The sequence below is a fragment of the Rissa tridactyla genome, chromosome 12 (genome assembly GCF_028500815.1).
Source record: "Rissa tridactyla isolate bRisTri1 chromosome 12, bRisTri1.patW.cur.20221130, whole genome shotgun sequence".
In the NCBI taxonomy this organism is placed as follows: domain Eukaryota; kingdom Metazoa; phylum Chordata; class Aves; order Charadriiformes; family Laridae; genus Rissa; species Rissa tridactyla.
The window spans coordinates 14,348,255-14,489,172 of NC_071477.1; the positions used below are offsets into that span (position 1 = coordinate 14,348,255).

At 49.4% G+C, this 140,918-nt stretch overlaps 4 protein-coding genes across 5 annotated transcripts; 1 reads left to right on the forward strand and 3 right to left on the reverse strand.

Moving 5' to 3' along the window:
* Window positions 1-1,908: 1,908 nt before the first annotated feature.
* GSS (glutathione synthetase) lies at window positions 1,909-12,371 on the reverse strand. Its single transcript, XM_054218267.1, is given in 13 exon segments — window positions 1,909-2,103; window positions 2,105-2,180; window positions 2,916-3,105; window positions 3,411-3,492; window positions 3,672-3,866; window positions 4,529-4,595; window positions 5,879-5,956; window positions 7,123-7,203; window positions 7,676-7,792; window positions 7,954-8,093; window positions 8,648-8,723; window positions 10,195-10,340; window positions 11,998-12,371. Coding segments are annotated over 13 exon segments (1,425 nt in total). The 5' UTR covers window positions 12,127-12,371; the 3' UTR covers window positions 1,909-2,055.
* Window positions 12,372-24,312: 11,941 nt separating this feature from the next.
* Window positions 24,313-52,547, forward strand: MYH7B (myosin heavy chain 7B). Of its 2 annotated transcripts, XM_054218021.1 has the most exons (43): window positions 24,313-24,317; window positions 25,083-25,238; window positions 26,058-26,161; window positions 27,808-27,951; window positions 28,056-28,212; window positions 28,325-28,352; window positions 29,435-29,531; window positions 30,403-30,426; window positions 32,316-32,408; window positions 33,206-33,269; window positions 33,391-33,489; window positions 34,514-34,617; window positions 34,889-35,027; window positions 35,302-35,420; window positions 36,255-36,404; window positions 36,749-36,919; window positions 37,637-37,816; window positions 37,904-38,036; window positions 38,535-38,611; window positions 40,011-40,098; window positions 40,550-40,667; window positions 41,286-41,409; window positions 41,898-42,034; window positions 42,473-42,728; window positions 43,306-43,548; window positions 43,947-44,123; window positions 44,471-44,616; window positions 45,199-45,289; window positions 45,835-46,224; window positions 47,119-47,245; window positions 47,665-47,783; window positions 48,021-48,217; window positions 48,419-48,768; window positions 49,346-49,470; window positions 49,783-49,898; window positions 50,026-50,218; window positions 50,310-50,513; window positions 50,620-50,745; window positions 50,900-51,070; window positions 51,383-51,487; window positions 51,863-51,958; window positions 52,125-52,262; window positions 52,423-52,547. In XM_054218021.1, the coding sequence occupies exons 2-43, from the start codon at window positions 25,142-25,144 to the stop codon at window positions 52,429-52,431; spliced, it is 5,826 nt and encodes a 1,941-aa protein (XP_054073996.1). In that variant the 5' UTR covers window positions 24,313-24,317; window positions 25,083-25,141; the 3' UTR covers window positions 52,432-52,547. The 2 variants fall into 2 exon arrangements, with proteins under 2 accessions (XP_054073996.1, XP_054073997.1); XM_054218022.1 differs by lacking the exons at window positions 24,313-24,317; window positions 25,083-25,238; window positions 26,058-26,161; ... (1 more) ...; window positions 29,435-29,531; window positions 30,403-30,426 and having other exon boundaries at window positions 28,104-28,212.
* A 1,052-nt stretch (window positions 52,548-53,599) lies between these two features.
* On the reverse strand, window positions 53,600-91,628 carry TRPC4AP (transient receptor potential cation channel subfamily C member 4 associated protein). The gene is made up of 19 exons (XM_054218738.1): window positions 91,242-91,628; window positions 81,891-82,019; window positions 81,514-81,630; window positions 78,495-78,552; window positions 77,306-77,361; window positions 75,607-75,735; window positions 74,267-74,468; window positions 72,035-72,223; window positions 70,203-70,345; window positions 65,848-65,979; window positions 65,075-65,133; window positions 62,548-62,649; window positions 60,651-60,734; window positions 60,224-60,314; window positions 59,719-59,859; window positions 58,058-58,166; window positions 57,735-57,847; window positions 57,303-57,509; window positions 53,600-55,683 (listed from the first exon to the last, which is right to left on the reverse strand). Exons 1-19 carry the CDS (start codon window positions 91,626-91,628, stop codon window positions 55,546-55,548), a joined length of 2,586 nt encoding a protein of 861 aa, XP_054074713.1. The 3' UTR covers window positions 53,600-55,545.
* Window positions 91,629-95,712: 4,084 nt separating this feature from the next.
* On the reverse strand, window positions 95,713-104,134 carry EDEM2 (ER degradation enhancing alpha-mannosidase like protein 2). The gene is made up of 11 exons (XM_054218609.1): window positions 104,007-104,134; window positions 103,816-103,926; window positions 103,647-103,686; window positions 103,137-103,242; window positions 101,958-102,083; window positions 101,020-101,231; window positions 99,713-99,854; window positions 99,280-99,404; window positions 98,554-98,698; window positions 97,262-97,383; window positions 95,713-96,358 (listed from the first exon to the last, which is right to left on the reverse strand). Exons 1-11 carry the CDS (start codon window positions 104,111-104,113, stop codon window positions 95,867-95,869), a joined length of 1,728 nt encoding a protein of 575 aa, XP_054074584.1. The 5' UTR covers window positions 104,114-104,134; the 3' UTR covers window positions 95,713-95,866.
* Between the last annotated feature and the right edge of the window lie 36,784 nt (window positions 104,135-140,918).

The following is a 140,918-nucleotide window of genomic DNA, read 5'->3' on the forward strand; positions in this document are numbered from 1 at the left end:
CCAGCCACCACTGGCCCACTAAAGCTCATGGAAGGTGTCATCAAGCCCACCGTGAGGAGACGAGGACCCAGGGAAGCTCAGGGCTATGGCCAGCTGCCTTCCCACCCCTCCAGGCCAGGTCCTCAGCCAGGCCCAGGGATGGATACCACCAGCCTCCGCCTCACCACTCGCTGGTCCCCAGTGTCACCTTCAGCTCAGCCTCACCAGCAGCTCGGGGCCATGCTACGGTGCTCTCCTGCTCCTCACCGCTGCGGGTAACCCTGTGCTGTTGCTACTCACGGCTCCAGGCTGAAGGTGCTTTCTCGTGGAGACTCCTCACCGCAGCAGCTCTCCAGTTGTACTGGGCCACCACTGCAGAGCAGAAACTGCTGGGTCGGCTTTAGGCTGTCCCTGGTGTGAAGGTACATGAAAGGACCGTGCCCAGGGAGGAGGCAGCCACCTCCCCTTCACCTCTAGTCTCAGACAAACCTCGCACAAGAAGAGTGTTCAGCTTTGAACGTACAGTTTAATCTCTGGCAGAGGGTAATCACCCCCCCCTCCACCACCACCCCCCTCCCAGCAACAAAACCACCACCCAGGAATCCCAGAATCAGTCACGCTCACAGAACTGAACTCTTTCCAAGGTGGTGAGTGAAGCACCCGGTGCCACCACACAGGGACAGTGGCAGTGAGCCCGGCAGGGTGCAGGCACAGTCAATCAGCACTTTCATTATTCAGAAATAATTGGCTTTACACTGCTTCCCTCTGGTATCGCTAAAAGAAAAAAAGAAAAAAAGTAGAGCTGAGGCTGCCTGGGTGCTTTACCAGGGCACCGCTGGAAAGGGGCATCTTCTGCATTCCGCCTTCAACTGCTGGACTGAGGAGGAAGAGGGGCTGGAGGAAGAGGCAAAGCCCATGGGATGGAGAGTCCACGCTCCTCCATCCCTCCAACACCGCACCGTTCCCACAGAGTCTAAAAAACCTGGAGGGAGATGCATCTCACCACCCGCCGGTGCTGGTCCCAGATTAAAGCCCTTAGGAACTGCAATTCCATCACTTCCCTGCCACAGCGCTCCCAGTCTCGGCCCGCCCCACATCCCAGCAGGACCATGACCCAGGTCAGGGCTCCCTGACGTTACTCTTGGGCTGCAGATGCACAACGCTCAGCGTGACGCACTGGCACAAGGTTATCAACAGGGGCTGTGACATGAGGCTCCAGTTCAGCATCGCGCTGGGATCTACCACCATCGAGGGATTCTTGTGCCAGCCCGTGGGCATCTGTTGGACGAGGCTGGAGGAGACGGGGGAGCCGGTGCAGCTCTCCCATGGGGATGGCAGGGCCTGCCAGATGCATTCTGCACCTCTGCCTGCCTCGCGTAGCACAGAGGTGCCGTTTGGGAGCACCCAAGCCAATAAAAACAGGAGTTGGGCAAAGCAAAAGCAAGAGGCCCTTGGGCAAATGAAACAAGGGCAGCTGCCCCTCGTGCAGGAACCGTGAGGATCCTCAGGCACAGAGAACAGTAGAAATCAGGGCAGGAGCATTGAAGGAGGGCTGGAGGGGCCACAGTCATGTAGAACTGGGCTTCCCCCTTTAACCTGGGCAGTACTGAGGCACTGGGACAAATCCCACATCTACCTTTCTCCTCCCAGTTCCCAGGCTTTGGGTTTTTGCATCTCCAGAAATCAGGTGCAGCATGAAGGAGCACAAAACTGGCAACAGCAGGAGTGCCTGTTGTGGCACATTCATCCTTCACCCTTCAGCTTGGCTGTACACACCCCCGCCCGCCAGCTAGACCCCAAGGAACACCCAGTGCTGGGAGGCTGCAGCTGGGACACGCACGGGGCAGGGGCCCCTGAGCAGGCAGAGCAAGGGCCTCCCTTCTTCCTGCAGGAGGAGTTGCAGAGGAGAAGCTGGGGCTGGCACACAGGGCCCTGGCGCAGTCGTGTCCACGCAGTCCTTCCTCACAGTCCCCAGCACACCAGCCCTTGGTAAGCGCACCCTAAGGAGAACATCCTCGTGGCAGATCAGCTCTTGGAGCAGCAGCGTGAGGTCAGGTGGAACAAGGCATCGCCTCCTCACACCAGGTAAGGAGTGTCCAGCACCGCCACCCCCGCCGCCACCCCCGCCGTCCGCGTGCTCGATGGCCTTTGTCCGCAGGAGGTGGCCAGCAGCCTCGTTCATCACCATCTCCTCGCCCTGCCTGCAAAGAAAGAAAAGGGCACCTGAGCAGCTGCAGGCCAGAAAGCTTACGGCTTTTCACCTTGGACAATTCGCTTCATGTTCCCCACCACAGCACAGGGCAGGTGACCGGCATCCAAAAGCCCCAGGGCTAATGCAGAGGTCCCTGCAGACAGCAGAGCTGCGCCCGTTCCGTGCCTGCCAGCGACAGTGCCCTTTCCCAGCTGGGCTATTTCAGTCCAACTGCTCCACACATGGGCAGTGTCAGGTTGCGAATGCTGCCAGAGTACATTTGTTTCAAAATTGTATGAGAAGGACTTTAATATATAAGCTATGGAAACTTTTCTATAGGGCTATGAGGGTCTTAAACAAAAGCAGGAGCTATTTAGGGTTGAACACGACTGCATGTTCAGATATTTCTGAGATTGCCAAGGGTTCAGGAAAGCACGTGGCTGCATCCAGAACCTGAGAAGTGCTCCCAGAAATCAGGGATGAGAAGCACCAGTTCCACATGGCCGTTACACCAGTAACCGCCAGCACCAGCTCTGCTGTTTTTCAACAACTCGGTTGCCAGCAGGTACAGAACACAGTGCTGAGAGCTGCTGATGGGGGCAGAGACTGAACAGTCACCTCTGTCCCCTGTACCTCTGCCTCCCCAGAGATACCTGCCCTGCTGCTGTGCTCAGACAGCACAGACGGGACAATGCTCCCAACCCGAGTGCCGGCAACCACCCCGTAACACAAGCACATTTCTCACCTGATGTAGACACCAAAAATACCGAGCTCCGAGATGCACTCGGACACTTGTAGGGGACTGTGGGCTCTCAGCAAGTAATTCATTGCTGGCTGTGGTTTGATCTTATCCATCAAGATGTAGGAGGTTCTCTCAGGGCTGTCTCTGATCTTCTCCAGAACCTGCCTGAGCTCTTCACCATAGAGGTTGTTCCCTGACAATAAAACCAGCAAGTCAATCACTTCCCAGCACAGCAAAAGCCACTGGCCCCAGCTCTGGTGGTAGCCCCAACAGCCCCAGCTTCTGCCTCCCCATGTGCTGCCTAGGCTCCCCACTCGTCCAGGAGCAGCACCACCTTACTGCCATGACTAGTCCCCGCGGCTACAAGTAGCTATAAGCCACGCCATCCCCACTTTTATACCCTCAGCACGGGACCGGGAGCCATCACAGAGCTACTGCCTCTCCCGGGTACAGCACGAACCGCAATGAAAACCCACACAGACCCGCTCCAGCTCGTACCTCCACCTTCTCGCTGCGGCTTCAGCACAAACCGGTCGGGGTCAGCGATAGCCATGGCAGCTATCTTGTCACCCTCTTCGCCCTGACAGGAAAGGACGGCAACAGCAAAGCCTCAGGGAGGAGCAGGGGCTGAGCAAGATCAACAGGGTCCCCCCAGGGACCACCACAAAGCCTTCGCATCTTCTTAACCAAAGAGAAACATCATGCAGGCCAAACACATGCCTGCATGTTCATTCCTGCTCCAACCCCACTCATACTCACCACATCCAGGGAATAGAGTCCAGCAAACGTTGCTCTTATTCGAGCGACAGCCTCGGCACGTCCGGGAAGCAATTTCTCCAGTGTCCCTGGCTGGCTCAGCTCCTGCTGGACCTTCTTGGTGCCTGCCAGTTGGGTGGCAATGTCAGGGCACTTCACTGCCCTCGATCTCTCCAGCAACAATCGCGCCTCCCAGTTCTGAGACAGAAAGAGAGCAACCATCCCATCAGTAAAAAATAATAAAATAAATATACGTTTTCTCCACTCCTTTCTGTTCAGTTATTGACATATGATTTGCCTGGCAGGGATGGTGGGTGGGAATAGCACTCCGGTGACAAGCAGACACGCATACATGGATTTCCCACCACCTCTGGAAACAGCGCAGCCAGGTTAGTCCACAGACTCCGCCTGCATCCACTCCGCAGCTTGTCCAGTGCTGCCACCTCCAGACAACAGCAGGATCTGGCCTGTATTATTATCACCTGCAGCCTAATAGTCCTAGCAGAGGACAGAAAGTGATCTGTAGATCAGGTTTAAACCCTTTAAGCAGGTGCAAACAATTCACAATTAACACAATACCTGTGTTAACCCATATATTACAGAAGCAATCCATTGCTGCAGTAAGAGGTCACCACGAGTGGTTACTGGAGAAGAATGCCACTCATTTTTCTTATTGCTTGAGCACCAGGGACACCCACAGGTGCTGCAGAGCCACAATTTCCCAGTGCTATCAGCGACACTGCCCAGGACTAACCCCATCCAGGACAGGACAGACGCCCCTGGGATCACAGGGCATTTCAAACCCACTGGGCAAGGCCACAGCGCGAGCGGCTTCTCGGAGCAGAGGTCTCAGTACTGACCTGCTGGTCGTAGTTCTTTGGCACGTAGCCCTCTCTGTAGTACACCACTGCTACCTCCTGGCCGTCCCTGGAACAGAAACCAGAAGCATTCACAGAACCAGGCCAGCCTCTGCTCGAAAGCCCCCAGCACCAAAGAGGCTGTGATGGGGTCAGGCAGGGAATGTGTTACAGCATTCTCCTTGGCCTCCTGGGCTGCTCCTGGCTGTCTCCGCCAGAGAAAGCTGAGGACTGCAAGCCCTGGCTCCTCTCCACTGAGCCCCAGCTGTCTTGCCCTGGCCTGAGACACAAGGAGCTGACATCTGGCCTCTGCCCTGACTAACCAAAGTCGGGCACCCAGCCCATCAGGGAGGTATGAACCTAATTTTTTTAACAGCTTTTGCCACCAGGAGCCAGACCTGGGAGATTCTTGAAGCTGGGAGGGAACAGGGTCCTTCTCCGGTGGCAATTCAAGGCAGGACACCAACTCAACAACCTGCCCAGGCACCAGAACATCCTGACAGGGCAGGACTGTCAGCGTACCCATAGCATCACACCCCCAAGCTTTGGCCACACAAATTGTGCCGTGGCCAGGGAATTGTAAAGGGACTCATCATTAAGAGGAGAGGATGCTCTGGAGGAAGTACAGTGGATACACTTTCCCCTTAACTGTCTGGCGACGACAAAAGTATTCATTAATTAAACACAGCAGAGGCACCAAAGGTCAAACCATGGAAAAATTATCCTAACTACAGAAAAAACATTGGCCTGAAACCATATCTTCCTTTAGGCTTGTATAGCTCTAAGCACATTACCATGGTAATAGGACAAACGTCACACTTGGGACCAACTGCCAGCACTTGGAGTCTGCGACCCGCATGTCCTGACCTCCACGGGGAGCAGGCAAGATGCTGAGTGCATTCAAAAGCAAGAGATACCATAAGGACATGTAATGCTTCCTCCTCTAGCGCTAATAACCCAGCCCAGCTCCCACTGGCAGGGCATCACGTGAATGGTAAACAGGAAATGTCTTTGTGGAAGCCTCTGAAATAGCTAGGACTGTTCACAGCAGATGTATGTGGAGGAAGTAAAGATCCCGCAGAGGTCTAAAGGCTGCAGCCTGAAGGAGGGAAATGATGTTTCCAGCTGTAAGGGACTGATGTGCGTATGCAAAAATCTCACCACTGTGAAAATAAAACGATTTCAGCTCTAAGGGGAAGCAGATGCGGCAGCCTGGAGCACTGATGAGAACTACTTTCCCAAAAAGTCACTATTTACACTCAAAACATACCACCAGCTTTGGCTGAAAATTCCCATTTATAGCCCTGTGTGCCCAACACACAGCCAGGAACGCGCACCTTGGCTCATACTCACATATACAGCCTCCTGGCATCATCCAGAGACCCCTTTTCAAACACATCTCTGAATCGCCTCCTGATGACTCGAATATTCCTGTTAAGAGAGGAGTGGGAGAGTCACCAGGCTGGGCATAGTTACTTGAGCTAGCAATCACAGGTGGAGTCAGTGGCTTCAGCAAGGAGGATCTGCAGGCTCCTTCACAAATAACCTCAGGCTTTGTACTACAGAGCCAGAGGAATCCTACAGGCCACAACAGTCCCTGTCTTCAGTGCCTGTCCTATGTTTTACTGTTGGAAGCAGAACACATGCCTACGCACCCTGGATTTCTCCATACCCTTGACCTCCTAAAGTGTTTCTAAGAGAAGTCAGTATTTGGGGTTTTTTTTCTCTCTACACAACAGATTCACTCACTGTTGGCTTCAAAGCCAAGAGCTGCAGAGCAACTTTCTGCATGTTTTACCTCCTTCACGCTTTATAGCCTTTCCTCCACACAGCGGCAGTGTGGACTTGCTGACCTGGAGAGGCGATGCCATACGCCTCCCACCGCACCAGCACAGGCTCAAGGCTACAACTTATGAAAACACCTCCTTCTCCCGAGTCCTTTACTCCGTAAAGCTTCGTTAATTAAGTTTTTATGAAATACCCTGTGCCCAATCCCAAATCAGAGACCAAGCAGGACCCTCAATAATCCCGCTCTGCTCCTTATTGTCATCTAAGAGACTTGGCCCGCAGCAATGCTACCACTGGTGCAGCTCGGAGGACTACGCAGGCACAAAATCAGCAAGGAATCAGCCCTGGAGACCAGAGGCTTTGATGGCTGTTGGTATTTACAGCAAAGAGCTGGTGAGAGGCTTTGGGAGCTCGGTGTGAAGACAAAGGTGGGCGTGAGACTAGGCAGGAGGCCACCGAAGGAACGCTGAAGACAGCTGCCTAACAGACCACGGAGATAAGTCCAAGATAAAGGCTGCCCCATTACATACCAAGACATGCCCTCTCACAGTCTCAGAAATGATCAAGTGTTTGGACTTTACCCTTGAGTAGGTGACAAAGTAAAAAGCAAACAGATTCTGCACACCCCCATCTTTCCATGACCTGCTCCTACACTCCCCCCACCACTCCATGCCCGCTGGAGAGCCTGGAGACGCCCCACAAGCTGCCTTGAGGGAAACACCACAACCCAGCAGCAGTTCATTCTGCTTCCCTTTTCCAAAACTGTACCATCTCCTCCCTTTCCCATCCCAGGAAAAGTCAATCTTTACCTGTTCCAAAGCTCATTTTCTACACATCGCTGATCAAAAATGTTCCTTTGGACTTCCTCCACCAGAAACATCACCACAGCACTGGAAGAGATACCAAGAACATCATTAAACCCTGAAACATTCTACAAGCACCCAGGATCACCAACTTTTGATCTCTGTGATTCAGGCTTCCTGCACTGCTCCTGCTTGGTGTTTTCCAGTGTTTCTAAGGGTCAGCATGCAAACAGACAGCAGTACTGATCCCATGACATTAACAAACCAGCATGGGGCATAATCACAAAGGGAAAAGGCAGGAGGAAAAACAAGGTCTATGCAGGGTTGCTGAACCACACAACTCCTCAAGGGTCCCTCTGCACATCTCTGCCTTTGCAACACAGCAGCCTTGCACACTAAGACAACCACACTCCTCTCCCCAGGGTGCCACATGCTTTTTGAGAGCAGCTTGTCCAGCAAACCAGCATCTTTCAGAAAGTGCAATTTCAAACCCAAATACTTGCATGCCCGAGGGAGACAAGATAAACCAGCCTTCAGCACCTCCTCTCTCCTCCCTTACCTTGGTGAACCGTAGAGCTCCCAGGCTTTCGCAATACCCAAGGCAAGCCCTTTCGATGGGTTGTTGGGCAGCAGGCGTGATGCCTCCTTAGATTTTCCCAGCACTTTCAACACCTGCCTAGGGAACAAAAAAAACCCAGAAGCCGTAAGTGCCAGGACAGCACCCCACCAGATCTAGGGAACAGGAGTTTGGAGAGCACGCAAAGACAAGGAGCGCAGCAGGCCACACAGTACAGCCGCTGCAGCGCCTGGCAGCGCGGGCCAGAGATGCTCCCTTACCCATGGACCGCCACAGTGCGGGAGGTAAGGCCTCCGAAGCTGGCAGCAATGGTGTTTATTTCTATCTGCTTCAGAGCTGGTGTCCCATCTACCCCACGGTCAAACATGTAATCAGAGCGGTTTATGCCTAAAAACACAGACTGAAACAGAGGGGAGGTGAAGTGGGTTCTCCCGCTGCCTTTAACTGCAAATCCCTTTGATAACCTCACTTCAAAATCCTGGGGCAGATCCAATCACCTTCATTTTGATAAAAACCTCTGCAAGACATGTCTGTGGGTGCTTTGGCCCTTGCTCAGTGCCCACAGCCCTCCTCAATATTCCAGAGGAGTCAGCAACACTCATGACAGCAAAAGAGCTTCTGCAGGGACAGCCTGCCCGGCACAGGTCCCAACACAGCACACATCTTTGCACTCTCCCGAGACTCCTACAGGACAAAGGCAAACCATACTAAATCCTCCCAGTCAAGGCCTCACTGCTTCCAGCAGGGCTAACCAAAGGGCATGACCATCAAAGAGGGCAAGGTCCTGAGCTCACAGGCTGTAACCGAGACATCGTAGCGTAGGGAGCAATCGGCCTGACTATGGGACAGTTCAAAGCCCACAGCAGCAAGCAAGCTTGCAGACAGAGACCAGGCAAACCCACCGCACCGTAAAGGGGCACAGCTGCTGACCGCTGGGGTCTCCTGCCAAGGTACCTGAGCCAAGCCTTCCTCCAGAACTTGCATGTAGATTCCAAAGAGCCGAGCTGTGAAGTCATCTACCTTGATGGTGCTAGAGAGAAAGAAAGACCAGATCAACCCCCTTACACCGTCAAAGGGGAACAAGAAAATGAATTCCTCTCCAGAAAAAAAAAGAATCTTACCAGGGACGTTCTCCAGCACAAATAGCAGGTCTGTGGCTAGACCAAGTCCTAGAGCACTGTTAAGTATCTCACCACGAACACACTCTTCATCAAAGGCCACAGCACATAACCATAACACAAATGCAGTTTGCTCAGCACAGCCACTCTACAATAAGCACCACTGTGCAGAAGTGACTTTCATACGCAGGGCAGAGAGACACAACAAGCAAAAGCAAAAAAAATGCAGAGGAATTCTGCAGATACAGGACAGAAGTCAGAAGTCTCTCTGTGCCTGCACACACAGTTCACAGAAGAAGCTTCAGGAGCTTCATCAAATTCCCCCTGTTCTGTTGGGCTCTAAATCCCGTGCAGTGTGGCGCCAAGCACTTCAGTGGCCCAGCTGGAGTAGGTCTGGCATTTCTTCAGGGTCCCAAATTCCGGAGCCAATTGTGAGCAGCACCTCCCAGGAGCTGCCCTGAGACACTGCGCAGGAGACGGCACAGGGCAGGCAGGCGAGCGCACACAAGCCCCAGGCGCTGTGTTCCTTAACCGCAGGTATAAACGTGCCCACACAAGCTCTGCTTGTAGGCAGCTCTGGAACAGGCGCAAGCATTAAAACAGCTCTGAGAGGTCAGGCTTTAGCAAAACAAGAATGAGGCTGGAAATAGTCTCCTTTGCTCTGTCCCAGTGTCAGAAAGCCACCAGCACCTGCGCAGACAGGCAGAATGGCCAGCAGGAAGGGAGATGAATTTTGTGGAAGCATCAGCCCTACAGATCATGGGTCCACAGTCAGGGATGGTCGCTCCAGCACAGGGGAACAGCCACAGATAAACCCAGAAGAGCTCACGAGCCAGAGCCAACCAGTCCTCCAGCACCCAGAGTTTGCAGGTCACCTTCCCAGCATGACTGGGAAAGCAGGGGACACAGGGTGACCGATCAGAGGTAGGTGTGGGGGAAGAAACGAACACCTTGTCTTCAGAACTGAGGGCAGGCAGCAGAGCTGGTGGTTATCAGATAGCCACAGGCAAATGCAAAACAAGACCAAAACTAACTACTAAATCTAGGACTCAAAGAAGCCTCCAGCAATTTGAATTTAAGGCCAACAAGCTCACAAGTAAGAATTCACAAGCTTTCATTTGTAAAAGTGGCAAAATTGAAGATCACCGCAGGGAGCTGACTCTTGGCCAGAAGTTCCATCTTCTGAAGCCCAAGGAGACATCAAAACATAGAGACTTCATAGAAATTAGTGTTAGGACAAATAATGCAGCAAAGGAGACAGAGGCCAGAAGTGCCTGCCTCAGCTTGAAGGAGATGAACAGACGGAAGGTAGGAACGCCTGAGGGGTGATAAATAGCTCACATTTAAAATGTGTCATTAAAATGCAACATGCAAGAAAGTTACCTGGCCAGAGTATGCTCCAGGAATTCTTTGTTTTGGCTAATAGCATCCACCAGCAGGTTAAAATCTTGCTGAACAGCATACGCTTGTTCAAACAGGGCACTTGGTACTGCAGATGGGAGCAGTGTGAAGGGAGCGTAATTCACCACCTGCAAACAAGAATGCAGCAGCAAAGTCAGGTCTTGACACAAGGGTCCACAGGGCTGGAAACCCACCCTGGACTATGCAGTTTAAGTGGGGCTAAAAAGGGGCTTCCTCTGCTTGGCTGAACGTCATGCCATCCTCAGGCCCCTTCAGTGCACCCTGGACAGACACACGGCCTCATCCCTGCTGACCCCTGACTTTTGAGGGATTTACTTTTAAGAGCCATCCGTGGGGTGCTGAGGAGGCAGAAGCAGCTGCTCCAGAGATGAGTGCTTCCCTCTGAAGGATGCTATTTCCACCTTAAGTGCAGAGCACCGTCTCCAAAATGCCGCAGCTTCAGAGAAAAGGTGAATTTGCCAGTCCTGGGTTTTGGCCATCAAAAATTCCTTTGATCCCTGCCCACTGAGTGCCAGGGGTGACTCCGGACCCCTGGCTCACCCCACAGCTCAGGCACAGAGCCATCCTCAAAGCCAAAATATTATTACATCAGTGTGAAGTACCCGATTCACTTTGATTTTTGCATGAGCCAAGGGACACTGGCAGTGTGTTTGGCCTCTCCTCCCAGGCTCCCTCTTCCTCTCACCCTTTGAGGTTCCCTCAGGGCCCTAACGTGACCAGGGGCTGACACCAAGGAGCAGCCCCCGTGGTGGAGACCTCCCTCCTTGTACCTCTGCCAGCTCCAAGCACAGCTGCCTGCTTAGCCCCAGGCTCTGCAGAGACCCATCCCCAATGGTGTCCCACCCCTCTTGCACTGGGGTACTTCTTCCTCTGAGACACCTCATGGCATCCCCCTCCAACAGCCTGAGCCCCCCATAAGCACCCCCGCCAGCTGCCAGAGATTCACCAGAGGTAATCCCATGTGTTGGCCACCCCTGTCCCCATCACTTTGTCCCAGGTACGGAGCAAAGGCTGACTTGTAGCTGGGAGCACGTCAAAAAGAGAGGCCTTCCTGAGAGGGGTGCTGCCCTCATTCGAAGGATCATATGGGTGGTGAGAGGCTGGGAGAGGGATCATAGAATATGTTCAGTTGGAAGGGACCTTTAAAGGTCATCTAATCCAACCCCCCTGCAGTAAGCAGGGACACCTTTAACTAGATCAGGTTGCTCAGAGCCTCATCAAGCCTGGCCTTGAATGTCTCCAGGGATGGGGCCTCCACCCCCTCTCTGGGCAACTTGGGCCAGTGTGTCACCACCCTCAGTGTAAAGTGCTTCTTCCTAACGCCTAATCTAAACCTGCCCTGCTCTAGTTTAAAACCATTGCCCCATGTCCTATCGCTACATGCCCTTGCAAACAGCCCCTCCCCAGCTTCCTTGTAGGCGCCCTTCAGGGACTGGAAGGCCACTATAAGGTCTCCGTGGAGAACTCCCACCAACACAGACACGCAGGGCTGGCTCCTGGCAATTTCCCAGACTTTTCCAGATTTATCCCTACCCTTGGGAAAGGGGAACTGTATCGCAGGGTTGTCTCTCGGGGCGATGCACTTATCAGCAGGATGGGGTGTGGGTTACAGCCCCCCGGCTGGGCTGCAGCCAGGCGCTCACGGCAAAGCACTGCGCCTTGACCCTGGGATGGCGGCCGGCTCCTCCCCGGGCTCCTCTCCCTTTGCTGACTCACACCCCGGCCAGGACCGAACGCCTCCCGTGACCCCGCTCCGCCGCTTACATCCGAGGCGTTGGGCTCGCCCTCGGTCCGCATCAGCACGCCCGCCAGCAGCGCCGCGTCCACGGCCACCCGCGCCGCCTCCTGCACGGCCGCCTCGTTCCGCAGGACGTCCCCCCACGGCGCAGCCATGGCTCCCGCTGAGGAGGCAGAGCAGAGTCACGCACTTGGCCCCCGGGGCCCTTCCCGCCCGGGCTGGGTTGGGCCGAGCGCCCGAGCTCAGCAAGGCCTGTGCGGGACCCCCGCGGCGCTGCAGGGCTCCGGCCTGCGCAGGGCCGGGCCGCCACACGCCCTCGTCAGCCAGGGCCCAGCCTGGCAGCGGGATCGGGATGACCCCGGCCCCTCTCTGAGCCGAGCCCCGGGCCCAGCCCCGCCACCCCTACCTGCTCCGCGCCGCTCGGGCCCGCCCCGCCCGCCGCCAGGCGATTGGACAGGCCTCCCGCCCTCGCCCCGCCCCACCTATGGATTGGCAGCTCAACTGACCTATCAGCGCGGGGCGGGCGGCACCACCGCGTGCCGCTGCGGCTGCCTGGGGGCGAAGTGGGGGGGGAAGGGGCCGCGCGAGGAGCGGAGAGCGCGCGTGCGCCTGGGCGTGGAGACCCCGGCGCCGTACTGCGTCACGGGGGGTGTGACGTCATGTGGCGTGACGTCAGGTGGGCGGGAGCGCGCCAGCGGGGGCTCGGGGCGTCCCGTGGGGCTCGGGGAGGGGGCGACGAGGGTGCTGGCTGCCGGGGGCGCCGGTGCTAACCCACAGAGGGAAAAGTTTTGGGCCCTTCAGGTCATTATCAGCAATAATGACATCATGCCCCATGAAGGGATGCCCACGTCTCCAGGAGAGCCTTGGCGGAGGTGCCCAGGGTGTCCCCCCGGTGTGTGGCAGGCTGCGGGACCCCCGGGGAAGGAGTGGAGCAGGGCTTCCCCCCGTCGGCGTCATAGGTGCCATGGCCGGGGGCGCACGGTGTGGAAGTTGGCGTTGGGTTTGGTTGCTCCTGCTGGGAGCAAGGGCTGCGTGACATCACTGCGGCCACCAAAGTGAGGCGGGCACCGGGCCTCGACCTCACCTGCAGCCCGAGGAACAAGTAGGGGCTTGCTAGGGACGTTCTCCAACACTTGATGAGATCACGTCTTGTCTGAATATCAGGGATCAATAATTTTATGGGTTTCTTGGGATAGATCTCGTTGTGCTGGATAGAAACACTCTCCTGATGTGAGTGAGCACGTTTCCCCGCCTGCTGTGATGCCAGTGGTCTTCCCACTGGTGTGGGCCTGAGGATTGGTGTCCTCTTGGAGAAGGCAGTGGGAGAAAGGCCCAGGACTGTGTGACTCGGCTGGGGTGGTGCTGCTCTCTGGGAACAAAGTACAGGTGGTGATGACCGATGACCATCTGCTGCTGCTGCTGAATCCATCACAAAATACCCGGCAGTATCATAGAATCAGAATTGTCTGGGTTGGAAGGGACCTTTCAGATCATCGAGTCCAACCAAGAGTCTAAAAGAGATACCTCCAAAAGCTGTTGTGTCTACAGGATTTAGCCAACATCTGAAGACTTTTGGTCATTTTGGGGTTGCTCAGCCAAGGTGTTCACCCCAGGAAGGATTTTGTCCTCTGGTGATGAAAGCCCCCAGCTCTCCAGCCCGAGAGACTGTCCCCTGTCAGTCACACCCCACTCGTATGGAAAAATCAGTGGTCCAGCAATTTATCTTCTGGGAAATAAAAGCACCTGAACTGAACCGATATTGGAACAACTCCATCTTATTGCCTGGGTGCAGCTGGGCATGCGGGGCTGCCACCACGGTCCCCCAGGAGACCCCCAGCCCCTGAAGGGGCCACCACAGTGACTCTGCCCTTCCAGGGAACCCGTGGTGCTCAAGCCTAACTTTGGGGTGACCGCCAGCGTCCTCGCAGATGCACAAAAGTGAGATCTTGCAAACCTCTGCGTTTCCCACAGGAGGGAGAGGCTCCGAGGGAGGACAGCCAAAGCACCACCCCAGCTCCATTTGATGCTCTCCAATTAATTTGAAATGATCCCAGCTTTGAGGGACCCATCAAGCCGAAAGGCAGTCCCAAGGAGCTGGGCAGGCCAGCTTGGTCCTGCTCTGCCTTGCCTTTCCTAGGGTGTTGTGGTGTTTCGCCATGGAGAATGTGTAAGTTAAGTTGGACCTTGGTTTACTGCGAACCTCCCCCCAAGTGCCTACTGCAAGTTCCCAACATGATTTCTGAGGCTGCCATGAGCCAAAAGCAATGGAAAACATCTTCCTGTTAACTCATCGGCACTTTCTCATGCACTGGAGCTGCATCATCTGTTGCCTTCACGGGAGCTCACCCTTCGTGGGCAGGGGAAGGCAGAGGAGCTGCAAGCCTGGCTTTGGAAATTAAAGAGCCCAGACTGAACCGATGTCGGAAATATCTTCATGTTTTCCATTTCTTCAGTATCTTCATTGCCCACATCCCTTTGCTGCACAGCACTGATGGGACCTAGAAATGGGGGTGGCTGGGGGTACCTCGCTGCAGCCCCCATCGCAGATGTGCCCCCATTGTTCCCAGAGAGGTTGTTGTCCCCATGGGGATGTCCCTGGCCAAGTGCCGTGCCGTGCCGTGGTGGGGAGGCGCTCCCGGGTCCTCGTCTGTCTCTGGGACGCCCTGCGGCGTAATGCAAGCTGATATTTTTCTCCCACTTTAGATGTGTGTTTGCGCTCCCTTTTCCCGATCCATCAGGAGATAGGGTTGCTCTCATTTCGGACAGATCCGAGGCTGGGGGCCATTCTGTGCCGCTTCAGTCGAGTACATCTGGTAAATCTCAGATTTCAGAGCAGTTTCATGTACTTGCAGGACGTTCATTTCCCAGTAATAGGGCTCGAAATGGCAGCATGAGCATGACAAATCAAGAGGGTTATTTCTGCAGGAACGTGTCTGTGTTAGGAACACCTAAAATTTGTTTATGTGTAAATAAATCCAAACCAAACCAGGGCCTTTCTACTTTTTTTTGTTTAAATATACAAAGGAGCCGTCAGTCCTAACTTGCTCTGCCCTTACAAAAAGTGTAATAAAATGAAAAAACCCTAACACGTTTGCCAGTAAGGTACCATCAACACAACAGCATAACTAGAAAAAAGGTTTATTGTCATCACAAGGCACACATTTGTGTACCTACTGGAGTAATATAATTACTTAAAGAATTTTCACAGTGCATTTAGGATATAACGGTGAGGCTCCAACAAAAGCAGTGGGGCTGGGCTTGGTTTGCGACCTGCGTTAATGAACGTTAGAAGTCGTCGATTGCTGGTGAAGAGCGGGTTGTGCGCTGCGTGTGTGCAGCCAACAGAACAACGGCTGAACGCCAGCCTCAGATCTGCGTCTTTATTCGGACTTAATTTTTCACTAATGCAGCTTTGGGAGTGGAGCGAGTATATCCATGTGTGATGCTCAGATCCTGCAATCACAAAACTGGGAAATTTTGAATTATTTCATTGATGCCAGTGTGCTGCCCTGCAGATTCTCATTCTTTCTGTCTGCTCTACGGAGTTAGATTGATGGTTGGACTAGATCTAGGTCCCTTCCAGCCTAGGCAATTCGATGATTCTATGATTTCCTCCTGTCAGGGAATGGGAGAGGGAAGGGGCTGGTCTCTAACCCAACCTCCTGCTCACAGTGGGACAATCCCTAGCATGAGGTCAGAGCAGCTGTGGCTTCACTTAGCCAAGCCCTGAAAACCTCCCAGTATGGAAACCTTGGTTTCCATTGGTTTCATCTCCTTGGTGACCTGTCCCAGGGCTGTACGATGCGTTGCTGGATTGCGTGGGAGGAAGATGAGGACCTTTCCTTGCTTGGCCACTGACTTGCTGATGACTTTGAACAAGCCCTTCACCCCGGACCCCGTCTGTGCTGGAGAATCTTCAACCCATCTAACCTGCGGAGAGGCTGTGGGTGGATTTAGACCGTTTATATATACATACATACACATATATTAACCTAGAACATGACAGCTGAGGAGCATGCTGTGCTCACTCAGGTGCTGCTCATGCCCTCACCCTGGAGCAGCAAGGGAAAGCCCCAGGCAGGGGCACCCCGCAGTGGGATGCATTAAGAGGGGGGTGTAAAGGCAGCCCCCGACCCTGGGACGTGTCTGACCGTGATGGAGAGGTTCCTGCAGCCCATGGGGGAGAGGTTCCTCCAGCAAGCACTGGGAATGCCTGTTGTTACACTCGGTCACCCTCCCCACATGGGTCATCACCAGTGGCCGGACCAAGCTGAGAGACCACCATCTCTTTATCCTTTACCAGTGCCAGGACTCGTTCAGGTCGCTGCAAGCGTCTTACCTCTGCTTTTAGAGATCTGTCTCTCAAATAAAGCTCTGTGATTATAGCTCTCTAACGCACCCACCTTGTCTCTTTTCTGGACTTGGGAGTCCTGCTCTCTTTTTCCTCTCTGTCGTCCCTTTAATCGATAGCTGTGGATTCACGCCTTAATTAATACAGGTCCAGGCTGTGAATTGGACTGGTGATCCGGCCTTGTCTTCCTGGAAAACTGCCCTGTGCCGGGAGCCTGCTCAGATGCCACCACGGGGCAAGGGCTGTTTGCCCGTGAGGGATGGAAGTGAGGAACAAAGTCCAAGAGTTTTAATGACTATGCAGAAGGACAGAGTTTACTCAAACAGAAGAATTTCTCCTCTTAATCCTTGATCCTGGCAGGGTTCTGAGTCCTCCTTCCTCTCTGTTTGCTCTGAAAGTCTGAGAAAAGGCATAAAAAGCTTGAGTTTCTAAGCAAAATGTTGCAAAAAATGGTCCGGTTTCACCGCAAAAAGTTGGAAAAAGGTGCTGCCCTGTCCTTGGGAGTTCCCAGAATGAATGCACCCTGCTCAGACTGGGAAAAGCCTTTTTTAAAGAGAGCTGTGACTTGCCATTTCTTTCTCTTTTCCAAATTCAGTCTGGAGAATGAGATCTTTTCAAAGTAATCCAGTTGCCTGGGGAGGATTTCTACATGCAGATAGCCCATAATCTCGGCTACAGCGTAAGAGAGCCGCAATGCAGCTCAGAGAAGGTTAAATGATAAAAAAATATGGCAGACATGGTAAGTACTTGGCATGTTACGTGCAACAAAAGATGAACAACAGCAACTGGGACATTATCTTTATTTGCTAAAAATAGAGTCCCACAAAGTTTAAAGAAAAGCACTTTATACTTGTAAACCTCTCCTCTAGCTGTTAAAGAGCCTTCAAAGATGAGCTTTGTGGCTTTGGGATGTCGCGTCCCCTTTCAAAGGCTGCCCAGGGCTCAGACAATTGAAACTCAATACAACATCGGCCGCAACGAAGCGGGGGAATGAATAGTTCTGGCATGACCCTGCTTTTCTCCCTCATCGGAGACTGACGTGTGAACGGGGGCTTTGCGGCGGGTACGTCCCCCCCGCAGCCACATCCCGCAGCTGGGATGCTCCTGGTCCCCCAGCCGTGCGGGACAGAGGGAGCCCAGCACCGAGGGCACCGGCGGAGCCACCAGAAAGCGAGGAGATCGTTTGCCCACGACGCTGCCGAGTTATGCACGGGCATTTGATACACTGCAGCTGACGGGCCGGTTGTGGAGCTGGGTGCCTGGCTGCCCATCCGTGCCTTCAAAGAATTGCTCATCAGCCGCACGCGGGCACACTCACTTCCCCTGGTACCCTATAACGGGGGCAAAAAAAAAAAAATACATCCTTTGCTCTTCCAGCCGCAAAGAAACCAACTTAGCCAAGTCTGAGGTTTTGGCCAACTATGTTGTATCTCAGGATATTCGTGCATTGATGCAGAAACTCGGTTTCACAATAGAGTAGTAGTACCGAAGCCATTAACTTGACCCCGCGAGCGGAGGGGATGATGTGATGTTCGGCACCAGCCAAAGAAAGAGAGAACAATGGGGCTATTTTTGTGGAAGAGAGTTCAGAGGGCTCCCCGGGGAGCCAAACCTCTCGCTGGCCCATCATGCGCAAGAAAAACAAGGCAGAGCTCTTGCACCCTGGCTTCTCTGTCGTATAAATACCAGCTTCAGCCTGGGCATGAAAGAAATCTATTGTCTCTAAGGACGTATTTCTATGCGAAGTGCTCTGGTAAGGCCAGCAATCTTAAACCCGCCACACGTGTGCCTATTGTTTGAAGTACAGAACAATTGAAGGGTGCTCTCATGGGCTAAAGATAGAAAGGCAGCTGGTGCTGTCCTTTTCCCTGTAACTGAGAATAAAACAATGCCCAAGTATTGTCTGCATTGCTGGAGCGATGACATTGGACTCTCTGCCAAGAGAGCATCTAAAAGATCAATGAAACCCGGGTTATTTATAAACGGGTAGTGTCATTTCTTCCCCCAAAGTAATTTCACTTCCTTAGCTTTTCCACCAGGCCTTTCTGCACCGTGAAGTGGCCATGGAGCGAGGTATAAATAGCAGCGAGCCAGGCTGTGGGAGAGGCAGCGGGACCGGCTGGTGGAAAACGAAGCTGCTGCGCTGAACCTGCCTTTGGCTGCACTTTCGCTTCCTCAAGCCGTGCCCGAGCTTCTGTGGCACCGAGGTGGGGACCAGCCATGGATGCCGATCCCCTTCTGCTGGTGGGGAGCAGGTCCCTGCAGCCACAGCCACAGCTGCCCTGGCCATGCATGGACCCAGCAGCTGGTCCCCCAGGACCCAGCAGAGTCCCACCAACACTAGGACTTGCTTCCCAGGGGAGCTTTTAGGGAGGTTTATTTCATCCACCAGTCAACAAACTACCTGTGTGTGTGTGTCCAGCTCAGCTGCCCTCCTGGGATGCTCAAGGTAATCCTTGGTAATGCCATGGAGCAGAACCTTGCTTCAGGGCAGGGGACATCTTGTAGGGGAAAGCCGCTGTCTGCAAGATGGCATCCCACCAGGACATAACCAGACTAGAGACTGGAAATCAGACGTTTCCTGGTGTCTGATGGGCCACAGTGATGTGGGAAGGTCTCCTGCTGTGATGTGAGGACATGTAAGAATATTGATCCCTCCTACGTGACACCCAGTCTTAAGGAAGGTCCAAGCCTACCAGATCCCATGAGCAACTCCCACTCTTGTTGCCACTCCGTCTTGAACAGTTGTCCCTTGCCATGAGGTGGCTGAGCTCAATCTAGTGTGAAGCTTGATGACCAAGCGCATTGGGGAGGACAAGCCAAGCAGTGTCTGAGCTCGCAGTGAGCAGAAGGATGGGTCAACGGGCCAGGAGAGCAGAGCCATGGCCTTCACCAGGCCAAGGAAACAACTGCTAAAGCCAAGCAGCACACCCCAGCCCAATGCAGCCACTTCCATTAGCTTATCTCATCAACGTGACCCTACTCTAGTTTCCCATGGAGCAAAGGAGAAGGTGAATGAGGAGTGAAGGGAGCAGGGGGCTATGATAGGATTGCCCCATGGACCGACACTCTGCAAGTGGCTGGTTGTGTGGGCTCGTTGTGTGTGCAGGACACCACCCACCCTTGTGCTCCCAGATCTCAGAGCAGATGAAAACTGATGCAAGACCAGAACAGTTTGGGCACTGCAGGGGCAGATCCTCCCCGTGGACTGGCAGAACTGTGTCCCGGCTCTGCTTCTGCTCCGGCTCTGTGCCTCCCTCGCAGCTTCCGAGGCAGCTCTTGGCCATGATTTCCAACAGCTGCTGTGTGCCAGGGTCTGCCCTGGCAGGCCCGCTGTAATTAAGGTGCTATTAAGTATTCAAATGAACGGGGCAAGATTCTCTTTTCTCTCATTGTTTTGAAGTGCGTTGCCAAAACCTCAAGCATCTTCACTGAAGGCTCAAGCATTCATGTGATTTTTGCAGTGTTCAGTACAGCCTTCATTCTTAAACAGATGCTTTATGGTGTCAATCCCACTAGAGAAGAAAACCGCTAGAACCTCAGATCTGGTAAATTCAAAGCGAACAAATGAAAACTCTCCAATTTTACCATTCTCCAGGTGATCTTGCTGTCTCCGTGCCTGTGTGTGACCTTCCCAGCACCTTGCTTGCTAATTCTGGCCAGTAATTTCTCACATCATGTCTCTTCCAGGTACTTTCTCAATCTGATATTCATTTTGGAGACTCCTTGAATGCAGTGTAAGGCATGGTGCCCAGAGGCTCAGCCACCAGCATGCCAATGCTGCCCAACCTCATGCTACAGTGAGCTGTGTCCCACTCCATGGAGGCATTTGTGGCACCAGCAGCTTCAGGAATGTTCCTGAAGGTTCATAGAAGCAGCACCTCACTCCCGATCGAAGAACAGCCAGCTCAGGGCAGGGGGACCGACACTGTCCCTGGGGTGGGATGTCCTGTCAGCAGAACACTCATGTTGGGAAGTACCCAGGGAGCTGTAAGATGAGGGGATCCAGGGCTTGTACCATCCCAAGACCCATTGGAGCACCTGCCCTTTGGGGTCCCTGCAGCAGCATCGCTGCTGCACCCCTCTCCTGCTGCTGAGGGGTGCATGGAAAGCTGTGCTGGGTGGCTGCCATCTCTCTCACCCTGGGGGGAAAAAGGTTTGGGGATTTTGGGGTTTGCTTTGGAGGGAGCCTTGCATGGCCAGGCTGAGCCAGAGGGACGCTGTCGGACTGGCAGCGCTGGCCTGTCACCTCCGCCTGTCTCGCTGCAAGCAGACATTCTCGCTCGATGGAAATATGCCTGAAATAGCCCCTCCGTAGATTGTCTTTATCTAATCAGCCGCCTTCGCACTCCCCTCCAGTGCATTTCAGGGAGCTGATAGCGGTGATATGTTAAGTGTGGAAACCTCTAGCAAACTGCCCGACACGTAGAGTAATTCTCCTTCCTGCCACTTATCGGAGCCTGCTAATGGGAAACATTCCTCCTGGGGTCGGGGAGCTGCCGGGGGATTTCACCAGAGAGGTCAGCTGAGCCCCTGGCACCCTCCTGGCCCTCCAGGACTGGGTAGGAGCTGGTCTGACCACAAAATGCTCACTGAAGGCGCAGCTGTGCTGCCACTGGTGGTGCTGGTGGTGTCCTGTCCCGTGGGAAGAGGCTTGTCCAGCCCTTGGGGGCATGGCTGAGGAGCCCCATCCTCTTCCATCATATTATGGGACACCAACATCAAGCATAGAGCTACAGGGGGAAAAATGCGGGTGCCTCAATGGTCAGGGTAGATGCTTCCACTGCTGAGGTTGGTCCTGCAGGGCTGTTGGGACATTCGGGCAGACTGTTTGCTTTGGGCAACAGCCACATAAACCAAACTCCCCTCTGCTCAAGCTAGAGCTGTGGGCTCTTCATTGTGCCCTGGGATTTTGTGGGAGGTCCATAGGAGCCCTCTGTGACCACTGCCCCACTGATGATGCCCCATCACACCTGTCTGAGCAGGGCGCAGCTCAGGCTTTGCCAGCAATATGAGGATGAGCTTCCTACCACCCTGAAAAACCACATCACAAACGCCAACGCCGAAAACGCCCGAACCCAGTGGAAGTGCACTTCAGCAGCTGCGGGAGCGACCATTCCACATTTCCCCTTCTACAGATCTGCTTGGCCTTTGATGGACCCTGCTGGAACCTCTTCAAAGAGGGAAAGAAACTAGGGCGAACAGAAGGAACTGCAGAAGGAATCTCCGAAAATAAAATCGCTTTAAAGATAAGGCAGGGGAGGGGGTGAGCAGAGCGTGGGGCGAGTACATGCCCTGAGAAGAATGTGTGAGGCTGGACCAGCTGGTAGGTCTGGGCCGAGAGCTCGTCCCACTGCTGGGGTGCTTGTGGCAAAGGTACTTGGCACCGGACCTGCCAAAGGGTCCTCTAGGGTGTGGGTGGAAACCTGACTCCGAGCCCAGGGCAGAGGGGCAGAAGACCACCAGCATAACCTCAGAAGGACCTGTGCTCCACCAGTGCCTGTGGCTCTTCAGGACACCGAAACTCTGCCATCTTGGCAAGGTTGAGCACCTCTGTCACACCATGGTCAAGAGGGATCTCAGGAGTGGTGTCCCCCTGATGGTCTCCCCAGGGGAGCTGCAGTAGACACATCTGTGGAATCCACCTCCGCACCAGCAGCTGCCAAATCCCAATGAGGACCTGAGCTTCTGAACACCAGCCTGGTGCAAGAGTGCCCACATGCGACATGGAGATGGGGGCTTGCACCCCATTTTATCCTGCTGTGCTCAAAGTAACCTTGTTCATGCTACAGGCTCCCCTCCACGGGAGCATTTTAATTCATGGGGAATACTGGCACCGTGCAAAGCCATTACATTACACCCCACAGCCAATGAAAGCAACATCAACGGACCCCTGAACCCAGCCATCCTCTCTGCTGGGGCTCAAGCCACAGGGGACAGGTCTGGAGTCCTCCTCCATCCGATGAATCTCCCTGACTTCACTCCAAAGCAGGGTGGGAGGGCAGAGGACCCGCCTGTCAGGGCAATGTGGAGGAGATGGCACTGGGAATCCAAACTCCCAGGGTGTAGCAGCAAACCACACCTGTGTGCTGGATGGAAGGACTGACCACGGCTGGGTCTTCAGCAGAACACCCCCTCCAGTGCCTGGCTTAGGACCGGGGCAGGTTCCGGGGCTGCAAAAATCTCTGCAACCTGGGCTGTGTGCCCAGGCTGAAGCCACATGCCATAAGCAGCTTCCAGTGCTGCTATTTTGGCCATGGCGGAGGCCACACCACGTCCAGCCTGGGTACAGCACTGTGCAGCTAATCCTTCATCACCCCGTGCCTCAGTTTCCCCTACTGTCAGGAGGATACAACCCCAAGTTACTTTGGAGTGTGAGGGGTACTGAAGGGGAATGGCAAAACCCTGCAGCTATGGGCCCTAGTTCTCCAGTATCACCTTTTTGGGGTTATTTCTAATTTTTATGTCTCCAGGACATGACCACATGACTGGGGAGCCAAGAGGCGGTTTTGGATCCTGGCCGAGGATGGGGGATGCATCTATCGAGACCACCTAGGGGGGCCAGATGCTGCCCCTTCCTGCACAGGCGTGTGGGGGTCCTAAGTTGCCCAGCTCTAGTTAGGTTGATTTCCAGCTCCAGAGGCAGCTGCGGGTCGTTTCACATGAGTCTGCGTTGAATCCAAGCAGCCCACGAGTGCTCCCATAGGGGATGTGGGGTGGCTTTTTGTCCAGGAAGGGGCAGAGCAACGCTGCAGAGAGGAGATGGGGGGCAAAAAACCATCCAGCCCTGTTTTGCTTTTTAAATGCACCAAAGCCAAGGCAAAGAGAGGAGCGGAGCGCTTGGTGGGCAGGAATAAACGTCCTTCGTGGTTGCAGCAACAAGACCAGCCCAGAGGGTAGAAACCTCACTGCGTTTTGGATGCCAGCAACTGAAATGGCTTTTCCTTGAGCCTGGCACAGAAATCCCCGTGGCATGGCCATGGGGCTGCTGGGTCCCATTCCCATCGTGGGCATTCCGTGATGGTGCTGCCAGGATGGAGGTATGCTCACCACCTCGTACCCAGTGTCTTTGGGTGCTGCCCGGGTAAAAACGATGTGGAGGAAACCCAACAACCTCTCTGTTGAGAGATTTTGAATCTGGCCCCAACGTGAATGAAGCTCCCACGCCGAGGTGAGTGAGCTCCAGGAGCAGGACCTGGGGGGTTACTGCTGGGCAGAGTTTGCCAAAGGCAGAGCAGGGGGCTCGAGCCCCCCTGCCCAGCAACGTGCCTGCCCCGGGGGGCTGCCCTCGGGCCACTACAGCTCAGGGGAGCGTCAGGCGCCTCTGACAAAACTGTTGAGTTTCATGCATATAACCAGAAAAGTAAATTCTGGTGTTTGCGGTGGTTGGTGTTAAATGGGTAGTAGCTGGTGTGCCTCGGGAAACAAGCCAAGCCTTTTGAGAAGAAGACAATGGGGTAGCAGAGACTGAGCCCCAATGTCCTTCTCTGGTGCCTGGCTCCCAAGCAGCCTGGCTGGGGAGAGGCTGAACCAGGAGCTGAGCGAGAGGTTGGGATGCTCCAGCTCGCCAAGCCAGCGGCTGCACACATCCCGCCAGGCAGCAGCTCTCCTGGCGGGATGCAGGGAAGAAGCAGGAGGACCGATTGCTCAGGTGCAGGAGGAAATGGCGAAGCTCTCATTCCTCCGCTGCCCGCCAGAGCAGGCAGCACGGACAAGCCTGGAGAGTTGCGCTGCCTCCCCGGGCTGGAGTCTCTCACTCTGCCTTTGTACTCGCCTGACAATACAGGAATAAAAATAACCAGGCTGCATTTGCAGAGAGATAAAAGCGAAGTTTGCCTTTTGTGTCTCTCCGGGCAGTGGGACAGCAGCACCAATGGAGCTGTGTGGACATGACACATGGGAATTTCTGACATATCTTTTCCCACTCTGACCTTGACAGACACAATAAAAAGGGGCTTTGCTGCACGCACACAGCCACTCAGTCCTATCACCAAGGTTAGTAATAAAGAGCATGTCTGTGTGCACGCTTGTCCTCTGCTACTAACCCGCTTCACCTCTGCAGGGTGGATGTTCCCGGAGGACAGGGGCTGACTCTGGCGGTACCTGGGAGGGTGGGACAGACCTGGATCAAGAGCATTTTTGCTAAGGTCCGCGCGCTTTGCCACGTTGCTAGCCACCAGCACTGGTCACGTTCGTGATCACTGCGGCGTTTTGGAGCTCTGCTGTGTGATACCGCATTAGATGGATATTAGAAAGCACTCTCATAAAAGCGCTTTTCCAAGCAGCTGTCACGGTGGTCTTCTAGAAGAGATCTTCCCAGGGATAATACCTCCAGTCTTGCTTTTGTCATCCTGCAATATTGCTCTGCAAAATGGACCTGGGTCTTTGCAGAGATTTTGTGCAGGGCACCAGGGCTCCAACAGGTCTGTAGAGCTGAAATAGGTTTTAGCTGAGTTTATCAAGAAAACGAGTGTCGTTGATGATCTCTGGTGATGCCTAAAATGCAAATGTGGATTTTGACACCAAAGCGATGCTGGCTTACCCAGCTGGGACTTGCAGTGACGGGCTGATAGCAGCAGAAGGGAAAGTGTTCAGTAATTGTCTTGTTATTATAGTAATTATTAGCTAGTATTGTTGTCAGTGTCTTCTCTCGCTCTCTAAAATTAAAAGCGCGTTTGATGACGGTGGTGCTCTTGGTTAGCAGCCCAGCGGCGGGTGCTTTCCCCATGCACTGACTCCTTGTCCCTTCCCTCCTTCCAGCATTCAGGTGCTTTTCACTCTTTCTTCACTGCTGCCAAGTCTTCTTCCAGCCGGGCAAGATGTCTATGCTGGACATGACCGAGTTTGGGGAGGCTGCTGAGTACCTCCGGAAAAGCTACACAGAGCAGCTGAAGCTTCAGACAATTCCGTTCGATGGTAAGACCCCGAGGCACAGCCCCGTGTGTGTGCTCCAAGCCAGCCCCTTGGCCATGGCTCTCTTTGGAGAGCATCCCCGTCCCTTTCCCAGTGCTGGTACCTGTGTGCTGCAGAATTGCCCCCACCACCCTGGAGGACAGGAAGACCTCAGAAGTAGGAAAAGCAGATTTTTGACTGTCCTCTTGTCTTCTGAGGTGCAGGAGGAGGTGATCCTTCATTTCCCCAAACCCTGAGGAGCTGAGAGAGATGGGCTGAGGGACGGATGGCAAACCTTTCTCCAGCTCCGTTTAGTTTTGGAGCTGTACAGAGCTCGCCCTGCAGCCCTCCTGCTCTGTCCCTGCCAGACCGCTGTACCGTGACTCCCTGTGCTCCAGGGCCCGGCTCGTGCTCAGCCTTGATCCTCTTGGCTCAGCAGACATGGAGAGTTTTGCTTGCTCTCGCCGTCCTTTTTTCACGGCAGTCTGAGTGCGCGCATGTGTGAAGCAGCAGAATTCTGTCAGACTAAAAGTTGGTGCTGGCAAAATAAACAGCTGCCAAACATGAAAAAGGCAAAGAAATCCCAGCTCCTATGACCAAGAGCATAGGAAGGAATAATGACTGTCCTTCCATGTTACTGGACTGCATTCACGTGGCTTTCAAGTTGACAATTTCAAATGCTTCCCTACATTTCAACCTGTTTTTTCTCCCTTCCCTTCCCTTCCCTTCCCTTCCCTTCCCTTCCCTTCCCTTCCCTTCCCTTCCCTTCCCTTCCCTTCCCTTCCCTTCCCTTCCCTTCCCTTCCCTTCCCTTCCCTTCCCTTCCCTTCCCTTTCTCCTCCAGGAAAGAAGCGAGCTTGGATCCCAGATGAGAAAGAAGCTTATATTGAAGTGGAAATCAAAGAAAGCTCTGGTGGCAAAGTCACTGTGGAAACTAAAAATAAAGAAGTAAGCAAAATATCTTTCCTTTTCCAAGGGCTAGCAAGCGTGTGCGGAGGGGGGATATGTGTGACAAGACTACATCTGAAAGTAGCCAAGCTCTTGCTGATAACCTTCCACACTTGGTGATCTGTCATGCCCCGAGGGGACACACACCGCAGTGTGTCAGGACACGTAGGCCAATTACTTGCCAAGAGCGGTAAGGGTTCAGCATCCCCCCATGGAGTGTTTGCTTCCAAACACGGTTTATGTGCGAGACAGACGGAAGGGGGACAGTGGGGCTGGCCCAGCACAGCTCCTGGCCATGGGAGGAAGGGCTGCCCGGCTCATCTTGAAGGTCGAAACAAGAGGTAAGGGTCCGATTGGCCGATTCCTGCTCATTTTAGCTGGGATTTGCAGCGGAGTGAGCGGGGCTGTTGGGGGAACGGGCACTGGGCAAAGAGGTAGGACCAGCTGCGTCTGGTGGGGAGGCTCCAGCTTTCCAGCAATGGGAGGGAGGCACATCGGCTGAGATTTGTCAAGATAATATCCAGTACAAATAGCTGCAAATGAGCTTAATTAATATTCTTTACTTAGCTATGGGAGCCGCGTGGCCTTGCAACATCATTACACTGGTGTAAAACTGGGAAAAAGAACAAGGACCTGACCAGGGAGTAAATGGGTGACTTCGTTATTTCTGTGTCTCAGCTAGTCCTCATGGCACTGGGAAGCGCTTGTGTCTGCTGTATTTGAAAGAATTATATGTAATTGTCTTGGAAAAGTGTCGAGGTTGTGAAAATATTTTTGTCTGAAATTGGGAAAAAAAAAAGAAAAAAAAATTTCCCTCGCCAAAAGGAAATTTATTGGGGAGGGGGTATCGATTTTAAAAGTTTATTTTGATGTTTAAAAGATCCTCAGCTTCTGCAAACAAAGTAGTTTCCAAACCTTTTTTTGCTGTTCCCTCTTGAAACTGTTGGGTTTTTTTTGGACAATTCGTCATGGATTTACAAAATTTAAAACTGTATCTGCTTTCCCTGGATCAGCATTTCCAGCAGAAACAGTTTCAAGAGACATAACCCCACCCTTATTCTTCCATCCACCTTCCCTCTTCTAACGTCTGGCACTCCGTAACACCACACGCTTCATATTCACCTGTAAAAAAAGGTCTTTGAAATTTTCGTTTAATTTTTATTAACAAGACCATTTGCAAAATCCAGCTGCTTCCATTCAGGCTGGACATGTAACACAATAGTTTCCCAGTGCTGGGATTCGTGGGATTAAATCAATCCAGTTCTAAATGATGGGGTACAGCCTTCAGCTGGGTTTCAGGCTGTGAGAAGAGCCCAGGATGGGGGTGTCGAGCATGTTGTGGGGTGACGTCTTGATGCCCCCTAGCTTGGACCTCCTCTGCCGGGCTTGGCTACAGCCCGTGTCCCTGGGGAGGGGACGGGCTTGGGGCTTGCGTTTCCCAGCTGGGCTTTGTGGCCGGGGTGCTGGTGGGACTCCCCTAGCCTGGCACCTCAAAATGGAAGGCAACACTCTTGGGAGGACAGCAGGCACAGGGCTGGGGTTGTCCCCAGCATGGGGCTGTCAGTATGTCTGTCCAACTGGCAGGTTTTTGTGGGGAGAGGGTGTTTGGTGGGGTCCATCTGACATGTCCCCCCCTCCTCTGGCAGACGCGGGTGGTGAAGGAGGATGAAGTGCAGCCCATGAACCCCCCCAAGTTTGACATGATCGAGGACATGGCCATGCTGACGCACCTCAACGAGGCCTCTGTGCTCTACAACCTGAAGCGCCGCTACTCCCACTGGATGATCTACGTAAGCCGAGGGCACCAGGGAGGATAGGGGATCACCCCGTGGGGTGGGGAGGTGAAGGGATGCTGGGTCCCCCCATCCCTCATCCGCCCCCTTTCCCCCCGCAGACCTACTCGGGTCTCTTCTGCGTCACCATCAACCCCTACAAGTGGCTGCCCGTCTACACTGCGCCTGTGGTGGCCGCCTACAAGGGCAAGCGGCGCTCCGAGGCCCCCCCGCACATCTACTCCATCGCCGACAACGCCTACAATGACATGCTGCGCAGTAAGCCCCTTGCCTTGGGGACCACCATCTTGGGTGGGGGGGATCCCCAGGCTCCTGGGGCAGGGGGTTAAGGTGGGTGGCACCAGCCTAATGCCTGCTCCTTCTCTTCCAGACCGTGAAAACCAGTCCATGCTCATCACGTAAGTGCCCCTGCATGCCAGGACCCCCACACCGTGCTCCTGGGGGACCCCTGGGCACCCCCCGGCCATCTTCCCCCCCCTGCCCCAGCAGCTGTCGGTCCCCGCCTCTCCCTTCCCCCCCAGCCCAGCCTGCCGCCACCGCGCCAGGTGACAAAGCTTTGTCTCCCCCGCACCCCGACAGCTGCCATGGGTCACCCCGACCCTGCCAGCATCCTCCGAGGAGTGAGGGGGGAAGGAGAGATGGAGGCCAAGGCCAGAGGGAGATGGCGGAGGGGCGGCGGCGGGGGAGGAGGGTGACGTGGGAGGGTGTAGGCCAGGTTGATTTCAAGTGACATATAGATAAGGGCTATATAAGGGACTCTAAAGGACGCTACGCCGCCGCCAGGAGCCACGGCCATTTTTAGCCTCGGCCATAGCCTAATTAGGAAAGGCAGGGGCTGTGGAGAGATGCTTGGCGCGTGTCCGGCAGCGGCTCTGCTCCCCAGCCCCCCCCTTCCCGGCTCTTTGTGATCTGGGATTACAATGGGAGAGCGGCTAACTATAGGCATGAGCTCAGTGGGGCCCGCCGGCCGCCCGCATCCCGTGCCGGGCACGCCAGCCCCCGCGCTCCCCCAGGCAGGGTTCGCCCCGGCGCGGTGCCATGGCCATCTCCAAACCCCCGCAAAAGAAAGTGGGGCGTGCTGAAACCACCCTGGGAGAGGATGGATCCTGGCTGATCCCCGACAGCTGAAGCCCCGGGGCCAGGGCCGGACGGCCTTGGTGGGCGCCGGCACCTCCCGCCATATCTGCGGCGGGCAGCTGAGCCCCCGCGGCACCTTCGTGGGGACAGGCAGAGCCTGGGCTTGCGGGTGGGGGACGCAGCGAGGATGGAGCTGGGTTTCGCTCCAAAGAGGAGCCCCCAAGGCAAGCACGTACACCACCAGGCTGGAGGGGATTGATAGTGCTGGCCTCCCCGTCCCGCTGATACTTCGCTTCTCCCTCCCGGCACGACGAGTGGGGCGGCAGGTCGGCAGGGTCTCTGTTTGAAGTTTTGCCTGTTCTTTGCCTCATGCCCTTGATCTGTGTATTTCTGTTACTCTAAGCGGAGAATCTGGTGCTGGTAAGACTGTAAACACCAAGCGGGTCATTCAGTACTTTGCCATTGTCGCAGCCTTGGGCGACACACCGGGCAAGAAATTAGTAAGACCCTCTTTTGAAACAAGTTCTTGCTGTTTTCTTCCTTTCTTTCTTTTTTTTTTTTTATTTAATTATTTCCCCCCCTCCTCCTTTCTTCTTCTTTTTACCTTTTTTTTTTCTTCCCCCAACCTTTTTTGCATTTGGAAGCGTGTTTTGGTCTGACCCACCCAGGGCTTGGCTTTTCCCTGACTTTTGAACAAGCAAGGCTTGAAATTATTCTGCTCAAGGGGAAATGGATTTTTTTTTTTTTTTTACGTGGCTGCTCAATCTGTGCAGCCTGGAGAGCTGTTTTAGATGGTCTCTTTATCTTCTCTTCCTCCTCCAACACCCCACTGATCTTCTTAAGGAGCATTAAAAGAATGGAGTAAACCTGCCATTTCCCACCTTGCCTCTTTTAAGCCTTGCTTTCGTCCTTTTCTCCTTTTTTTTTCTCCCCTTGTTCATTTTGACCCTTTTCTACCTTGTGCTTTTCTTGCTCTTGTTTTGATTCTTGCATTTCTTTGGTGCTGTTATTTTTGAGCTGCCCTTGCAATTGCTTATTTCTTCTTGATCCGTTGAGGCCCCAGCCTGCTTTTCCCTTGTAGAAGCAAACTGGCTGCTTTAGGTATCAGACAAGCAATACTTCAGCATTATTTTCTTTACTCTTCTTTGGGTTTGGATTTAACTGTTCTTGCTTTTTGACGCATTTCTTGATTTTCTTGAGCTAATCTATTTAACAACTTTTTGGCATCTCTTATGAAGTTTAATCCTCCCATTTTTTTCTTGGACCTTTTTTGGCACTAAGTGGTCATGCCCTGCTTTTCTGACCATGCTTCTTGTGGTTCTTGCCTGGCTTTTCTGGATTTCTAAAGACAATTTTCTTTCCTTTCTCTAGGCAACTCTTGCCACTAAAACTGGGGTAAGTGTTGTAGACTCCTAGTCTTTAACACTGAGGACAGGGTTCTGCTGCACCGCAGAGCTACGGTGGGGTGATGGGGAATGCCTGTGTGGGGCACCTGCCTTGGGTCTGGGAGAAAGGGCTGCCCCAAGCTCCTGGGCAGCATTTAGTTCTCTGCTTGGCTTTGTATCTCCTCCCTTCCCATAGTTTGAAGCTTTGGCGTTTCATCTCTTAGTGACTTTCTGCCTTCCTGATTCCAACCTGTCCTTCAAGGGATCATTACTCTACACTCGTTTCTAACCAGCACGGTGTTTGCCTAGGGGTGGTGTGGGCTCTTCCAAAGTCAAGGTGAAGCCTCCACCCTCTGAGCAATTAGTGTCCCCCCGCAGCCTGGAGGCCCAGCTGAGGGTGATGAGGGGCAGGAGAAGAGCCTCTGCCACGGGCAGCACTCCGCTCTGGCTGCAGACTGGCAGAGGTCCACACGATCCCTGGACATGCCGCCCCCTGCAAAGTCCTGAACTGCCCCAGCCCACCACATTGCCGGCAGCTGATGACCTTCTCTGGGGTGCATTTCTGAGGTGCTTGCCCAGCTCCAAGGAAACAACTGAGTGACTTTGGAAATCCAGCAACGGTTCAGTCCCTGGTGCTCCCAGCACCCCAAAGGCTCAGCCGTTCCAGCAGCTCAGTCGTACATCCTTGGCCCTCAGTTTCTCTGAGATCTAAGCGACAGCCTTGAGCTGATGCACGCTCCTAGGTGGGCGATGCTCACTAACACAAGAGTCTCAGACCACCTGGGCAAACTCACTAAGAGTGAGGTAGTCAGTGGGCTGAATCTGTGGGTCCCAGAGCAGCCCATGGGGCAGCCCCCATGGCATCTCACAGGCCAGGCAATTTTAGATCACGCTGAATTTCAACATAGCAGATCAAAGGATATCCAAGTGATGTTTGTTAGTAAAGCTGTGATTCATAGCTGCTCCCTGTCTCTTTTGCCCTTCACACGCCTGGAGCTACAGAGGTGGGGAGCCGTTGTGGGCCCAACATTGAAAAGACAGGGCGACTCTTGGTGGGCAGAGCCCAGAGATGGTGTTTCCCACCTAAGGACAGCCCTATGGACTGTAATGTGTCAGAGCATGGGCAAAAGCTGTCATGAAAAATCCTGCAGGTGCCTGTGCTACCAAACTCTGCTGCTGTTGGCAAACCCCAATGTCCTTCATGTGTCTCTTGCTTCTCTCCTTGAATTCTTGTCCTACTTTGCGTGCATTAGGTGGACGCTGTCGCTTTCTTTTTGAACTGTGCATATGAAAAATGAGTGGAAAAATGAGGTTGGGGGAAGATTAATCTTGGGCCTTGCTCAGGAGAGCTCCAGGGAGTTCAGCACATCACACCAGCTGGGACTTGTGATGTGTTGCCATCACTCTGTGACCCTGCTGCGCGTGTGGTTGGTGTAGGGAGTTGTAGATCAAGCCTGTTTTCTGGATCTCTTCTTTTGCCATCTGCTGTGATGTGAATTGTCCAAGACTTTGGTTTGGTGGAAGAGGAAATGCCTGGCAGAGCCAAAGAGCCTGAAATGTTTCAGGCTGTTGTGGTGATAACGTGTGCTTGCGCTTGGTTTGCATGCTGTAGCAGCCAAAAAAGGGGCTAAGGACTGCTGTGTGCAGAGAGGACAGTAGTCTGGATCTTCAAAGGGACTGGTTTAGGCAAGGAGAAGCCACCTCTGCTGACCCCTAAACTGAGCTGCATTGCCTAATGAGACAAGGAGATGCCTCAGGAGCAGCAGGCTCTTAGAAACAACTAAAGTGCAGAGGAGGCAGATGGTGCAGGGGCCCCCACTCTCTGTTTCCCTGTGTTGTTGGTAACAGATCCCCTCGGGCTGGGTGGGAGCTCACACATCCTTTGGTTTTGTTTTCCAGGGCACCCTCGAAGATCAAATCATTGAGGCTAACCCAGCTATGGAAGCTTTTGGCAATGCCAAAACCATAAGAAATGACAACTCCTCGCGTTTTGTAAGTGTCTTAGCAAGACAGAGGGCCAATGGGCTGCGTTTATGTAAGCTGAATGCATCACTCGTGGTATTGTGGTTTTGTACAACGTGAGGCAAAGGCACGTAGCAGGAAGCTAGCTCTGCTTCCCAGTGGGATTGGGCTGCTGGGGCCAAGTTTCTTCTTACATCAGTAAATGGTACGCTGGTCAGAGTGAATCGCCCTGACGTCACAGCCTGTGGATGGAGAGAGGTCCCTTACAGGACCAAAACTGGGGGGGCCAGTAAGCACAGCCTGGAATGCTGGACAGACAAGCCTGCTCCTTCCAGGCGGTAGCATCCTTTTTGTAAGCCCAGCCTGGGCTTACTGGGCTTACTGGGGCTGCCATGGGATGCAGAGCTCATCAACCACAGGTGGCTTTGATGCCTGTTCTTGTGCCTTGGAGGGAAAGGAGACGCTCCTGGGTGAGATTTTTCAGCACGCCCCACAGCAGGAGGCTGTGGGCAGACTCAGTATCACACTGCCCCGCAGAAGTGCTTAGCTTTAAGAACAGGCCTGAGGACAGGGATTTATCTGCTGTGAGTGATATTTCTGCCTACCTAGTGTTTAAAGCCTTATGCTCTCTGACTCCCTGCACATTACAAGCCAGACAACTTCACCCGCCTCCCCCTCACAGAGCCCAGTAACTTGCCTGGCATCAGCAGAAGCCTAAGAAGTGGGAAATTACTAGTGTCTTGTAGTTACAAGAAGTTCCTTGGAGCTGTACAGGAATGTACCCGTGTAGCCAAGCCCAGTGCTTAGCTCCCTGTTCATGTTTTCAGGGCAAGTTCATCCGGATCCATTTTGGCCCCTCAGGGAAGCTGGCCTCTGCGGACATCGACATCTGTGAGTAGACGCGTGCCAGCTGCGGTGGGGAGGGATTTCATCTCCCTGTTCGTGCCGATGCTGCGTCGGTTCCAGGAAGGAACAAGCCCTCCTCTAACCCCTCTGCCCTATTTGCTTGTAGATCTTCTGGAAAAATCAAGAGTGATTTTCCAGCAACCCAAAGAGCGAAGCTACCACATCTACTACCAGATTCTCTCTGGGAAGAAACCAGAGCTGCAAGGTAAGGCAGCCAAAGCTGCAGCATAGCCTTTATGGCACGGTGGCTTGCAAATAGCCACAAAGAGCTCTGTTGTCAGCTTTGGGGTCCACAGGGAATGAGCAAACCCAGCTCACCATGCAGGTACTGCCCTGCAATGCTTTGCTAGCTACACAGGATCATAGGATTGGCAGATAATTCAGGGTGGAAGGGATTTCAAGAGGTCATCTAGTTCAGTCTCCTTTATCCTCACAGACTGAGCAGCCAGACTAAAGCTCTTTCTGCAACTGTCTAGGAACAGAGGAGTGGTCACTAAGGGTCTATCTGCAGGGTGGGAACGTGCTTTGCAAAGCTGCCTTGCGTAGACTCCTCATATGGTGACTCAGCATGCAAAGGCTGGATATTTATTCATTTTGGGGTAAGGTGAAGTGTTTTGCAGCCTCCTCTGAGCTCTTTCAGCCACCCTAGAGAGATGACCTGCCTCAGGTGAGCTTGAAAACAGCTGCACAGCTCATTCACCCACTGGTATCCCAGATGCACTCCCCAGGACAGCCCCAGCTGACGTGAATTTGCAGTGGGGCAGTCCTGTGCTCTAAGCAGCCCTGCCTGCCAGGTCACACGGAGTGCACAGGAGACCTTTCCACAGTGTGGAAAGATGGCTGGCACAGTCCCCTGGAGTGGTCAGCCTCTTGGCTGCAGGCTCTTGAGCTTGCTGCTGGCTCGAGAACAATACCTTATTAGGCAGGTCTGGAGAGCTGTGCAGAGCAGTAATCTTATCTGGTGGTCACAAGGACATGAATGGCCACTTCTAAATCAGTCTGCAGCCAAGCCATATCCCAAGATAGCAAGCAGGAGGCACATCATGGAAGAGATGGACCCATGTGTGGACCTGCCTGGGCTTGAAGAGGCTGTTTCTCTCACTGGCTGGTGCCCTCTAGTTGAGGCCGGTGAAGCCTTACCTCTTCATCTGGGGCCTAGAGTTGCCCTTGTGCCCCAGCTTTGTCTCTGTCAGGCTGGCCTCACGCCCTGCATGTCTTCCCCCCAACAGATATGCTGCTGCTCTCCCTCAACCCCTACGACTACCACTTCTGCTCTCAGGGTGTAACAACTGTGGACAACCTGGATGACGGCGAGGAACTCATGGCAACAGATGTACGTGTGCTTCCTTCACACTGCACAGCCCGAGGCGGGGGCCTGGGGAAGGGCACAGCCTCATTGCAGGCAGACATGGGGATGTGTCCTGGCTTTTCTGTGTCTCTCTCTAAATTAGCTGTGAGCTCCCTCTGGTTCCTTGGCTAGGTGCCCACCAGATAGAGCACCCTGCCCAGAGCCATGGGACAGGGAGGGCACCTCAGGAGGTGGTGGGAGGACCAACCTCAGAGTGGTGATTTTGTTCTATCTATACTGCTCTGTCTCTCCTCAGCACGCCATGGACATCTTGGGCTTCAGCAATGATGAGAAATACGGCTCCTATAAAATAGTGGGCGCTATCATGCACTTTGGCAACATGAAGTTCAAGCAAAAGCAGCGAGAAGAGCAGGCAGAGGCTGACGGCACTGAAAGTGAGTTTAGCTCCATGCTGCTAGATCTGCCCAGCCTGGGCTGGGCATGCAAATTCCTCCAAGGGCAGATTGTGATAACTTCATAGAATCATAGAATAGTTTGGGTTGGAAGGGTCCTTTAAAGGCCATCTAGACCAGCCCTCCCGCAATGAGGGACATCCTCTCCTGCAGGGACATCTTCAACTAGATCAGGTTGCTCACAGCCCTGTCCAACCTGACCTTGAATGTTTCCAGGGATGGATCTGGCTCCTCATGCCTTTGTACTGGTTTACAGGTGCTGACAAAGCTGCCTACCTCATGGGAATCAGCTCAGCTGACCTCATCAAGGGCTTGCTCCATCCTCGTGTGAAAGTGGGCAATGAATACGTGACCAAAGGTCAGAACGTGGAACAGGTGAGTGTGCCAGGGCATGGGCTTCCTGCTCACACTGGAACGTGACTCCTCCGCAGGCAGGCCCACTGCATAATGTTTTCTGCACAGGGCAAATGGTGCTTCAGTTCACTCTCTTGGGTTTAGAAGGAGACTCAGAGCAGCATGAGAAGATGTATCCAAAGTTACTGGCTTTTAGCAGCTGGGGAAGTTGGTGGCAGAGCTGTCAGATAACTTTGGATATTAACCAAGGTGGGGGGTTCAATTCAGTTTCTCTGAAATGTGGGTTAGATCACAGCCAGAAGGGGTCCAGTTTCTATGGATCTGCTTCAGAGACAGTCACGCTCCCATGAAGAGTTCAGCTCTGGAAAGTAGAAAACTCATCTAAATACTCGTCTAAAACTCATCTAAACTGATCTTTGCTCAGTTGCACCTCAGTTGCAAGACTCAAATGCACCAAAACTGTATCTTGTCAGATTCCAGCCACATCACAGGAACTCCAACCTGCCCTGAGTAGTGCAAGCCAGTCCTTGAGTAAAACTTAAGAGGACCGCAGGAGCTGGTGTCTTATCCAAAGTGAGCTGTAGGCTTCTGCCACGCACAAGGCTTCTGAAAATATCACTTTAGATTGAATCTGTATCCTAAGATCTTGGAGGCTAAGATGAGGCCAGCGACACAAGAACACACTTGTGAGCATGTGAAAACTATCTTGGAGGCTATACTGTAACCATGAACTCCCTGGATCTGTCTGTCTGTCCTTTGTGTGCCAAGAGGAGCTCTCTTCTTTGGCCTCTAGCTCCTACAAAAGTAGGGAGAAGTGTAAGTGCTCATGACCTGCTCTATGGTTTGCTTTGGCAGGTTGTCTATGCCGTGGGAGCCCTGGCTAAAGCCACCTATGATCGCATGTTCAAGTGGCTGGTGACTCGGATCAACAAGACCCTAGACACCAAGCTGGCCAGACAGTTCTTCATCGGAGTACTGGACATTGCAGGCTTTGAGATCTTTGACGTAAGTTCTGCAGGACCCCTGCAATGGGCTTGGGGGAATGTTGTGGCTAGACAGGACTGAGAGTCCCCTAGTGTCCGACAGCTCTATGTCCTCCAAGAAACTGCTGGCCCTGATAAGAAAAAGAACTCTTCTCTGAATTAATTTATCTGGAGCAAACAGGCAGATCACAAGGACTGTTCTAACATTGCTGTGAGCACATCTCCAATGATTCCTGGCTTCCTGTTCTGGGAGCAATCCAGCTGAGCCTAGCAGAGATCACTCTTCACATCCAGACAAAGCAGAAGAGTGAATCCCTTCACATCTGGAGATCCTCCTTCTGAAGCAGGTTTCTTTTATTCTTGCAGTTCAACAGCTTTGAGCAGCTGTGCATCAACTTCACCAATGAGAAGCTGCAACAGTTCTTCAACCACCACATGTTTGTTCTGGAGCAAGAAGAATACAAGAAGGAAGGCATCGAATGGGTCTTCATTGACTTTGGCCTGGACCTGCAGGCTTGCATCGACCTGATTGAGAAGGTAAAGCATGAATCAGGGCATAGGAGTGGTACTTCTGGTAGGCAGCTTATTTGCAAGACTGAAACAGTGAGGGGTGCTCTGCTACCAGAAATTAAATTATTCCCTCCCCAGGCAGTGGCAAGTGCCCAACTTTGTTTTCCCCACACTTAGACCTCAGAGCTTCTGGATCATCGAGTCCTTTTTGACACAAATTTTGAGTTTATGAAACGATGAAAATTCTGTTCCTACCCACCGGTGACCCACAGAACCTGGGGTTACCTTCTGCTCCAGAGAACAGTGATCTCTACGCCTTTTTTTCTACCCATTTTCTGCCCCTCAGTGTCTCTTACTTGAGTACTTGCCGATTCAGGGCAGCTTGTATAAAAGATTTCCACCCTTGCATGGAGGAAGCTCACCTTTTTTTTGGAAAGGAGCAAACCTGTCAGAATACTGGAGAGGATTTTCCTTTCCCAACAGTCCTATGGAACTGGGCAAGCCCCCGTGTCTGGCAGAACTGGCCAGGCCCACTGTGTCTGGCTGGAGGTCAGATGCAGCCTGGAATACACCAGTGATAGTTTGCCCCATGGTCAATGTCCTGCAACATTTGCCTGAATAAGGACGGCATCTCCCAAGTCAATCCCTGTCTCACCTTGCTCAGTGGCACAGAGAATCCCCCATTCTGGGATGGGACATGGCAACACTGAGCTCAAACCTCTTTATACCACCTTCTCCCTGCAGCCACTGGGAATCCTGTCCATCCTTGAAGAGGAGTGCATGTTCCCGAAAGCCTCTGACATGTCATTCAAAGCTAAGCTCTATGACAACCACATTGGGAAGTCGCCCAACTTCCAGAAGCCCCGACCAGATAAAAAACGGAAATATGAGGCCCACTTTGAGCTGGTGCACTATGCTGGTGTGGTACGTCCCTTGTCAGCTCTTCCACAGCATTCACTCCTTCCCCCTTGCAGGGCTGTCCTTACCTTTCCCTCTCTTCTCTGGTGACAGGTGCCATACAACATCATTGGGTGGCTGGACAAGAACAAGGACCCCCTGAATGAGACAGTGGTGTCCGTCTTCCAAAAATCCCAAAACAAGCTCCTGGCCTCCCTCTATGAGAACTATGTGGGCTCTACTTCAGGTGAGGAACAACCTCACCCTTCTTTTGACCTCAGACTCTCCCTCCCTTTGCATCCAAGCCTCCTCACCCCCACACCCAACTGCTGGTGCAGCATTCCTGCACCTAGCAGCCTGGGCAAAGGGAAGACCTACGTTGTCCCCTAAGGTCTCTCTGACCTGGGTAGGTGGGTACTCTGGATGTGCAGTGCTGGCCTAGGGGCTTTAGGTGGGTGCTCAGGATCAGGCTGAGCATTTGCGATGCTGTAGAGCTGTCCTAGTGGCCCTGTGACCTGGAACATGGAAGGGGTCTCCTCTTACCAAGAGCTGAGGAGCAACACACAGAGTTGGGATGCTGTGGGAGATGTTTTTGGTGGTCTGCGGCTTTGCTCTGCAGCAGGGCACTCTGCTTTACAGAGAACAGGTGCTGTGGGCATTTCAGGGGTGTTTGAGGGTGCTCCTGAGTCCTCCAAGCCAAGCAGATGCTTTGCTGATGTAATTAATCAATATTTCAACCCAACAGAGGAACCTCACAAGCCAGGGACCAAGGAGAAACGCAAAAAGGCAGCTTCTTTCCAAACAGTGTCGCAGCTGCACAAGGTAAGAGCCAGACCCTCATCCATGGCCTTGAGGGAAGCATGCTCAGAGAGTCCCAGTATCAGTCCCACTTCCCTGCCAAGATTCTGGGGTATCTTGTAGTTGAGTTCCTGGGGCCTGAAGGACCACCAGGGCTCCTGAAGGACCGCCACTAGGCAAAAGCTCCTAACACCCTCTCATCCCTGGGAAGGGACCTGTGCTCGACAGAGTCCCGGCCCTGGTCCCAAGCTGCTAGAGAGGGACACAAGGCTCCAGGCTGGGAGAGCGATGGCTCCCTTTGAGCTGGGGTTTGCGCTGCTTCTGCCCACGTGATGCTTGCGCTGCTCAGCAGCTCCTTCGCCTTTGAGAGAGCGGCAGTTAAGACTTGTAGTGATGTTTAGATAATGTATTACATGAACATCACTTTAAGTCTGTGCTACTTCTCTCCTCATTCTTGTCGGCGGGAAGGACAGCCTTTGGGCAGAAGAAAATGGAGGAGGATCCTACAGGTCTCTAAGCTGGCAGGTCTCTGCTGTCCTGTCCAGGGAGGTGACCTGAGCTATTTGACAGCTCAGGATAACACACACCCTAATTCCCACGCGCACCAGAGGAGTCATTTGTGCACCCCAGAGCTTAAGCAACTGGAAAAGAGAACAGAGGGGTGTGTGAGCCCAAAGCTGTGTCCTGCCATGACAGCCTTGTGGTGACGGGCTGCTCAAAGAAGGCAGCACTTTTGTCAGAGCCCCTGTGCAGGAAGATGCGTGACTTTCTTCCTCATGGACAGTCACAGGCCCTGGGGAAAGGTGTCTGCAGCGAGAAGTTGCCCCATGATGACATGGAGCTGTGGGAAGGCATTCCCTTCCCTGAGCTGGTCCTGGACAGGCTGAGCCTGTACCAGCCGGGGAAGGCAGCCTGGAAAGATCGAGGGTGCAGATGCCTTTCCCACAAGAAAAGGCAGGGCTGTGTCTTGGCTTGAGCCCTGCCATGGAGAGAAAAGGAGGCCCAGGCTGGATAAGCAGGGCCCCCCGTCAGAGCCGAAGGGCATGGGCAGCACTGCTGGGGTACAGGGAGACCCCAGTGAGATGGCACTGTGGCTGATCCCCTGCAGCAAAACTTTACCTACAAATCCTCAGGAAGCATCTGCCACCTCTCTGGCATAGCAAAACCTGCAGATGCCACTTGGCAAGTCTGCTGGCCCAGTCCCCTCTGTCGTTGCTCCTACCTTGGCAGAAGGCAGTGGTCCTGCTACGGGGCTGCACAGGGAGCAGCCAAGCAGAAGGAAATTCCCCCTCTCTCATGAAGAGTGGGAAGGGGCTCTCAGTGTCCGCTCTCTCCTACCTGAGGGAGGAAAGGGGCTGGAGAGAATTGTTGTAGGGGACCAGAGCTGCCGCTTCATGCCTCATCCCCCATGTCTGCCCTACAGGAGAATCTGAACAAGCTGATGACCAACCTGCGCTCCACTCAGCCCCACTTTGTCCGCTGCATCATCCCAAATGAGACAAAGACCCCAGGTATGCATGGACTGAGACTGCACCCTGGCAGTTCCCTTGGGTGACATCCACGGGTGGGAGCTGGCAGGGACTCTTGCACCCACCTTCTCCCCAGCCCTTTCCTTGCGGCAGTTTTGCTGCTGCTGAGACCTGGCCCATCTCAGTGTGGAAACCCCTGTGACCAGCGCCAGTCTCCTTTACTGGGGAGAATGAGTTTTGCCAGGCTTTCAGTTTGGCTGTGCATTGATGGTTGGGCTGCCTTGCACTCGTGTATAACAGCAGGCACGGATGCACAGGCCGACTTCCACCGTCTGGGGCCCAGGCTGCAACACTGGTGCTCAGCGCAGGTCTGCAGGGCAGGTTAACACCCATGTTCAAAACCATGGGCTGTTTCCAGAGTTCAGGCCCATGCTGCAGCTCCATTTCCCCTGTCCTCTTGGGCTGAGTGCTCTACCTTTTTCTCACCCTATAGGAGCCATGGATGCCTTCCTGGTACTGCACCAGCTGCGGTGTAACGGTGTCCTTGAAGGTATCCGCATCTGCCGTAAGGGATTCCCCAACAGGATCCTCTATGCAGACTTCAAGCAGCGGTAACTCCCTTTTCTTCCTTGCCCAGCAACCCCTACATGTTCTGAAGGGAGACAGACTTGCCCTGGCTCTGACCTGCTCCCCAGCTTGTGCAGGGCTGGTCTGAACCACCACAATATGCCCAGTGAGTGCACAGTTCGGGATAGCTCTGCTGCTGGATCTGTGGTGCCAGACATGGATAGTTTGGTGCCAGACATGATGAAACAGCAGGGCTGGTGAGGTTTGAGATACTGAATGCAAGGCTGGTGCAGGTGGATGGTGGCAAGGCTCAAGTCCTCCAATCTTGGCTCGGATTTCTCTCTGCCCTTGGGATTCTCCAGGCTGGCTCCATTCACCCTGCTTGGCCTGGGCCTTACCAGGCATGGTGAGGCCAGCGTCCTCCTCCGCCACAGTCTTCCTTGTGTTCAGGGACTAAGATCTGGCAGGGTTCCCTGGTGTCTGCTCTGCAGAAGTGCCCATACCTCACCCTGGAGCTCCTGGTTCATACATGGCTCCAACCTGTGCTGCAGCAACGTGCTTCCAAGGGGAACTGGCATGACTGGGGTACAGGGATGACGATGGAGCCATCAACTCTGTGCTGAGGTTCTTTTGCATATCCTCCCTCTGCATTGTCCCTGCAGCTACCGTATCCTGAATCCAGCAGCCATTCCAGATGACAAATTTGTGGACAGCAGAAAGGCCACAGAGAAGCTGCTGAGCTCCCTGGAGCTGGACCACTCGCAGTACAAGTTTGGTCATACCAAGGTGAGACCAGGCAGCTGGTCACAGGGAGAGAGACATTGCCCCTCCTGTCGGCAATCCCAGTTTGCTTTCCGTACTCTCTGCCTGGCCACAGCCCTGCTGAAGCCCTGTGCTCTGCAGGTTGAGTGTATCCCTCAAAGGGATTGAGGAGGGCAGAGGAAGAAACAGGTTGGGAAGAAACAGGTCTGAGCAGAAGGTCACTGCTGCCTGATCTCATACCACCCAACACAGCAGCTAGTCCCCGCTGGGGGGTGCGAGGGGATGTGTGCAGTGCAGGGAGATTTGATGCCCAGCCTCGCGTGGGTGCATCTCCGACCAGTGCAGAGCGGGGATTTGTGCCCATGCAGGGAGGGCACCTAAACCTGCAGTGTGTAGCCCTCACTGCTCCGTGTAACGCTGCTTAGGGCCACATGTCTGCCTGACAGGTCATGTTACCGCTGAGCCCTCTGTCTTCTCTGGTGTTGACTCTGTCCTCACTCTCTTGCCTGCAGGTATTTTTCAAGGCTGGTTTGCTGGGTTTGCTGGAGGAGATGCGAGATGAGCGTCTGGCCAAGATCCTGACCATGCTGCAGGCCAGAATCCGTGGGCACCTCATGCGCATTGAGTATCAGAAGATCATCAGCAGGAGGTAGAGTTGTGGGGGGAGGCAGAACTTTTCTCTCCTTGTTCTTTCTACATGTTTCAGTGGGTTTGACCTCTGGGGGTTGCCTATGGCTGGCAGTAGTTGGGTAAAGCCCTGTCGTGAGGGGATGGAGGCAGATCTGTAAGAACTCTGACATGGGCCTGGTAGGGAGGGTCAGTGTTTCTAGGTGTGGGGAACCTTTGGTTTGCTCTGGAAGATTCAGAGGGTTGTAGTGAGGGGACCTGGCACACAGACCGCACCACCCATCCCACTAGGGCCACTACAGCGTGCAGACAATGTGCCATTCATTCAACATACTGCCATTTGCCCTCCTGGTGGAGAACAGAGTCATGTCCAGGCCTGCAAAAGCCAGGTCTCTGCTGCAGTGAGGATGGGAGTTGGGGAATCAACACCCATGATGGTGCTGTGCTTGTATCCCTCCAGGGAAGCCCTCTATACCATTCAGTGGAACATCCGGGCCTTCAATGCTGTCAAGAACTGGTCCTGGATGAAGCTGTTCTTCAAGATCAAGCCTTTACTCAAGTCTGCTCAGACTGAGAAGGAAATGTCCAACCTGAAGGAGGAGTTCCAGAAGCTGAAGGAGGCTCTGGAGAAGTCCGAGGCTAAGAGAAAGGAGCTGGAAGAGAAGCAGGTGTCCATGATCCAGGAGAAGAACGACCTGGCTCTCCAGCTGCAGGCAGTGAGTGGTTCACCCTCTCTCTAGAAGTGTAAAGATAGTGCAGAGTCCATGGGTAGAAGAAGGAGCAGAGTGTGCTAGATCACGTGCTTCAGCCTCTCGTAGTTCTGAGACCCCCTCGTTGCCACTACCTGTTTGAATTGCAGTATTAGACTCGGTGCAAACCTGAAGCAATGTCACAGACCTGCCATCTCAGGGCTGTCACGGGGATTCATGCTCCCCTGGCTCTGGAAAGGGTCATCTCCTCACATTGGGGTGGGAGGGATAGGAGTGTTTGCTTGCCAAACTGTGGCTAATCTGTGCCATTTTTGTAGGAGGAAGTGTCAGTCCAGTGTTTCCTTCCTCTGGAAAATTTAGTTGCGGTTAGCTCTTTCACCCTGGTTAGTGTTAACTGTTGTCCCATGGCCCTTGAAAACGGGCAGTGGCTGGAGCTGTCTTTTTTGTACACCTGAGCACCTTGGCTTGCTCTGCCCTTTCTACAAGGAGACCTCCAGCTCTGGGCCAGGATAGCACATCTGAGAGCCTGCTGGTATGCTCTTGGGGCAGTGGATGAGCGCTGGCTCTCCTCTGCCTGCCCCAGGAGCAAGACAACCTGGCAGATGCAGAGGAACGCTGCGACCTGCTGATCAAGTCCAAGATCCAGCTGGAGGCCAAGGTGAAGGAGCTGACAGAGCGTCTGGAGGATGAGGAGGAGATGAACTCAGACCTCACCGCCAAGAGACGCAAGCTGGAAGATGAGTGTGCAGAGCTGAAGAAGGACATTGATGACCTAGAGATCACACTGGCCAAGGTGGAGAAGGAGAAGCATGCCACAGAGAACAAGGTAACTGACGCTCCCTGCAGAGTACAGCCTCATTGCCCAGGAGCCTCGGTTCTTGTGCGGCACGAAAGAGAAATGTCAGGGGCAAGGCTACTGGTGTGTGGGAGCTGGAGCAAGGCGGAGTGCAAAAAGGTGTGGGAGAGGGCAAGATCCTCTGGTGACCTGCCTCACTGCGCAGGAGCGGTATTGGCAAACGGTTCTGTGCAATGGCAAGTGATTTGGGGCATTAGCAAACCACCTGGTGGAGCCAGTCTGGCCAAGGGGAGTGGGGCTGTTAGCTGCTGTGGTGCTGAGCTGCTGTTGATCATGGACTCCTGCCTTTCATGGGTCAGGCTACTGTGTTAGCTTTGCTTCCCCTGTTTCTGAAGAGATGCACTTAATTTTTGACCCCACTGATCTAGGTTAAAAACCTGATTGAAGAGATGGCTGCTCTGGATGAGATCATTGCCAAGCTGACGAAAGAGAAGAAAGCACTACAAGAGGCCCATCAGCAGGCTCTGGATGACCTGCAGGCTGAGGAAGACAAGGTCAACACGCTGACTAAAGCCAAGGTCAAACTGGAGCAGCAGGTGGATGATGTGAGTCCATAGGCCAGTGGCACTGAAGTGAGAGAGGTTTGAGCCAACATCCAGGAAAGCCCAAAGGGTATCCCTGAACAGTATCTGGAGTGTGGGATCGTTATCAGATCCCCATTTATTATTGCCAATTGATGAATAACCCCATTGACAAACTGCCCCTGAATCAAGAGGTGGTCCAGAGTAGCCCATGGAGAGCAGTCCTGGGCTGTGGAAATGGGACTGGAGACCAACTAGGCAACCGCTGGGGATCTCGGGGATGGGTGAAGTTCCCACAGCAATGGACACAGGGAAGGTTGGGGCTACAGAGGGCCTTTTGCCTCCCTAGCCTGTCTCCTTTCATTCTCCAGCTGGAAAGCTCTCTTGAACAAGAAAAGAAAGTCCGCATGGATCTGGAAAGAGCAAAGAGGAAGCTTGAAGGAGACCTGAAGTTGACCCAAGAGTCTGTAATGGATCTGGAGAATGACAAACAGCAGCTGGAGGAGAAACTCAAAAAGTAAGTGTGTGATATGTGCCTGGGCTGTGTGCTTACTCTGCTGGGACTATGCCCACCTCTACATCAAGTGGATATGTGGCTCCTGCAAGTGCTAAGGGGCTGTGGCTTTGAGCACCGCTGGTGTGATCAGTCCAGACAAAATGAGGACTTGGTTTTCCTGGGTACTATGCAGAGGTGCTGAGGAGCTTGGAAGCTGCACTGACTAACAGATGAGGGTGTTATAGAGCTTCCTCTGCACATGGGGTTGGAGAGGAGATACTTGCCTGGTGGGATCCCAATGCAGAGCTGGGACATCAGCTACAAGTACAGACTTCATTGCTCATGTCCCATTCTCATTGGGGAACTGGACAGCAAGGCCTAGGGACCTCACAGGGAAAACCTCAGAGCCAGAGTCCGCTTTAAGCCTCCCTCAGAGCAGTCCATGCGCTGCTTCTTACCCCCACAGTCCCTTTCCTGTATTGGTTGGTTTGTTTGTCCTCTGGACCTGGGTGCAGGGAACAATCTTCCTATGTCTTCAGGAGCCAGAGGGACTTGGCAGGACAGCATCTGTCTGACCAAAGGCTCTGCCTTCTTTCCGTACAGGAAAGACTTTGAAATGAGTCAACTGAATTCAAGGATTGAAGATGGGCAAGTGACTGAGGCCCAGCTGCAGAAGAAGATCAAGGAGCTGCAGGTATGGTGGGAAGAACTGTTGTCATAGCCCAGGAATCATAAATTTCCGTTAGATGTCATGTGCTGAGTAATCTGCATGGGCCAGTCCTCTCACAAAATGTGGTGGACTGCAAATTAAAGACTGAACTGTTGAGGTGAACGCTAGCACCAGCATGAAGAACAGCTTCTAGGATGTAATCCTCTGTCCAGTCTAAAACCTTAAGTCTAGTGCTCAAACTCTGAAGATCCAAATCTAGTATGTTGGGCTTCTTCTGAGCAGAGACAGGCCCCCAGGTTCAGGCTGCTTGCATGGAGGCTTCCCACCAAGAGAGGCTGGTATCAGCCTGGATCCTGATGGCAGGGCGCAGAGGAGAGCAGAAGCTCTGCAAAACAGTCTACCATGGAGCACCAGATATGCAAGCCTCAGAGAGTCCCAAAACAGCCCAAGTATTTGTTCCAGGCTGGTGGTTTGTTGCTCTCCAGCACCAGAGGAGACACTTTGCTCCATTGCGGGAAGCAAAGGTGCCGGAGCTTCACCAAGTTGCTGCCTTATTCTGTCTCTGCCAGGCCCGCATTGAGGAGCTGGAGGAAGAGCTGGAGGCTGAGCGTGCTGCCAGAGCCAAGGTGGAGAAGCAGCGGGCAGAAGTGTCACGGGAGCTGGAGGAGCTGAGCGAGCGGCTGGAGGAGGCCGGTGGGGCGACGGCCACGCAGCTGGAGATGAACAAGAAGCGAGAAGCAGAGTTCCTGAAGCTGCGGCGGGACCTGGAGGAGGCAACCCTGCAGCACGAGTCCACGGCGGCTGCCCTGCGGAAGAAGCACGCAGACAGTGTGGCGGAGCTGAGCGAGCAGATTGACAACCTGCAGCGCGTCAAGCAGAAGCTGGAGAAGGAGAAGAGCGAGATGAAGATGGAGGTGGATGACTTAACATCCAACATTGAATATCTCACCAAGAATAAGGTGAGCACCGGTTCTGCATGGAGCTGGTTCAGCTCTTCTGTGAACATCAGTGCAACTGGTTGTAGTGCATTCAGCACAGCCATGTCCATGGGTTCTTGTCTTGGGTTGCTCTTTGCCATGGCAAAGTCCCTCTTTTTGACTAGGTATAGCTTGTCCCTGTGTCACTATGGCAGTGCTTGCAGGAGGCTTTTCTTGTCCTAGTCAAGGATGGAGGATCTGGGAAAACATTTCCTGGGAGAGTACTGCAGAGAGCCACTCTTCACTTAGCAGAGACACAAAAGCTCTGGCAGGCTCCTGCTTTGCCTTGTGTGCACATGGGATCAGCTGAGCCGGACAGCGAGGTCCCAGAGTGATGCAGTGTCCTGGTTTGAGGGACATAGAATCATAGAGTCGTCTAGGTTGGAAGGGACCTTGAAGATCATCAAGTCCAACCATCAACCTAACACTGCCAAAACCACTACTAAACCACGTCTGCCCATCTTTTAAATACCTCCGGGGATGGTGACTCCACCACGTCCCTGGGCAGCCTGTTCCAATGCTTGAGAACCCTTTCAGTGAAGAATTTTTTCCTAATATCCAATCTAAACCTCCCCTGGTGCAACTTGAGGCCTTTTCCTCTTGTCCTATCACCTGTTCCTTGGGAGAAGAGACCAACCCCCCGCGGCTACCCCCTCCTTTCAGGGTGTTGTGGAGAGCGAGAAGGTCTCCCCTCAGCCTCCTCTTCTCCAGGCTGAACACCCCCAGCTCCCTCAGCCGCTCCTCATGAGACTTGTGCTCCAGACCCCTCACCGGCTTTGTTGCCCTTGATGACATGCAGTCGCTGAGCCCCTCATGGGGTAACGGTGCTCTCTGGGCAGCGCTGGGTCTCACACGGGCTTTGCTTGGTGCCTGCAGGCCAATGCCGAGAAGCTGTGCCGCACCTATGAGGACCAGCTGAGCGAGGCCAAGTCCAAAGTGGACGAGTTGCAGCGACAACTGACTGACGTGAGCACGCAGCGGGGCAGGCTGCAGACCGAGAACGGTAGGTGGGGGTGGCAGCCGTGGTTCAGCCGGGCAGGCTGTCCTGCTTCTCCCACGGATAAAAATAAATTAGCAGGAGCTCCATTTGGAGTGGTGGGGAGTGGGATGTCTGTGTTGTGCCTCCGCTCAGGCCTTGCCGAGGTGCCGTATCGGAAGAGGACCTCTATGGTGATGCTAGTTGGGCTGGGGGATATGTTGTGATCTCGGGCATCAGGAGGGGTTCCTAGCTGTCGTACTTCGCCTTTAGCTGCTGGCGTGCACCTCTGCCCATGGGACCCAGCTTGCCTGGCTGGGAATACGGCTGGGACTGCTGGAGGTCTCCATGCAGCTGAAGGCCACAGGCTCTGGTGGGTGTGTGGGCTAATGCAGATTGCAGTATTTAGGCCCCGAAATAGTTGGTTTGGCTCTGTTTGAACACAGGGGAGCTGAGTCGGCTGCTGGAGGAGAAGGAGTCCTTCATCAACCAGTTGAGCCGTGGCAAGACCTCGTTCACACAGAACATTGAGGAACTGAAGAGGCAGCTGGAGGAAGAGACCAAGGTGAGGCTTGCAGGACATGGCTGACCTCTGAGTGACACAGATTTCGGAATAGGACGTGTCCCACTGTGGCAGTGGCCCAGATTCTTGGACTGGGGAGGTGGGACACATGAGCCCCAAGGGCAGCGCTTAGCCTGGGGAAAAGAGAAGTTCCTTCCTGCTGCCCCCAGTCCCAGCACCATGGCTGGTGTCCTGGAGCCTGGGGCCAGCGGCTCCTCTCATGAGCCCCCCCTTCCTCAGAGCAAGAATGCCCTGGCCCATGCCCTGCAAGCCTCTCGGCACGACTGTGACCTGCTGCGAGAGCAGTATGAGGAGGAGGTGGAGGCCAAGAGTGAGCTCCAGAGGAACTTATCCAAGGCCAATGCAGAAGTAGCCCAGTGGAGAACAAAATACGAGACAGATGCCATCCAGAGGACGGAGGAGCTGGAGGAAGCCAAGTGAGTCTCATGGCAGGAGTCTATTCCTTGCAGGTGGCAGGTTTCCATTGAAGGATGGGGCTTTCCCAAACCCCAGGGTGAGACTGCATCCTCCTGACCGGACCTGGGGCTGTTTGGGCAGGCTGTGGCCTCCTCTCCTTAGAGCAGTGGGGTGGGATGACGCTTGGGCTGGGAGCGCTCACCCCTTGCTGCCATTGGCAGGAAGAAGCTGGCCATCCGGCTGCAGGAGGCGGAGGAGGCAGTGGAGGCTGCCCACGCCAAGTGCTCCTCGCTGGAAAAGACCAAGCACCGGCTGCAGACAGAGATCGAGGACCTCTCGGTGGACCTGGAGCGTGCCAACTCAGCCTGCGCTGCCCTGGACAAGAAGCAGCGGAACTTTGACAGGATCCTGGCGGAGTGGAAGCAGAAGTATGAGGAGACCCAGGCTGAGCTGGAGGCATCACAGAAGGAGTCACGCAGCCTGAGCACGGAGCTCTTCAAGCTCAAGAATGCCTATGAAGAGTCCCTGGACAACCTAGAGACCCTCAAGAGGGAGAACAAGAACCTTCAGGGTAGGTCTGGGCTCAGGCTCTCCCCTCAGACTCTGTTGGCTCCCCAGGGCCCTGCTCTCACAGGCAGACCATGGCTCCCCTGTTCTTAGCTGTGTGGTGGGACGGGGGTCCCTTGTAGGCAGGGAGCAGACCTTGCTGCTCAGCCAAGCCTGGCCCATTTCCTCCTTGGAGGGATGCAGCAGCCCCACCAGGGACAGCATGTGTCCTACCCTCCTGCCTGGGACACTCCAGGCCAACGGGCAGTGTCACCCGGTTCTTGTTTGCAAATGGTGCGCGTTTTGCCACTGGAAGTGCCATGGCTGTGGCATGACACTGGCTTGGGGGTGTTGCTCTTGGACAGCCAGGTCTCCATGGGTCCCTACGCCTCTCCCATGCCCTCTCCTTCACCCAGACTGCGGGGGAGCACAGCAGGGGCCAGCAATGAGGGCTGGTGCCTCTTGCCCGAGCACAACCTTGTCTGCCCTCCAAGGGGCCGGGAGGACACGGGCCAAGCTTGGGCAAGGGGATGGGGAAGCCATCTGCATGGGGCTGGCTCTGCAAACCCTGTCCTGACCAAATGCCCTTCTGTCCCTGCCAGAGGAAATTGCTGATCTGACTGACCAGATCAGTCTGAGCGGCAAAACCATCCATGAGCTGGAGAAGCTGAAGAAAGCCCTGGAGAGTGAGAAGAGCGATATCCAGGCAGCTCTGGAGGAGGCTGAGGTGGGTCCATGTTTCCCACTGGTGCTTGCACATGCCCACTGCCCTCGAGAGCCCCCATCCCACCCCGCAGAGCTAGTCAGACAGTGCTGGAGCAGTGACCCACACCGTGCTGGCAGGGTGACAGTCCTGAGCTGGGCTGCAACCCCTGGTCCATGTTCGTGGGGTTTGTGCAACCCCAACAGGGGCCTGGGGTGGCTCCACCTGCCCTGCTCCCCATAGCTCTGGGCTGGGGGGCAAGGCCAGGCTGGGCTGGGTGGCTAGAGAGATTTCCCCCTCCTGGAGCCACCTTCTCATGACTGCCACTGTCTCTAGGGAGCTCTGGAGCATGAGGAGAGCAAGACGCTGCGCATCCAGCTGGAGCTGAACCAGATCAAGGCTGATGTGGACAGGAAGCTGGCGGAGAAGGACGAGGAATTTGAGAACCTGAGGTGTGTGCTGAGAGGGGATAGGCTGGGCCATTGCTGTGGGGGCCGAGCTGGCACCATGGCCCTGTCAGGGCTGCCCCAGAGTGGGTGTCCCCGGGGGGACAGGGCTGATGCATCGTCCCTCCCGCAGGCGCAACCACCAGCGCGCCATGGACTCCATGCAGGCCACGCTGGATGCAGAGGCCCGGGCCAAGAATGAGGCTGTGCGTCTGAGGAAGAAGATGGAGGGAGACCTGAATGAGATGGAGATCCAGCTGAGCCACGCCAACCGCCAGGCTGCCGAGTTCCAGAAACTGGGCCGCCAGCTCCAGGCCCAGATCAAGGTTGGGTGGCCGTGGGTGGACAGGCTCGGTGCTGTCCCTGCTGCCAGCCCTGGCTCCCTCCTGTCCCCACTGACCCCACACTGTCCGGCAGGACCTGCAAATTGAGTTGGATGATACTCAACGCCACAACGACGACCTGAAGGAGCAGGCAGCCGCCCTGGAACGCCGCAACAACCTGCTGCTGGCGGAGGTGGAGGAGCTGCGGGCAGCGCTGGAGCAGGCAGAGAGGAGCAGGAAGCTGGCGGAGCAGGAGCTGCTGGAGGCCACCGAGAGGGTCAACCTGCTCCACTCCCAGGTGAGGAACCACCAAATCCCGGGTCTCTACTGGCACTGGAGCAGCAGGACACTGGTGGCCATGGTGAATGGCCAGTCCCTGTGGCACTGCTCTGCTCTGTCTGCAGAACACGGGCCTGATCAACCAAAAGAAGAAGCTGGAGACTGACATCTCACAGCTGAGCAGCGAGGTGGAGGACGCAGTGCAGGAGTGCCGTAATGCTGAGGAGAAGGCGAAGAAGGCTATCACAGATGTAAGAGTGCAGTGGGGGTGGTGCCATATGGTTCGGCAAGGATGCCCAGCACCCTGTGGGGATGGTGGGCAGCAGGAGAGAAGAGGTTCTCAGAGCTTCTCTGGCAGGGCTGCCTGGCCACGTGGTGATGCCTCTTGTGCTCTTGGTCTTTCAGGCTGCCATGATGGCAGAGGAGCTGAAGAAGGAGCAAGACACGAGCGCACACCTGGAGCGGATGAAGAAGAACATGGAGCAGACCATCAAGGACCTGCAGATGCGCCTGGACGAAGCAGAGCAGATTGCTCTGAAGGGGGGCAAGAAGCAGATCCAGAAGCTGGAGGCCAGGGTGAGGTGGCAGGGGCAGGTCCCTGGCTGTTCTGTGCAGGAGCGGGCTCCTTGCACTGCCCCAGCCCCTGTGGCACCAGAGTCTGTAGGGCACTGGTACTGCCCCATCCCTCTGGGGCCAGGCTGGGCCACAGGGGGACTGTGGGCAGTGAGGGGCAGTCCCTGGGGACCTGCAAGACCTCCATGTCTTTGCTTGGTGTGGCTCAGCCTTGGCTGTGGCTACTCTGATCTGGGGAAAAGTGATTTGACCTCGGCTGGGGCTGGGGCTGGTGCTAAGGAGGAGAGTGCTGAGCTGGCCTCTATCCACCCGCAGGTGCGGGAGCTGGAGGGAGAGCTGGATTCGGAGCAGAAGAAGATGGCTGAAGCCCAGAAGGGCATTCGCAAGTACGAGCGGCGGATCAAGGAGCTGAGCTACCAGGTACGGCAGCACCGGGCACAGCTCCAGCCCAGCAGGACTTGGCCCCGCTCTCCCTGTGCTCAGAGCCTTGTGTTACCCAACACCCCAGCCCAGCACAGCCCTGGCTCGCTCTGGGGGCTGTGCTGGGACCAACAGGGGCAGGATGAGCTTCTCCCTGGCCCAGCATCCACCACCTGCTCTGTGTCCCTGTCTTGCCCCTTTGCTGGCACCTCCTAAGCTAGGTGCTGGGCGACTGGGGGTGGGTTGGTGGGGCTGGGTTGGTGCTCTGTGTATAAGGGGTCCTGGACCCACTGGGACTCCCTGATAAAGGTACTGGGGCAGCCGGAGCTGGAGGGGTCTGCTGGGGTCCTGCTAATGGGGCTGGGGCTCTTGCAGGCTGAGGAAGACCGGAAGAACCTGACACGGATGCAGGACCTGATTGACAAGCTGCAGAGCAAGGTCAAGAGCTACAAACGGCAGTTTGAGGAGGCGGTAAGTGCCTGTCCCCGTGCAGATCTCCTCTGAGGGTGGAAGACAACGCTGTCCTTTCCGGGGGCGGCCTGGGATGGCCACAAGGACCACGAGTTGGCACGGGGAGCTCGGAGCCTGGTGGCCCGTCTGCGCCCCACGCACCCACCTCTCCCCTCACCCCACGCAGGAGCAGCAGGCCAACTCCAACCTGGTGAAGTACCGCAAGGTGCAGCACGAGCTGGACGACGCCGAGGAGCGCGCCGACATCGCCGAGACGCAGGTCAACAAGCTGCGCGCCCGCACCAGGGAGGCCATCACCTCCAAGGTAAGCCCACCCAGCCCCGCAGCCAGCGCAGCAGCCGCGCAGCCCACGGCCTCATCCTGCCCAACGCCCCCGTGGCTGCCACGGGTGGCAGAGTCCTCCCTGCCCCCAGGCCCAGGATCTCACCAAAGCCCTTTTGGGGACTTTTTTTTTTTTTTGCCAGCACGAGTAGAGAAGCCCGGCTCCTGCCCTGTCCTGGCCCCAGCTCCCTGCTGGACCTTGGAGGCAAATGGCTGCAACAGCCACTGCCAGCTTTGCACCAGACGAATAAATGTAGATGTTCCAGGACTTGCTCTGTTGTGTCTGTCGGAGGGTAACGAGGGATCTGGGCTCTGCTGCTGGAGATGTGGGGGGGCAAGCCGGGGTCTTTGGGGCCATCTTTCACAGCCAGGAGAAGCACAGCCTTTCCCCGGCCCTGCTCTAGTGCCCTGGCTTGCTCCAGGCCTTCGGTGGGTTTTGGAGTAAGAGCCCTTTCCTCATTCCTTCCCACCAATTCAGCCCCCTCTCAGCCACTGAGGGGTGAGGCTGGAGGACACAACAGCCCTCACCGACGCCGTTACTCCTGGGGCCAGCATAAAAATCCCTCCCTGCAGTCCTGCAGGGCCGAGGGAGGGTTGTTAGAGCTTTGGCAAAGAAAGACATCTCCACTCATTTCTTTAAAATAGATTTCTTTAATAGTTTCCATTTAATACGTTTATTTGCAGTTAGTAAATTGGCATTAATCTGGGCAGCACGAACCTCAGCAATCCACGGGGATAGTGCCAGACTTCCAGAAGTATCGGTTAATGACAGGGGTGTCCCCCCCCCAGCCTCCACCAAAGCCTGTGAGTCCCCCGGCACCACGCAGGACCCTTCCTCCCCGTGCTCTCCATGAACAAGACAAAACAAGGACGAAGGACAGAGCTGTCTGGTCCCTCTCAAAATGAGATTCTGGAGGCATCTGGCACAGGCAGATGGAGCCCCCACTTAAAAACGTGCCCGCGACGCTCCCTGCGCGCTCATCCCGCCGCAGGCAGAGCCTTACACATGGAGACCAGCGCGCTCCCTTGTCGGAGTTTCTTTCTTGCGCCCTCCTCCGCAGCCAGAGCCAACTCGGCCAAAGCGAAGCCGAGCTGCCTGGAGCAGGCGAGGACCCAAAGGTTACCGTGGTCCCAGGCCGGGGAGGAGGGATCCCCCAGCCAGAAGGGAGGCTGGCGCCATCGCAGCTCAGCCCCCCGGCCAGCGGCAGCTTGGCCCCTAAGTGTACAATACGTAAATAGAGAGATGTAAATGAGACTCGGCAGGTTTATAGCAGCAATCAGTGGATGCACCAATTAACTAGACTATGGAAAAGGCATCCCTTAACTTAAAAGCCTTTTAATCTGAAGCATTTATTTTTAAGTGTACATCTATTACAGTTAAGAAGAAGCAAAGATACACCAAAAACACAAATAGCCCAAGAACAAAAAGAAAAAAAAAATACAGATGAGAAAGAAACTAGCTCAGGGGAAGGAGGGGGTGACCTGGTGAACAGAGAGTTGCAGCTGCCGCAGCGAGGAGCTCCCAGAAATGGGGCGGCACCGGGGACAACCTCACCAGAGTGGGGCAGAGTCTGCCCAGGGGGGGACACACAGATCCCCAGGAGCCCCACAAGGATCCCCAAGAGCTCCCGCAAGGCTCCAGGTCTGTGCACAAGCTCAGCAGCTCTGACCCCCCCTACAAGCAAAGCACTGACTGCAAAGGCAAGGCAGGACAGCGAAGTGTGAGATAAGCCAGAGGAGAAGGGTGACTTCTAGAGAGCAAGTCCTGCGCCCGGGGCTGGACGCCTTCTCCACTCGTCCAGGCCCCAGCTCAGGGATCCTCAGCGCGGGTTTCATTCTGCTGGCAAAGATCAGAGACAAAAACGCTACAGCTCTGGGACATCCTCGTCACGGGGCCCTCTCCAGAGCCTGGACAGAGCTGAAGTCAGGTCGTCTCACATCAAATAAGTTAAGAAAAGGTAAAAAAAAAAAAAAAAAAAATCAGATGCATGTTTCAAGGAAAACTGGTTTGTTTTAGCTGGAACTGCAAGACACATATTTTTTGACTTAAATGCAGTGGCTCAGGACTTCAGACTGTATTTCATTCCTGGGAATCTGACTGTCTTGGAGCAACGCAACTAACATCGGTGAGCGGGCAGGGCATGCGCAGGCTTGGCAATCAGCACCGCCAAAACCCGATTCCCCCTTTCCCAACGTATCCTACAGAATTCCTTTCAACCAGGAGTGTTTATTCCTAGCATTTAACACATTCTGATTAAAATAGATCCAGGAAGAACTGACATCTCCAGTAAATATTGCACTTCAAGATTAATGTGTGTGTTGATATTAAAGACTGAAAGCAGAGACTGACAGAAGACTTCCAGACATAGCAGGTTAGCGTCAAGAGCAATGGTCCTGAAAAGGATTTTAAAACCAGATTAGTTACCCAAGAAGGGACAAGCCGCAAGTTGAAAAAATTAGTACGTTTTAATGCTACTGCTCCGTGAAAAAGCCAACCCCTGTTGCAATTCCACCACTGCTGAAACGTCTCTGTTCTCCACAGCACTGTAAAACGCCTTCGGATGGGAAGGATCTGCAGGAAAGACAGCAGGGGCAGAGGTTCTCTCCTAGTGCACAAACAGACAGATTTAGTACCAAATGATCCAGAAGTAGATGGTAAAGAGGTGACTGGAGCTCGGGCTCTCAGGAATGGAAAGCGCACACACACGTACGCACACTCACACCCTAACCAACCCTAACCCCCTAATTCCAAACCCCAAGAGAAGAGTTACGCCTGCAGGGAGTCCTCCTGGCGGCTCTGCACGCGGCTGGTGTGTCGGGGTCCCAGTCAGCCCGGCTCCTTGGACCTCACATTTGGAGGGCAATTTCTGTGCTTTTTGACTTGCTAATTCTGGTAGCCACGAAAGACAGCCGCAACTAAATTGGCACATACAGAGTATCCTCATCTGTCAGCAAAAACATCTCTGACCAGCCCCGCTGGACTGGGAGAGGGGAAAAAATAATAATAAAGAGGCTGGTTTTTGTAGGTCAATATTTTTTATCCCAGAACAACTGGAAGATACATCCCTGAATGTGTTGCCCAGAGCGCTTTCAAAGCCTCATCCGTCAGAGATGGGGACCGGGAAGGGGCTGGGGTTTTGACAATGCAGTAATGCTCCACGGTTCCAAGCCGCACACGCACACACACACTACACAGCGTATCCCTGAAAATCCACGGGCTGCGAGGTACCCTCCAAGCGCTGTCCATCAGAAGCCGGAGTGAAGAATTACTCCTCGGAAAAGTCTCTGTCAATGTCCATATATGCCTCGTCGATGTAGCTAACTATGGCACAGGGGGATGTCCGGTCTGGACTGAGCAGTATAGATACAGTCTCTTTCCAGTAGGTAAAACTAATACATGAGCTCTGTGGGAAGAGATGAAGAGACTGGTTAGCGTGGTCCACAGGCACCAACATGCAGCAGAAGACGCATCCCAAAGGCATTCAGCAGAGAGAACTGAAAAATCGCCTCTTATTCAGCCCGACTTCCCCAGCCACACAGTTTCACAGCCCTGATTCACCGTTCTGCCCATCCTCCCTGGGGCGTGGAGCAGGAGGGGTGGACGCTGAACCAAGTGCACCTTCTACAACCAGCCTCCCGCTATCCCGCTGCAGGCAGGGGCTACCAGCACCTGCGGCAACTATAGCCCTGAGAGCAGCACAGGGTGACCACCAGGGCCGCCCAAGAGCAGTACACACACACACACATACAAGCCCAAACTTCTCCTTTGCTCTTCAATCCAAACACAAACTGGGACACTGCGGTGGTGCAGACGCTGGCTGTAGCTCCCGCTCCTAGGGAAGACACAAGGACAACACACCCTCCCTGCTCACATCCCTCTTGCATCGTCCTCTGAAGGCCAAAAGGCCTCTCTGGCAGCCCTGCACCACAGCATCTATTACCCAAAGCCCCGAGACACTGGACGACTATTTCCACCCCACCAGTGGCCCAAGACACAAGCAGCACCATAGCATTCATGCACAGCACAACGCAGCCCTGAAATGCCACAATGGCAGAGAGCTTTGGTCCTGACAGCATCTCCCCTCAGCAGCTCAGTCTGCCGTGGATGGGTCAAACCATGGCACGGGCATTGTCACACAGCGCCCCAAGTCACCCTGCCACTCCCCAGCGTTACAAGTCTGCACCATTCACTGCAACTTCTTCTCCTTCCCACATGGACTCCCTCCATTGTACTTCTCCTTTCCGGGGAACTGAAGCTCCTTATTTTATCTACTTCCAAGCCCTAACGCTGCCCCTCTTCAGGCACCCTGTCTATAGGAGTCTGCCTGCCCTGTGCTCACGTCACAGCCGTGGGGACGTGTGCTGCAGCGTACATACACACCAGAGAAGAGCTTTTACATGAAAACACTAAAAACCTGTTAAAGCTGCAACCTGAGCACTGCAAAGTCAAGGAAGAAAGCTGTGCAACCTCCCTTGAGCCTTCTAGGGCATATACAAGGGAGTCACCTTCTCATCACAGGTCATTTCTTCCTCTTAGTGCCCAAGACAGAGCAGCTCTGGAGTGGAAGCTTGCAGGCTGCTTTCCACAGGGCAGCTGCCGCCTTCTACCAGCTACACCAGATACTTCTCCTGCGCTGTTTGCCACACCAGGGAGAGAGGGGACTGCCTGGTTAAGGTGCTAACTAGCCTGGGAGCTGGATTCTGTCCTGCCTCCACATCCCCGTGCAGGTCTGGCCATCTCAAACCCGCTCAGCGTTGGCAAGTCTCACTTCTGTGTGCCAGAGCCAAGACCTAAGGTGTTATTTGCAGGGAAAACCAGCACTTAACTTGTGGTAGTCTGAGTGCTTGCAGAAGGGACCTGGCTGGGTAAGCAGGGGTGAAAAGCACTACAGAAACCTACACGTGGGGGGCAGAACTTGCTCCTGTCTTTCCCTTCACCACCTCTCACTTCCCATTTTTGCCAGGTGACCAATAGGCAGATATTGCTATAATCGATTCTCGCTGTGGTAAGAGGTTCACATACATTTTCTAAGCAGGTGCTGTCTTTATCCTTGTTGAGGTAATGCTGTTGCCAGAATCGCAGGAGACTGTGGAAGTTGTTCAGGATGAAGCCTGGGTATTTTTCTGTATATTCCATCTGTTGCAAAGTGCGCAGGTAAAAAGGTAGCTTTTCTTTCCTTCGGGCCAGCATTAGGATAACTAAACTTGTGTTCAAACAACTGACGTTTTCCTAAAAGTAAAAACGACACAGTAAAATCAAATAATAAATAAATAGAGACATGGGTTATACACATCCTTACAGAGCGTGCTCGTGGTAAGCATGCAGAGGAGGTGGCTCCTGCATGCATCAAGAAAGGACAAGGGTCTCCTCAAGAGAAACCAGGTTCCTCCCTGCTCCCAGCCCAGCTCATTACTACACAGCAAGACAACTGCAAAGTTACTGTCAGCTCTTTACCTGTGTAAGTGTCTGTACATGAATAATATTAATGAGACGGAAAAGAAAGGACATTCTCATGGACATCTGGGACATATATGATAACAGGCGGCACTCTGACAGGACTTCTGCAACTGCAACAAGAGGAAAAAGACAATCATCAGGTGCTTAAAGTTCAGACACGCTGACCCAAGCAATATGCATTAGAACTGGTGCTCAGGCTGTGGCAAAAAACCTGCAAGGTGCCATTTTTTTGGTCTAAAACCAGACTTTTCAAAGCCCAGACTTAAAATAACCATTATCACTATCAAACACACCCACCCACCCCATTTCTTACTCTTTACCTTTAGCATCAGACTGATTCTCAAACCGGTCCAGGGACAGTGTAATGCAGCGAACAAGCATGTTTGAGTCAACCAATGAACTGTTGATCTGATTTAAAAATATCTGGAACTAAAGAGAAATACTCTTTAGTGTTGCATTCGAAAACAAAAAAAACCAAAAAAAATCCACCCTCCATGAACACTCTGAGGTCTGACAGAGCAGCATTTCACACCCTTTTCAGAATGGCCAGGAGGCGTACTGAGCCAATCACTCTGCTGGCACAAGGGGAACAGGTCAGCGAACCCAAGGAGGGAGAGCTACGAACAGGGATTGGCAAGTAGGGCAACAGTAAGCATTCTCCAGAATTTGGACATCGAGAAGAGTACAGTTCTTGAGGGTTACTGGAGAAACTGCTGTGAATTCTGAACACGAACACCTAAAACATGCATTTCACCAACATAAGGCTTCACAAACATGGCCGATTTCCCCTTCCCTTCAGAAACAAGGGTTAGATTCTGAATGCCAAAATACTCAAGAGTCATTCCCTTTTTGTTCCCTCTAACACGAATAAGAGGAGACATACGCTCCCAGGCCTGCCTCATCCACTCCAAGCCAATACTGGCACTGAGAGCCGATCAAAGCAACCCTACAGAAGTGCCCTAAAACCGCTATGGAAGACACATGCCAAAGTCCCGGCACCGCTAAAATCTCTTTTGAAGCTGTGTCACTTCAATGAGACCAAGATTTCACACACTATTTGTTTTCAAAGAGGGAGATGAGACAGCATGGCTGCTGGCCTCTGTAGCTCCTCCAGCTCTGTGTCTTCCTACACTTGTTTTGTACAGCAGACAGTGCTGGGGAGGAACACGGTGAGGGATTCATACAGAATGAGAATTAAAAAAAAGTTACAGATCAATAAATAGGAAGCACACGCAAAATATAAAGACACATACTCTAAAACGTATGAATTCATTTACCAGAAAACAACCTGAAATTAAATACATTTTTCTTTTAAATACATCTCCGCTTGTATTCTGCAAGATCTGCCAGACCTAACAGCAACCAGAGAGAAATTACAGTAGCAAGTAAGAGCATGAGGTCATTCAAACCCTACCCAACAGTTGATGTTATATACACAAAGTGCATAAGAGCATGAAACCACTTTGCATAGAGAGCTGCCTGTTCTTGATCTACACATGCAACTAAGTTTTATAGGTCATTACATCAGCCATGACTTCTTAAAACGTCTGTAAGTTCAAATAACATCAAACATAAGATGGGTCTTTCCACGAAGAACACTCTCCCCCAGGCTACAGTAAAAGATTTTTTTGGAGCCTGTCTCAACGTCCACAACTATCAGCTTAACCCAAACCCCAATGACTTCACAGGAAACGTTCTACCATCTTTGAGCTCTGACCTTAGACCTGATCAAGTAACAGGGCAACGTTTTCTGAGCAGCTCATCCCCCGCTGACTCGGAACAGCTGGGAGCACTTCTGAAAAGAGGAGTGTCTGCAGCAATGTACGTGCTTGTGATTTGGCAGCTTACTCCTCCGGGTTTACTGTGCACCAAGCTCAACCATCACACCAACACCGGCAAACGCACCTGAGTTTCTTAGTGCTCCGTTTGGTTAGAGAGCACGTAATCTGACCCACTCGGGGCAGGTTTTACAAATATTTACCTTCTCATCTGTGTTGATGTACTTGTTGAACCTCTTGAATGCATCAATATTGAATTTCATCAGTTCTCCCAGAAGGTCAAAGTAACTCTGAAGCACATCTCGTGATTTGCACTCACTATCAACAATGCAGTAGAGAATATGCTGCCACGGGAGGAAAACACATTATTGCCACCGTTTAGCCCAAGCCAGCAGTACAGCAAAGACTCGGATTTAATCGCTATTTAAAACATTTGTCTGCAGGTTTAGTTCTTAAATGACAAAACTGAAGACAACAATTCAGATGAGTCTTTTGTTAAATTAACTCCCCAGTGACGCAGGCTATAGAATTGGCCACCCCACACCTGGCTGCCACAAGCAGAATTCACAAATGCTTTTCAAGAATTGCCCTATTCCCAGTGAATATTTAACACTACATTTTTACCCCCTTTTGAATTCACTACAGATTAATCCTTCTTGGTTGCTACAGAGATATGTTACAGAGGAAGCATGACATATACTTCATTACCTCCAGGAGTCCCCTCTTCAGCAGGAACATCTGGTCTGCATAGGAGGTGGTGCCTCGCAGAAAACTTTCAACTGCCCTTGCTTGCCAAAACCTGAGAAATAGAAGAAATGAGGTTTTAATTTTGGAGCAAGGGGAGTATTTTATCACAACTATAATTTAAATCAAATTGCCTAATCACTTTCATTCTAATGTGAAGCTGGCTTCAGACCTGTTGATTCTGCAGAAAAATCACTGCCTGTACTGGGGATGAGGTTCAACGCAAGCTTTGGCGTTCTCACCTGCACTGCCATTGTGGCCAAGTGCAACGAAGACAGATCTTTTCACAGCTTATGATTTTCAAGCATTTTCAACTGCTGTAAGCTGTATAAAAACAAACCGACTTCACAGTCAACTCCAAACAGCATGTTCCAGCGCAAAGTGAACCCACCTGAAGGAGGATTCAGCTGGTTCCTTCTTCATGACCTGAAGCAGTCTGGTCAACAAGCCTCTTTTCCCATCACAGACAAGACTCCTAGAGCATGTGAAGAAATTACAGCATGAGTGGAAGGGCTGGCAAGCACTGTACCTTGTAGAACACTGACTCCGGTCTCTTCTCCAGAGCTTTTAATGATCAAAATCCCAGTATTAAATACACAGTACAAATATTAACTTTCATTACTAGTTCTGCCAGTGGAATAGTTCTCCTCACTGCCTTTGGTAAACATCTGCAATACCTGCAACACAATTTCCAAATAAATCCTAAAAAAAAAATAAATTTAATTTCTTCTGAAAATTTTAATGATTTCAGAAATACCAATTCATAGCTTGCGGGAATTAAGAGAATAGAAAAAAACCAACATATACCAAATTTGAGCTTAGGAATGAAAGAAAAACATGCCTCTCTTGCTCAACAAACATAAAGGAAGCTTTAAGTTCCGTTTAGGAGGCAGAGCAGTATGGAAACCTAGATGGTACATGAGGTAGCCTTCTTCTGTATGTAATAGTGAAAGTACAGAACCACAATATTACTTGAATTAAATAGCATCTTCAGCAGAGTATCTACCTACAGTAAGCCTGTGCAGAAGCAAGGACTTAATCTCCTCATGTATCAAGAAAAGCAACATGAAAATGAAATGCTAAGGGTGGAAAAGAAACCAATTTTAGGCCAGAAACTGAGTAATGCTGCCTGCCTGGCTATACAGACCATCCTGCCGATGGTTCAAGTGGCACTCTTCTACCCCAAAACCACCCCAGCACACAACATTCAGCAGACGCAGCCAGGACAAGGGCTACGTACTCTATCAGCACCTTTGCTGGGCACTCAATAGCCGCTGACAAAGCCTTCGTGGGAAGCTGTTTTCTCACAGCGTGACAGTCCGTTCCACTAACACTCGAGAGACAGATGAGAAACTCTGCAGGTTGGAAAAAGCTGTGTACACCCTTGATACGCTTCCTTTCGCTGTGCTCCTAACACGGGGAATTTTTCCTCCTAAACACTTACACCTTTTCAAACAAAGCCAAGAAGGTGCTCAGAAGGAAAGGATCCGAGTAACACAGGCACCATTTCTTCCCAATTAGGCACAATATTATGGTGATAATTATAATCTAAAAAACCTCTTAGAGAATTCCCCTTTGAAGCGAGGCAAACCTGCTCTGTGCAGACCAAGTCCCTGCTGATACTCTGGGAGCATTCTGAGAACTAAATCCTGCAAACAGTGTTTCACCTTGGGAGATTTGTACATCAGAATTGCGTATTAAAGAGCTTATTAAATCCAAATAGTCAATCTAGCAGATACTCAAATGTAACACTAGAGATTCTGTAAGTGGTTTACCACGTTAATCTAATTTAGCTTATTCTAGTTATTAGCTGCTCTTAAAATAAAGGCTCTGAGCAGGCACATTTAGATCTGTTTATGCAGACTGCAAAGGGACATTGTGTGTGCACAGGCTGCTCTTGAACCTCAAAACTAAGATTTATTAGTAGTAACAATTCATGCATTAGAAAGATCCCAGTTTACTTCATAGGTCTGCAATGCCTGTAGTGAGGAAGGCCAGACAAACAGGCAGACCCAGCACAGTCTGGGTTGTGAATAAAAAAAACCAAAACATTTTAGGCTGCTTTTGTTTTTAGGGTGCCTTACTCTGAGCACGAGCACACTGTAGATTTGCTAATGACCACGAGCACCGTACAAACCTAGACACTTCCTACTGAAACACATCACTGAAATTAAAGCAAGTGAAGTGGAGAGAAGGATCCAAAATAAAACAGGTGACATCAAACCTCCACTATTAAGTGCCTGCAAAATGCTAGAAGCTGCTGACCTAAAGCCTCTATCCCTACTCACCTGTCTGTGTTGACAACTGCATCAACTTCAGGGATGTTGGCTTTATGGGAGATCGCGCTCAGCTCATTCAGTTCCTGGCTGTTTAAAAGGAGATACTTGTTCCTAAAGCAAGACAGGTGGGGAGAAAAATATGATGAATTTAAGAGGCAGGCAAACATCCAACCCCATGAAGAGTAAAGCCACGTTCCTACAAGAACTGCAGGACCAGGCAACCAGCTTTCACTGCCCTGGCTCTTCACACTCCCCTCCACCACAGCAACTACCAAGGCCAACTACCTGCTGTTTTATAAGCCTCCTCCAAAATTCACAAAATTCAGGTTTTACCACTGACCAGCTTTGTGATGCTGGTTCTTTGCGGACCTGCTCAGGATCTTACGGTTTTGTTGTGTGAATATTTGCTTCCAGATGGCACTCGTTTTTGAAGATCTCAGCAACATTTTGCTGAATTTCAGCAGACTTTAAAGCAAACTTTTTCACAGCTTCCTACAGTCTTCCTCTGCCATATAGAGACTATGCTCCTTAGCAGTAATAAACCTCAATTAGAAAGCAGAAACTGCAAAAAGTACTCAATCATCCCTGGTATTTTATTACTCGGAGAAAATTGTTTAATCTGGAAATATTTAAAAGTTTCATGAAATACAGAAAGTAAACCAGGAATGGAACTAAAAACCACTGAATTTACATTAAGTATTTTATTAAAATACTGAACTTTTTATAAGGAAAACCAATCTGTAAAATAAATTAAATGCAGAAGAAGTCTGACAAAGTAGAAACGTAGTCCAGAGGCTCCCTTTGCCAGACTCCCTGCCCAGTATCAGTGTGCTCCCTTAGAGCCCTCCTACTTCCAAGCGCTCAGAATCAGACCCAGATTCCCCTAGACCCCGGGGAACCCAGCATGCTGTGGGGAGGGTGTGCAAAGACAACCCATTCACCAGAACATAGCAACTACACAGAGGATAAATTATTAGACCAGAAAGGTGATGGGGATGCCGTCTTGCTTCAAACACTATCTTCCGGATTAGTGCCCACTGAGGCTGTCACGTGAAGCTGCTTTTGATCTGGATCAACAGGTTTCTGTAATGAAAACGCAGCCTCTCTCTCCACCCAATAAACAGCTCTGCAAGTTTGGTTTATACACAGTTTTACCAAAGTTAATATTAGTATATAAATACTTGCTGTCATCCTGTCCTCGGCTAACTCAGCTTATCTGTGATTTCCTAGAAAGTTCATGTAACTATTTGTTTAAAGCCCGAACCAGATTCCACACATTCCACTTGGTCAAATGCTAGAGCTGAAAGCTGTTTTCTGTTTAAAGAAGCCTGAGATCTTTGCAATAACGACTGAAGTAGAAACATCATCTAAAGAAATTTTATTGGAAAACCTGGAGTGATTCCTGGGCAAACAGCGTCTGGCATGGAGGATTTACAATAGGTCAGCCTTTCCCTTAGGTTTACAATACGTCCAGCAGCTCCCCATTCTTAAAGCCAATATTTACCAATCAAAAAGGCTGATACTTTCAGTTTGTGTATCTAACAGTACTAGATAAAGCCTACACAAAAGTATCACTCCGGCTGTAGATAAGACCTGCTAGACAAGAAGCAAAGGCATGTACATATTTAGTGTAATATGCCTCAAAATGCAGGTGTTTGTAAAGAATAGGAAACCATCTTGCAGGACTGAATTAAGCACGACAGGACATTTGACAGAACGCAATATGTGATTCCGCAAGTCAGAATAGAGCAACAAGTACCTCTGCACCAGCAGAGGAGGTGTGATTCTTGAGTAAATGCACTAAAAAATAAAAATAAATTGAAAAAAAAAAAATCTGCATCACCCTTCAACTACTCCAGCAGACTCAAGCTTTGTAAGTATGCCTTTTGAAGGCAAACAGAAGCTTTCTTCCTACTTCCAACCTAGGTTCCCAATGGCTACCCGACAGATAATTGTTTCCCATCCAGTTTAATCAGGTCTTCTCCATTTCTGGCGTTTAGACAGCATTCACGTCTACCCAGCCTTTTTGCAAAGGCAAAAGAGTATTGATTAAACCCATTCCAGAAGTACACTGTCTTGAACCCTGATCTTCCAACAGCCTTTGTTTCATGCTTGTTCCACTCTGAATTAAACCTGCACAGGTCCTCACAGGGCACACATTCTCTTGCGAGCACACTGGCTCGCCACCAGCTCCCAGGGAGAAGACAGATAAACAGCATTCATGAAAGCTGCCTCCTTATTTCTTCAGCCAGAAAGCGTTGACTCATCACATAAATGTTTCAGTTCATTTCAACATGAAGCAAAATGGACTATTTTTAATCGTCAACAGACATACTAAGACATGCCCATCGGAGAGCATATCCATAGCCTTTTCATAGCAGGAGCTGAAAGGCACATGAACATCTGAATTGAGTTTTAAGGACAGTACAATGTTCCATTCACATGGAGCCTGCAGCGTGCCTGGGACACCCGCTGGAACTGCGACCAGGCAAACAATACCACCGAGCCGCAAGCTACCCCAGCTTTTCATACTCACTCATGGTGATCACTAAAGCTCTGGAGAAGCCTCAAGAACTGTATCTTTAAAGTAATGTCCTAAAAAGAGACAAGAAAGGTCAAAAAAATTTGCTTTAGTATTTTTGCATATCATTAGTTACCAAGCCGAGACGAAACAGCTGAATTGAAAACCTATCCAAATCAGCGCCATTTGGACGGCAGAGCAAGTGCCTTGCATAAACGGAGAAGGCTGCACTTTGCAGGCTTCCCAAAATAGAACAGAACTGGAGACTGCCTCCAAGCCTATGCATGTAACGGTTAATATTTTCTTCTCACCGCAAAGACCAAAGAGCTCATCACTGTATCGATTGATTTCAAATATCTAGGTTCGAAGAAATAAAACCCACCCAACAAAAAAAACCAAACCAAAACAACAAAACCCTCAACCCCTCAAAAACCTGACGGCAACCCATTTTTTGTCCTGTACCTCTCCTGTGCCTCCTCTCCTCTACTGTGCTAGACCCAGTAGCTGTCACTTCTTTAACTTTGGTCATCTTCCTCCTTTGGCCTCCATGGACCACAGAATTTACCCCTTTCCCAGTTCCAAAAATGGGAGAGAGGGGAGAGGCTAAATTGCCCTCTGCTAAATTGCTAGCATAAGGCAAAAACTTAAATGAAAATAATAATTCACAAAAACCTGAATGCTACCACACCTCAATTCATTTATTGTACAAGCACCCAGTTACTCAATACGACTCCTCAGAATTATACGATAAGATAAAAGTCCAACACAGAATTTAAAAAGTTACTCACTGGGCTACAATCACAATTTTGATTGTGTCCATGCAGAACAAGGACTGATGCCGAATGCTTTCTCCAGATCAGTTTGTCAAACAAGTTATTGAGGCCGGGAATCAGTTTGAACTCTGCTATCATTTTATGAACCTGGAAAACAAAGAGAAGTACATACTCATTTGCTGCCACCTCAAATATAGGTACAACGTAGTCTGGTAAGCTGATGGGCACAATTACGTCATCCTCTGACAACAGAAAGAGTGAATTCTTTTATCAAACAGCATGTGTTTGTGTTTACATGCACACTAACCATGGTGTATCATTAGAGTAGCTTCCATTTGGTGGACCTGGATAGAAAACAGACATTTTGGGAGAAAGCTGTTAGCCAGTGCTTCAGTTTACCACTGGAAGCAACTTTGGACATCGGGAGATCACTTACAACACTTTAAAAATACTTCTATACCTAACTTCTATGTATCACAAAACTAAGCTGTGGATATTCTGCTGTCAGTCATCCACTGCGCACCCTTTGCCTTTCTAGTTCATCCACTTGAAGGTGAGCTACTCCTCTAAAACAAACAAACTATCGATATCCCTTTTGTTCAAGTGACTAAGGCAGGAGTTCTGAGCAAAGCAGAGTGCAGCAGTAACACAACCACACTGCAGTTCAAGCGCTGCTCCTTCAGGTTAAGAGGAAGTTGAAATTCTTTAGAAAATGCTCAGGAGGGAAGAAAATGCCAAATTACTCAGGTTTATTTATCAGTCTGCCCACCAAGCAAGGACATATACATCATGACATGTTTGAAACAGGTTATAGAGCTGCTCATGTAAAAAGGCTAATAATTTTGGTGTCAATGGCTGCTAAATACCTTCATTCCAAGTTTTGATACTTCTGATGTGAGTGATTTGGAAGACAAGGAATAGAAGCACAAAGCAGGATGAACTCTCATCAGCTGTAGGCCTATGACAAGCAGCATCCCTTGAGATGCAGCGCAACTGAAAGCCACGCGTGACTGAGAAGCCCAGCATGCTGTAAAAATTAAGTGCCCAAATCAATAACAGACACGTTCCTTAAAATCAAGTCACCTAAACAATAACCTAAGTCATCCCTGAGATGCAGAATTATAACTAGCAGTATTTCAAGATAACTCCATTTGTTCTATTTCCTCCAATACCTGAATGAAGCAAAAATATTTGAAGCTGATGATATTTTACAGGTTTTCATTCTTATTCTTGTTTGCAGCATAGCTGAGACGGCCTTTTGCATTCCTCTTGGCTGTAGCCACCAACTTTCCCATCTATATGGAAATCACATTCCCACTGCTGGGCATCTCTGAATATCACACCCGAGGAAGCATGCAGCTCCATCCCACCTCACCCATACGCCCCTGACAGATTGCAATGCCTGGAGTCCTTCGGTGCTCCCTTACTTTACACTGCTCTCAGACACTTTGACCTAGTCACAAGCCTCCAACAAAAAAGCTCTGAGGAATCCGGCCGAACAAAGCACTCCCTGTAGTCCCCCTGTCCCTCCGAGGCCAGCACGGCACACGCACAACGGGCTGAAAACAAGTGTGCGAGCTGCCTGCGAGAGCCTCGGCCCCTCACTAAAGGAGGAGCTCTCAATGCTCATCGCTTCAACTCCTGAATCTGCTCCTTTCCACACCGAGCATAATCTGTTTATTCCAAATGACTCATCCCCTAATTTCACATGTATTTAGTTTGCTTAACTTTAAGTTCTCACCTGACAGAGGGTTGCATGACAAAGCTCCTGAGTCACAGCCATTGCCTTTGGATCACGCTCTCTCCCAGACCCCAAACTCATTACAAGTACTCAGCCTGGGGTGCCAAGACAACCCCTGCTCTATATTCATCCTTCAAACTCCTTTGATTTTTTCCTGTTGCTGCCCAGCTTCACAGGAATTGCTCTATTGCTTTCTCCCTACTAGAACTATTATGATCTTCTACGGCATGCAGTTTGGTTCCCCGTAGCAGGAGGAAGTAAATCAGCTGATTGCCTTTCACCACAACACAGACATGCAAGACAGCCCAGAAAAATATATGAGGAGAGTAGTTTAGGGTGTGACCATAATGAGAAGGAAGGCACAGATCTGCAGTGAAACACCACTTATCCCCAAGGGCGTGATCAGCCCCAGTGCGGCGGCAGGTAGGAGCCGAGTCACTGCTAGCGCAGTCGGCAATTTTTGCAAGTTAGCCAGCAGTCAAGTTTAAACCAATTTAGAGTAAACATTCAGCAACAGGTTGAGTTTGTTAGGAAGCTGCATCATGCTTCAAGCGAACGCCAGGCCATTACGCCGATTATCACAGTGGACTGAAGCAGGTTTGTGATGCCCTTTAAAAAGTCGATGCAAAATTATTCCAATATGAAACCTTTGGATGCTCAGACTGGAAGAGAGAGATCACAGATCCTGTGCTTTTATTCCCTCATAGAAAAAGAGATACCGTCAAGCAGCTGAAATGCTTCTCAGTGAGCAGTCCTACTGCAGACACTGCCATTCCCTGCTTAGCGGAGCTTTCCATGCAGAATGGCTCAGCTCTCGTTCTTAATCTGGCTGCCGCTCAGGAAGGGGAATGGATCTGCATCTGCCAGACAAGTCTTTGAAAACTTTTCCTAGATTAAGGAATGTGCTTCAAAGCAGTGGATTTTACAAAATGAGCTGTCTCTGGACAAAAAAGTGTTTGGGAATGAAGTAACTCAAATCTTTCAAGGATCCAATTCCAGTCCTGAATCAGGCCTAGGGAAGGGAACTGCATGCCAGCTTTATCCTTAGACAGCTTCCCTGTTTGCGTGGGGGCTGAAGTAGCAGAGGAAGAATAAAGACTTGTTCTTCCAGGAAATTATAAAAAAAGTCAGCTTCAAAGCTAGCTATTTCAGCAGCATACTTTCTACCTTGTCACATTAGACAGAGACGCGCTAGAAGTGCCCCAGGGAGGTACAGAATCGAGCACCTCCAGCTCCTTGAGCCGAAGGCAGCAGGATGAGTGCAAGCCTCAAGTAGTTTCTGCATTATCTATAAAACTGCGTTCTTGTGGTGAAATCAGGCAGGGATGAATTATTTGACTTGATACAATGGAAAAAAAAAAAAGTCCTCCTAACAAATCCATGTTTTGGTAGTTTCAGTTATGTCTTGGGCTTTTTTTTTTTTGCTAATTTATTTTATGCCCAATAGAAACAGTATGTCTAAAAGGATTATGAGTTTCTTATGGCAGTGACTGTGGTTTCTGAATTGCTAGTTTCCTCCGGTTACTACTGTGCAGAATTTATTTCTTTTTAATGCTGAGTATCCATTAGTAGGGTCAGAGTGAACAGGTTAGTTATGTTCAGGACTGTTCTACAAATGCACTTCTATTATAAATTCAGATTAAGAGATTTAAGAGACCGACTGTGGCAAGTATTTGTGATTCCTATACAGTGGGAGGTTACTAGCAAAGAACAAAATACTCAAGATAAGTGTGCTCAAGCAACTGCCCCCCTAGCAGAGCTACTCTTGCCTAATACAACAGCCCTCCAACAACTCAAACAATTTGATCCTCCCACTCTCTAGGGCATCCAAATGCCCCTGCTATTCCAAGCTGCTCTGCTGAGCTGAGCAGACTGCCAGTGTTGGAAGCCTGTCAAAACTGCACCAACAGATTGCTCCTCTTTTCCCTTCACAATATGCTTTTGACCCGTTTAAAATCAAACTACAGCCAAGCTGCGGCGACTGGTTCTCCGTAAGCCTATGTGGGGCAGGGAACAAATTATTTTTCATTTTGAAAGCAAGAAACGCGAAACAGACGAGTGGGATTTCCAGGGAGAGCCTAGTGCAGGCAGCACTGAAGTGTATCCTCCCAGCTGAGAGTTTAACACCACACTCAGCCAAGACGTGGGAACCTACTGCAGAAATCACCCATTCACAAATCACCCCAGAGGATTTCCAGAAGTGAAAGCAGCCGAAGATGGGGGAAGCCTGAAGGTGCTCCGTCCAAGCGGGTCAGCAGTGCACCAGGAGGGGGGAAACAAGGCCTGACTGCAGCATCCAGGGACATCCAGACCCTTCCTGGCACACAGAGACAGGATGTCTCACCTGGGAGGGATATTCCTGCATCTCACCGGAGCAGCAGCTCTGCAGAGACCGACCACAACCCTCCTGCGGGTCAGCACTTGTGACAAGCCCTGCCCAACGGCTCACTCTGGTGCTCGGCAATGAAACACTGCCTGTTCTTTTGTGCATCGCTGCAATGATGGGATTTGCCCAGCTTTATGCCTTGAGATTTGCCCTTCACGTTTCTGCATCCGTGACCTAATTAACGAGCACTTAGGTTTAAAGAGACATCAACTTCTGCGTGCGTGACCTTTCACAAGTGCTCACCTGATTCCTTTGTCTCCCCATGAGCAGCACGCAGAGAACATACAACACCTCCAGCTTATACATAATCTCGTGCATGATCTTCATGGACTGTGGAAGCTGCGTTCGTGTCGAGGTGTTGGCCAACCCACTTTCATCCGAAGACTCTGAACAAGATGGCAGAGATGTTAGCCCGAGGCAGCTTCAACAGGAAAGGATTTGTTAGAGTTACTACTTTTACACTGAAACACTGCGGATGTTAAGACCAGCACACCTGCTTGAATCTTCTCAACTAGAAATAGTGACATACAACAGATAAGCAATTTAAATGAAATGCTACAGAAGAAAAAAAAAAAATAGCTGGAACCTTAGAGGAGATAAAATTAGATTTTTAAAAAAATTATATAATTTTTCCATAATAAGCTAAATGGTATCATCTACCTGAAATAAGTAGGAAGACCTATATGAATCAATAGACTACTGCACCAGAACGGACAAGGCAGAAAAGGAAGTTAAAGTAGGGGTGAGATTATCAGAAGCACCTACTATCAGTCTGCTTTCATTTCATACCTCAGAACCAGTATACTGAGGCCAAAAGTTAAGTAATTTTCATAGCCCTATCTAGAACTATACTACTAAGGGCAGAAATAGGATATAACACACTGTGATTGCAAGTGGAAAACATGACAGAAATTATGAGTGGCACAGAGAAAGTAAATAAGGACACAGTGACACTTGGAGGTTGCAGTTCAAAAAGTAGTTATGTGTTGTGTCAAGAGCCAAGTGATGGACTGCCCTGCCGCAGGATAGCGTGATCGCTTTCGAACCCACGTGAAGGAACAGTAAGTAAGGAGACACACAAAGAAAGGGAACCATCAAAGGCTAAAAAGCACAGACACCACCTCTGACTCAGAAGTCCCTAAGCCACAAGCCACTGGAGACTGAGCAGTATTCTGGGTAAGTATGTCTAGGTTTGCTCACTGACTATGCTGTAGGTCAAGAGCTGCGACTGAGCATCTGCAAAATTGCCTTGTGAACTCTGTTTCAAAATACCAAGCGTCCTCCACTTTCCACCAACTTGGTGTGTATAAAGGTATGTGCAAGATGCTGTTGGAGCATCCACATACTTCATTTTTTGTGTGTTTTCAGAACTCTTAATCATTAATTGCCACAAAACTAATGAAGCTGGATAAGGAAGAAAGTTTTCCCAAGAAGCACAAAAGCAAAGATTCAGATACCACCATTTTGGGATAATACTCATTCAGTTACTGAGTGTTTTGAATTACACAAGACATATGCTGCATTTTTGCGATACTGAAGGGTGAAAAAACAAATCAGGTGCTTGCTTCAAAGTATTTTCCTGTGATTTTATTAACACTTCCATACGTTCACCTAGAACAGTTATTTTTTTCCAATTAACTTACACAATTTTGCTGGAACTACCTTTTCTTTTTAAAGGAGGGACTGCTTGCTTGGTATGAAGTATTTGGACCTAAAGCCACCAGCCTAATTTTAGAGCAAAATGCTGGTAAAGTCACTTACCTCAAATGTAAGTGTATTTTTGTCACTCCAGGGGAGATTAGTTCTGAGGATGTACAGCATTACAGCGTTATCCAGATGTGCAAAGGGCACAGTTTGCCTTAGGACATTCCCTTTTGCTAACTATAGTTCATGAAAAAAAACAGTGCTACATGCAAACAAAATGGGAGTCAGACCTAAATGCTGACGTATCAAGTCTTTCATGCAAGAAAAAGGGAATCAATGTCAATTGAAAGGAAAAGCAACACATGGCAAACACTGAAGAAGGTTAAGATACGTGTCAGCTAATGGTGGCTAGAGGAAAGCAAGCCGGATACCTGTACTGCTTTGCTCTGCCTCTTCATTTGCCACTCTCATCAGTGCATCAAGTACCAGTGCGTTGTCCAGCCAAGTGTACCATTCCTCCAGCTCCTGGAGGAAGCTGGAAGTACCTGTTGTTTCAGACACCTTCCGTGTTGCCAGTTTGCACAGCCGCTCAATGAAGCCTGGAATATTCAAAAGTGTGGCTGAAAAAGAAAAATAATTTTATTATGATTTAAGATCACCAACACAACAGTCATGGAATCCTTAATACCGCAAGGTACCAAAACATCTATATTAGTAATATAGAAGAGTACACAGAAACCAATTCCATCTGGTTAAAAAGATCCAAAGATGGAAGAAGTCGGCGCACTCTCCTAGTAAGGACTAGGAGAGAGCGTACATACCCTAGGCATAATACAATCAGTATTAAACAGGTTTGTTTTGGACTTACACTGGAAAAAAATTAGTTCTACCCTACTCTAACTGCTTGTTTCCGGTCAATTCCCTGTTGCTGGCACTGCTGGTTTCCAGTCCACAGTGAGTCAATATCAAGGAACTGATCTGGCTCAAAATTAAGCTGGCAGAAACAAAGCAGCAGGCCTTGGAAGGTGCAGCTCCACCTCCCTCTTCCTCTCTGCGATGCCACCTCCTTAGTTTTACCTCCCATGGTGTTTCAGTCTCATAGCAAACTGAACCAGCTCACTTCAGTAGCTGGGTGGAAAGCTGTTAGCTTTTTAAGTACTAGTTTCCTGAATTAGTTCATCACAGAGCAAAACAAATGGGGAACACATGACAGCAGCCCCAAGTTAAAAGGTTTTAATTGTTGTAGAACTCCACCCTTCGAAACAGCAGTTCAAGGAGAGAAGTCACTGGTTTGCAAAATGTTCGGGGGGCTTGGAGAGGTGCTAGGAGCAGGATTTTGTCCTAAAGTTTTCACAGAATAACTTAATTACGGGAGCTGTTTATTATAGATACATGGCTAAGTCTTTGCTTCGCTACACACTTGCAGACGTTAGTAGAAAAGGACAAAGAATTTGGCCATGAACACTATGCAAAAGAGTTGCGAGATTCTGCCCTTTGGTACCATCTCTGAAAGAATAAGCTCCCTGATAAAATTTTTGAAACGGAATATGCTTTACAGTCTTAGACATAGTCTCTAATTGTGCAAACAACAAATGATTAGTTAAACATTTGCTTAGCTAAGTTGAGCTCCGCGGGATCCAAGTTTATTCAGCTCAACTAAATTAAATTAAACTTTGTACCCGCACATACACATCCTTGTCCGTTGCTCTTTACCAGCAAGCTCTGGTGATCACAGGGCAGGAGACAATACACCCCCCTTTAAGGTTTCTCAGCTTCTGCGGGCTGGATTATGCTATCCATCTCTCACTGGATGCTGTAGAGGTGACAGCAGTTACAAATGGAGCTTTGTTGTTCATGGCTAACACAAAGCGTTAGAAGATAGGAGAACCAACTCCAAATCCCCTTTTTGCACTTCCCAAAATTGTTTGGCATAGGCCTATGAAACATCTGTTTCAGAAGCCCAAAAGCTTCTCAGCACAATAAGAGCTGAAAACAGCAGATTCTACATTTGAGGGTACTTCAATTTAAATCGCTTAAATTCATACTCATCCTTCTAGACAAGACTTCTGCATCTGAGAAGCACTCAGCAAAACAAGGAAACCTGCACTGTGCCCAAAGTTAAAGTTGAGCTCAGACCCACAGACTTCCAAGGCTGGTGTGGTAAGGATGGTCAACGTGATAAATATTAAACACACTTTCCTTGTTGATAAAGAAAGACATCCTGCTCAGGACAATGGCAGATAAAATCAGAGAAGCAACTGCTCCAACAGCAACCACACTGCATGCAGTTTTAGTTCAGGAATTCGTATTTTTAAGGAGGACATGGAATTTCTGAGAGTTGCTAAAGGGAAGGCCATGGAAACGACTGTGGGATAGAAAACAAACCCAATTATTTTAAGCCCCTCAGTTCATCAGAGAGGGCTGAAATAACAGAAATTGATGCATCTAATTACCAACACCACATGAAACTGTTAAGTTTCATTAACAGAAAAGACTGTTTCCAGGAAACTGCTCGAGAAAAGCGAATAAAGAAAAATCCTTTACAAAAGACAGAATGCTTACAGCATCCTCTAGAAACACACACTAGGGATGTGACATTAAGAATACGGAAACTTTACACGCTATCGAGATTCTTCTGCATTTGTTCACATACTAACAATTACCTTGATTAATTTCAGCTCGAGAAGGACCCAAGTTTTTTTTCTGCTGGGCATTTTTGGCAAGAAGCGTGTGCTTGTCATCGCTCCCCGTGTCAAGTTCAGAAATCGTGACAGCAAGGATCCTGCAGAAGTTTGCAAGCTGCTGCTGATCAAAACTGGACACAAGGCTCGCGAGATTGGGAATATCATCCAGTTGTATCATTTCCTGGAGAAGACAACATCAGCTGAGTCAGCCACAGATGATACTCAAGAAGGGAACACAGACACAGCTGCAGCTCTCCCCTGGCAAGATCTGAATGTTATTTCAATGTTCGTAAAAGAGAAGCAAACAGGCAGTGAAAAGTGAAGAGCCTGAGAAAAAACTGTGACTTACAACTGGTGTCACTTATGTTTATCAACTCTTACAACTTTTAAAGACTAAGCATTTAAGTCAAATTTTGGGGGCGTTTCTTAAAAACCCCCAAAACCAAACAACCCAAATTTAACAGACAAATTACAGGCATTACAAAGCTTCAGTTCGGTTTTCCACTTATCTCTCTATTCTCTTTGAAGCTCACAGATAAGAACTGAAGAAAAAAAAAATCTAGGCATCAGTCCTTTTCCATCAAAAGATATTAAAAACATGTTGAAAAGTTTTCAGCAAAAAAACCCCAAACATTTATGTTCAGATAAACTAAGCTCGTTTCCTGTCTCAGGAAGTACATCATCCTCAACTTTACTCTAAAAAAACCCAGTAAGAAGTTGCAGAATCCTGATCGTCTCCACAAAATGTACAGACACATTTCATTCAGGGTTTTCCCAGGGTTACGCCTCTAATATTTCATTCGCATCGCAGCAGGGCACTAAGCTGTAATGATGCTGGCAAGCAAGTTCAAAAACCTAGTTTGTGCTGAAGACCTAAATGTCCTGTTCCCCCAGCCTACAACTCCTCAGAGAGGTGACAAACCCCAAGGTAAGAGACGGGCACGGGAAGCCCTCCAGATGTCAGGAAGACTAATAAAATATCTGAAATGTAATCAGAAGGCAAGGATGAAAAATGAATTTATATTAGGCTCATTTTCTTTATTCGAAATACTGGTTGTACTTTAATGACAGCTAGGCGCTCAGCCGCCATCATCCCCCGCCAGCTAGGCAAAAGCATTATGATACCACACGCGTAATTTGGCTTCTGTATGAAATGCGACTGAAGTTAATCATCACTGTAAACAATCAGGTTTCAAATAAGCTACAAGTGAGAATCCTCGCTTAGAGGATTATCTTCGGCACCTCTTCAAAGAAACAGCTGTCTTTTCCCTACTGGCCTGAAAAGCCATACAAATAAAATTAAGAAACTAGCAACTAACCTTTTTAACTCCCAGGATATCTTCAATGAGCGTTGCCGTTTGTAGGAATGTCTTTTTGTTTGTCATCAGTGTAAACAGGAACAACACAAAGTCGTTTCTTTCTGCCAATCGCCTTGTGACTCCTTCCGTCTAGAAAGCAGCAAGAAGCATGCACAGACCCAGAGTCAGAGCCCACCTTGAGCAGTTGTGTGTCACAGGCACACGCAGGAGAGTTTTACGACAATGTGTTACTGACTCAGCTGTTCCTGAAACCAGGAAACATTGTGCTTATGGTGACCAAAACTAGCTCCAGTCCCTGTTTGAAGTTAACATGACGCTTGCAAGAACTACAGGCTCCAGGATGAGAGGTTTCATCTCCACGCTGCTGTTTACTTGCCTGCATCAAAAGTAAACACTGCGTGCCTGGAAATACGTTAGAGGCTTCTCTCTGCTTTCCCATACAAACTGTAACCAGCTCAATTTTACAGTATGTAAATGTACTCCCCAGATTCCTCCTGAACTGTCAGCAATGCTCTCAGCTCAGCCGAGTATGAGCAACCAGAATCAAGCATTTGCCTTAATGAACTAACGCATGAACTCGGGTTCATCAACGGGTTCATTAATGGCAGCTTTCATGCTCTGATCTCTGCTGAGAGCACAGCCAGTCTTTTCCGGAATTAAACGTAACTTAAAATGACATCCTTACCACTTGCAAAGCTGTCTATTATATAGCACTGACATACTACCAGTGCTCACAGAACTAGACTAGCTCAGATAATTCCTGAATATCTACGTACTAGCACAGGAACAATTAATATTGCACACACATTTCTGTGATCCTGAAGACTTGTCATTCAAGAAAGAGCAGTAATACTGAAATGAATTAAAACGGCAGCTGTCTATAAATTGCAAGCTTGTTTCTTAGCACATTATGCTATTCACAGTTTGTGCAAGTTGCATTACCTATAGCTAAAACAAAAAATTAGGTATGTCAAGAAAAAAATGTTCCTTCTCTTCCCCCTCCCATGTGCACACAGATACTTAGCGGTGAGAACGTGATCTATTAAGGCTCAAACTCTCAGGATTAGCTTGATGTCTTTGGAAAAGCTCCAAGCCATGAACTGCTTTTTTTAATTTTTTGTTTAACAGTGCTCCCTAGGTTATGACATAATAAAACGTGTGATTAAGTAAACAACGTTGAGGACGTTTCCTGCATGCATAATCTGAGGCATGCGCTTTTAGCATCAGAATTTTAATTGCGAGGTATTTCAATAGGCCTTTAACCCAGCGTTTTCCTTAGCGCTGCTCTGCCATCAACCGAACTGAACTAATACTCAGCACATGAAGGAGTGGGAGGATCAAACTTAAAGCACTTCGCCAGCACCATGACTGAACAAGACTAGCTATAGCTCGGGTTAGCAGGCATCCACTTCCAGTTTCAAATATTGACTACAACAAAGGTTGACATGGCTTTCCTATGGAAACAGATACAGAAAGATGCAAACAAGGGGACTGAAACTTGACAATGTGGCTAAGAAAACAGAAATTGTTTGAGTAACACATAAAAATATAGGGCGGTCAGATACTTAAGCAAAGGAATTTCAATGAAAAGTTTCAGAGTAAGTTTAAAATATGCTTAAAAGAGTCTGTATGTTGTCTTATCAAGTGGCACATGTAAAACATGACCAACAGAACACTCTTCCATAGCAGCTGTACTTACACATATGCAGGTGTTGTACAGTATGCTTAAACAGTCCTTGATGAGGTCATCACTTACTGCAAAGGAGAAAACAGATGTTCACTAGCTATACACTGCCAAGGAACACTAACTTCCACAGTCGTGACACAAATAGATATAAAATGGGAGAGAATTTCAGGCTAGCTGCTAGCTCTGATCATATGTGCAAATGCCTTGGAGGATAGAAACCAGAGGAAGAGAAACACTCTGTACCTGACCCGCTCACGTGATTTCTTCCAAAACTACTGTCAGCACAGCCTGGGACCACAGACAGAGACATACCTGTGGTCTAGTGCACTTCTTAGTCACAAGCAAAAGAAAACGACAGGGGTGTAAACAGCATTTTAGGAAAAATATCATAGATCAGTTCAAAATTTGTCCAAGTGAGAAACTGCTGAAGACACATGATAGTTCCAATTATTAAGCACGGGGGGAAAAAAAAGGACAGTTCATGCAGTGCTCCAGGCAGCATCACGAATTGATAGTAAAGCCTTCCATCTGATTTACTCCAGCATTTTAATATTTAAAATATGTTTTCAGTACAGACATACAACAGCTGCCTCTAGCTCAAGTTCAAGTTACTTCACCTTTGAAGTTCCCTGGCTGATGGGCACGACCATGACATTTCTGTTCCTCAGAAGGGTTCAGGGAACCAGCACAATCCCAGGCAGGAGAAATGAAAACACCAAACTAAAGCTGCTGCAGCAGGAAAGTTGGGCTGAAGCTACTGTGCCCCACTGGCAAATTCTCCTTGTAGCAACTTGGAAATGAGTAGTCACTGTGACTAGGTCAGGAAAACAGCATACTTTTCATTATCTCACAATCTCTCTAACTCCTATTACATAAACTATGTTTTGTGGCTTATTATTAATAATTGGGAACTGTAGCTCTAGCCACAGTAACAACAGAAGTTTCCAGTGATTGCAGATTTACGGCATTGAGAGAAGTATGTTCGGCTGAGCGCATGAACACTCCTGAGCTGTGCTTTGCAACAGGTGACTTTCCTAAATCCCATCATGGCTCAGTACCATAGAGAACAAAGAAACCAATGATTCGTTAAGAAACAGGAAACTGCTGGTATGGAAAGAGAGTAACAGAAAAATAGAATAATTTCTGTCTGAATAAGAACTCAAGGCAAGAATGAAAAAAGATTAAACACCTATTTACTTACTTTTCTGTTTCTTTTTCTGTGTAATAAGAGTTGGTCTCATGAGAATTTCTACTAAAAGCTGTAACAAGATAAAGAATTAAGGGAACAATCATTGGGATACAAATAACCAATTAATTTGTCAGTGACAAATCCAAACTTAGTCCTGTCTCTGCTGAAGTCACAGAGGTGAATAATGGAAGCTCTACAATCAAAAGCCTATTGGTATCAAAACTACATTGACAAAAAATAGTTGTATTTACCCTGAAGAAATAATAACAGTTGTATTAAACAATATCCCACTGGCAAGTTTTAAAGAATTTGAGTCTGCAAAGAATGTAATTTCACGTGCATCCAGGTAACATCAAGGAGAGCTATCACACACCTCCCAAAATAATGAATCTTTAGCAATAACAAAGATGCAAATTTTGCAAAGACTCTCCCCTAAATCTTGCTGGGCTTCAAAATACATTTCAGGTCCAGACATAACAGAACTTAAGTCGCTCCAGATTTTAATCTCGCCAATAAAGAGCAAGCCACTGACTGTGTATATGCACCTTATATGTATACTTACATATACATTTACAGATACGTGAAATGTTGTTTCATGTTAACAGTCAGCTTTCCAAGACTAGGACTATGGTTCTGATAGATGTAGAACTGATCTTTAGTTAGTTGTTCTCCTATACCACTGGTTTATTTTAAAGCATTAAGAAAAAAAAAAAAACAACCAGCTTATTTAAAAATTAGAGGAACTGATGACTTCTGCAAGAAGTACTGCAAAAAGCCCCTAGTTTTAAAATCCAGTTTAAAATTGTTAACAGCAATGTAGGGATCACCCAGTCAAATTATGCCAACTGACAATATACTTAGATTTTACAACTTGCTCTATTTGTCCCAACTTAACTGTACTGTTCTTTTAACGAACTACCTACCCAGACACAGAGGAAAACATCTGACAGCACCAGAGGCACTGCCCACATTTTAAGCACCGATAAATAAATAAATAGGCAATTTTAAAGAGGAATATCCATTTTCCAGCAAGATTTGTAATAGCTGCCAGAGCTACTATTCTAGGGTAGAGAAAAACGACTGCAGTAGTAACGCAGTGCTCATATTAACGGCTTACGTTTTAGGAGAAGAATGCCCACCTCAAGGCTCAGTACCCGAGATAAGCATCCAAAGATATCCCCATGCACTTGGGATGGAGGTCACCCGCACAACAAGTCTATCTTTTAAGGGTGGCTGCAGTCATGCTCGCTCCTGCCTTGCGGAGCGGATCTTTTCAGCTAGTATTTATTTTTTTCCTGGTCAATACTACAACCCACCATGTATTTATCACCTTATTCTTGCAGAACAGGTATGCTCCTCACATACACTCCAGGGACTGGACTGCAGTGGTGTGAGACACTCCTTGGAGAAGGCTTTCTTCAACCATCCTACTGAAACTGCAATAGTTTGCAGCAAGAAGCACAAGAGTCCAATGGCAGGAAGAGAATAGGCAAGAGGGTGCCTCACCAGAGGCAGAAGGAGCAGAAAGGGAGTTATGAGAACTTATTTCTTGGAAGGGGGTTGCATTCAGTTCTGAAGGCCATGAGACTCGTGTATCAGTTCACGCGTTTGTACTCTCACGTAGTATTTTACATGTATTCATATAAAGGGTGGAGACACAGATGTGCTTTTGTTCTTCCTCGATGTAAAGGATGTCAGAATCCAAAAATATTTTAAGGAATATACTACCACACGTTATACCATACAGAGTATACTGCAAATTTAGCATCCTTCAAAGTTACTCATGCTTCCCAGTTCAAAATACTGCAATACAGAATCAGCACGTGGCACACACGGAACCAGCAGATTAGACTACTTCCCTTTCAAGTCCTAGAGTAGGATTTTCATTGCACTGGCTTCTACCACTGCCTTTAACCAGATTAAACCCACTTGTATCACCCAAATCTCTGGCCATAGTACCAGGTAATTACAGTGTGTCTGGTATTTACCACCTCCAGCTCAAGAAAAAAAAAAACCCAACCAACAAACCCCAACGAAGCAACCAAAGAAACCCCAACACACACTTACTTAAAGATGAAATATAAAGTCATTTTCTGTGCATTCTTACGTTAAAAGCACTTCTACAGGAAGTATCACTATTTCCCTTTAAAACCAAGGGAAATTTAGAACATTTTCATCCAACGTTCTAAATTGCTTGGGTAGCTGAAGACTTTTGTGCTCAGTTAACAGGATACCAGCAACTAAACCAGTGCTAATTTCAAAACAACGTAACCTAAACATAAGTTTTACTTAAATCAAGGCATGCTAAGTGTAACAAGAGAGAAGCAGCAAAGACACTGTTTAGTTAGACCAAATAAAAAAAAAAATAGGGAGAAAGTATCAATTAATTCACTGGAAAACACAAATCATACATTTCTAATGAAGCTAAGATCCCAGAGTGTGTCATCATAAAACTGAGCAAACTTGGGTATTTGTGTAATGTAGAATTAAAACAAATAAACAAAAAGATAAATTGACAGAATGTCTACAGAAACCTCACAGTTCTGTTTAAAAAACTTTTCCAGAGATGAAGTAGTCCGCACTGGATGCCAGCAATAAACAGAGACAACCTGGCTAAAAGAGTGTCCTAGTGTGCTTAAAAACTGCCACACACCCTTTAGTGGTCAGTGAAATTCGCAGTGCTCCAGTACCAACTGTAGTATTTCATCTCACAACTAGAAATCATTTGAAACTCTTTTAATTGAGAACCTAGAGGTCTCACCTTTAAGTTAAAGACAGACAACCTGAAGAAACAGCCAGGTCTTCTGTATCATACAAGAAAAAGCACCTCACTTTTGATGATTCATACCTTGCAAAATACACCCTTTTCAAATTTTGATTAACGGGCACAATTCTAACGCTTAACATCAAATTGGTAAAGTCATTCTGTAGATTCTGAAGCATCAAAGGCCTCAAGACCTCACTTACAGATTTCTCAGTGGTATGACTACCATGCAGAAATCTTTTGACATTGTTGAAAAAACACACTTACATCGACTCCTCCAAATAAGTCAAATGTGTATGTATTTGGGAAAGTGGACTCTTGAGCAGCTTTTCTATCTTCCGTAACAAATACCACGGCTTCCATTGAAAGAAGTGGAGAAATTTCCTGCATACAATAATAAAAAAAAAAAAAGACGGTTCAAAAAGAAAACTGTTCAACAGTATAAACACAATTGTCTCCGGCTATCTGTGTGATCTACTGACTAATCAACTACATGAATTCCCAGCTCTTATCTACCAGCCAATTCACAGATACTATCATGCAAACAGTTTCAAAAATTAGTTAGAATATGATTGCAGTAGACTTTACAAGAAAGCCACAACAAAATAAGGCCTAGCTTCCAGGAAGGACGGTGCAGACAGTACCTTTAAGATGCTTTGGCACTGGGAGAAATCGCTGTTTGGGTGGCTATGTTCATATAGCTTTTGCAACAGTAAGGGAATCCCATTCCATTTTGCTTGTTTATCTCTTTCCTTTAACAAGGCCTCTGTGATCTGCAACAAAGGAAGAATATTATTCCTATGCGTCTGATGCTTCACAACCAGGAAAACCACCTTATCACCTTCCCAAAATATCAGAATATCACAGAAAAGTAGTTTATTGTAGACAGTACCATTACAAAATCCAGTACCTCTTTCTATGCAGCAATTTATCTGGTAGCTGCTGAATTTTACTGACGGTTGAAGTATGTTAAACAGGACAGGGGTTAAAGCAGATGTCAGCATTTCGAGTACTTAATCTCATTTCATATTTTTATACTGGTCATGTATTTCGAAATGGGAACACATACGTCTCTAAATAATTCTGTTAGTAGAACTCCAGTTGACAGGTCACTGAAGGAGGAAATGGGTGCCCTTGACACTACCAAAAATTACACCGGTCTAAGGTAGAGAGAATACTGAAGCTGGAAAGGCTTCACGGCTCATGACATTCAGCTAGTAATGAGAATTTCCTCAGCCAAGTCCCTGAAGCCATTATTGCTCATAGCAATGACCCAAACCACTAAGATTTACAAGCAGGCTCCAGAAGAACGCATCAAACATACAGGGAAAAATTTCCTCTGTAGTCTTGGGCTGGTTATAAACGGAGACCGACAACTAAATGAGTTGGAAAACACCGGTATTATCCTCTGGGACGCAGGCTGCAACCACAAAAAAGCATTTGCTATCACATTCATGCACTTTTTCCAATTTTCCTCTTCTCTCCAAAATATATGTATAAAAAAATCTCAATATTCACCACTATATTTTACTCCTGAAAAAAAAAAAATATGAAGGAGCACACAACAATACTCTGCGTAGAATCCACAAAAGTTGTTCTGAAGCCTTAATGCTTCCAGGTTACCGCCAGCAGATACTGTAAATGAGGAGCTCTTCATTAAAGTTCACGATCCAGCTAATGCAGACCAAAATCCAACCCCCTTCCTTAACAATACTTCAGAGGTACCTAGACCAACCCTGAAATAGGGACCTACCCTTGTACAGAAAGGTAAGACAGACAACAATAATTATAGCCAGCAGGATTTCTGCCTGGTTTTACAGTATTTTTATATGCCCTCCAAATAAAATAAAATAAAAATAATAAAACCAACACAATCCTCAGGCCAGCAAGACTGCATCTGAATGCAACATTTGTGGATTTTCTCTTACTCCTAGGTCTAAACCTCCAAGCTGCTCTCATTCTGTGTAAGTCACTCCCCAGACCTTTCTGTGGTTAAATTGCATTGTTTCCCTCCAGCCTGCTCAAACGTGCAATGTTAATAGTTAACAGCCAGGAAATCTTACTGCTTATTGTGTCAGCCAAGACATCCTTCTCGGATATACTTCAGTGTACAATTCCAAAGGGCCATTCAATTCCTGATTAGACAATTATATGCAAATATACTCCAATTTCGGACTGAGAATTTAACCCTTTTCTCCACTTGTTAGACAGCATACAGAAAGACCAGAGAAGTGATGCAAGCACACGAAAATTCAGACTGGCAATGTTAGCTGCTATGCCCTTCTTCTAAGCTTTCCAGATACTTAGCATTCTTTCCTGGATGAAATATCAAAATTTGTACATAACTGAGAATTTCAAGGCTCTTGGAAATATCAGGTTTTCTTGATAGAAGGGGCGATTGAAGCAGCATCTGCTTTCTGAATAAGAGTAATCAACCAGCACTGCTGGAGAATGACGCAGAGCTCCTTCCGAGGAGGCCATTCACACAAGAAACGGCAGGACAAAACCATGAAGTCAAAATAGTTTCTCATCGTTTGGACTGCGAATAATGGGTCAGCTCGTTTGAAGTCACAAATTTCCATTTCTCCCTGTAATACCCAGAATACAGAGAGCGAGAGGAGCTCTGCCACTACCCCATCTCAGGTGTGGGAGGAGTACACAACCCCACAAGCAGTGGGAGGAACCCGCTTAATTGCTGGGTAAAGTGCAAAGAACAAACAGGCAGCAAAGTGCCAGGGAAAGAATCATTCTCCGGCTCCAGCTGATGAGGAAGATAGCGCAGGCAATGATGACGTGCATGGGTTGTGATCCGAGGTTCCAGTAGCACAGTGCAGAATTCCGCATCCAAATGCTCTCAGAAAAGGCCAAAATAATCAATGTTAAAACCTTGTCCCCAATACCGCATTTGTTAATCGCACATATGCTTCTTGGTTTGGGGCAGGATCCATCTCCATTCTCATTTCTGTACCAGTAGGTCTTCCCCTCCCGGTCCCGGACTGAGAGGCAGTCATTTGTGCTGATCTGCAGAAAACTTTCAGAACTGAAATTCTGAAAGAATGAAGCAAATGTTTCCTTGCTCTCATCTTCTTTTAACTGCTTTCCAAAAAAAAAAAAAAAGAAAGAAAAAGATTTTCCTTCTCTTGATTTAAGACATGTCTTTGGTTTCAGTGCAAGCTCTAGCTTGTGGTCCCTATTCTGTATTTATAAGGCTTCCCTGGCTCTGAATATTTCCATTGTGGCGGGGCAGCATTTGCCAACGCAAAGATTTTGGATTCTGTGGAGGGATTAAAATTCAATTAGATTGTATGGAGCGGTCTTTCTTTACAACCATTTTGGTTAAAAACTGGATCTCATGATTTCTGTAATAGCTGCTAGTCAACAGTTTTCATTTGTAAGCAAAGTCAGTTTACTTATTGCTCTTTTTGGGCAGATATTACTGAATAATCACCAAAATTAGCACTGGGTCTTTTGGGGCCCCTTTCCCTCTCCAGCATTTTTTTTGATCTCATCCAAGCAGGATAAACCAAATCCAACACTGATTTCTCAGAAATTTTCTTCGTTCACTGAATAGCTCTGGATAAAATCTCTGAAATGTTGCGTACAAAGCTTGAGTAGTTCGATATTACCTAGCAAGAAGGGGAGGCTGCAGAAGCCCAGCTGGAAATGGCATCAATGAAAAGAACGGGGCTACCTAAACCATGGTTGCAGGGGTTATGAACTGTCACACCTCGCTGGTATTAGAACACGACACGATAAAAGACTTCAGAGAGGACTAAAATAAAGAGTTAAAAATGTGCCGTCAAGCCCATCCAGGACTGCCCGGCAGAGCAGAGCGAGGGGTTTTCTCTTTAAAGCCTCCCAAAGGACCGGAGTCCAGGATTTCCCAGGAGATTACTCCAAAGACTGGTAACTACCATAGGAATTCCTTCCTACCACAGAGTATAAATAACTTTGTGCATAGTTTTTCTTGAAAGTATACAAAGGTCTGAACAAAGACACTACACAGGAATCTAAATATTTCTTTTAAATTTCTTTCTAATCGTCCTGTGCTATAAATCCTTTTAAAACAGCCCAGCATCCATAAACAATTGTGAATAATACCTAAAATCTTCATCAAGTTATATTGTTATGTGTTCATTTTTACCTAAATCCATCCCTTGATCAGTTTAGTTCCCCTTTCTGTTGTACCCCTCCACTTTGCTATAGTTATTTGCTACTGATATTCCTACCCACTTGTCCTGGTTTGAGGTAAAACAGAACAATTTTCAGTCTTTTTATTTTTCAGTTAAGTCTCTCCTATCAGCACCATTTGTTACTGGCCTGAGATTTCTTGTAGTTATGATTGTTTCAAAATCCCTTTGCCTTCCAGTGAGGAGTTTCCTTTCCATTTGTGTTCCTGCACTGTGACAATTCTCATTGCCCTATGAAGTAAACCTCTTATTTCCCCAACCTCGTCTCCACCACTTTTCTAAGCTGTGGTCAGTGACACATCTCCATGTCTCTCCATAGCTGCTGACGCACATGACAGTAGCAGAAATACCATGAGTTAACCCTCCCCTTTGCTCTTCAGAGTAAAGGTAACGCTTTCCCTAGTACAATTGTGCCTTTATTTCGCATTTTACCTTTCAAACATCTCACCACCTTGCTCAACAGAGGAGGATGTTTTAAAAGTGTTTTCTGTGATCTTTCAAAAAGCAAAAATAGTGTCCAAGCATCCATTCCAGCACTAAAGAATTCATGCTGTGACAGATTTTACAGCTATGACACATCACTTGTAATTTTTCCTTAATCCAATTTTTTGTTGCAATCATGCATTAAGCTAAGATTGGAAGTCCTTTAAAAAAAAAAAAAAAGCAGAATTGCCATTCCCAGTATTTTCCATGACCACTTCTGAAGTACATATTCAAATGTTCTGAAAGCTTAAGAGAAAAAAGACACACAAGATTATGGATCTCAAGAAACACATGCAAGCATATCGTCTCTACATATTTTTAATAAAATCAAAGCCTTTCCATATCCTTTCCTTCAAACCTTTTAGGCCAACCTTTAAAAAACAGGAAACTAATATTTGTGCAATTAAATATTTAATTTTTCTGAATAGTAATAACTTAGGAAGTCATCTCTGATAGACTGCCAGGAGAACAATCGTTCAGTATTTTGGGGAGTGCCCCGTCATCCCAGCTCCTCATTACATTTTCCTTTTCAGTCGCTAACGAACATGCATCGGTCTGGCCAAGCTGCCTCTTTCCTCACACAGCTTTTCACAAAAAAGCCTACAATGAAGGTAAACGACCCGTTCCCCAACCCCCAAGTTTTCATTTTAACACAACGGCATAGAAACAGAAACACATCTTGTGGCCTATAAAGCGGTTGTGGAAAGCATTCCAAGGGAGAAGCTGTGCACTGCTACCCTGCAGCTGCGGGGCAGTAAACAACGCAGCCAGGCACCAGCTGGGTCTTTCGCACGTAGCTCTGGTCAAGAACACATCAAAGCCCCCAAACTTTTATTCCTAAAAAGAAACTCTGCTGATGATGTTAAGCTGGGAGAAGTCCACGTATTTCCAGCCTCTCTCCAGCTCCTAGATTCTTCGAAGTGCAGATCAAGTTTCCCGTAACTACTGTTTCTCCACCCTCCACAACCCTGGATGGAGCTCGTCATCCTTTCTCCTGCCAACCCAAAAGCCAGGCATGAACCCAAGGACACGGTGTCCTAGGATAAAACCTGCCATAGCTTCTAGCCAGGTCTAACCATCCCCACAACTCCCAAACCACTGCCCTACTCCCCTCACTGGAAGAAGAGCAAGTCTACCACGACAAAGAACAGCTCTCGCGAATCTCAAAACCCCACGGTGCTTCTGAGAGCAGAGCAATTCCAACACAGATCTTTAACACCAGCAGCTCTTCAAAAACACTACAGAATCTACCAGATCGTGGTAATAGTTACTAATGTTTGTTTTGATGATCTTACTCTCAGAAAAAAATATATAATATCAACTAATATGTAAAATTGTATTAACTACTCAGTGATCACATTCTCCTTGGAAGTTTCTTCTTTAATTCATTTTGAAAGAAAGCAAAATCTGTAGAGATATCTAGGAAAAAGCAAAGGGGCAAGGAATATTTACATCTACCACAGTTTTATTCCTACTCATCTTCAGTCACACAAAATAAAGACTACTGCAGTCCAACACTTCTGAGCATTTCTAGGGTATGACCGAGCTCTGGTCCTGGTTATATAAAAAGTGTGTGCAGGCTTTCCAACACTCACTAGCTGTCTTCTGCTGAAGAGCTCTAAGCCTGCTAAGACCCATACAATTAGAGCTACTAAAGTGGATTATATTCACGTGAATGGGTTTTTTTGTTGGTGTTGTCGTGAGGAGGAAACAAAACTGATTAGAAACCAAAATATTTTCCTCAGAGTTGGGAAACTACTACAGACTACCAATAACCTGTAATGGTAGGAGCTGGAAACCAGGATGTCGGAGGCAGAAAATGTTTTCCTTCCACAGAGAGTTTTTTTTCCAGAGTGGACAGGGACTGTTCTGCTAAGGGATGCATCTATTCCTAGGGATAGCAGATCATGAAATACAGCTGGAATAATGGTCTCTTTTTTCCATTCTGATTGTTTTAGCTAAGCTTTGGCAATCCTATGAGAGTGAGACCAGCGCTGACGATTTGCTCTTGGGACTGCACCAGAAGCACACTGTTTTGCCAACAAATCACTGGTTAATCCATTATTGTATTGCTCTGTCTCCAGGGGTTCACATAGCTGCACCTAAATATCATCTGGTTTCATGTTATATACAAGCTTTTTGCAGTTGGCTTGCAGCAGATGAAGTGCGTGCCCTCTTGCTAAGGGAATCTCAGCTTGATCAGCTGAGCCAAAACGTTCCTTTGCCTTCAAGGAACTGCAGCATAAACCTCGTCATGTCTTATTTGCAGCCAGCGCAGCTGTGCCAGGAGAGGGGCTACACAACAGCCAGTTCACCAAGCAATATTTTTCCTTATTAGAAAATGTGTGTCACTTCTGGAAAGTTGGCCTGCTTCTGGTTTTCCACTATGTGAAAAGCCCCTTTCACTCGCTCTGTACTCGGTGCTAGGGCAAACCTTGACACAAGGTTATGCAATCTGATACCACTGATTGAGGCTCGCATCCAGGGCAGCAGCTGATGATAGCAATATGGCTAAAATGGACATAAGAACAGATAATAGCAATATCTACTGAAATCTGCTTACCCATCAGCCTTCTTATTATTAATAATAAAGCAAAGAGACCAACCGGCAAGAAAGCTACGGCTCCTGGTAGGCAAGTACAGCAAGAACACATGAGAATCCAGATTTCAGAGCCTTAGCTGGCCTCAAAACTGACAGATATTCAGGTGGCTGCTGCTGTCAAAAATATTTTTATTTCCCTGTAAGATCAGGCTGACGAACCTTCAGATGCAGGCGTGTCAAAAATTATCCTTACTGATTCAAAGACAAGCCCCTGCTTTCGTCATACCAAAATGGATCTTGGGATCACCTAAAAATAGTATGCAAGGCTTTGTTTAAGAATAAATGCCACTTCTGCCTACAGAAAGGTACTAATTGTCTCCCAGAGATCAGATGCTGAAATACAGTGACAACATTGTGGGAGAATGCTACTCAGATGGCAGGCATCACAGCAAGGAACTGTGTTTCCCAATCTCTCTGAATTAAGATCTCAAAAAGGGTTTCTCTTCCTCATGGGATACCAGCAGTGCAGTCCGTGCAGCACATGACACAAAACTTCCTTGGGAAGAAAGAGCTCAAAGGACATTGTCCTGACTTGTTCTTCTAGACCCCAACACAACAGTTGGAAACCTGATCTGCTCTTCGGCTTTTGAGGAACAAATGAGTTGAGAAACTTAAGCAAGGGGTACCACACTGCTGCTGAGGAGTCAACTGCAGGAAAAGCATAAACATTTTGATAAAAAACAGAACTTAAAAAAAGATGAGCACCCAAAACTGCCTCATACTTCTTTATAAATTGCATCAAAGTGCTTTCTATTTAGATTGTCTAAAAACAAAAAACTCCTTTAAGGTAAAAGTACAGAGACGCGTAATTTACAAAGTTCAAAATCATTCAGGGATTCAAAATCATTGTTCCCCATCCTTCACCTAGGCAATTTAAAAATGTATTCCTAGAGCATTTATGAGGCACTGGGAGCCCTAGACGTCTAAGTTTTAAGTCTTTCAGGGCAGCACAGTGATACTGAAATTCATAAAGTTAAACAAAACAAACAAACAAAACCCCAGCAAAAACCCCAAACAATACACCTCAAACTTGGGCATTATGAGAAGAAGGATATAACTAGCAGAAGTTTCCTCGACTACTGTAAAAGCCTGGTCATTTGCTTCAGCATTTATTTCCAACAATTCATAAAAGCCCCAAATTAAAACACGGTACCACTGCATTTCTCAAGCAAACCAAAGCCCAGAACAGAGGTACCAGATTACGTTGGTGCACAACATTGTTACAGGTTTATCTGACTTAAATGGTTATGGTTGTGGGGGAGCGAGCCAGCAAGGGTATAGAGGCGGACAGGGAAGTTCCTGAGACAACATGCTGCTTTGTCCACATGCTGTATGAAATACACTCCTAAAACAATCCCACGGAAATAACTTCCTTCAAAAGAGACAATATCAGGTTTAAATCCATGCAAATTATTTGCTTTTCTTAAGTATTAACCAAACTAGTGTCTGAGCAAGCAGCACAATAAGGACAAAAAAGCTGTTAAAAATCACCTCCTGCTCTTCCACCTACCTCAACTACAGAGCGAGAAATGAACGTTTATGATGAACAAGTCTTCTCTTAGTAATTGCTCAGAATCCTTGTTAATCAAGGAAAATATTGTTGTCTGCACTACTGAAAACCACTTAAGAGAAATCCCATTTTTTTTATTCCATTTCAACTCTTTTAAGATACTTTAGCTCAATAAGTCACTGCCCAAATGCAAGTTCTTTATCCCATGCTTCAATTTCATAGTCTTTGCAGCATTTCATATTTAATCTGTAAAATAAATGCCAATTAGTCTCCATAAAAAGAAACGAATAGCCCATTATCTGTGAGCAGCTTCTTAAAAACGCCAGCATAAGCACACGATAGGCACAAGCCTAGGTTAACAAGCTGATTTCATTTTTCAGTATTTCCCAGCATCATCAACTGGGAAAGATGACACTGGAAACGGAACTGGAAAAGTTTCATGGAAAACCACCAGCATAAAACCTACCCCATTTCAGAGCTAAAAGGTCTCCTGAGCACTAATATTATGAGGTTGCCTTTGTCCATCAAATATGCTTAAATTTTGATGCTGCACTGTTACGGTTCACAGGAGAGCTTCCTTTCTGTGCAGGAGAAAGCCACAACCTCTATCACCAACCAAAGCAAGTGAGGAAAACGGCTCTTCTACAGCATGGCAAGTGCTTGTCCTGCTCCACAGTCTTTCTACAACAGGGAGACCGAGGATGGGAAGGAGGGAGAAGGAGCAGGAAGGCACAGAGGCATCGTTCCTCCCCACAGCGTGCGGCTGCAGGGCCACCCCTCCAGTGCCCGGGCCGGGCCCGAGCGGGCAGAGAAGGCCGGGGAGCCCCGGAGAGAGCCCGACTCCGTGCGGAGAGAGGCTGCTTCGCCAGACGCTGCCTCCAAGCAGACCTGGCCGCAGGCCCCGCTAGGCCGGCCAGGCTCTTCCCGGCCTCAGAGCTCCAGGAGAGGTTCGACGGGCGGGAGCCGGTGCTCAGCCCCGCCGAAGGGCCGCGAAGGCCGGCGATCACCCGCTCCCAACCCTCCACGGAGCGGGGCCTTGCGCGGCCGGGCTGCCAGGCGGGCTTGCAGGCCCCGTCCGAGGCCGAATGGGTTGGGGGGCGGGCATGAGGCGCGGCAGGCCTCCGCCAGCTCGGAACCCCGTCTCAGGGCTCTGCACGGGCCCGGTCAGCCCCCCCGCTCCCCCCCACGCACACCCACCCACATCCCGTACCTGCGCCCCCCGCGTCAGGCCGCAGCCGCTGAGCTGCCCGTGCCGGAGCTGCGCCAGGATGTTGGTGGTGGTGCCGGTGGCCGCCGTGCGGGCCCTGCGCCGGCCCCCCCCGCCGGGCCCGGGGCCCGCCGCCGCCGCCGCCATGGCCGCCGCTGGGTTCGGCCGGAGACAAACAGGAAGCGCCCCCTCCCTCCGCCGCTTTGTACGGAGCGGCGCCAGGGCCGCCCCGCAGCGCCCCCGCCCGGGCCCGCGCCGCCGCGGGGCACGCTGGGAAATGTAGTCCGCAGAGGCGCCGCGGGGCATGGCGGGAAGGAGGGGGACAGGCCGCCATGAGGTGGCGGGGACGAGGAGGGGGGAGTGCAGCAGGGGCGGAGGGCTGACGGCCATCGCCACGGACTCGCCTGGCCCTTCCCTTCAGCCTGGAGGAGAGAAGGCTCCGGGAAGGCCCTAGAGCCCCTTCCAGTCCCTAAAGGGGCTACAGGAAAGATGGGGAGGGACTTTTCACAAGGGCACGTAGTGATAGAATGATAGCATGGTTTGGGTCGGAAGGGACCTTAAAGACCATCCAGTTCCAACCCCCCTGCCCTGGGCAGGGACACCTCCCACTAGACCAAGTTGCTCCAAGCCCCATCCAACCTGGCCTTGAACCCCTCCAGGGATGGGGCAGCCACAGCTTCTCTGGGCAACCTGGGCCAGGGGCTCACCACCCTCACAGCAAAGAATTTCTTCCTGATATCTCATCTAAATCTCCCCTCTTTCAGTTTAAAACTGTTTCCCCTCGTCCTGTGGCTCCACTCCCCAATTAAGAGTCCTTCCCCATCTCTCCTGGAGCCCCTTTAGGGACTGGAAGGGGCTCTAAGGTCTCCCCGGAGCCTTCTCTTCTCCAGGCTGAACCCCCCCAGCTCTCCCAGCCTGTCCTCACAGCAGAGGGGCTCCAGCCCTCCCAGCAGCTCCGGGGCCTCCTCTGGCCCCGCTCCAACAGGTCCATGTCCTTCTGCTGCTGGTGGCCCCAGAGCTGCAGGCAGCACCGCAGGGGGGTCTCCCCAGAGCGGAGCAGAGGAGCAGAAGCCCCCACCCTCATCCCGCTGGCCATGTTGCAGCACAGGACCTGGGGTCTTTCAGGGCTGTGAGGGCACATTGTCAGCTCACATTGAGCTTCTCATCCACCAACCCCCCACACAATGCTTAACAGCTTAACAGCGCTGCCTAACCAGTGCTGTGATGGCCTCCAGGTGATGTATTTGTAAGTTTTACAGCATCTTACCTCACTTTTCACCACCATGAATAATGGGTGGGCCCGATGATGGCCAGAGTTTTATTTGTAAAAGGCAAGATCTGCTAACAGATGACTTGCTGTTTAGATAAACTGCTGTCCGCAGAAAGCCACTAAGCGTTGCATTTGAAGAAATGCAAACATGGCAATCTTTTCACTGCCTCAAAAACAAAAGGCTGCTCTCAGTCCCCATTCCTAGCACTTCCCCTGCACCTTGCTTTTTGGTATGTTTTTTTGCCATTTGCCAGGTATTCATGCAAAGCTCTGACTCTTTTTCCTCTCTCTTCTCCTGTGTTAGCTACATTAAAATAGTCTTTCACAAGATGCTTGTCTGATCTTTCATCAATCCACAGCCTCTCCAAATCCAAACAATTGCTTCTGAAATACCTCAGAAAATCTGGCCTGAAGTTTTGGGCTTTGCAGGCTGCTTAGAGCGGAGAAAAAAAAGCCAACGCAAAACAATTACAAGGACGGCATCAACATCAAATGCTAAATTTGGATTCTGTGCTATCTGTCACAACTCAAGCAAAATCCAGTTTCCTTCCAGCTTTTGACAGATGCCGTGAGTACACACTGTAGGTGGAACCTTTTAAGTGCTGACCTGCCTCGTTTGGAAACCATCCCAAATTGCTACGTCTGTGTTTCACGCACATCTCATTTTGGATTCCCGACAAAACTCCTCTAGGTTCTGTTAACACAACCATATTGCTCGATTGGAGCTCTCCCTCCAGCTGGAATATGCCAAAATGGACCTGCCATCTCTTCCCACAGATGTCCCTCATTGTGAGGCCCCTGGGAGGAGAGGCAGCAGGAGACCATAAGTTTTAGCTTTATTTTTTTTTTCCCCAGATGACTTGTGATGGTAATTTTGAATCCATCAAGTTCTCACTAACAGCAGAACCTCTTACGTTATACATAGAGGGAATGGAATCTGATCTCTCGTGGGACAGTCAGCCATCAATGATTTCATTCCGTCATCCCTTAGAGAGAGATTCCCAAACATCTGTCTTTCATCACGTTGCCTACGACATGGCACGACTTGTACACGTGTCATGAAGGCTCAAGCGGGCTCTCTGCCCTCCAGCAGCTCGGCCAAGTCACACAGTTCTCCATTTAAAGAAAAGGCTTACTAAGGATCCTAAGAAATCATATCACAGTTCTTTTTGTTAAAAGAAGGTCTTAGTAAGATGGTAGTTGCTCTCAAATACAGGAACAAACCAAAATTAAAGTTGTCTTGTGTTATTCTGACTCAACCATGCTGTAGCACTAATCAAGATCCACCTATTTACTCACAGTAGAACAGTAGCTGTGGACAGATGTGCTGCAGAAGGATCTTACTTCCTACGGTTACTAGCTGCTAGTTATGCTACTGGAGCCTCTTAGGTGAGGGCACCAAAATGCCGTGATTATCAGATCTGCCGTGTTGGTAACCTGCAGCCTCTCCCACAAGTCTTTCATTTTCCTCAAATTCATGCATGGGACAACGCTGAGAGAGAATCAGGACCGAGCACCGAGTGAAGCCATTGGAGAAGGCCTGCATTTTGTTGTTCTACAGATTAGACAATGAATAGCATGTGAGGTATGAACAGCTGGAAAAGAAAAAGATAACCTTATGGTTACAACAAGGAGCTGCTAATAAGAGCTCCATCTTTGTCTAACAATGCCTCAATTTTTGGGTGCTCCTCTCTCAGTACCTCCCCTGAAAAGCAGTAGTTCTAGAACAGCAGCTGCCCCACCTCCTAGAAGGAAAGGAGAAATACAGAACTAGCAGGACCTGTACGGGTTACCAGTCCTTCCAATACGTCTGTCTGTCCAAAGTTGCAAGTATCTCTTACTGCAGTTTACTCACAACTGCAACAGGATTTCCATCCTGAAGGACAGGAGTGCAGATTTGATGTAACTTTATAGCACTAGTACAGATCAAGACAAAACCAATAGTTTCTCAAAGCACCTCCAAATCAAAGTCTGGGCATTGAACCAGTTGTATTTAAGTATTTCAGTGGCCACAGAGATTTATTTATCCCTTATCTCTAACCCACTCAAATGACCATATTTGTTTGTGCTTGCTCCAGACTCCTCTACTTCCATCAGGCTTGAAGAAAGCCCGTAATTTTTCTGCCCCCACCTCCTTTTTCTTTAAAATTAAGAACCCTTTTTATCACTACTGATTTCTCTCTTTCAGGTCACTGCATACACCCATCAAAAAAGACATCAATAACACATTTAAAGGTTTGGATTTGTCAAGTCAGCTGAACGCCAAGAGGTCACATGCCTTTCACCTGTTAAGAAACTTATTCAGACAGAAACGCAGCCTGGGTTCCAATAGAGGAAAGGGCAGAAGGAGCTCTCTCACTGCCTGCTGCAGGCAGCAGCTTATGAACGTCTGTTCAGCTGCCTCCTGCACCACAGGAGAGTTACATTTCAGTCTGAACAAAATCCTCTTCCATCCTACCCTTACGCACAGTACAGGTCTACCCTGAGGCCAACTTCACTGCCTGAGGTGGCTGATGTGGAGTTATGCAAGTGAGGCCCCAGAGGGAAGCAAAAAAGAGGAAGGAAATGGGGAAATTTCAGAAGAAAACCATGTTAGATTCTATAAGAAGAACGCAAGCTCCACTGCAGGGTAAATCAAACCTTTGCTAGTCTACACCCCACCTCAGTTTGCAGATGGCATTACCTGGATGCTTACTAAACCTGGTTTCAGGCAGGTGGTACTGACCCACACTGATTCTACATACAGAGGAACCAAGCAATATTCTACGTCGCAACTGCTCTCCTCCCCCCGTGCCATCCTTCATGCTTGACAGACAGGCTGGATCTACAAATCTGAGACTCCATCTCAAAATCAAAAGGTTTTCGCAACTGGTCATCAATCTCTCAGGCTAACGACATATTCATATAGAGGCTGAAGATAAAAGGTGGAGCACGTTACAGTCTCAGACATGAAGCTACATCTAGTAATCCCTGCTTTTCCCCTTATGACAGGGAACTGCTCAAGCTCATTTTCATAGAAAAAAGCAAGCTGTGGACTCTGCATAAGCCTGTAAAACTTCAAAACAAACTCAGAATGACATAAACAAGGCATCTCTAACCTGTAGACTTTTCTTTCTCTTTCTGAACACCTGTTTGCTATTCAGGCAACCAATTGGTTCGAGATAAGCAACTTTACAGCACTAGCAGCTGGTATCCGAACCACAGTTTATCAACCAGCAGTAGCAGAATTTAATGGGAAGCTGTTTCACTTCATAATACAATTCACATTGTGAGGTATGACTTTTTCCATTATGAAACTATAAAAATATATTTCTAGAGTCTGCATCAATAATTTAAACCGATAATAAAATTCTATGAATCAAGTGTTATCTAGGAAGACCTGTCCCAGTACTGCAAGTTTAGAGTTAAAAGATTGACTGGGGCAACTCAGGAGGGAGTGTGAGTTCTTCTTAGAGTTTCTCTTCTCTCCACTTTTCTCTGAAGGGGCATCTTCAGGGTCTTTTGGACTTTCCCCTTCGCCACGGTCGGAAGTTCTTTTTAAAGTGAATTTCTTGGTTTTCTTCAGAGAGTAAAATTCCCGCATCAAGTCTTCCACCTCCCACTGCTCTTCCTTACGCTTCCTACAGCAGTGCAGCGCAGCAGGGTCTATAGGATGAGCTTCGGTGTTGAAGACAAATCCTCCAGCATTCAAGACACATTCCCCATACGGTGTAGTCACCACATCAAAGACTGATCCATCATTGTGAATGAAGTTGTCTGGGTCAAACAGGAGGTATAAGTATTTTACTGTTTCAGCCAAAAAGAAGGATTCCATTCTATTATCCAGTCTGTGATCTCTCAAGTCTTTGATCTACAAGACAAGAAATACAGTGGATTACGGTTATATCAGATTCAGCAAGTTATAAACTTAGGTGGGAAAGTTAAATCAGCTTGCAATTCATGTCAGTTAAACAGCACAGTATGGCACCAATCCACCCTGTATTTTAAACAATTGTATGCAAATAATGAACAAAGTTTCATAAGTTTTGAATTAGCAGTCTAGTGATAAGGAACAGGAAACTAACGATCAGGAGAAATACACTTCCTACCTGGGTAAGAAGAGTGAGTAAGCTTCCCAACATTTCCCCCACTAAAAAAATCATAACGCTTTTACCTATTTCCCAAATCATAAGGCCTAATTCCCAATATTCATATGGAGTTTTTGTGTAAAATAGAGCTTGATAGTATGTTTGAAATCTTCTACTAAATGATTTTAGAGAAATCATGCGCTGCAGTTCTCTTATGTTTGATCAGATTTTCAAGGCATAGCGGGAAAGCAGCATCGCACAACTGGGAGGCAGAGAGCCTGCATGAGCCTTCCTGCTGAGCTGGAACATCTAGGACCTACTAAGATACAGGAGGCAGGAGAAGCTTCTGATGCTTTCACATGTTTTGGGCTCTGGTGCAACAGCCAGCGACAAAATTTGTCCCACTGTTCAGGCTGTGAGGGAAGTTACCACTAGAAACATGACTGGCAGTTACCAGATCAGCTTCACAGAGAAGGGGTTTGTTTGAAAAAGAAGTCATGTTTCAACCAAGGGGTTTGTTTGAAAAAGAAGTCATGTTTCAACCAAGGGGTTTGTTTGAAAAAGAAGTCATGTTTCAACCAAAGCGATCACTTGACTCAATGGCAAAACATGATTCATGAGAACACTTTCTAAAACCCCATTTTTAGCAGCCATTTAGCCAACTTCGCAGTTGATTTAGCACTTACAGTTGCAAATCCACAGTCCACCTTGCTGATTTTCTCTATTGACTCCACTGCGTCTCTTCCCAGTTCTAAGAGCGTGGGATCTCTTGTAGCACGGTACAGATACATTGCACTCTCAATCAGCTCTGCAAAAACCCCCAAACATTTGCAAGCATAAAGATTACCAAACCATGTACACAGGGAAGATGAGATATTCCTCGAAATAACTTAACAATACTACTTTAAGACGATCAGGTAAACAGCCTAGCTTGCCTTGTATTTCCTCTGGCTTAAAGCACAGATATTGCTTTTACTAGGGATGTGCTGCAAAGAAATTCACTGTAACCAGACTGCATCAGCTCAGGTAAGAGTGAATAATGCTTCCCTCCCACACTCAGGGAGTAGGAGGGGAGAAAGAGAGAAAAGGATTAAAACTCAGTTGTCAAAGGAAGAAAGGAAAGATGATTCTAGAAAGGATTAGAAACCAGAAGTTCAACCCCAAAATACAGTTTTTAAACAACACCGTAAGCCTCTGAAACAGGGTATCTAAACCACCACAAAAACAGGCACTATGGACATACTCTATACAGGCAACGCATGCACTGTGCTGTGTTTACTTTCTAAAGAAACAGGTCTTTGTGGATGCTATAATACATTTGAAAGTTAACGCTGATGAATATTTTTGGTAGAAGTATCCAATGTGGAGGTCACCTGAACACTCAGACCAACACAAAATTAATTATTTTCATTTACAAAGTTTTACTGATCTAATAATCAGGTGTGAATTATTTTTTTTTTGGTCAGAGTTGTAAAAAAACAGAAGAAAACACAGATCATTTCATTGCAGTATCACAGACGACACATAATCCCTCTTATATGTTGAGCTTTACTAGCGCAACTAGAATTAGTTTATTTCAGGAATCCAACAGAGCTAGAGTGGCCTATTCATACTCACTTTCGCTTCCTAAATTTAAAGGACACGGGCAGTCACATTAGCATTTCGCGTGACTTTAAAATACCCCATGTCTGACAGTCTAACACTTAAACATGTCAAATCCTACAATATGAACCCAACTAATTAAAAGACCCCCCTTTATATTGTAACGCTGCTTTACTTCTTTTAAAAGGTAGCCCTGCCTTTGGGAATGTAGCTTTGACTATGAAAATCACTGGTTAAACACATGCAGGAACTAAGTCAAAGCAAAACTGGGGGGGAACTTTTTGAGGGCAGGTGCTGCTAATATTTGATCTTACCACTACAGCAACAGCACAACTCCATGCTTCTTTTTATTTTATTATATTTTATTTCTGCTTACCAGGCCTGAGTGGATATCCTTCTCTCTTGTCCACTGTATAGCCCTGGGGAATGTTGTAGAACTCGGGCAGCCCACCAAACTGCTTCCAGACAGTGTAATAGTTGAGGAAGGTTCGCATGGCATTATCTACATCTCCAATTAGGCTCTGAGAGAGAGGGAACAATTAGCAAAGCAACATCTGGGTGAACAAGAAACAGCACAGGAACTGATGCAAAAACACTCCTATAGTCAAAGCAAGAGATAGCGACAGAAATGGGCTGTTCAGCAGGTCTGAATGGTGTAAATAATATTTAGGCATGATGCCTTAAGAATAGATAGAACTAAGGAGATAGGTGCTGCTTTTCTGTTTCAGTATTTTTTTTAGTCAATCACAGCATACAGTCTATGTTAGTGGGGATAACAAAGTCCCAGACCAAATGTTAAGTACTGATCAAATCTGTCAATGGGAAAGTATTCACACAAATAAAGCATTTATAAGGCAGTGGAAAAAGAGGTGTGATTTTCTTTTGCCTTATGTCCCGATCTGGATTACGAGACCCCTTGTCAGTGGAGTTTCCTACAACAAAACTGCCCTCCCTTCATGCTCAATGGGAGGCTTTTTTTATAGACAATAGATAAACTTTTAAACCAGCATAGACGAGCGTTATACTTTTAATTTTTATATTAGAGGCTGACTCAAGATAGATTAACAAAATCACCATATGCTACTGGTATGACAGCTCTTACCTGTAGGCCTGGCCAGTAGGCCTCCAGGGACTGAAAAACGGGCATGGACACTGTTCCTTTGTACATCTGAACCCAGAGGTACCAGTCATCAAACTTTGTGTAATTTTTGATAGCTTTGTTATATTCTATAAAGAAACATAGATGGGTAGATAATCCAACAAAAAAAAAAAATCTTTTTTTTTTTTTTTAAGACTGATAGAAGCCCCTTTTTCACTTGAGCCATGTCAAATGAATGACTTCTCAGGATGCTCACTTGGGCACCTCTTTGCTATCACTGATTGTTCAAGAGTATTACAACAAACGCTTCAGGAACAGTCTTGAATGCATCCTGTTAGATTCTTCGTCTTCTTCCAGAGTCCCTCGTGTAGCGTTTTTACAGGTGCAGTCAGGGAGGAATTCCTGGGACCCTTCACACAGAAAACAAACTGCTCACCTAGAAACATGGACATCAGCTCTTTGTCCTGCAGGAGAATGGCTCCTTTGACAAGGTATTCAAAGTAGGAGTCCACTCCAGCCCCAATGCCAGCATCTTGGGCCACCCACTTGGCAGTTATCACATCGATGTGGTTACCAACCTGGAAGAAGCAAGGGGAGGAGGAAAGAGGAAGTTAAAGTGGAAATAAAGCTAATCTGCTAAATTATAATAATAATAAAAAATTCCCCACAGCACAACCACACAAGAAAACCTTGACCTTTTTTTCAGACCGTCCATTTCACAGATTCACAGTGTCCACATCAACCAGCATTTTGTCCATTACAAGACAAATTTATCAGTATCAGAGAACTACAAATTGTAGAAAATAGAACTTTGGAATTTTATGTTTCCAATATAAACACTGCACTGGCCAAAACAAAACACCATTATGCTATTTCGAAAATGCACAATTTCAACACGATGTGTCTGGTCCTAATTCACATCCTACAAAAGATAGAGGGAGGATGAAGAGGTACAGATACAGAGATGGAGGCCAAAGGCATGACAGCTGCCATGCTAACATTTAAGTAGATCCTTCAAACCTGGGACTCTTCAGTCTAGAAAGAGACCCAGCTGATGAATAATCAAATACACAATGGTAACTTGCTTAGCAAAGAGCAAAAAAACCGAGCTATTCAGTTTCTTTCTTGAACAAGGATTAGGGGCATAAACCAAAAATAAACAGATCCCAAAGCAAACAAAAGGAAACGCTTCTTTAAACAGCATATGAATAAATCTCTTCCACTTCACATATGCAACACTAGGACTTCATGTAATTTCTATAGCTGCTTTTTGAACCTAACTGAAAAACAATTGCCCAGGAGACAGTGAACACAGAGATAACACTTCTAGCTCTGGATACTCCTGAAACACAAGAGCTGTAGAGGGTGGCAATATCTTGTTGGACTTGTCACGCTCTTACTCTCTTCCATAGGCACAAAAGGCATTAGACAGACCTTCTATTTAATCTGTTACAGCTGCTGTTACAAAAACTGCAATACCCAGTAGAAAGCATTTGTCTCCCACCCACATCTGCTATGGAATAGAACAATGGCATAATGTTGGGGTGCACCACTAAAGCTGAGATGCGGATGCTGCAGGTGTACAGGAACAATGTCAAACGTGCGACTTCAGCCCAGTTATTAGCAGTGTGGTTATTTATCTAGTTCTACTGCCTCTCTGTTTATCCTTCTTATGCTCAGAATTGCATCCACAAAACTATACAAAAAGCAGGCCATCAAATTTAAAGTCCAGTCCTCACTCACCAGCCCAATATCTGAGCGATTTTTCCACAGTGCCTTCAAAGCCTTCCTGGCAACGTCCTCGAACACTGGGTCACCAGTAAGGTGGCTTAAAGTGGCAAATTCCACTATAAATGTACCGATTCCAGCAGTACAGGTAACCGGGGTCTCCCCAGGGTTTACGCCATGCAGCAAGTTCACTGTTCCATATGGCATCCCGGTTGGGGTCTGAAAAGCTGAAACATAATATTTTTGGTTCACGTGAGCATTCACTGTTACATCTGACACACTGCCAAGCAAATGTGTGCCTCACATTCCACTGCATGCAGGCAAGGAACGGGACCGGAGCAATTGCAGTAACCACAAAGAACGAAATGAGAAGTAGATTATGATCCTGGGAGGGGCAGTGAGTGTATCCCAAGCTACACAGTCCTGGAAAGGTACTGCAGATCTTCTCCACCTTGCCCAGAGTAGCAGACTGTATCCCGACTTCATTTACAGCAAGGGCAGGGTAGTCAAAATAGAATTACACACACTGGTTGGCAAAGTGCAAATGCTGAGCCTGTGATTCTTCAGCAGTAGCCCAGGGTGCACACCACACAAGGAAGCAGTGCCATGCGGTCAGGGCACACATCCCAGCAGCATCCCACAGAGGGGCAGATAAGGCTGCATCTTCTTGTCTTTACAAGCTGCTGATTCACAGCCTTTATTTATATTAAATATATTTCCCCTTAGCAAGCAACAAACAAACTGATGTGTTAAATGCCTACAACACTTGGCACGCGTATATACAACAGGTATCATGCACTTCACAATGTTTTCTTCACAAGATTAACTTTCTTTGAGCCTAGGGTACGCAGGGCTACATTATGAGTTCACACATCAAGCAGCACCATCTTCACCAAACACACCAGTCACCTCCTGAACTACAGCACAGCGACACAAACCAAACAAGTTCTCACCCGGCAGGAGTTTGCGAGCTGCTTCTTCCGCCATCCTGAGGAGAGGTCCAGAGCACGGCCAGCCCGCTTCTACTTCAACACCAGCCTTCTTCGACAGCAAGTGAGCTGAGAGGAGACCACCCACCACTGGAAGGTGCACAGTAAGAATCAAATTAAAGAACACGAGGCAGGAATGAAATCCGAAACCAGTTCTATTTACTGTGTTTATCATGACGCAGAGGCAATGTTTCTGGAGAAGTGAGATGGCTCATCCTTAACAGCCTAATTCAGTATGCCACAAAAGAACAGCGGTTTGTTTCTTCCTGCCTGTTTGCAATGGGTAGCAGATATATATCTTCCAATATTTTAGAAGCATCAGATCCTACTTGCCTTACCATACCTGCACTGCCCTGCAGACAATCAGTGAGCTAACAGTATAATGAACATGAACCTCTATGAGAGCAATTCTGTTTCATTTCTTCATGACAACTTAATACTACATTTGTGTAAAGTAATACAGTGTACCTTCTTAAACTCCTTGGAGAAAAATGTCTAGGCCAGAGCCTAGAATTTCAGTGTGACTGCCAGAAGCAGGGACTTATTAGCTCTTTTCACAGGCTTTGTCTACTGTCACATAACAGTGACAGTACAAACACACAGACAAATTACATTGCTGCAAAAACTGGCTCAGCAATATTTGACAGGAGAAACAAAAAAAAGCATAACGAACAGTTTTATGCCCTGCCAGTGCCTTTTAGCTGGATGGCACTGAAGCAATTAGGCGTTCACCTGGGTACAAGATTCCAAAGGCCTTTGCAATATTCAAGAAAAAAAGACAAGTTTCACTTTATGACACTAAAGCAAGAAATTAATAATCTCTATTCCAAAACAGTACATAAAAAAGACAGTATACAATTTGTACTGTTTCAGTGGAAAATACATTTATTCCAAAGTTTAAAACCTGTCACAATACTGAAACTGCCACATCTGCTTCTGTGTCGAGGCAGGAAGCAGAAAGGTGACGTGCAAAGACAAAAAGGAAGTGACACTTGTTTGGGATTTTTCTGTGCGTTTACTTGTCCTGTTAAAGCACATTACAAATTCACTCTGACCGCTACCTCAGGTTACTTCTGCGTACAGTTCAGAGACTTGTACAGGAAGAAAATCCAGTATAAACACCATGGAAAAACCCCACCTCACCTCTAATGTTAGTTTCAAAGACAGATGCATTGACATCAATATCAAAATCCACCCCTTCCTGCAGCACATTGACAACTCGCTGGAACTCGGAAACATTTCCCAAGATCTGCAGGGGAAGCAGAACAACAGAGAACACAGCTTAGAGTTCAGGGGAAAATTCAATGTTAGGGGCTAATTCTGGTTTTGTTTTACTATTTTGCGAAATCACTGGTTGCAAATAGTACTAAAAAGGTGACCGAGAGTTTCATCTCATCTCAAAACATTTTCTTCACACGCTTTAGGTCTTTTTTGCTGAGTAAGAAGGCGTCAGGGACGGGGAGCTCTGGCCACCTGCCTCTCAGGGCTGGAGGGAAGTGAAATACAAACGCTCCTTGGTCAATTAATAACTTACTTTCTGGCACTACTGAATAAAAAACAGGTGTGGAAGTGGCTGACAGCAGCCTTGAGCGGGCTGAAGGCTGGGCTGCAGCAGTAGGCATACACCGGAGGTGTGGGGCAGCTCGTACTCACCAGGAGGGTGTCCAGGGCGTCGATCAGCGTGAGGGAGAAGCTGTGAGGGGAGAGAAGCGATGTGAGGCCCGGCGGAGGGGGCCGGGACCGGGGCCCCCAGCAGCGGGGCACTCCGGGCCCGTCCCCGCGGCGGGCGGGGGCGATGCCCCGTCCCGGGGCCGGTCCCTACCTGCCCCAGGTGTCCTGCCCGTCGCATGTCAGCGGCCGCAGCTCGTCGTAGGGGAAGGCGCTCTCCAGGTAGTGCTCGTAGGCGTGGTAGAACATGGCGCGCACCCGCTCCCTGAGGTACAAACACAGCCGCGCTCAGCCCCGCTCCGCCTCAGCCCCGGCCCCGCCGCCCGGCCCCGCACCCGCACTCACCGGTAGGAAGCGACGTCCAGGCCGCGGGCGGCCGCGCCGGAGCCGGCTGGAGCCACCGGCAGCCGCAGCGCCCAGAGGCAGAGGAAGGAGCCCAGGGAGCGCAGCATGGCGGCGCCCGCCGCCGCATCACCCGCGCCCGCCCCGCCCCCGCCCTCCAGCCAATGGGAGCGGCCGGGGCGGGCAGCGCATGCGTGCACTGCCGGAAGTGCCCCGCGCTGCGCGTCTGCTTCCGGGGCGCTGCAGGGTGGTGGTGAGGGGGCGGTGGGGTTGTCACTGCCATGAATGTCGTCGGGACTGGAAATAACTGCGCTTACCTCCGTACAGAAGGGTGCCGTTCTCGTCTTACCTCACTGGAGCCCGTAACTCCCCGTCGTAGGGACGGGGGGGGACGCGCAGGGGCAGGAACGGGCCTCCCGGGCGGGTGGGAAGGCCCTGAGGGAGCTGGCAGCACTGGAGATGTAATTCTCCGACCTGAAAATAAATGTAACGCGCACTGTGACGTTTTTATAGTAATGAAGCGTTACCGGCAATGGTGCCAGCTGCCCAGGAAGGTGCTTGTCCCGTGTGGAAGGAGGAGATGGTTCCTGGCACTACTTCAGTGCCATTCCTGTCTGGAAGTCAGTCTGGAAATGGCCCGTGAATCAGTTGAGAGGATCCTGGCCCATAAGCCTTCCTCCTGACTAAGCATCCTTGTACTCTTTCTCCCTCTGATTTAAATCCAGCTTGTCGTGAGTTTTATGTGATGCATCAGGACCTGCTTTGGAGAAGCCAGTGTCCAAGTCCACGCATCGAGCCATGTGGTGGTGTCGCCTTCCCACACTGGAACTGGGCTTCAAATCCCAGTGTATTCCCCCATGTCAAAGCAGGACTGGCTCCGAGGCAGCTGGGCTCGCAGCAGCCTGGTTACCTGCAAGAGGAATGAGTTTCCTGAGGGTATCAGTGCTGTGCCTCAAGTCAAGGAAGATTTCCGAGCCTGTACTGCTGGTGTGATTACACTGATTTTAGCACTCCACTCTTTAACCAGACAGTTGCATTTTAACACCAGAGTGGTTAGGAAAGTGCTCTCTACACCTGCATCTTTAGACCTTGATTGATCCACAGTAAATCCTTCTCTTTCTCCCCCATCCATGTCCATAGGTGAGGAGGTGTGGGATGGGACCCTGGCACGGAGAGCAAGAACAAGAGAAGTGATAAGTCAGTCCTTTGCCTGGCAAAGGTGCAGCACATAGAAATCAAAGCTAAAGGACTTGCTCACAGGAGAGGAAGGGTCACAAATAAGGGGCACAAATAACCAAACACTTTGTCACCTTGTGCTGGCATTTAGCATCAGGGTCGGGGGGCTGGCTGGTGATGTTCTTTACTGAAACAAACCCACTTTACCCCAAGGCTCCTCGCCCGGGGCTGTCCCACTAGGTGTCAGTGCACACTCATGTGCTCGCTGCCCGCACCTTTGCTGGGCGGCAGCAACAAAAAGCCACCGAGTAATTTCCGCGTATTGTTCATTTGCTGCAGCTGTGATTTAGGTTTCTAGGGCCATTTATCATAAAGCTGTCTGCTTTCTTATTCCATGGCTCAAGGCTGCTGGAGTGTATCTCTCTGCGTTCCTGGGAGAATCAAAGTATTGGAGTTGATTTCACTAAGAGCTGTCACAGTACATTACTGGAGCGCATTTTATTAAAGTTCATTTTCCAGACTGAAATTTAACAGTGTTCTAGACCACTGTCATTTACCATATACTGGAACAGTAATTTCTCTATCAAAGTCAGTTATTGAATTCTGAAAGTTGACTGAGGTATTTTTGAAACAGATACAGTATGTGAGTTGAAAGAAAAACAGGACAAGACAGAGGCAGAGCCGTGCAGTGTCTCTCCACCAGCTTCTGAGGGAGAGTCGGGAAGGTGGGAGTGCATGGCTGGCACTGCCGTGGAGGAGGCTGACTCCATGGAGGCAACTTCATAGGCACTAATTGCACTAATTGAAGTGTGGTAGTTAGTTGCTGCACACCACTAAGTGTTTGTTAGATATTTTCATGGGAAAAAAGTGTAGCTAACTCTAATAGAGTTGAGCTGACCATCGCAAAAGAGCTTTCTGTCTCTTAACCTGCAAGGGCTGGTGAGTAGCAAGGACCAAAATAAGGGACGGGCAAAGGACGATGTAAATGGGACTGAATCGCTGCTCCAGGGACTGCTCGGTGAGAGAGCAGCGGCTGAGCGCCAGCTGGATTAAAGCTAAGCTGGTTGTGGAAAAGCCACTTTTGGTGCAATGCTCATTACCCTTCTTACAGTTTCTGAGAGCGCTTCAGGCAGCTGAGCACCCTGGAGCGCATTTGGGAGCCAGACAGGGCCATCTCCTCCCAAGCGTTTGCTGCTCTGCCTCCTGCCGTAGCCCCAGGTTTCCTGCAAGCCCCACTGAAGCACGGTGACGCTGTTGTTGCCACCACAGAGGGGCTGAGAAAACTGGCTGCGGAGAGCCGGGTGGGAGCAGTTCCCGTTGCCAGAGGGGAGGACACTGTGCCGCGGTTCAAGGTGTCAGACAGCCCGGGCTGCTGGTGCCGCTCAGCCCCTGCGCGTGGGATAAACAGCGACTTCTGGGTGGGGTGGCATTGCCTGTGTGTTCATACGTACAAATACAGCTGGTGGGACAGAAATTATTCGGGGGAAAGGGTGGTTTTCAATGTGGCTGTAGCATATACCAGAGCAATATTAACCTGGTTTGCACATAACATCATACAAGTTACATGGGCTTTGATGCAATAAATCAAAGGTGCAGCGCGCGGTGCTTTCAAATGGACAGAGCACGTTACTAAAATATTTAGGCTGCATCAGAGTTAAGTGCTTCTTCAGATGCCTCACTCCACCTCGTCAGGCTTTCTGCCTTTATGAGAAGGCCACTGGCAAAATAATATGAAGTTTCATTTGGATGTGGGGGAGGCTGTAATTATAGGGGCGTTTAACACTTTGGTTTATGACATCTTTAGGCTGAGGACTTGTTTACTACTTGCTATTACCATAAGTGGTGCTGTTGCCCTGCTTGCAATTTTGATGCCCATTAAGATGGAAACTGTATGTAAATCAGGATCGCCCATTAATATTTATAATTCATGGTGGAATGTAGGAGTTTGTCTGTTATGAGAAGAACCGTAAACAGGAGTTTTATGAACACTGAAAACTGTTGCTAAGGTGGTTCTCTTGAAATAATTTTCCTTTGCAGCCGAACATCAATTCTTAATTTTAGTAGCACGCATAGCGGGATGGAAACGATGATTGATTTTTCTCCAAGTGCTGTGGGCTGCTTCAGTCGAGATTTCACTATAAAAGACTAGACATTTCCAATTGCTTTTTATAAGTTCAGAATTGATTTTATTTGTTTAGCACCTGACTAACATAATAAAAGAGAAAAGAAATACAGCCGGATATAAGACACAGAAAACTGACGGGCTACCTGGTTTCTGGCCTTCCTTTTGATGCCATGATTTTAAACCATGCTGCAATTTAAAAAAAGAAAGAGCCAGACTGCCGGCTGCCTAGGTGTGCCTGGCGAGGTGTCCCAGTGCTGCGCAGCCCTGCTCTCCCAGGCAGGGGGTACGGAGAGATATGTCCCACCAAGACGGCACTCAGCAAGCAGAAACGACAGCCGAAGATGAGAAAGGGAGAGCTGAGGGAGCATCACTCCACCATGCAGCTTCCCTGGCTCCAACTGGTTCTCTTTAAACCTCTTCTTGCTTTTTCTTTCACAAACTAACTTAGCTAACTAACGTACTTGCAGGAACTGTTGGTTGGCAGCAACCAGAGAATTAATGCGGGTCTCTTCCGAACAGGGTCACACAGAAGCTGTTTGCACCGTGTTCACAAAGAATTGTGGCTCTACATGGAGTCTGAATATTTTATGCAAGTCTGGCTTGCTGTTGGGATTTTGACAAGTGAGAAAGCAAAAATAAAACCGAGTTAGCATCAATGTGTCTTGTTTTTTAGGGTGGGGATTTATGGCACCCACGTTACGTGACATCAATAAAGTCCAAAGCTGCCACACTTGTGTGAATGAGGTTTCATTTTCTTTATCCGAGCTCGGATTTTCCCATAGGGATTGTGGTTTTGATATTCTTTTACCAGGAAGATTTAGAGGTGTTCGGATGATTGGGATCTGTAGAATACAGATGGGCAAACAGGGGACAGGCAGCGTTTCCCTTTTACATGAACTCATCATGTCCCCAACAGCCAAGGAGCAGGGACGCAGCTTTTGGGTGCGGGCAGGGAGAGGTGTGGGTCTGGCTGCCGTCACGATTTTGTCGGGGGTCTGCAAAGGGCCTGCCTTCTGTGTCTTTTATTTTTCTTGGTGGACTTGCAAATGTAGGGAAGAAAAAAAAGGGACAAGGAGGGTTATTCAACCTTACGCATGGTGGGAAAGGGGTGGGAAGTTTGATTATCAGCTCCAGTGCAGCCAGGATTTTGACTTCAAAATTCAGAAAAGTGTATGGCTGAGAGAATCCCCCCACCCTTCAGATTCGCGTGGCGAACGTGGTTAAGACGGGCTGAGTTTACAGCTGGGGAGATGCACTGAGAAAACCCTCCTGTGGCTCTCTGGAAATGCAGAAAGATGATGGCAGAGACATCCTATTCCCTAGTTTATGACTGTGTAAAACAAATTAACGGAAACTTGTCACAGAACAAGGATCTCCCGCTGTTAGGTAAAGGTCAGAACAGGGGTGAGTGTGTTTCTCGAAGCAGAGACAAGGACTGTGTGGGGGACTGTGTAACTCTTCAGCAGTAACCGCTGCCAAAGGGGCTGCGGAACCAGGGGGAGGCGGGTTGGGAGCTGCCGTGGGGATTTCCCTTGGATTTGGGAAAAGTGACTTTTGTCCAGAGGTTTTGGGAGGGCACAGAGGAGGGAGGGGGACACCACCATGCGCTGGGACCTGGCTCAGGCTGGGGCTTGCACCAGAGCCCGAGTGGCAGAGAATCAGCCAGCTCCCGGCTGACACCTTTCTGTGGGGAGGCGCGAACTGAAAGGAGATGCAAAACAGATCTGGAGGAGTCACTTCTCGCCAGCATTCGTCTGCTTTTGGCCTTTTTACTTTTGCTTTCAACCTAAAACTACTTTATTGCTGCTACACAAAGTATATCATATATAGATAACATATACTAAGGCCAGTTGTGTATGGCATATATATGACATATATTAAGGCCAGTTGGATGACATCGATTATGGCTACCTTCTCTCCCTAGACTTATTTTTTGAGTAAGCTCCCCCCTGGCAGTGTTTCCGTCTACTTGGGGTAATAATCTGGCAAACCCTGAAAGACATTGTTCTCAGTGAAAATCACTTTGATATTTAGTAACTGCCAATTTTGAGACATAGAAATCACTGTGAAGACAGCACGATCCATCTCCGTAAATGGTCATCAACAGAAGCCACTGCCCTGTGGTGCTTGGGAAGGGGGTGGTTTGCAGAGGGGAGCCCCATCCCTGCTGGGATGTGCAGGTTTTGGTCACTGGTTTCAGTGACATCTCCCAGGGGATGCCTGCTCAGCAGGGCTGGCTCACGGGAGCCAGAGCCACCCCAAGAGCACCAGTGCACGATCCCAGCAGGATTTGTGGGAGACCCATGTACCCACATCACCTCGCTCCTCCCTGCAAAAGGAGTGACGATCTGGGCAACTAAATACAGCCCAAATGAAGCTCAGGCTTTGTTACCTCTCCATTTTTCAGGGATCCCATCAAGTGGCTGGGAGACAAATCCCAACTGGGTTTTCTGGAATAAATACCCGCTTTTTTTTTTTTGTCTATGCCATTGGTGCCTTCAAAACTTACATCTCCCTAACTGCACTCCCACACTGAACAGGGTAACCTCCTCCTTGTGAGGTCCTGGCCTCCTTTTCTGGGGATCCACCATAACGGCATTTTCAGTGTCTCATCCAGGTTTGATGAGAAGGATTCAAGCAGCAAGCTGATTTTGTTAAAAGCTCTCTGCTTCTGCTGGGTAGGTGAAGAAGAGGTGAGTTCATTAGCAAAGGTGGAAGGAAATCTTTGGATGCCAACAGGCTCGGCTGGACCCTCCTGAAGAGTGGGTGAGATGTTAATTGCAGGAACCCATGGACCTGTTGGAGCATGTCCAGAGGAGGCCATGAAGGTGTTCCAAGGGCTGGAGCCCCTCTGCTGTGAGGACAGGCTGAGAGAGTTGGGGGTGTTCAGCCTGGAGAAGAGAAGGCTCCAGGGAGACCTTAGAGCCCCTTCCAGTCCCTAAAGGGGCTCCAGGAAAGGTGGGGAGGGACTTTTTACAAGGGCGTGTAGGGATAGGACGAGGGGTAATGGCTTCAAACTGGAAGAGGGGAGATTTAGATGAGATATCAGGAAGAAATTCTTTGCTGTGAGGGTGGTGAGCCCCTGGCCCAGGTTGCCCAGAGAATCTGTGGCTGCCCCATCCCTGGAGGGGTTCAAGGCCAGGTTGGACAGGGCTTGGAGCAACCTGGTCTAGTGGGAGGTGTCCCTGCCCAGGGCAGGGGGGTGGAATTAGAGGATATTTAAGGTCCTTTCCAACTTAAGCCATTCTATGAATCTAACCCCCTCTAGCACAGCCGAGGGTCAGAGCAGAGCCTGTGAAGCAGCAATGTATGGGGACCGTTCCCATCAACACCTTGGCCCATTTTCAGGGCTGTCCTGTGCCTCGGAAGCTGAACAGGTGGGGTGTGAAAACAAAACACAAGGGTCCCTGAATTCATCTCAGCTTAGTTATTCCAGTGGCAGTCTGTAGGAGACACGGAGGGTTTGCTAGCCATGCTATGGAAGAGTGCTCCTGATGGAGGCTGCCATCTGTGTGCATGCATATCTGTCACCCATGGCCTGATCTTTTGTAGCCTGATCTGATGGCCTCATCATCACACTGCAGCCCCACTCTGCAGGTGAGGGGATGTGGGCTCCTGACTCTGTCCTTCCTGGTGCTTGTTCCCACAGAACCATTCTCCTCTCCTGCAGTGTGGATGGAGATAGAGGGAACTCTCCTCCTCTCCTCTCCTCTCCTCTCCTCTCCTCTCCTCTCCTCTCCTCTCCTCTCCTCTCCTCTCCTCTCCTCTCCTCTCCTCTCCTCTCCTCTCCTCTCCTCTCCTCTCCTCTCCTCTCCTCTCCTCTCCTCTCCCCTCTCCTCTCCTCTCCTTTCTCCTCCTCCCATTCACCAGGTTCCAACCATGACTCTGATGGCCAGATGGTTATGGGTCTTCCAGCGGGACACCCGCCTTGACTCCCACCCGCTGTATGCAGCAGATTGGGGTCTCCCTTGGTGCACTCATGGCTCTAGCAGGTCTAGCAGGACGTTGTGGTAGTAGATCAGCTTCCTGCAAGCTTCAGCCTCCATCCCCAGATTCACCCATTAGGCCATGCTCGCTCCCTTGCTCCTGCCCCAGACAGGAAAGGGAGAGGGACACATACAGGGTGGGTTTTCTTAGGAAGGACCATCTTTCTTTCTGGTCCTGCCCATGTTGCATCTCCTTGACTTTTCTGTGCAACCCCAAAAGCTCAGGAATTGCAATGTGTTTATAAGCAGTCTGAGACTCTTGGAGTCCCACAGATTCAAAGAATGGGTTTTTAAGGAGGAAAGAAACCCAAAAATTGCTCAAAGGTCTCCAGTAGGGGAGGGCTGAGGCCCTCTCCCAGGCCTGGTGTGGGGCAGCACCGTTGGCTGGAGGATGCTCCCGTACACCCTCAGTGATTCAAGGAGAGCCTCAGGGGGATGGTGGTGAACTGTGGGTGGGAGTGAGCTGACAGGGGGTGGCATCCCCCATCCCAGCACCTTGCGGCATCTTGGTGCTTCTTCTACATCCATGGGCTGTCACCTGAAGGACTCCCCTAAGGCCTTGGCTGTGCAGCTCCCAGCGGGACCGTAGGGACGTTTTGATGTCCCCTTTTGCTGCCTGGCAAAGCTGAGGACAAGGACAGCTTTCAGTGGGGAGAACCAGCCCAGAACTGGCCACTTCTGCGGCAGCCTGGACAGAGGTGCCAGCCAGAAAGCGAGGTACTTGTGAAGATATTTGTGTTGAAACCTCTCTGGCAAATATTTGGTGGTTCGTAGAGAACTGAAAGAATGAAAACTTTGCTTCGAAAACAAAACTTTCAGTTTTCAGTTGTTAGTTTGGGATTATTGATAAAAATCAAGCATGTTTTCACTGGCAGTGACTTTTCAGAGTAGGGTTTGGTGGCTAACCACCTGCTCCCTCCGCGGTCAACCAGAACTGTTTCGAAGGTGGTTTTACACACCTGAGTCCCTGGTCTGTGTCCCCAGAGGGCTCCTGCCCCTCTGGACAGTGCTGTGGGACACAGCCCTGCCACCATCACAGAAGGGGTGCCATGCCTTTCTGTCTGCTGCTTCTCTGGACCTCTTCAGTGATGGGCTGTCCAGCCAGGTCCCTAGTAACCCACCCTTCCGGGTTTCCAAAGCTTCACGTCTTTTTTCATTCCTCAGCTTCTCATCTGTTCTGCTGCTCCTTTCCATCAAGAAAGGGCACGGAGCTTCTCACTGGACCCCCTATAGCAGCACTTGGGAAGACACTTTGCTGTCCAAACTGGCCTTAGACAACTGCCCCATTGCTTCCTGTGCCCCTCTGATGTCAGCCCCCCAAGGTAACTCCTGGGGCCCTGGGAGGGCTACTGTGAGCCCCTGGGAGGGCTACTGCTTTTGCTGGGCCCTTGTGATGCTCTGGTCTCCTCTTCTCCCAGGGAAAAGCCTGTTCTGCTGCTGGCCGTACGCAGACGAATGACCAGAGCGCTACAGAGGAGTCAGGCAGCTGACAAAGCTGCCAACATGGGAATTATTTTTAAAGAAAACTGTGTGCCTTATTTGATAACAATTATTATGAATGGTCAAATAGTGTCTGTGTCATGAGAGGACTGTTTTCATGGCAGTTCTGCTGCTGCTGTCTGAATCCTCAAATGTCAGTGGGCTGAAGGGCTCCTTCCTCTCTTATTTGAAGATGATAGTTATTTCTCCTCTGTTAATGTTTTTTAGAGCTTGCTAGAGCGCTTTGAAGACAAGTGCTGGCTCTGCTTTTGTGTCAGACAAAATGCATGTATTGAGGCATTCTTCACCGCTCCAGCTGTGAAGCTCCTTTGAGGCAGTGAGGTGACACGGTGGCAATGGACTCTGAAAGCACAGGCTTCCAGGTGGGAAGATGACAGCGCAAAACTCCCTGCAATGACCTTCCAGCTCTGCCAAAACAGAAGCAGGTTCCCGTTGATGTCGGCATGGCAGGAGATCTCCTGAGCTCCAGAAGTGGACGTCCACTCTGGGCACGATTGAGTGGAGGACAAAACCACCACCTGCCTCTGAGCTTCTTGTCCCTGGTGAACCCAACCATTTTGTCTACAAACCGTTGTATAGCCAAGAAACCAGCGGTGGTACAAAGGGACATCCCAGCCACTCCTCTGTCATGGTGTGGTTATCTGCAGCTCAGAGTGGGTAGAGGATGCCATGGTGGGGCACAGGACCTTCCCCTGGACCCTTCCTACAGCATTTTGAAGGTGCAATGCATTTATGACTGGTCAGTTGTCGCCTTCACGAGTCCCCATTTTAGCCCATGTCACGTTTGTTTTTCAGTGCCAAACACCTTCATGCTGTGGCTTGTGCATCTCAAGTTTTCGGTTGCAATTTCTCAAAAATTGGATGAGCAAATAACAACAACAAGGTACCACCCTACCGCAAAAATACACTGCAATTTTGGGACCGGGTTTGGTAGGATTCTGCCAACAGATCTGAGCTGAATTTTGCTCATTGTGAGACCTAGATGTTGGGGCTCGTTTCCTGTCTTTTCCCCTTTGTTTTTTTGTGGTGTAAAAATCTGTGAAGCTTAGCTTTAGAAATGGGTTAGGACTTCACTGAACCGTGCTTGGATGTTTTAAAGGCATTTTGGAGAACATCTTGTTGTATCAGTCACTCAAAAAATGTAGTGAACCAAGTAAAATGTAGTTAAGATTCAGATGACTAAACTTATCTAGATTTTAATCTAACAAGTCGTTGTGGGTAATACCTTATACCAACACATACTTTCTGAATTTGTATACATGTATACAGGTGAAAGAGCTGTTTTCATAGCTAGAAGGGGAAAATATGACCTTTCTGAAATTCTAAAACTTCCCCCTGCTCTCTGAAAATAGAAAAAAATCCAATGAAAAACACTCTGAGGGATTTCTTTTGCCGATTAGAGAGGGGTCTTTTAACCTACAGTCAAGGGAAGCTCCAACTGTCTTCTGCAAATCCTCAGTGGTCCCTACAGCGGATGACAAATGATCCCTATATTAGGTTTGAGGACTCAGCAGGACTCTGCAATCGGGATATGGGCTGCAAAATTAGGAGGTTTTAAAAGTTGTGAGCTCCGCCTGTTTGCCTCCTTGTTTCAGAGACCTAAAGGGTCAAAGACCTTTTCAAACTTCCTCTTGCTACCCTCGGTGTTAGAAACATAACATTTTTCTTACTGACAGTGGAGATTTTTAACTGGACGGCATGGCTTCAGGCCGAGATTTTAGGAAACAAAGCAAATCTCCTGGGAGCCACTGGTTCTTGGCCAAAGCACTGGAAATTCAGGGTGTGTCATGTCCTTCTCCAGGCACCGCCGTGTGCGGCGCTTGGCTCTTCTCGAGCTTTTGGGCAGGTTTGGTTATGATCGGGCTGACACCTGAGCATCTTTGGCATGAGTGCCCGTGCTGCCTGCGCTGCCTGCACACCAACTGGGGCTTGCCGGGGTGGACGTGGAGCTGCATTGCAGGCAGGGAGCACCAGCCCGGTGTCCTGCCATGTCCATGGGGCTGGCCACCCCCATGGGGGGCTGAAGTTGTGACTTTTGGGGGGCTCTGCTGGTGTCACCTGAGTGGCCTCGCTGGTGCACCCTGTGGCTCTCTAGCCATGCGGGTGCCGTGCAGGTGAAGCGGCCAGCTCATCTCACAACTGCTGTCATCACAGCCCGGTGTTGGGAAGCGAAGTGGTGCAGTGATAGAGATCAGAGGCGCTTGCGCTCCATGCCACACGCCCTGAGAGGTGGGTGAGGAGCGGTTACCCCGCTCTGCAGCGCCGGTTGCGACTACAAACCCGTTCCCGCTATGGGCTGCGATGGAAATGTGGCTTTCTGACATTTCTCATGAGAAGCAAGACTTGCCCCTTCCAGCCCTTGGCACGGCTGGTGGCCAGGCCACCTCTCCCCTTTGCAGCCATGCTGTCTCCTGCCTCCTTCCAGACCCACCTGGGAGCAGATGCTCCTCATGTGGTCCTTCCCTACATCCTCTGGGAGACTCACGCATGTCCAGCCCATGCTGCAGTGAAGGTCTCACAGTCTCCCCACTCACCTCTCTCCATTTGAATAACTAGAGGGGGCAAATTGTTATTTGCTGGAGCAGCCAGCTCAAACTTGGTCATTCCCTTCCTCACTGAGGGCCCCGACGCACTAGTGATTTTTTTACATCTCTGATTTTAACCAGCTCTTCTTCCCAGACCAGAGAAACCTTTTTCAACCCAAATTTCAGAAAACCTAGGACATTGCAGGGAGAAATTCCGGTTTTGTCAAATCTGCACTTTCCAAAGTAGTGTAGTGTTGCCAAATACTTCAAAATAGAGTAATTAGGAAATTCTCATTTGGCTCCACCTGGCCTGGCCTTACTAAAATAGAAAGTCCTGATTTTGCATGTTTCCCCCATTAAGAGCATGGCTGCTGTCAGGCTGCTCCAAGCTCAGTTTGCTGCTGTGGCCGGCTGTGCCACCGACTGCCTCTGGATGATGGCATTGCAGAGGCTGATGCCACGACGTGCTGCAGAGCTGAGCTTTGTTTTTAACTGTACAATCAACCACACCTATTTTTGTGTCAAAACGGGACTTATGAACAGGTGGAATTAGCTAGTGAGGTGCATCCAATTGGTGCCGTAAAATGTTACCGTCCAAAGAGGAGAGGAGTGAGGGAAGATGAAAGATATATTTTGTTTGCAGTAAAGCACCTCTCCATTGATATGGACTTGAGCTGAAACGAGTCCATAAGCTCTTCATGGCTGCAGAGACCTGCTCTTGCTGCTCATTTCCAAGCCTTCCTATAGCCCACGAGAGCTCTGCTCCTGCAAGGATAGCGTTGTTTTGGGACCGTTGACCCCTGTAGCACCTGGATGCACACCTGGAAGGGCCGGCAGGAGCCCCTCACTGTTTTGATGAGCAAAAGGCGAGTTGGGTTGGTTGGGCATGCCCAAGCATCTGCTCTGCTCTGCTCCTGTGAGGCAGCGGGGCTCCGGCAGGAGGCTCGGTAGCCCGTGGTGGGCAGAGGGCAGGGCAACTCTTCCCTTGGCCATGGACACTGCCAGCCCATCAACAAGCCTTATGCATTCACTGTGCCCCTCAGTATCCACAGGGTGTGGTGGGATGGCTGCCAAGGGGCAGAGATGTTCATTCTGCCCCATTGGGACCAAAGGGTGGGATTTCCCTTGGGTTTCTATAGGTTTCTACTGGTAACCATAAGCAGGTCACTCTGCTGTCATTGAGAGAGGTGTTGGATATGTAGAAGAAAGGTTTGGGAGCACTTTTCTCTGCTTTGCGATGACAGGGAGAGCTCCCTGGCACCTGCCTGTGTATTTTATCAGCCTCCCCTTTCCCACCTCAGGGGCAGGGAGAGATGCGCAGCCAGTGTAGGACATGGGGACACTGTACATGCATGTCTTCTGGCCAAGGCTGGCTGTGATGCTGGTGCAGACCCCGTGGGAAGTGCCTGTCTCCATAAGAAGGACCATGCAGTGCCTCTGCCTAAGTGATTTGTGGACCACTGACCAACCTGGCCAGTGCCCAGGTGGGAAACCCTCATTTCTCACCAAGGAGAAGTGGCAGAGGGTGACTTTTTCTCAAAAGCCCCATGAAGACTTTTCCCCTTCCAGTCTTTGTCTTGAGTCTTGCTGGGCATGTGTCCAGCTACTGGCACAGCAACACCTTTTACTACACTGCCATGGCCTCACACTGGGAAATGCAGTCATACATCAAAAGAAGAAAATATGAAATAAAAAAATGGGTTTTAGAAAAGGCTACTGAGGAAGCAAAGCTTCCAGGTCTTGCATAACCCCACTTGTCTGGGCTGGCAGCAGCAAGTGAGCTTTGGATCCTTTGACCACCATTTTTGAGGCATAGAAGGAAACGCATTACAAAATCATAATGAACTGGTGGCCCTTACTTTGGGAAGCTTGGTGGGGCTTTGGAGCCTGGGAAGTGATGGCCATTTTGCTCTGGGAATGTTTTGCTTTTCTTATAGCCATGTGCCCCATTTCGGCTGTATCACAAACCTTTGGAGAAATCTCATTTAGTGTACGCTCAGTGGCGGGGTCAGTAATAGTTTTGCATCTCCCATCTACACCGGCCACAGCTGGGAGGTAGGTTCTCCTGGGTGCTCCATGGCCCTTTCCCAAGTACTGAGCAGGAGAGCTGGGCTGCAGCAAGGACAAGAGCATGTGAAAGGGTCTACAACAAAGATCCCAAGACTTGTGAGGAGCTGGGGCTGGAGCTGGGCAGCCGGGAAATTGCTTGGCTGGGGGAGCTGTGGTTGGGGTGGGAGCAGTGCCAGCAGGGTTTGGTGAGACCCACAGCTTCCTTGGCAGAGGAACTGTGAAGTTTCCAGCCCTGCTAATAAATCACATGGGCGTGATTATAATGACAAAGGAAATAATTACTTCATTGCGTTTTTCTTCTTAAGAAACTCATCTCGCCGCACCGCGGTGCCTGCAAGCAGAGCAGTGAGAGGTTTGTGAGCCTGGAGTGTGGGAGTGAGTTCAGACCGACAGGGCGCAGGTCGGCTGCGCCTGTGGCGAGGGCAAGAGAGCTACGGCAGCCAAGGCTCGGGTCCTGCAGGGCCAGCGAGGTCATTCAGAAGCCAACCTAGGGCAAAAACCTGTGAGCCAAATCCTGCCCGGTGCTAAGGCAGCCCTTCGTTATGTGGCTAATCCCCAAAAGTCATCCAGCTGCCTATGAAGACCTGCCGAGCACCTAAAGTCAGCAGGTTTTGGCCATGAACACCATTACTAAGCCCTTAACGGGACAGCAATTTCAGAGCGCTGATCTAAGCCTGGCCACTCTATAAGCAATGGCTTTGTTTAGTACGTGTCTATCTCAGCCTGCCATTAGAAGTTAAAATCGTTCCTTACTGATGGGAAATAAAACACAGCTTTGAAAAAAAAAATGTATCCTGGTGATGGGCTTTGTTTTGCATTTCTTTGTGTCAAAAGTGATTAAACTGCTAAATCACAGCTGCTTTTCTCATAAAAAAGACAAAGCATCTTTAGATCCTTACATCATTTCAAGAGTTGCAGAAAGCTCTAGGTAAATGGGAGTGATTTGATCTATCTTGGTTTTATCGCTGTATCTCCTACACCCACCGGCTCCCGAGCAGGGTGTATTTGCTGTCTCATGGCCTGATACCTTCCTGTGTTACTCATAACTTAAACACCGAGAGAGAGATAAGGGATTGGGTTTGGTTTGTTTCCTTTAAGAAGAAATGAACATTAATAAATATCTCATTACCAGAAAGTGTCATAGCGAAAGTACAGAGCTTTCTCCTGTTCCACAGTTGGCTCTTTAATTTTCACCGTGGTTAAAGAACAACATGAAAACCCTGAAAAATGATCCCAGTCACACTCAGCTGAGTTTTCAATAACTGCTGGATCAGATAGGGCTGTGCACCTATCGCAGGAGATGATCAGATACAGGCAGCAAACTGCTGCAGCCTTTGCTTGGCACAAATTATTCCCCACTACTGTCCACGGAAAGGGCGAAAATTTGCTGTTGCAGCATCCGTGATCACCAGTATTTCAGAAAGCTCCTGAGCCCTTGGGCCCCGAGGTTGGTTGCGAGGAGCCCTGGTCCTGCTGTGAGCCATTTCCCGTGACACCTTCAGCTCATCTTGCTCCAGAGAGAGCCGCTGACGAGGGTCTCCTCCACCAACTTTGTTTCAAGGAGAGGTGGGTGTTGATGCCGCAAAAGCATGGGCTGTCCTTGGAGGTGGCCAAAGGATCTGCGGCACTGGAAGGCACTTGTGGTGACTGTCAGTCCCGTCTCTAATCTTCTGGCCATTGGGCTTTGTTCATGGTAGTCTCCCACGTGGGAGTGAAGATGCCTCTCCTGCAAAGGACGGCTGAAAAGGGCACCAAGAAGGGCTGCCCAGAAATGAAGCTGGGGGAGGCAGAAAGAGAGGGGACCACCAAACTTGGGGTGAGAGGGAGCAGTGCAGAGGGTGGGAGAGAAACAGTGAGTCAGGGCTGTCCCCAGGCAGGGGATATGCAGGACCCCCAGCAAGGAAGCTTTCTGCTGTCCTGGCTTCACTTGGGCTGTGAGTCCCTCTGCGTCTGTTCCCTGGAGTGGAGAATGGGAATCATTGCCAAAATCACCCCACAGAGCCTTAAAAGATGATATAAGCCAAAGAGGCCCCACAGGCTGCCCTGGGTAAACGCCAACAAATCCACTGCTGGTAAGGAAAAGCCAGCGACAGAGCGATGACAGAGAGAACGGGCATCTGTGCTCAGTTCCCCATTGGGGACGGGTGGTATCAAATGAAACAAGGCCCTCCACGCTGGGCACTAGTGGTGGGGGTGACTTGATGTATGGGTTTGGGTGGCAAATGGTTTTGGGCAAACTGTGCTCTCCAGCACCGTGAGAACAGGAGAAGCAAATAAGCAGCGTGCTGCTCATGTGTCAAAGGTCCAGGCACAGGAGACTCAGGGGAACACCATCTTCCTTTTAAAATATATATATAACACCCAACCAGGAGTGGGGAGTGGAGAGGAAAGCTTGAAAAAGCGGTTGAAGAAGAAAGGGTTGGAAAGCAGAGAAAGGTCCGCCTCCTAAAACTGCTAGAAAGGGAAGATCTCATGACTTTTAGGCCAATCTCCTGACACGACTCCAGGTTTTAGAACATATGGGGTTGGCAATACTGTGGATTATTTGTTACAAATGATTTACAAGGCCCTTCAGAGGGAAATAAATTTCACAGGACAGTGCCTCCAGGGAAAATAATACGTATTTGGATGGGTGATTCATCATTCTGCATTAAGCCCATAAGCTCAGCTGACATCGAAGTATACCTGATAATCTCTTATCTAAATAATTTCCCCTTGAAATCCTCCATCTGTGCAGCTTTGTGCTGTTGATGTCAGGATAAACTGTTGGGTCAGAACTTCTGCTGGGGAAACTGGTCTTGTAATGGCATGGTCGAGATGGAGAGCTGCTGGGTCCTCCCCAGCAGACCCCACACCATGCTGGGTTATGTGGAAGGCAGCAATGGTGCCTGATAGCCCCAGGGAGGTGGTGGAGAGTATGGGTGGAGGCCTGCCCTGTGTTTTTTTGGAAATCTGGGTCCCTTTAAAGCTTCTGGGGATGACCTACCTGGTCATCTCTTGACTCATGGTCAGTACCAGAGGAAGGCTAAGAGCTTTCGGCAGAGCCTTCATCTAGCTTGGTCAACAGGGAGCATTCCCCACACTTCAAGAGGTAGTAATTGTCTTAATCCTGAGACATTTCACCAGATTTCTCCAAATCTTTTCTTTGCCACTGTCAGTCTGGGTCATCTTTGTTAGCCATCCTGGGATGAGGTCAGGCCCAGATTCTGGGCTTCCAAGTCATCTTCCACTGGTGACTCTGAAAACATCAAACAAACCTCAGCCCCCAGTAGTCTCCCCCAGACTCCTTCTTTTGGCTTCCTCTCAGCATCCGCTTTTTTTCTGCTGTTGCAGACACAGGCGATTCTCCATCATGGGGCTTCAGGGGTTATTTTTTTGTGGGAGATGCTGGCCATGTGTAGGTCTTCATTATTGCACGCTGGGTGCTGGGGCAGGACAGCTCCAGCTATGATAGGAGTAGAGCTTGGAAAGACCGTCATGAGTTTGGGCATGGGCCCTTTGGGTGTCCTACAGCCCCATAGCACCCTGTGGTCTGCTCACAGCCAGCTGGGACCTGGCTTGGCAGGGTGACGTGATGCTTGTGCTACCAAATTCAAGAAATTAGTCACTAATTATAGCAGCCGCCCACAGCATCCCCAATAAAGTAGTATCTGAGAAGGTCATGAACCCCATGAATCACCTACGAATCCACATGTAACTCCGGTAAAATAACAGGAAATATAGGCATATTGAGACGTCACCCCATCACTGATTCTGCCGATAGCATGTACTGTGCTTGTTCCTTTGCCATGGAAACAGGTTTGGATGGGACCCAAAAGGGTAAACACTCTGCAGCTACCTCTCTCTCGAATTCAGGCTGCAGGTTTGCCTCCTCGCCTGGCTTGCAGGGTTAGCTGCAAGCTAACGAGTCCACGGCTCACAGCCTGCTGGACCTCTGCTAGCCCTGACTGGTGGAGGGGACATCTGCAGAGAACTCCCATCCAGCCTCAGTGATCACCCCCGTAGTCGTGGTCAGCCTGGAGAGGTGGAGGCAGCCCCAGTGATTGCCCCCATAGTCATGGTCAGCCCAGTGGAGCTGGTCAGCATGGTGGAGGCATGTGGTCGGGCTCTGTGTCCTGGTGAATGCATGGAGCTCTATCCCTCTGGCTTGGCCTGTGGGGGCCATCCATCCTGGACAAGCTCCAGGATGGAGAGGTGGGGAACATCTTCCCGCCGTGCCAGCAGCTGGGTCCCCTTCCCAGCGCGGCTCGCTGCTGCTGACACAGTTTCTGTGCCGGCGTAGTCAGCGGCAGCGGGGCACGGCTGCCGGTAAGCAGCGTAAATAGAGCCTCTCAGATGTGGTTATTTTGTTTTTCTCCCATCTTCTCCACAGGGGAAAGCTGCGAGCAGAGCTTGCCACCAGTAGTTTTGATGCATCAGGAGCAAGGGGCTTGCAGCCCAGGGCGCGCATCCAAGTGCCTGCATGGCATGGTGGGCAGCAGGAACGGGTCTTCCTCTTCCACCTGGCAGCTGTCCCATGGGTGGTGGGCACAAAAGCTGTGTCTGGCCCCGTTTTGGGGCTCCTCTGCCCATCAGCATCCATGATGCTCCCTCTGTGCTACCTCATGAGCCCCACTGCCTTCACCCGTGAAGCTGGTCTGCTCCCCAGCTCCTCTCCATCCCTGCCAGGAGACTTTTGACCTCTCCCAGCTTCTCCCCACCTCCTCCTCACCATCATACAAGCCATTGTCCCCCTCAGTTTTCCCTCTCCAACTCCTCAAACCCCATCGCGATTCATCCCTGCCCCTCGCTCAACCCACATGGCTGCACGAGCATTTCTCCATTAGCATGAAATTCATCAAACCCAGGGTGTTTTGGAAGGGCTGAAGGGATCTGTGAATTTGCTTTGAATATAGCAACATGTTTTGGCTAAAGGGAACAGGAGAACATTTTGAAAATGTCAAAATATTTTGTTTAGGCATTTTTTAAACAAAATGTTTCACTTGGTAGTTGACAAAAAAAAGAAAAAAGGTTCAAAAATCTCCAAAGCAAAACCTTCCCACTTTTGTTTTGAGATGGCACCTGCATGTGAGAATTCAAACTACAAAGGCACAAGAGACGTTTTCATTAGTAAATAATGTCCAGACACCCATGGGAGTTTCTTTGGTGGAAGTTAAAATGTTTCAAAGGGAGTCAAAACATTTTCTGATTTTATTTTTTGCCCTGTTTCATGTGGCGGGGGAAAAAAAATATCTGTCCTTGCTAGGCTTGGATCAAGGACTCCTGTTCATTTTTATGTTGGCTGCTAAGTAGAAATATTTATGACAACACATGCGGCTTGCTAGGGAGCTCCAATCTACTTCTCACATTAGAGAGGGAATTAATGCTCAGGTCAGGTCCTCCGTGGTGACCCTCTCTGTCTCTGCTACTCTACTTTGCCTTCCCAGCCCGCAGGATGACGGGGCCACAGAAGATCTCTTTTCTCCATGTCTAAGTTTGCTCTAGCCCCAGCTCTGACCTGGAGATCCTGTAACTTTTTCCCAAGTGAGACTGCAATTTCTTTGTGTTTTTCAGGGCCTTTCTTATTTCATAATGTATCTGACTGTCTGCCCCTTGTCCTCCTCTCCTCTCATCTCCACCAGCTCTCCCTGAACACCACCAGTGGGAGAGGAGCCCAAGGTCATGGTCCATCTGCCCCTGCCCAGCGCTGGCTACATTGAGCCCCTTCTGAAAGGCCTAAAGTCAACAGACATCCCATTTTTCCCCTGGTTTTCTAAGGCAATGATGTGCTGCAGTCATGCCAGATGCTTATTTGTCTTCCTGCCATCTGTCTGGCAGTCCCCCACAGAGCTTTTAGAGCCGATGAGTAATTTCAAGCAAACTTGCCCGAAGACTCAGAGGTGGGAAGTTCCTACGAGCACAGTGACAATGGGGAGCAGGGCTGGGGGAACCAAGCAGGAATGGGCGATCTCATGGTGTTTTACATCCTGGTGGCACCTCCAAGGCCTGGATGGCTCTTCTGGTCCTGTTCACCATGAGCTGTCAGATGTAAACATACAGATGAAACAAAACTTAAGACAAACATTTTTATAGCAGCCCTTTCCAGTACCTAAAGGGAGCCTACAGAGAGGGTGGCGAGGGACTTTTTATCCGGGAGTGTAGTGATAGAATGAGGGGGAATGGTTTTAAACTGAAAGAGTGGAGATTTAGAGGAGATATCAGGAAGAAATTCTTTGCTGTGAGGGTGGTGAGGCCCTGACCCAGGTTGCCCAGAGAAGCTGTGGCTGCCCCATCCCTGGAGGGGTTCAAGGCCAGGCTGGACGGGGCTTGGAGCAACCTGGCCTGGTGGGAGGTGTCCCTGCCCAGGGCAGGGGGGTTGGAACTAGATGATCTTTAAGGTCCCTTCCAACTCTAACCATTCTATGATTCTATAATTTTTGGTTAAACTGTCCAGGTTCAGTACAAAGAAACTGCAGAGAAGAGCCCCAGGTAAGCAAGCCAGGCTGCTGGTTTCGTGCTGTCTTCACGCCAGAAGGGTCAGGGCTGTGTTTCTGTCAATAATAACGTTTTGCTGTTTCATTGCACAGTGGAAGGGTGGAAACCAGCCAGCTGTGGGATTTCCCCCAGCCAAACCCCCAGCCCTGGAGCTGTGTGGGTGCATGGCTGTGTGGCTGAGCTTTCTTTTGGAGTGACAACCCAACCCTTCCAGCAAAACCCACAGCTCTCCTTGCATGGCACCCTTATGATGTGGTTGGAAAAAGACCATTGTGTTGAGGTGAGCAACATCTGAGTTTTGCCGGGACATGTATTCGCTGTTAGAATTATGAACATTTTGATCAACATTTAATAGTCACCAGATTATAGAGACCCACAGATTGTTATCTGCTGTCTCTTGTGATGTTTGGGGGTTCTGCAGCAGTTTTGCAGATGACCGTCTGAAGTGTTATAGCTTGCCCTTGGACCACAGTGATATGAGTTTAGTTTTGAGTGTGAACTCCTAGGCAGACAGCCCCATCTTTCCTACCTGTCTATATACTTGGTCCTTTGAATTCTTGAGTTGTCAGGATTGTCCAGCAAGTCTTCATGATATTCGTTGTTTTTCTTATAGCAGCAGGCCCTGATGCTGCACTTGTATCAAAAAAACATACACAGTTGGAAAAATAGATTCCAGTAGAGCTCGGTGAATGTTTTTGCGCAAAACTCTCAGGTGGTGGAATTTTCAGTTCATCAGAAGTGCAGCTCTTTTGTGAACCAGAGCAGTTCACTGAAGAATCGGAGCTGACATGCACCACAAAGATTCCATTTTTATTCTGTGTCACCTCTGTGAACCGCTGTTTGCAGAGAAAAACGCAAAGTGATGTGGGTGTAGTTTAAAGACTTGGAAACCAGAAGACAACCAGAGGAAATCCAAAGGATCCATAAGTGTGAGAAATGTTAATGTATATACCTCTAAGTGGCAATCAGAGGTAGACCATATGAAATTTGCCATCATCTTTGATTAATGAGGATAATTAATTGGCACGATGATATCCAAACAATGGCGTGCTGTGGTTTGAAATAAATCTTTTTTAATTTCTTAGGCCTGATCTGTATCACCTCATCCTTAGTTTGGAGGGTTTGGAGGAGTACCAGTGATGAGCTGAATGACACCAAGATCTTCCCTGTCACAGGGGAAGGTTTCAGAGTGAGGGAATGGTGTCTGTGGTGGTTGGGAGAGAGTGACTCACTGCGACAGGGCCAGGGCTTGTCTTCTTGCTCAACATCAACCACATTTATTCCTGCAGCTCATGTCCAGCACCTCTAACCCTCCCTGCCGGCTGGTCCCAACCCTGGCGAGCTTCACTTAAGAGGAGCTGGGACAACTCTTCAAGCTCAGCCCCAACATTAGCCTCGCCATCCCCAAGAAGCTCATTCACACCCTTAACCCTGCACCCCCAGAGTGCTGGGATTTGGGGATTTTTCACTCTCTGACACTTTTCACATTGGGCCAAAGCAGAGGACGGGGCAAAGTGCTCAGAAAACACCATCTCAGTGCAGCAAGGAGGAGGTGGTGGCCAGGACACTTGTCAGTGTTTGCACAATAACAGGAAGAAAAGTGCAAACGCAGCCCTTGCACCGGGGTGGAGGACCGGATACAGCGATGAGCGTAGAGCCTCCCTCGGTTTTGAAGTTGCCTGAGGAGTGCTACTGTCTCCATGCCGAAGGTAAAGGGAGAAAATGCACAGAGGGAATTTGGCCCAGAAATGCCTTCAATTCATGTTCCAGCTCACACAGTCCATGGTTATGGGAAATAAGTGGTTCTGCCCAAAGCCTCCATCTTTGCTGTCACGCAAAGCTGATGTTGAGGCTCAGGTGGGTTTTCCCATGGGAGAACAGCCTAATGACAAGAAAAAAATGGGTGGAAGAGGTTTTGGGATACAGGATCAGTTCTGGCTTTAGTACTCACTGTGAGACCAAGGGAGATGGGCTTGGAGGTCTTAGCATGACCCCGTGTCTCTATGGCATTTAACAGAAAACTACAGCTCAGCAGTAGGAATTCAAGGGTCTTTGCCAATTTAGTGCCATGGCAAAGATATCAGGACATTCATGTCAATGTCTGGAAATGTTTAATAGGAGAGAAAAAGAATAAGAAGTAAACCTACGTGTTTGTAAAGCAAAATTTGACATATCTAAACAGAATGTCCTCAGGTTCCTGTGTTGGGAGAGGGCTCTGAGCATTCCTCCCCTGACAGGACCAGGCATTTCTTCTCTGAGGAGAAACGGCTCTGCTGGGCATGCACCATGGACAGGATCGGCTTTTGGCAAAAGCCAGGGAGAAGAGTGGGGATGGCAGATGGGAGAGCACCAGCTTCTGCTCCAGGATGCCAGGCTCCTGCCACCAGGACATCTATTGCTTGATGGCAGGAGGATACCATCTCTGAAGCAATCCAGGAGCATCCGAGTCTTTCTCTGGGGAATCCTGGTTGCCTGTTCCCCACGTTTGGCTCTCAACATGCTCCTTCAACAGCTGTGGAAAGCAAAGGGTGATGGGGAGTAGCAGTTCCCCACCAGTCCTTGCCTCCTTGCCACTTCTTCTCCCGTTGGCCAAGCATGATCCAGCTTGGTACTTCAGTCATACTGGAAGCCCTCTTGCTAGGGCTCATCTTTCCACCTCCCTTTCACCAGCACCCACTGCATGACACCACCACGGTCACGGGCTTCCCCAGTGTCCTGGAGTTCATCTCCCAGTGATGGCACATCAGTGGCAGATTCCATCCTGCAGCTCTGCGGTGCAGCCCTTCCCTTCCCTTCCCTTCCCTTCCCTTCCCTTCCCTTCCCTTCCCTTCCCTTCCCTTCCCTTCCCTTCCCTTCCCTTCCCTTCCCTTCCCTTCCCTTCCCTTCCCTTCCCTTCCCTTCCCTTCCCTTCCCTTCCCTTCCCTTCCCTTCCCTTCCCTTCCCTTCCCTTCCCTTCCCTTCCCTTCCCTTCCCTTCCCTTCTTCTTTCTTCTCTTTCTTTCATCTTTCAATCTCTCTGTCATCCTGCAGACAGTAAATACTTCCTTATCCCACTGCTATTTGTGCCTATAGCTTAGCAGATAAGATGGCATGTTTGATTAGGCTCCTAAAGCTGCAGTGATTCCTTGGTTCATGAGTGGCTTATTTTCTCTCTGCAGGTAGCTGCCCTACATAAAGCTGCCTGTGGATCACATATTGTCAATGCACTTGTGCCCGGAGCAGCCTGGCAGAGCCGGAGAGGAGAGAGACGTATGGACCAGCTTGTGGGGTTTTGGGTTTTGGGACTGCCTACGGCCGTTTCCCTGCTCTCTCCCAAGATGATGGGGCCAATGCTGCTGCCCTGCAGAGCTGCCTCCTCCATCCCACAGCCCTGGCAGCTCCAGGTGGGCTCTGCCAGCAGACCCGTCCTGGCTGGAGTCTTCCCAGTGCGGAGTTAACTGGGACTGGTCAGAGGGGCCCTGAAGCTGGCAGCTGTCTTCTCACATGAAGAGGCAGACAGTGGCAAAAAACATATTTGCATATGTGGCACACTTGTTATTCGCCAGCACCAGGAAAGGGAGACGAATAAAGGATCTGTATCCACTTGAGAGGGAGGTGATCCTTTGGGGTCTGAGTGGATGGAAGGACCTAACGAAGGAGCGCAGCAGAGCTCATGGCCTGCCTCTGTTACAGGGCAGAGCTGGGGCTGTGCCCTTGGACCAGCTCTCCAGGAGGTTCTGGGTCCTGTCCCAGATGGTGAAACACCCTAAAGGATGGCCTCCGTTAACAAATACATCTGACATCAGTGCTGGATGCATGGGCAGAAAGGAGTCTTTGGAGGTTGGACTGGAGGACCTTCAGTGGTCCCTTCCAACCCCTGTCATCCTCTGAGCCTGTGAGATGGGGCTTGGTCAGCCGTTGGGCAATCAGGCTCCCCAAGACTGTATCTCAAGAGTTTCTTCCCCGTGGGCCTCGCTGGCAGCTTTCCCCACTCACCCTCCTGCCCGAGCACCGCAAGAGGCTTTGCGGGCAGGGAGGGCTCTGGCCGTGCTTCCCTTCCAAGCTGTCAGTGAGCCAAGCAAAACTCCTCATGTTGGAAAGCCTCCATATTTCAGCAGAAATAAGCCCAAGTGTTGATTTTCACTTGGAGTCCTAGCTCCTTTGCTCTTCAGGCTCAGCAGAGCTCTCTCTCTTTTGGGATCTGCCAGGTCACAGCGCTTCTGCCATCACCGTCGGCCACCTCTGATGGAGCAAATGTCATCTGTGCCAAAACCAACTTCTTTCTGCCCTGAATTTTCAGAAAAAAAAAGCTGTTTTTTCAGCTTGAAATCTCAAGCCAAAATTGTTTATGGTGTTGACAGTCTTCTTCCAGATTTCAGCCTGACGTTGTCCCATTTGTACCCAGTAGGAGCGATCCGTTGACGTGTAGGGGCTGTGGCTTCCCCAAAGCATCCGCAGGCCCCAGAGCTGAGCTGGTTTTCAGTTACATTCCTCATCTCAACATCACAGAGGGCTGGTTTGTTTCTGCCAGAAAGGAACAACAAGGAAACTCAGGCGGTTCAAATAATGAGAGAGAAATCGCCTGCAAGGGTGCACTGGGGTGGTATGACGTACACAGAATGGCAGGTCATACGTATGTGTGTATATAGAAATACATAAAAAACCAGACACATATATGTGTGTGTAAATATATATATTGACATAACCTACATCTTTTGTGCTGTCACCCACTCCTGTAACGCAACTCCAGAGTTAATATCACAAAGGATTTGTCTGTGCACCACTAGAGGCCAGTGTGCACCTTAAACAAAGAGGCCAACGCACTAATTAATAACCGCCCGTTGGGAGGACAATGTTTCTTGGGGGATGAGGTCTTGTTGCACAGGGGATGCTGGCCAGGTCAGGGGAGGCAGTCGCCCACTGCTGGCAGCCTTCCAGCTATGTGTCCTGTGTAACCCCGGCAACTTCTTGCAAGATCCTGCTGCACCGCGATGGTTTGAGCATGGTCCTGCCTGGGACCCGCTGCATGACGCAGCTGTAGCGTCCTCTCCTCCAGCCCTGTGTCACCAGGCAGTCACATCCTCGCCGCTCTTCGGGGACCGCTGGGACACAGTGGTGGCAGAGCAGGTCCCACAGCTTCGCTTCCCCATGCCACTGCCAGAGCCCCGGCTTGGAGATGGGCAAATAACCGCTGGCCTGATTCGCTGGTTGAGCTGCACATGGTGAGTTTTGGATGGCCCTGAAAAGTGAAATCAATTTCTGAGAAAAAAAAATGGAAGACCATTGCAACACTTCGTTTAACTAAAGATGGAGTGTTTCATGTTGCTTCGCAGAAGTTTTCACCTCGACGTCGGCGGCAGCAGCAGCAAATTGAGAAGCCTTTCTCCATACGAGGTCATTTTGACACGATAACAGCAGAACCTTTGCTTCATGAATGTCAACATGAAACATGCAGACTTTTAAAAATCTGTTCTGAAATGGGTACATTTAAGTGGGAATTTGCCAGCCCCAGATCCACCGACGGTATCTCTTCAGCGATGGGGAGATGAGGGGAGAGCTAGGGGTTGAGCCGGGGAGGCCGGCACTGGGGTGGGAAGGGGGCTGGAAGGGCAGCGAGGAGGGAGCACTTTGCTGTGGGAGCTCCTCGATAACGCAGCTGTGTTTTGGGAACTTTTCAATTGCAGCTGATGTTTTTTAAAACCTTGTTTGTTGCTAGGCTGCTTTTATCTTTGGGAGATGGAGAATGAGACCAGACTGTTGCTCCTGTGTGTAACAGCGTCTCTCCTTTGGCCAGTCTGGGGGAAAGAGTGAGGAGTGTAACTTCATGTCCTGTTAGAGGCCCAAAACCAAATTCTCGATTCTAAATCCTTTCTTTTCTTTTTTCTGTGGAACAGAAATAAAGACAAGAAACAAAAGCAAGGTGATATTTTTCCCACAATCCTTCCAAAAGTCTTTTTTTTTCCTGCCTCTTTCTTGCACTCCCGTTCACAACCTGGACAATCTGAGATTTACCTCAACATGACCTGAAACAGGGTAAGGTCCCAGGAATGACCCCTCAGGTTGGAACTGAGGGTCCCTCCCAGTGGTCACAGACAGACACCAAAACCGCAAGAACAGGGCAAGTGTACATGATATCCCATATCAACCTTCCATCTGTTTTCAGACCAGGGGATTCTACCACTTGCTTAAAAATCAGCATTTTCACTTGTTCCATGTACTGACAGAGAAGCCAAGGGATTCGGGTTGTATATATATAGATATATAGATATATATCCCACTGGCAGCTCACCTTGCTCAGTATCACCCCGAGTGACCTGGGGTCAGAGGAACTGCCAAAAAGCAGAAGAAAAGCCCCTCAGGAGGGGTGTCTCAGAGGGAGCCCTCCCCTCGCCATGTCCCTGGAGCACTCAAAACCATTGCCAGAGATGTGGCAAGCTCTGAGCTGGCTGAAACTTTGAGTTTTATTGAAGTCGGATTTCGGTTGGAACAGGACAACCCCCGTTGCCAAGCTGGGGGTCACTACTGCCTGAACTTTCCTGGTTGGAGACCTGGTGGGAGCAGACCTTTTGCTTAACCAGGGACACTTAGCTGGGAAATGTCAGGCTGGATGGACTGCCATTTCCTGCAGGACTCTGCTTCCCGTGGCTCCATTCCAGGGTTGAGAAGGGAGGAGAGCCTCTGTCCTCTGCCCTGGGCAGCTCCTAGTGCAGGGTATGACCATTCTGTCATCCCCACGGCCAGGGTGCAGCATCCTCCCGTCGCTTTCTGGAGCTGGGCACAGGGCTGCATCTCTGAAGGAAGCTTTACTGGGCACCACACAGGGCTCCTTGTGTCAACCAGCACAGCTTTGGTGGAGATCCACTGGGTCCCCGGGAGGTCTGCAGATCTGGTCTGCACCATCTGAGGGCATCACTCTGGCAGGCTCAGCTGGCACAGTCTGCTGGACTGGCCTTGCCACCCTACTCTTCTCCTGGTGCAGAAAGGACTGTTGCCTGTATCTGTCAGTAGGGCAGGAGCCAAAGGAAGGTTCTTGTCCCACCTTACTCGATGTCCATCCTCTTGCAGGACCTGCCATGGTGATGCTTCTGTGAGCAAGGAGGTCCCGGTCGTCACTGTGTCCCATGGATGGAGCAGAGCTGCGTTATCACAGGAGAACCGGGACAGCAATTGCCTCTTCTTCCTCCTCCAGAGGCCTGCCAGGGAAAGATGCCCCATGGCACCATGTGAGATCTGCGGACCACCACGCTCCCGCTGATCCCACCAGCCTGGGAGCGCTGGAGCCCCATTTCGCTTTTTACAGAAAATCCACATGAGCAAAATCCTCCCAGGGGAGGGCTCAGGGTCTCCATGCTGGGGCCAGAACAAGCCGGGAGCAGCCCTGAGAAGAAACAACATTATTAGATCCATTTCTCTTTCCCCCCGAATCCCAAAGCACCGCTTGCTGCTGAGAATGGTCTGATGGAGGGTATCAGGGGCTGCGACCTGGGGACACATGTGCCCCAGAGGTGCTTCATGGGTGGCATTGCTCTGGTCACCGACCCACACCCAGGGCTGGACCAGCGCTGAAGGCAGGAGCTGGGCCCAACTGGGTGTCTCGAAGGAGCGCAGCTACACAGGGGTTAACCAGGATCCTCTCTCCTGCCAGCCTGCTGAAATCCGCTAACAGAATTAGCACTGGAAATTTGTGCGCTGTACTATGTAAAAAAAAAAAAAAAAGAAAAAGGCAAAAAAAAAAAGCATGAAATATATTTAATCTCTCATTTCAGAACTGCGTTTGACATCTAAGTTAAATAAAATGTTCCTGAGGTCATTAAAAATCAGAAATAGTACAAGATTTGGGTTTACCATAGTTTCAGAATGAATCAGGTTTCTGAACTTGTTTTAATCTCTGTATAATTGCTTTTCTGTATACGGTAACCTTTAGAAAATGAGTTTAATAATTAGTCATCTCAGACTAGTTAAAGACAACATCCTGCCCTCAGTTCAGTTTTATTTTCAACAAAAAACCAATGCCAAAGTAAATTCTTCACTATAGCTGGAAACATAGGTTCGAGCTACATGTTCGGCAGGTGAAACAGCTTGTGTTAAACCCCTGAAGAGTTTGAAAGTTCAGCAGTGTTCATCTTGATGGCTTTTCACTCCCGCTCCGCAAGAAGAACTGGAAGAGAAGTGGAACACATCAAGAAGCAGTGCCAGCTGTGGACGGTCCCTCGGCTCTGCCCCAGATCAGTGCAAGGGTGGAGAAACAAGGCACCTCGTGCCTGGACCCTCTCTTCTTCCAGGACGGCAGGTCTGGGCAGAGTCCAGGCAGTTTCCAACTCCTGTGGGCCAGTGGCTGGTGCTTGCGTTGCCAGCCTGTAGATCACCATGGCTGGGGCATGCCCATGGTCCTGGTCCTGCTCACGCCACCATCTGCCCCGCTCCCTCAGCACCTCGCTCATCTGTATTAAAATCTCACCTGCTTTCTCTCTCCTCATCACATTTCACGCCAGTCTGGATCTCTCCTGTGTTTATGAGTTACCCAGTGCCCATACTTTATCCTCCCTGGTGGGTCGATATCCTCCAGGTTGGCAGCCCAGCAGTGTCGGTGACCCTCTGTCCCCTTGTCGCTCCTGCAGTGTGTTGTCCCTGTAGAGTTTGGTCCCTGCTCCCTGGATCCTCACAGGGGGTGAGAGAAACATCCCACACCTCTGGGACCACAGTGAAGAAAGAGGCAAAGCCCCGTCTGTGCTGACAGCGTGTGCTGTGCCTGGGCACCGCAGGGACAGGGCACCCCGTGTCCCCAGCTGATGTGTCCCACAGGGCTGCCCTTGCCCTCGGGAGACAGAGTGGCATCCCAACACTGCCATCAGCCACCCAGCTCCTCTTCCCTCTTGACTTCTGGCCGTTTAGTGGAAATCCAAACCGCAGGTTTCCTTCACTGTTGCAGGAGGCAGTGGAGGGGGAATGTCCTCCTCCAGGCTCTGTTTCTTCCTCACCAGGGAAAAGGCACTGCAAATACATTCCTCTACATTGTCTTGTGCTTTATTGAGTTTAAATTTCTAAAAGGTTGGACCTGTTACCATTTCCCTGAAGAGATTATTCCAGTATCTGATAGATCTCACTTTGGGAAATGCTTCCTGCTACTCACCTTACTTTTCCCATTTCTTAATTTCATCTCGTTATTCTCAGTTCCAACCCCTTGGCTGGTAACCGTCCCTTTCCTCCTTGCTGACCCAGCCTCTGGTTGGATTTGCAGGAGCTCTTGGCATTTATGACCAGGTCATTCCCACCGAAGCCAATGGTTTCTGTGGTGCGCAGGCTAACGGCAAGTGCTCCTGGCTTGGAGAGACCTTCTTGGTCATCCTGTTCCCCTTGGAGGGACTGTGCTGCAGCCCTGTTCACCTGGTGTCTCCAGAAATGGGTGAACCCTACCCTGGGGACTCCAGGTTACTGATCCAGTTCCCAGGCCTGGAGCACCCATTGAAGTCAGTGGAAAAGCTCGCGTCAGGGGTGGGATGAAGCTGTAAACCCACAAATGTGCTAATCTTTGGATCGGGAGAACTCAGTGCTTAAATGTCTCTTACAGACGGCTGAGAGCGTGTTTTGCTAAAGCAAACTGCAATTACATTTAGTATCTTCAATTTAGCTTGACATGTTGGCTCTAAAAAGAAGAGATGTCTTGCATTAAGGGCTGTGCAGCACAGACAGCATCTCTGACCCTCTCCCCTCTTCTCTTGCAGCCCTCCAAACCCTCTCCCAGGCTGCATGACCAGGCGAGCAGAGACGGTGGCAGCAGGCAGCCCTGGCCAGCAGGCAGGACCTGCTAATGCACAGCTATTTCTGTCACAGCAGGGAGCATCGCGCCCCACTGACCGAGGAAATGAAACCAGAGCCTGTGTGGAGACCAGAGCAAATCCAGGAGAAAAGGGCAGCAGGAACCAGCTGCTTCAGTACAGAAACCGGAGGAGGTTTCCCATTACCCCATGGTTAAACTGCACTTTGGGAAGAGCCATGCCATAAGTAAAGATCTCCTCGGGCTTATGGAGGAGACCAGACTCCATAATGGGTCAGCCAATAGTGTCCTAATATGGCCTCATTGTTTCAGTCCAGGTTACTTGCAGGAGTATTTCTGTTGCCAAAGTTTGCTAAGATCTTTTTTCAAACCACTCATAGCTTAGATCAGTTTTTGACCACACTCCTACCCATGGTCCTTTTACACCGCATCTACCACACGTGGGATGCAGGTGTGCAGCAGATCCTGTACTGGCCATTAGAACATTCTCGGCCAAAGAGAAAACAGGGGTGTGTGAATAAAGTGCCGTAAGACACGTATGTAAGGTGCCTCAGGATGTCAGGAAGGGTGCGGGTCTCCCATAGGTCTCATTGCATCCATGAGGAAGTCTCATCTATCCTATGTGTGTGATGCAACACATGTATGTTTAGACACCCAGTCCCTCCCCGGGTTTCTGGAGCCCCGGGACTCATCAGAAGCTGTAGTCCCGTGTGTTTGTGTAGACCTCAAAGCTAGAGCAGCTCTGAGTTTTTACAGAAAAATTAAGCAACGAGAATGCTGGTATCTGGAAAGGCTGATGGTTGGCAGCAGGAGTTTTCTTGACTGCTTGGTGTGAAACATGTTTTCAAGTCCACAGTGGCTGTTGTACATGAGGAAGAACAAAGCACCCTCAGGAAAAGAGGCAAACGCAGCACTTGGTGAGCGTCTCCACAGCCGGGTGGCATCAGAGCGTGGCTGGCTCTGTCTCACACAACCCCTGCTTTCCTGGAGAACGTGGTGCAGGGGGAGACAACTGCAGTGACAGTTGTCTGACAGCAGGCATGGGCTGGGGTTTCCCACAACTTAGGGATGAAAGCACTTGGCTGTTGGTGCCCATGGAAGCTATCTCACACGTGCTCAGGTACTTGCTGGTGTGAGGTTGCAGTATGCCTCAGCGGCTTTGGAGGCTGCACATTTCCAACCTGCTCCTCTTCTTAAGACCTGGTGGCACAGCTACTGCTTTGAAGCATCAAATCTCACTCAAGCTGTCAGAGCTCCCGCTGGCAAAGCACCCTTCCATCTCATCCCCAGTCTTTTATATCGCTCTGCTCAGCAAGGCACTGAGGTGCGGAGGGTCCCTGTGTCCCACTTGGCTGTGACTGGGGACTTCCCCAAAAGATGGGGAAAACAGCGTGGGTTCGGATGGCCTGTGTGACTGGTGGGAAAGGAGGTACGGCAGGAGGAAGGGAGAAGGAGGAATGCCACTGTCCTTGGACTGTCGTCATTCTGTCATAGCGGGCTGATATGTTTAAATATATGCCGACAGGCTCCAGAGCTGTGGCTGGGGTACGCCCAGAGGAATTCACCAAAGTCAGCATCTAAATAAGGAAATACTGGACTTGGAAAGCTCGTCTGTAGTGTGTGCGTGTGTGGAAGCAACGTCAGCAGAAGAAGGTCCCTTCCCCCTCCCTTCACTGCATTAACGTTTGCTTTCATTTTACAACTGAACAAATGAAGACAACAGCTGTGTTATTTAACAGTGTGTGTTTTACTACCAACAAAGACTGGTCCTTTAAAACATGAAAAATGCTGTGTGCCCTTCCAGTGAAAAGTGGAATTGCAGGTTTAGACAGAATGACCTAAACAATAAAAGTGCAGCTGGAGCATTAAAAACATAGTTGGTGGCAAGGACGGTTGGGTTTGGCTTGACTAATCAGAATGATGATCAAAAGGACAATTATGCCGCTTTGGGAGCAGAGCCATTTGCCACATATTACTATAATAGCAAATCTTAAGGATTGGTGGGCATTCAAAGAAGTGATCCAAAATAAAAAAAAAACAAAAAACATATCTCTGTTGCTACTATTTTTCTAAAGGTCATTCAGATACCGTAACAGTTGCTTTGCAAAGAAAACCTTGTATGCAATAAATGAGCATAGGTTATCATGCCCGTGCTGAGTGAAGGGGATGAAAGCAGCTCTTGGGGCCAAATTTGAGCTGACCTGGAAACAGCCACCGCGGGTACCAGAAGCGGTGAAACCATGGCAGCGCGTCTGCTCGGTCAAAATATTTCTTCTACTTTCAGCCTACTGCTTGAGTTTACCTCTTTGAGTCGCCTTGACCCCAAAATTGTAGTGTAGGCTGGCACTGAGTCTGGGGAAAAGAGTAAGCTTGAATATTCACGCTGCGGTTGCAAGGAAAGTTGTGCAGAGAATAAGTCTCTGACATGAATGACACAACACATCCAACATCTTGTCTGAAGCACTCAGAAATGAAACTTGAGCGTGTGAGGCATTTTGGAACCTAAATGAGAATGTTTATGTAAGCTCAGGTGACAGTCAAAGGAGATATGATGCATCTTTGGGGTTAGTTTGATGCAAATGGGCACTTGAAAAGAAATGTGATGGTTGGTTAGCCAAAGGCGAGCGGTAATGTGTGCTAAAAAAGCTATTGTATTGATTGAAATGCATCTAGAAAACATCAGTCTGATGTAAAACATGAGTAATCAGCAGAAGCTAAAGGCTATTTCATAGAGCTCACGAACATGTGTTTTTGAACACCCTTCATTAATAAATCAATGAAATGTTCATGTTGGCAGAGGGTTCAAAGCAGCCTTCAGTGAGCTGCTGGAGGAGGCGGCTGGATCTCAGGCTGCTGGAGGAGGTGGCCGTGCCTCCAAAGGGGTGATCAGTGCCGGGGTGCTCAAAGACACCAAGGGCTCCACTGGCAAGTGACCCGCAGTCATGGAGGACGGTGGTCCTGGGATCTGTCAGGGACGAGATGCCGCAGAGCACTAATTGCAGAGCGAGGGATCTGCCTGCTCAGGACCAGCAGCCAGTTCCTGCCCCGCTGTTGGACCCCGGACTGGGAAATCCCTGCACCCCAGTAGTGAGAAGGAAGTTTCATTTCAAAGACTAAATCCATTGCTTTTATCCTGTGTCTATGGCAAAGGAGATCTCCGGTGGCCTCTTGCAGAGGTCTCCGATCCTGGCAGCTCACAAGCCATCAGAGAGATGCTGTGGGCTGTGTGAGACAGAAATTTAGAAGATACACACAGAGCTTCCATGCCAGAGAGACCTGTGGTGCAGCAGTTAAAAAGAGTGTGTTTTCTGATGAATGATTGAACTTTCACTGCCTCCTGTTGGTGCCTCCATCCACCGGCCCCTCAACACTTCTGCTGATGGTTACCTGATGGGCTCTTTCTGCCTACAGGACCTTCTGTACATCCTGGGGACAAAGTGGGCTCCCTGAGTCCTGAAGGACAGGCAGGACCCCTTCCTCTCTCCCATGCTGGGACCGCACAGAACCCCTGGGAGGTTCCACTACAGAACTGACAAGCTGGTTCTGTCCCAAGTCATGCGCAGGGTGCAGACCCCCTGCCCTGGTGCAGGCCCCCTGTGGATTTTTTTGTGTAGGGAGCACTCCTGCTGCAGCTATTCTGCGTCTTTCATGGCCCTGGAGCTCTCCCACAGCCCAGTGAGGTGCCCTCAGCGCTGGCCTGGAGCTCTGGTTTCCCTCCACGGTTTCGTTCTTACTAAGAGGTTTCTATAAAATCCAGCATCTCTGTCCAGAGCTGGTTTTGGAGGGAGAGGCCACAAGCGAGTGATGGGACCGGCTTCTTCCCCAGGGCATGGGGTACCGATTCACGGATCTTTGCCCACGTGAGCTGGAAGCAGGACCAGCCAAGGTTAGAAATAAAGGGGTTTTCTGTCTGCCCTCCCCTCCACAGCACCCACTGCTTGCAGAGCAAGGCATTTTTAAGTACTTTTACAGCACTTTTCCATGCTGCTGAAGAGCTCCTGTCCTGGCAGCATTTTTAGCTACTGCATCCCGTCCACTCCTGGGATTTTGGGTCTGTAAAAGTGAGTTAAAATATGCATTGGTGTGAAATGCAACTCCCCATTCCTACTCCTGCCTGCCTGCATCTCCTGGATGCTCCAGTCTAAGGGGGAGCAAGGCTGGGAGTGGGCTGTGCTGGTGGCTCAAGGGAGGTTTTGGTGCAACAGCGAGGTAAATGGCTTTGGGATCTTGGGGAATATGGCTTTCTCCATAAGAAAAAGCATGAGCTGCACTCAAGCTTTGCTCCTCCTGATCATAATGCAGGCTGATGGCCCTGTCATGGCAAGAGGCTGTGACGCCGGCTGACTCTGACGTGGCCCTGGGGTGTGCAGTGGGTGTGCACCGTGGCAGGGGTGTCACTGCATCATGACAGTGATGCCATAGGACGCGAGGTCATCGCAGCAAGACGGTGATGGGCTATGACGGCTCCTTTACAGGGACTGGCAGCAGTGACTGGAGAGCTCTGCAACATGACGCTGATGCGGGAGGAGCGTGTTGGCACTGACGTGCCAAGTGGTGTCCATCATCTGTGACGGGTGAAGAAACAGATGTAACAGGTGTATTGGGTCGTGAGGACCAATCTCCTCCACAATACCTCCCTGTGTGACCATGGGCATGGCTTCAATGTTCAGCAAATGGTGGGGCCATAGGACCACATCCATGCTGACCTTGCTTGAAGGAACTTGAGCCATCCACGAACCCCAACTCCCCAGCACAAGGCATAGGATGCACGCCCTGCAGAACTCTTACGGCTGTGATCTGCCTGAGTTTGTAGTCTAAATCTTGAGTTTCCTAAGGATCCTAGAAATTAAAATTCAGTTAGTGGTCATGGCTTCGTGGCTCTGCAGTAAGCAAACCGTGCATTAAGGACTCACATGTCCGAGCAGCACATCTTGGTGTGCCTCTTTCTCCATGGTTTCGTCCAAGCACAAGCAACACGGTCCAATAGAAAAGCCATCTGCAAGCTCAGATGGTCTTGGCTCCGTGCCACAGCCCACCTTGGTTTCCTTGGAAGGGGGCTTCCCTCAAGAAGAAATGTCCATGTCCCCATTCATAGCAAAGACCCAACCCCACAGCACATGCTGGAAAGGTAAAACTGAAAACAAAGTTGTCCTGAACATCCATGGCTCCTGCCAGCTTACGTCTCATTTTTGCACTCCTTGCCCAGGAAGGACCTGGAAGCCAATGGTAACCCTGGGAACAACGTCCTGCCCATGTGCAAAACTCTGTTTTTCTGATCTTTCAGCCATAGAAAAGTTTTGGGAAAGTAGTTTTTTGGAAAGAGTTGCAGTTTAGTTGCACATGTAGTGCCCCTTGCAGAGACCACCAATAGCAAGATATTAAAAAATGAAGCAACCTGACTATTCTTGGCCCTCTCCCTCCTTCTACTACCAATTTGTACAGTAAAATAGAGGTTTTACTTCAAGAACTATGCATTTTTAATAGATTTTATTTACATAATTTTTCTGTCTAATAAGATGGGTTTTAAATGCATTAACTGCAGCACAGTTTTCTCAGACCTTTGGAGAAAAGAAACTACAATAAAGATTCTTGTCTCTTAATTCTGTTCTGGGTTTCAGGCAAAAATTATACTGTAAGATAGGAATGCTTAAAAAAACCATAGTTCCACTGAACAAGAAAATCCAGTTAGAAAAAACTGTATTGGAAAACATCTATTTGCCCACAAAATAATGTAAAAATAATGAGTCCATATTCCTCTTTGATGTGTGTGGCACATGCTCCTTTAAGGAGAAATTCTGTATTTCAGAGATAGTGTGCATATCGTGGAATGAAACGGTTGTTATGGCAACAACTCTCAAAAGCGAGTACTTAACTGAGAAATGTGTTCCACATAGCCATAGAAAAATGAAAACATGAAAACAGAGACAGGAAGAATGGACAAACAGAAGCAGTATGAGACAGCAAAGCCATTTCTAATTTTCAAGCGCACAGAGAAGCAGCACCAAACTGGCTTTTGGGATTTTCTTTTTTTTTTTTTTTTTTTAATTTAAAACCAAAGTTTAAAGCTGCATCTCTTCCTGGAAGGTTTAATACGTCTTCTATTTGATGACGGTGATCTAATAATTAAAAAGTGCCATATCGTATTAGTCTCCCCTTATTGCTGTGGACCAAAGGATGGGATGCAGTTGGGGCACAGGGATCTGACACCGTGGGACGGCTGCATCTCCAGGATCCCAGGAATGGCCGGATCCAGTGTCCCACGGCTCAGAGCCTGTGGGGCTGGGATCTCTGCCAGACAGGTCACCAGGTATAACCATCTGGATTTAACCACCTCTGTGTGGGCTTGTTGGAAGGCTGAAGCTCAGACCCATGGGCCAAGCTTGGTACATGCAGCCCCTGGCCACCACCTAGCAGAAGGTCGGTCTATAGCACTGTGGAAGAAAAATGGAGAAGCGCAAAAGCATTGACTGCCCTTGATATTGCTAGTGTCTTCTGCCACCACATTCACAGTCTGGAGACTGGACCATTCCCAGTGCCACAGAGAAAACCCCTCTGGTCTGTCTCTGCCTGGGAAAAAAGTCATTCCTGAAGCCAAATCTAGTCATGGGTTAACCCAGGGCAAGCAAGCGAGGCAGAAGGTGTTGCAGCCAGACCGCGGGTTATTTTGGTATCCATTTCAGCATTTTCAGTATGGAAATACGGAGTCCCTCAGCACTGGCAATACCTTCTAACTTCATAACATCCCCCATTTCATAAGCACACACCTACCTTTTGCATGAAGACCCCAAGGCTGGTCCCTGAGCAGCTCCATTCAGCGCTGTTCTCTAGGCTGATAACTTCGTTTTGTACAGCCTTGCCTTTAACTGGATCCACATCCACTTTGTAACTCCTGCAACTTCTTCAACAGAGATTCTTCCCAGAATGTCTATTGAAAGACTAATTTCCCATCAGGCTCTGTATGCAATATTTTGTTTAAACCTAGATAGATTAGCTCCTCTGCTCCTCTCTGTTTTCCTATTAAAATGATATTAAATTAGTCTAATATGATCTACTTTCGATAAAACCTTCCTGATTGTTTCCCTTGCATTTTCTATTTGCTTCCACATCCTCGGAGGTCCATGTCTCAGTAAAATTTTCTGGGACGAATGGGAGTGCCTGAAACCGGAAAGCGAAGCGGCGCAGAAAAAAAAGTGCTTAAAAAACACCTCTAGTGTTTGAGATGATAACCCAGACTGATCTTCCCAATTTGTGTCCTGGGTGACTTTGCCCAGCCTGAGCTGGGTTTGGGTGCGGTCTAGGAATGGGT

Coding starts and splice junctions, on each gene's coding strand:
- TRPC4AP (XM_054218738.1), bottom strand. CDS start 91,628: ATGGCCGTCAGCCCTCCGCCCCTGCTGCACTCCCCCCTCCTCGTCCCC. Junction 78,553..81,513: donor ACTTATTTGGAGGAGTCGAT/GTAAGTGTGTTT, acceptor ATCTTGTTACAG/CTTTTAGTAGAAATTCTCAT. Junction 62,650..65,074: donor AGCTTTAGTGATCACCATGA/GTGAGTATGAAA, acceptor GTCTTGCTTTAG/GAACAAGTATCTCCTTTTAA.
- MYH7B (XM_054218021.1), top strand. CDS start 25,142: ATGTCTATGCTGGACATGACCGAGTTTGGGGAGGCTGCTGAGTACCTC. Junction 35,028..35,301: donor AGAGGCTGACGGCACTGAAA/GTGAGTTTAGCT, acceptor ACTGGTTTACAG/GTGCTGACAAAGCTGCCTAC. Junction 37,817..37,903: donor TGGTGCACTATGCTGGTGTG/GTACGTCCCTTG, acceptor CTCTGGTGACAG/GTGCCATACAACATCATTGG.
- EDEM2 (XM_054218609.1), bottom strand. CDS start 104,113: ATGCTGCGCTCCCTGGGCTCCTTCCTCTGCCTCTGGGCGCTGCGGCTG. Junction 103,243..103,646: donor ACGCCCTGGACACCCTCCTG/GTGAGTACGAGC, acceptor CTTCCCCTGCAG/ATCTTGGGAAATGTTTCCGA. Junction 98,699..99,279: donor CCTACTGGCCAGGCCTACAG/GTAAGAGCTGTC, acceptor CCTCTCTCTCAG/AGCCTAATTGGAGATGTAGA.